The sequence below is a fragment of the Vipera ursinii genome, assembly GCF_947247035.1.
Source record: "Vipera ursinii genome assembly, chromosome: 3".
Lineage (NCBI taxonomy): Eukaryota > Metazoa > Chordata > Lepidosauria > Squamata > Viperidae > Vipera > Vipera ursinii.
This window is the reverse complement of record NC_139516.1, coordinates 127,679,162-127,818,514: the sequence shown is the minus strand read 5'-3', so window position 1 is coordinate 127,818,514 and position 139,353 is coordinate 127,679,162. Positions and strand designations below refer to the sequence as shown.

At 40.2% G+C, this 139,353-nt stretch overlaps 4 protein-coding genes across 7 annotated transcripts in view; 1 reads left to right on the top strand and 3 right to left on the bottom strand.

Annotated features, from left to right (window-relative positions):
• Window positions 1-19,967: 19,967 nt before the first annotated feature.
• On the bottom strand, window positions 19,968-79,407 carry ANKRD33B (ankyrin repeat domain 33B; the record flags this gene model as incomplete). Its single annotated transcript, XM_083360602.1, has 4 exons — window positions 19,968-20,815; window positions 25,510-25,650; window positions 43,051-43,180; window positions 78,964-79,407. 4 exons carry the CDS (start codon window positions 79,405-79,407, stop codon window positions 19,968-19,970), a joined length of 1,563 nt encoding a protein of 520 aa, XP_083216728.1.
• Window positions 79,408-96,118: 16,711 nt separating this feature from the next.
• On the top strand, window positions 96,119-108,351 carry SNRNP48 (small nuclear ribonucleoprotein U11/U12 subunit 48). Of its 2 annotated transcripts, none has more exons than XR_014491940.1 (9): window positions 96,119-96,383; window positions 99,002-99,115; window positions 100,632-100,692; window positions 101,476-101,541; window positions 102,338-102,526; window positions 102,981-103,102; window positions 104,034-104,155; window positions 105,016-105,169; window positions 107,562-108,351. XR_014491940.1 is itself a non-coding variant. In XM_083357992.1 (9 exons), the coding sequence occupies exons 1-9, from the start codon at window positions 96,261-96,263 to the stop codon at window positions 107,593-107,595; spliced, it is 990 nt and encodes a 329-aa protein (XP_083214118.1). In that variant the 5' UTR covers window positions 96,129-96,260; the 3' UTR covers window positions 107,596-108,351. The 2 variants fall into 2 exon arrangements, 1 of the variants encoding a protein (XP_083214118.1); XM_083357992.1 differs by having other exon boundaries at window positions 96,129-96,383; window positions 105,011-105,169.
• Window positions 108,352-109,920: 1,569 nt separating this feature from the next.
• ROPN1L (rhophilin associated tail protein 1 like) lies at window positions 109,921-121,247 on the bottom strand. 2 transcript variants are annotated; one of them, XM_083358543.1, is made up of 6 exons: window positions 120,986-121,247; window positions 115,810-115,969; window positions 114,775-114,898; window positions 114,195-114,356; window positions 111,561-111,736; window positions 109,921-110,254 (listed from the first exon to the last, which is right to left on the bottom strand). In XM_083358543.1, the coding sequence occupies exons 2-6, from the start codon at window positions 115,938-115,940 to the stop codon at window positions 110,194-110,196; spliced, it is 654 nt and encodes a 217-aa protein (XP_083214669.1). In that variant the 5' UTR covers window positions 115,941-115,969; window positions 120,986-121,247; the 3' UTR covers window positions 109,921-110,193. The 2 variants fall into 2 exon arrangements, with proteins under 2 accessions (XP_083214669.1, XP_083214670.1); XM_083358544.1 differs by lacking the exon at window positions 120,986-121,247 and adding an exon at window positions 118,240-118,264 and having other exon boundaries at window positions 115,810-115,967.
• A 128-nt stretch (window positions 121,248-121,375) lies between these two features.
• The window catches only part of MARCHF6 (membrane associated ring-CH-type finger 6), a 66,319-nt gene continuing 48,341 nt past the window's right edge, over window positions 121,376-139,353 (bottom strand). For both annotated transcript variants that reach the window (XM_083358542.1, XM_083358541.1), the window contains exons 18-26: window positions 139,180-139,317; window positions 136,333-136,534; window positions 134,745-134,814; window positions 132,698-132,879; window positions 131,125-131,259; window positions 130,076-130,165; window positions 126,594-126,726; window positions 123,911-124,046; window positions 121,376-123,503 (exon numbers count right to left, since the gene is read on the bottom strand). In XM_083358542.1, the coding sequence (XP_083214668.1) occupies window positions 123,413-123,503; window positions 123,911-124,046; window positions 126,594-126,726; window positions 130,076-130,165; window positions 131,125-131,259; window positions 132,698-132,879; window positions 134,745-134,814; window positions 136,333-136,534; window positions 139,180-139,317 (1,177 nt within the window). In that variant the 3' untranslated portion in view covers window positions 121,376-123,412. The remainder of the gene's footprint in view (window positions 123,504-123,910; window positions 124,047-126,593; window positions 126,727-130,075; window positions 130,166-131,124; window positions 131,260-132,697; window positions 132,880-134,744; window positions 134,815-136,332; window positions 136,535-139,179; window positions 139,318-139,353) is intronic.

Below are 139,353 nucleotides of genomic sequence, written 5' to 3'. Positions count from 1 at the left end.
TTCAAATTGCTGCTGAAAAACCTGTGTCTCTTTGTTTGTCAGATGTATCTGTTGCGTTCAGTGGGAAGTAGGTGAACAGAGTAAGACACATGCAAACTTGCAGTAGCTATATCTGGAAAATAACTGCTGAATTGGAGAAAGAAGTAAACAATGTAAGCCACTTAGTGAAAGCTGGTCATGCATACACAACTGTTTTGCAGCTGCATAATTTTAAAATCATTCAGTTCTATATCATCAAATTTCCCCTGCTTTTTTATAGGCACTTTATTTTTTAATTGTTTAAAGTACACTACAAGCCATTTCAATTTTCAAACAAACCATTTTAATGATTTTCAGAAAAGTAACCTGTTAATGTATCATTATTGTAAGTGTTTTTACTCCTCTTGGGCTTAGGAAAACCATTTACTTTTAAGGACTACATGAGAAAATGGTAAGAAGAAGGAGTTTTCATAATAAACTTTTCTGAAAATGTTGGTAAATAAGAATCTGCAATTAAGTTATTTTGAACTACATAGAAAATCATACAGGATCATCTTGATTTTCTTCCACATCATTAGTAGTAGGTAAGACACTACACATAGAAACTTCAAAAATAATAGTTTATTGTTCTCAAAGTATCATATACATTACTTCGTTTCTCCACCTCAGATGCTTGTCACTTTGCCATTAACCAGATAGGGATCCCATATAAATCCCTCTTTCACTCATGAATGAGTATTTTTATTATAGTTAGTGGCCAGAATTGCAAACAAAAATATATTATAAAATAAAAATAAAATGAGATAAAATATTTAGTGGATTTAATGGATAATCAAAGTCTGCCTAATTTTATAATATAACCAAATGTAGCTATAGTCAGAGAGACTGAATCATACTACTCTGGTAACAAGAACTGCAGATAAGAAAGATCAGCATTTCCTGGATATTTTATCAGATAAGGAGTTATAAGGCAAATCCTTGTAGAGCAGGGGTGTCAAACTGCTGGCCCACGGGCCGGATGCATCATCCAGAAGCTGTGCCCACCCCATTGCCGGCAATGGCAAAAAGGCTCCGATATGTTGTGAGTTATCATGTGATGTCACGAGTTTGACATGTCTGTTGTAGAGGGTACAGTAGATCTGGACATAAACTATAGTTTCAATGACCTGTTGTCCCCAGGGGCAGAATCTCGGCTCATGAGGGACTTTTTTGTATCAGTCCTCCAAAACATAGCCCTTTTAAACATTTTTTTATTGAAAAGTTTTAACATACATTTTATCTTTAACAGTCCCCCCTCCCCCTTTTAAACATTATGATAGATGTACAAGAAATACACAACTGTGTGTGTCTGCAATCAAAGAGACTATAAACTCCACCTAGCCAAATGTAGTTTGTCAGCCATGTAGCATAGCTCTTTAGAGAATTTTATAAATCTGGTTTAACTGCTTGCCTGCAGTTAAACCAGATTTATATGGCTAGTAAATTCCATATGAATTAAAGATTGCAGAAGTGCTTAATTACTCCCAACTCCCCACAATTCTAATGAAAGTTAACAAAGTTGTGTGGATTTATAAAAGCCTGGCAGTGCAATTCTTTACATTTCTCCTTGGAAACAGTTCTATTTACTTAAATGTCTTCCTCCATATAAGTGGATGTAAGATGGCATTAAACTAACTGAACTACAATTGAATTACTGTCAAGAAATGCCTAATTTACCCAGTTAACTATTAGAACCTGTGCAATGTAATCATTGACATAACCATATTATGTTAAGAATAAATAGTCTTCTCTTTAGAGAATATTGAATGCTTTGGGGGTTTAAAACACAATAATACAATTACTGCATCAAAATTATAAATTGTTTAGTAACGTTTGGACTTTACTTTAAAAATTAAAAAATGAAAGTTAGATGGATATTCTATTAATTTCTCCCCGCTGCAAGGAACTGTGATTTTTCAATATCCTGTAAAAGAAAAAGCAAAAAACTCCAATGTAAGTTGATTCAAATAGGTAAGGTAGCAACAGTTAGAATTAAAAATACATGTAACTTTTACAGTAATCATTACTTAAAACCTTTTAATCTGTTACCACCTGTAATACAAAAACAGGTTCATAATGGGTATTGGAGTGGCTGTTCATTTTGATTACTGCCAGTGAACCAATCTTCAAAAAAATTAGCCAACCAATTTCAGGTAGGGCAATTAAACAAAATTCCCAGACAACTCTTATAGAATAGATAACTCTGTACTTTGAGGTAATGAATTTAGCAGATAGGAGAAAAATCTACTCTTAGCACACTCTTCAGTGAGTTAGCTCTCTTGGCTTGAGCATTCCATCCCAAGCAGGCTGATATCTTTTTTTAACATTGGGAAAGTTGTGACAATCACTGCCTAGTTGCTAGTGTGTTGACTATGCTTCATTGCATAGGAGTGTTAATGCCACAGTATCCAATTAAAAAAACCTATAAATTCCATTAGAAATATTGTATTGAGCTCTATAAATGCCAGCATTTATAGCCCGACAGAGGAGTGAGAGCCAGTATTCTACATATAGTTAACAAACAAGGAATAAAGATAGTATTTCAGTTTCTTAATTGTACCCCTGAAACATTAGGGGCCAAGTAACTCAGCAAACCAATATGATACTTTACATACATTCTGAAAACACTTTGATAGGCACAGGTCAACTTATCAGTCCAAAGTAGTCTAGATAGAACCATTTTTGACTTGCTTTGCAACACTGTCTACTTCATGCTATGCACCTTTTGGGGTCCTGTTGACGTGGAGTTTTCAGAGTACTTTGAAGCCTTACTGCATTTTTCAATCTACCTGGAAATTAATCACTTGGTTAGAATCTTTGTTGGTGGAGACAGGAAGCATACCAGCTGGCAAGTGTTTCTGAGTCGATCCAGATATGAGTAAGTCCATCTTCTGGCTCCTCTCTGATTCAAATAATTATGAATGTAAAGTTCTGTAGCATGGCTTCCCAAATATACTAATGTACCATTCACACTATTCTAGGGTAAAGTTGACATCCCTGGACAAGCTAAGGAGAAATCCATGCCAGAAATAGGACTCAAGAGTCAAGGAGACACATATTTGATTACTGTCTCATCTCATATGTAGTCACTTGCTGCTCTAATAGTCACATTCTGATTATGACAGCCTGATTCTTGGTGGCCCACAAAATTCAAAGGAAATTACAATACAATAATTAGAAATAATAGATGGCAAATGGAATGAAGCAAAGTGTCTCACTTCCTCATCAAATGTTTGTGTGAAGAGCCAAGCATTCCGAGCTCTGAAAAATAGCAAAATGGGGTTTCTCAGTACCTTATTCCAGAGGGCAGGTACTGTTAACAGAGAAGTGTGGTTTTTTCAATTCTGATTGATAACATTGTTTAAATTGGATGGTGCCAACCCTGCAGTTCAAATCAGTGAAGCAAATGCTAGAAGAAACAGACTCAGCCCAAGGTGATTGAGGCGACTCTTTGAATCGTGTCCAGAAACAAACCATAACCAGTGAAGTTCATGAAGCAGAAGTGTGACCTGGGTATATCAAAGCATATCCATTACTGCTCGCATTCTGGACCAGTTGAAGCTTCTGGATGCTCTTTTAAGGGCAGTCCTATATAAAGTACATTGCAGTAATCAAGCTGCAAGGTGAGTAAGGCAAGGGAGACTGACTGAAGGACACACACACCCCATTGGAAGGACCTTCTCTTCATATTCAGTAAAAAAAAATAACAGTCTCTAGGTAGTTGTGTAGCAATTGGTGACATAGGGACTGATCTTGTAGGCTTCTAGCCCAAGAAAGTTCCACACAATCTGGTGCAGCTTATGGGCAATGTACTCGATGAGATTTGGCAGTCCAGATAGCGGCCTTGAGTAAACTAAACTCCCTTATCAGGGAAATGGGCAACATATAAATTTAATAAACCAGATAGGAATCACAATCAGATGAGTGATTCTACTTTATTGTAAAGTTGCATTGACAGAATTTTGCTTTTTCCAAAAGGCAACTAGACTTTCTTGGTTTTTTTCCCTTTGAAAATATTTTGCTTCTCATCCAAAAAGCTTCTTTAGGTCCAGAAAAAAGAGAAATACTGGTCTATAGTATTATATAAAAGGTCTAATTGCTAATTCATAAATAAAAAAAACAGACAACTAAAATCGTGGTACTTATTGAACCAACGTATATAGTGGTGCCTTAGCATTCCACTGCTTCAAAACTCATCAAATTTGGTACTCAACGCATTTTGATGCAAAAATGTCATCCTGGTACCTGTCCTTTGATACTCAACATGCTGTGATAAGAACAGGGACTGCCACAGAGGACAAACAGGAAGTTGGCCATGCTGAAAAGGTTGCTGACACAGGAAAAGAGACAGGAAGTCCTTCCCAGCCTAAACAAAAGGTCACATGGTAAGTCACATGCTTTGTTTGGTACTCATCATTTTTAGTACTTGTTGCACCTCCTGGAACCAATTAATGATGAGTACCAAGGTACCACTGTATTGGAGAAAATTACATCAATAAAAAAGGATTCAACTTCCTAAATTACTACATAGCTTTTAGAATCAGTTTCCTTGACAAAGGAAATTGTAATTTATAAAATGTGTATTTAGCAAGGAAATGTCATGTATAAATTGAAAATTATATTGTAGTACCTCAAAAGAGCAGTTTAATATAACACTACATTTCATAGCCTTTCAATTAAAACATATTGCCTTTATTATGTTGAAACTCCTATTTAAAAATGGATACAATAATCACATTTACATAGTTATGTTCTGCATGTAATCCTGTTTAATGAGAAAATGATATTAAACTGCCAGGAGGAGAACATACAAAATCCTTTTTTGAAGTGTTTTATTCAAATGAGATGAAAATGGTGCCCAAAATTAGCATCATGTCCTTTCCTAAGAGGACACCAGTCTTTCTCAGTGAATTAAGAGGTGGTGTCAGCCCTTTGAGATATGTGAAGTCAGGAAGCAGACTCCACATACGCTACTGGAAGGATGTGAGGGCGATCTGACTGACACTACTGTAACTCTATCTTATTGAAACGACATAATAACAGAATCTTGAAAGCCTGACTGATTCCTCCTTCCTTCTTTTATAGCAAATCAAATCAAGATGGAACAATCTTGAGCTTTTTCCAGGACTACACTGGTTTTTAACTAGCAGCTGTTGAGTTCATTCTTCAAAGCCATATATATCCAAGCTCCTTTACAGTTGGAAAGAGACAAATCTATGCAGATTTAAAAGCATAATTACTTTCACTCATTCATTCTAACAATTTAGGATTACATAAGATACAATATGCAAACTGCTTCTAAAAATAAATATGAATATGAATAGTATCTTATAAAGATTTCTGGAGTGCAAATTTGGAGTTTAAACCATGTATGGGAATAAACTTGTGAAAAATATCATATAAAATAAAAATGCTCTATGAAGACAGAAACCTTGTAAAGATGCATTTCCGGAAAAATCACATTTTCAATAAAAATGTCAAAATCTATACTTAAGGATTATGTGGCACATTTGTTGAGAATGTCCAGACATCCAACACTTTTGGAAAATAGTATTTTAGTTAGTAAAACTAATTAGTAATTTGGTTTTACACCCTTGCCTTTCAATTAGTATTTGCTTTATATGCTATTTGGCAGCAACTGAACTACTTTACTGCAAAAGTAGTAAAGAGAAATCAAGGTGATGGCCACAACCATGCAATCAATTGCATTTATATTATATTTTCCTCCAGTTATAGTTAACTTGTGTAACCTGTTTAGCATTCAATATCCTACCGTCATATGTTAGTATCATATATATGTTTGTGTAGATGCAATTAGGAAATTTAGCTTTGATTAGTTTTAGACTTTCTTTAGCATTTTAATTTTTATTTTCTATCCCTTTATTTTTTTATATAAATTACTCAACAAACATATCTAATACTCCTTCCTCCTCCTATTTCCCCACAACAACCACCCTGTGAATTGGTATGAGAGTGACTGGCCCAAAGTTAGCCAGCTCTTGTGCCTCAAGCATGACTAGAACTCACAGTCTCCTGATTTCTTTAATATATCCTCTTCTAGTTAATTTTAAGAATAGAATAGAATAGAAATTTTTATTGGCCAAGTGTGAATGGACACACAAGGAATTTTATCTTGATTTGTGAACCTTTATAAAAACTTCCTTTTTTCTAAACCTTGTATTTGGAGTTTAAAAAATAATTTTAAAGGGCTTTTCTACATCTAGTGATACTAACAGTCCTGATTCCAGTTTTACTGAATATATATTTAATATGTAAGTTTGCAATATAATATTATCCAAGGCTTGTCATCCTTTTATAATACCAAATTGCACATTAACAAAAATAATATGATTTGTAATGTACATGCTCAACATTCTGGCAGATTCTCAATATTTAAACAGAAAGTTAGGCAAGTTGCACAATCAGAGAATCTTCATCAGCCTTCAAAATTGGATACGACCAGCCTCCCTTTCTAACATTTCCCTTGATGACGGGCCCAATTGTTGGGACCCCGAGAGGTGGCTGGGCTTAACTAGGGGCCTCTGGTGGAGACGCATTAAGAGGCCCCTGATATATTTTTAGCTAGGTATTTTAAAGGGTATGGGATGGGGAGGGACAGGGAGGGGAGGGAATTTTTAATTGGTACCCAGTCTGGGCCTATGAAGAGTCCCGGCGAGATAGGGTCGGGGTGGAGACTGCTGGTTCTGCGTGTGCTGGGGTGGGGCTGCAAATCCCCACGATAGGGAATGGCGGCAGGTGGTTCCACGGAGGGCCATATCAACATCTGGGATCGCGCCCCCGCTGTCTTCGAGCGGTGGCGCGCTCCGACCCTCCGGTTAGCACCCTCTTGCCCGGGGGTGAGGGTGATCAGGTCCCTGAGCTTAGGCTGGTTTATTTTAACGCTAGATCCATTGTTAACAAGGCTCCCCTCGTTCGTGACTTGATCGAGGAGGAATGCGCGGATCTGGTGTGCATTACGGAAACTTGGGTGGGCTCGGAGGGAGGGGTTCCTCTCACTGAATTATGCCCCCCAGGTTTCCGTGTGCTACACCGGCCGCGGGCTCAGGGCAGGGGTGGAGGGGTGGCGGTGGTTATCAGGGAGACTTTATGTCCACAGGAGACCACCAATGTCCAGACTGGCGGGAGTGAGACCCTCCTCCTGAGATGTGGCCCTCAGGTTCAGATGGGTTTGTTGCTTACATACCTGGCGCCCAGCTGTGTGGCAACAGCCCTGCCCGAGCTGCTCGACACCCTCTCAGGGTTGGCGGTGGAGTTCCCCAGGCTTATGGTACTGGGTGACCTCAACCTGCCTTCTCTGGGAGGGTCGTCTGAGTTGGCTCGGGAGTTCATGTCTTCCATGACAGCCATGGGCCTGACCCAAGTAATTCAGGGCCTGACTTATGCAGGGGGGTCACACTCGACCTGGTGTTCCTGTCCAGACAGTGGTTGGATGATCTAGGAGGGGGTTCACCAGTTATTGTTCCCCTGTCACGGTCCGACCATTATCTCCTGCGGCTGGTCTTCTGTTATGCTACCCCCCACTGCTGGGCGGCGGAACCGACCAGGTGGTTCCGCCCCAGGCGCCTAATGGACCCTGAACGGTTCCAGATGGCGCTTGGGTCTATACCCATCGCCCTCACTCAGCCCAGTTGATGCCTTGGTTGATGTTTGGGATAGGGCAGCCGCTGAGGCACTCAACTGTGTTGTACCCTTGTGACCCCTGACCCGGCACAGATCCCATTCGGCCCCATGGTTTTCTGTGGAGCTCCGGGAGATGAAGCGTCGGAGACGGGGTCTAGAGAGCTGTTGGAGATCCACCTGATCCAAATCTGACCGATTGCAGTTAAGAACCTTTATAAGGTCTTATCTTGTGGCAATGAGGACGGCAAAGGCTAATTACTTCCTGCCCTTATCGCGTCTGCAGATAATCGCCCGGCCGCCCTGTTTAGGGTGACTCGCTCCCTTCTTAACCAGGAGGTGAGGGAGGATCCCTTGCAGGGGCGGGCCGAGTTTAGTCATCATCTGACGGACAAAATCGCTCAGATCCGGGCCGGTTTGGACTCTGACTGGGCAGAGTCTGACGTGGAGGAATCGGACGGTCTTGAGCATGTTATCTGGACTGATCCTGTTTCCCCTGATGATGTGGACAGGATGAGGAGGAGGCTGAGCTCCACCACCTGTTTGTTGGACCTGTGCCCCTCCTGGCTGGTTTATGCGGCTTGGGAGGAGACACGAGGCTGGTTCCAGGCAGTAATAACTGCTTCCTTGAAGGAGGGTGTCTTCCCCGCCTCCCTGGTGAGACCCCTCCTCAAGAAGCCTGCCCTGGACCCAGCTGTTCTAAATAACTATCGTCCAGTCTCCGCTTTCTGGCGAAGGTTGTTGAGAGCGTGGTGGCTCATCAACTTCCTCTGTTCCTGGATGAAACTGATTATCTGGACCCGTACCAATCGGGCTTCAGGCCTGGGCACAGCACGGAGACGGCATTGGTCGCGCTGGTGAATGATCTCTGGCGGGCTCGGGACAGGGGTTGTTCCTCTGTCCTAGTCCTATTAGATCTCTCAGCGACTTTTGATACCATCGACCATGGTATCCTACTGCGGCGTCTCAGGGGGTTGGGAGTGGGAGGCACCGTTTTGCGGTGGTTCTCCTATCTCCTGGGCTACTCGCAGTCGGTGTTGACGGGAGGGCAGAGGTCCGCCCCGAGGCCTCTCGTTTGTGGAGTTCCTCAGGGGTCGGTTCTCTCGCCCCTCCTGTTCAACATCTATATGAAGCCGCTGGGCGAGATCATTTGTGGTTTCGGGGTGGGGTATCATCAGTACGCTGATGATACCCAACTTTTTTTCTCCACCCCAAACCAACCCAGCGATGCCCTCGCCGTGATGTCCCGTTGCCTGGAAGCGGTCCGGGTCTGGATGGGGAGAAACAGGCTTCGTCTCAATCCTGCCAAGACTGAGTGGCTGTGCATACCGGCATCTCGGGTCAACCAGACTATTCCATCTCTAACGATGGGGGGTGAGGTGTTACCCCCCATTGATAGGGCTCGCAACTTGGGCGTCCTCCTGGATTCGCGGCTCAATTTTGAAGATCACATAGGAGCCGTGACCAGGGGGGCTTTTGCCCAGGTTCGCCTGGTGCGCCAGTTGCGACCCTACCTGGACCGAGATGCCCTACGCACAGTCACTCATGCGCTCGTGACCTCCCGTTTAGACTACTGCAACACTCTCTACATGGGGCTGCCCTTGAGGACCACCCGGAGGCTTCAGCTGGTGCAGAATGCGGCCGCGTGAGTCGTGATGGGGGCCTCCTGATACTCACATGTAACACCTCTACTCCACGAGCTGCATTGGCTTCCGGTTGCCCTTCGGGTGAGATTCAAGGTGCTGGTGATGACCTATAAAGCCCTAAATGGTGAGGGTCCGGGATATTTGAGGGAACACCTGTTCAAGCTCCCTTCGTCCAGTGCGGTCCCACAGGGAGGGTCTTCTCAGGGTGCCGCCGGTTAAAGATTGCCGGCGGGTAACACCCAGGGGTAGGGCCTTCTCAGTGGGCGCGCCTGCCCTTTGGAACCAGCTGCCTGCGGAGCTTAGGACTGCCCCCGACCTCCGTTCATTCCGCCGGGACCTGAAGACCTGGCTCTTCGAGCTCTCTGGCCCAGGCTGAGAATTTTTTAATTTTAACTGGGTTTTTATTTTTCTTAGGGTCTCATTTAATCTTTTTAAATTTGTTTTTAACTTTTGTATAGATTTTCTTTTAAATATCCTGTAAACCGCCCTGAGTCCTTCGGGAAAGGGCGGTATATAAATCTAAATAAATAAATAAATAAATAAAATTGCTAATTGAAGCCTCATTTGAGGAAGATGAAAAGTTTTATTTCAAAAAGCCTCTTCAACAATAGAGGAAGCCACTGGGCTGAAAATAAATAAGGGTAAAACCAAAATGATTGTTAAAAATATGACGAATAAACAGAAAGAAAATTTGGCTAGGATTAATTAAGAAGATAAAATATCTAGGAATTACTTTTACGGCCAGATGCACTTCAATCAAAGAAGACAATTACGACAAAATAGTGAAACAAAAGAAGACCTGGAAAGATGGGGAAACTTGATTCTTTCACTGTTAGGGAGAATTGCTGTTGTAAAAATGAATGTACTACCCAACATCCTATTCCTGTTCCAAAATATTCCTATACAACTAGATAAAAAAAAATTTGGGAACCTGAACAAACTAACACTAAGTTTTATATGACAAGGAAGGGGAAAAAAACCAAGGTTTAAAATGAAACTCCTGCAGGATGCTAAAGAAAATGGGGGTTTTGGACTACCAAACTGGGAAACATATTATGCAGCAGCAGTAACCTGGATTAGAGAATGGATAATTTTAAAGAATAAAAGATTATTAATTTTAGAAGGCCATGATTTGCAGTTAGGCTGGCACGCATTCCTATGGAATGAGAAACAGGCTATATCAACATTTTCAAAAACATCGGATTAGACAAGTGCTACTCAAAATTTGGAATAAAATTAGAAAACAAAATTACATTAAAGTACCAGTCTGGTTGTCCACCCTATAGAGGCGATAGTCTACCCAAATTTGTTCAATTTGGAAAACAGCACCACGTACAAAGATATTATGAATGATGTAGGAGAATTGAAATCCAGACAGGAACTAGAACAACAAGGGATAAAATTGGAATGGTGGGCTTACAGATACAAACACAATATGGGAAAGAAGAAAGAGTGGGGGATAAATATTCAAGAAACTGTATTGGATAAAATATTATTGGGGCCAGATGAGAAACAAGGAAATTGTATAGTTTGCTATTGGAGTATAAAATGATTGAGGAACAAGTTAAAGAACCAATGCTGATATGGGCTAAAAATTTGGGACATGGTATTGATCTTGATATATGGCAAACTCTCTGGGATAGAAATAAAAAGATAACACTGGCCTCAGCTTATAAAGAAAATTTATATAAAATGTTTTACCGGTGGCATCTCCCCCCAGCACAATTAGCCAAAATGTACAAAACAATATCCCCTAGCTGTTGGAAATGTTCCAAAGAATTAGGTACTTATTTTCATGTTTGGTGGTCCTGTAATAAAACGCAAAAGTATTGGCAAAGGATATGGATATGGTTAGGTTAGAAGAAATATCAAGACAGAGAGTAGATTATAGACCAGAATTTTTCCTATTTGGCATAACAACAGAGAAATACACTAAAGAAGAGTTATTTAATGATTCACATCATCACAGCAGCGAGAATGACGTTCGCCCAGAAATGGAAAAATAGTGAAATACCTGACGAGAGAGAAGTGATAAATAAAATTTTAGTGTGTGCAGAAATGGACAAGTTAACTTTGGAAATAAAAAATAAAGATCAGTCAGATTACTACAAAATTTGGAATACCGTATTTTCCGACGTATAAGACGACTGGGCGTGTAAGATGACCCCCTACATTTCCTGTTAAATTATAGGGTTTGGGCTATACTCGCCGTATAAGACTACCCCTCTTCCAACGCACACCAAATAAAAATTAAAAAACATCAGATTTGATTTTAATATGGTAATTTTAATTCAAATGCTTATGACATGCAGGTGCTTAGTAGGAAAACTGTCACTTATAAACATAAGGCTGTTTGTCATCAAACATGTAAACATAAAACAGTGCAAGTGGATTAAACTATAATAATAATAATAATAATAATAATAATAATAATAAGAAGAAGAAGAAGAAGAAGAAGAAGAAGAAAAAGAAAAAGAAAAAGAAAAAAAAAGAAGAAGAAAAGAAGAAGAAGAAGAAGAAGAAGAAGAAGAAGAAGAAGAAGAAGAAGAAGAAGAAGAAGAAGAAGAAGAAGAAGAAGAAGAAGAAGAAGAAGTTGGAGGGGACCTTGGAGGTCATCTAGTCCAACCCCCTGCTAAGGCAGGAAACCCTATACCATTTCAGACAAATGGCTGTCCAGTCTCTTAAAAACTTCCAGTGTTGGAGCATTCACCACTTCTGGAGGCAGGTTGTTCCACTGGTTAATTGTTCTAACTGTCAGGAAGTTTCCCCTTAGTTCTAGGTTGCTTCTCTCCTTGATTAGTTTCCATCCATTACTTCTTGTCCTGCTTTCAGGTGCTTTGGAGAATAGCTTGACTCCCTCTTCTTTGTGGCAGCCCCTGATTCCAGCAACCATTCCCTATTTTCCTAATTCACTTTTTCACTTTTCCTAATTCACTCTAAAGCTTTCCCTGCGCAGAGCCTTAAGTAACACAAGCTGCCTGCAATTAGTGCAGGTTTGCATCCCACCAGGCTCAAGGTTGACTCAGCTTTCCATCCTTCCAAGGTAGTTAAAATGAGGACCCAGATTGTTGGGGGCAATAAGCTGACTTTGTAATAATGCTGCTGGGGGTGGTGGTGAAAGCACTAATAAACAGGCATATACACAGAATGAAGGCTATTGCTAAGCACATTGATTTGTGCTTTAAATTGTAAGCCACCCTGAGTCTTCGGAGAAGGGCAGGATATAAATGGGATTTTTAAAAAAAAAGACCAAATGGGAGATCCGCTCCAGGTTTTCCAGCCAGCCCGCCCAGTTCCTGAGTCAAATGTGTCCTTAGAGCTAAGCCGCTGCTCTGGCTGCTGCCTTCCCCACCTGCCTTTCAAGTTGGGATATACTACAGCTGCTCTTCAACTTTAGAAGAAAAGACGCCCAGACCCCAGCCTGTAAAAAAATCACAGACTGCAGCTTCTTCTCCAATTGGTCCCGCTTTCCCTGCGCAGACTAAATGGGAGATCCGCTCCAGGTTTTCCAGCCAGCCCTGTCCCTAAATTTTCAGCACCCGGCATATAAGACGACCCCTGACTTTTGAGAAGATTTTCATGGGTTAAAAAGTAGTCTTATACGCCGGAAACTAGGGTAACTTAAATTTTCTTATTAATGCATGGAGACCAGTTGTTTAATAGGAAAATATGCCTACCAAGATAATCTGGAGACACATAAGCAAAAGTGTCCAGAGTGTCAGAAGTGAAAAATATTAGCAGAAAAAAATAGGAAATATAAACTGATAATATAATATAAATATGAACGGGGACAGTGAGTTAATTGATACAGAACATCACTGTCCCCGGCAATCTAAGAAAATAGGGGAACTTAGGCACCACACAAGTTATGTAGCAGGTAAACACAGGGTCAGTCATAAAGGACTCAAATGTCTGTACACCAATGCGCAGAGTATGAACAGTGTTTAAATTGTCAGTAGGCTGGCTTTGAAGATCCAAGGACAGAAACTGCCTGTCTGTATTCAGACAGGAACTTTATGGCATCCAGGCAGTGATTCCTAGTCTTGGTTTCCTGCCCAGATATTGACTAGTTAGAAGTAGGTACCTATATTCCCATTGAGACAGATTTTTTTCAAATATTGCAGATATATAAAATATGCACAGCAGCAATTTGCAAACGTTCAAACATTATACAGCATCAGAGTATAGAAATCATCTTTTGTTTAGGGGTGTGAAAATTTGTTTAAAATTGCCTAAACTCCCAAATAATATTTAATAGGCTGCTCTGCCTGTTTAGAATTACTGTGGGGCAGTGCTTTTTTTGTAAAAAAAAAAAAAGGGACAGGAACTCACACACATCATACAACCCACCTTGCCTTCTCTACAATATTTACCTTTGTAGTTGAAAAAAAAACCCTTCAATTTTTAGTGTATCTAAAAGACTAGGATTTTGTTCAGGTAAGTTAATACTATTCATGTTACCATGCACTGTGGGGCTTTAAATTACAAGAAGGCATTTTATTAATCTTTTGGGACATTTACCATTGGCATACCCGTTTAGTTTAATGTGGAAATGTCAGTTTTCTATGTGGAATGAAATTGGCCCAATAATACAAAATTTGGTTGCTTGTAAAAGATTGAATTATTTTTAATAGATGTGATTAAACCTCATACTGTAGGTTTACATTTACATCTGACCAATACATAATTAATATGTATTATTAATAATTCCTCCAAATCACAAGACATTGGTTTTATTCTTATTCTTCCCTTCTGCAGTTTGAATATAAAGTATAAAAGACTAAAAAGAGATTTTCATAGACATCCCAGCCTTTGAGCTACCCAAGGATCTGATACAGCAAAGTTTCGCTGTTGGGCAAGCTTCCACGCCAGCCGTCTTTCTTTCCTCTCGCTTTGCCTCTTTTTAACCTCACACCCCACCTTCTGTAAGGGAAGGCAAAAGGCTCGATCACCCTCTCGTGAAAGATGGCCTCCAGGTTTATGTGTCTCCCACCGCCACCAACGGTTTCCACAACACATGGTCCGACCTAGCCAATCAAGCCACGCTCTGGCTGTGGTGCTCCAGCGCCTCATGGCTCCTCCTAGAGGAGGCAGACAGCGCTGGAGGGGGCCCCACTTGCACCGTACTGCCAGCGGGACATTTTAAAAAACAAACGAGGATAGGAAAGGAAACAATAGGAAAAGAACGCAACTCTGGAAAATCCATCGAAAAAAGGTGCTGGCACTCCGTTCTGGTGCATTCTAAGACAAAAGAAGCCCTGCTGTGGAGGATACACTGACTGTGTTTAGCCTAAACAGTTACAGGTAATCTTACACACATGTAAAGCATTCTTTTGAAATTGGAATGGAGAAGCTACAGTTTGTTTGCCAATGCCATTTATGTTTCTAGTTATTATGATTCCCAATTAAATCCAGTTGCAATGCCTTTTCATGCAGATGCCATCCACTTTTATTTGAGCTGCAATGGTTTGAGGGAGAGACTGCTGTATTTCATCTCAGTCAGAACTTGGGTTGCCTAGATAAATAACTAGAATTAGTGATACTAAATACCAGTGTATATATTTGCAACTAGAGAAATTTTAAAATGTACTAATGATTTAATCTAATTTTCATAATTTGGATAGATTTGCAGAATTCAAATTTTCTAGCTAGATTGGGAACAGAATGTTAGCTTTACTGTAGAGTACATACAGTAGTTCATCTTTACTGTGTATTCTGCTCATCTACGCAAACTGATTGCAACCAAATGGGCTTCAAAAAATCAACGTATTCTATTTTATAGCTGAGGAAAAAAATTATCTAGCTGGCTATGATGAGCAGATGGTTCTACTGTAATCTCCACCTGTTCAAATGAATTAATAACATTCAGAGTTCTAAATTAAAAAGGAAAGAACAAAAATGAGTAAGAATTAAAGAAATATATCTTGGCAAAGATAAAATTAAAATCCATCCTGTTATTTTGAGTGTGGTTAAAATGCAGGTAGTCTAAATAATGCTTACAGATACATGCTGTACAGGTAGTCCTCAACTTACAGCAGTTCATTTAGTGAACATTCAAAGTTACAATGGCTCTGAAAAAAATCACACGAGCATAGGGATGCTACAATGGTTGTGTGAAAAAAACCACTGCAGCATCCCTATGCTCATGTGATCAAAATTCAGACATTTGGCAACTGACGGCTGCATTGTCCTGGGTTCATGTGATCACCTTTTGTGACCTTCTGACAAGCAAAGTCAATGGGGAAGCCAGATTCACTTAACAGCCATGTTATTAACTGCAGTGATCCACTCAACAACTGGGGCAATATTGTAAAATGGGGCAAAATTCACTTAACAACTGTCTTGCTTAGCATCAGAAATTTTGGACTGTGGTGGTCATAAATCGAGAACTACCCATATTAATAATAGATGCAGAACATTGATATAAATTCTGATCAATAAAGATGATTGCATTTGAAGATGTCATTACAACTGTTAAATAAAAATGTGTAACGTATCATTCTGATCAACTTGCATTTTAGAAACATCTGAATAAAATATGCAGCCAAATTTTTTTAAAAAATTTTTTTGTCAGAGCCAGGACCACAGTGACCGGTTTTCTCTTTTAATATCCCTCTTTTCTGGAAAGGTTCTCCTATTGAGATTAGCTTGATCCCAATTCTGCAAGGTTTTTTGGAAAGCTATTAAGGTCTAGCTATAGTCGTAGGAGTGATTTGTCTCTGATCTCTCTGCCATGAGAAGGACTGCGATTAATGTTCTGTGCTTTGATGCTGTCAGAGATTATGTCCCATGCCTTATTTTTTGTTTTAATCTTGTTATTGGGTATAGACGGTAAGCTGCTCAGGGATGAATGGAATTGGAACATCGTATATGTCTTAGTAAGTAAGAAAATGAAATTCAGATTGGTAGAATAATTCAGAAATAGAGAAATATCTAGTCATCAGGCAAAGAGGTGCTAATGCTTTATACCAGAAGACCCAGCATGCCATAAACTGCCTGATCAGAAATACAAAAAAAATTCCACATTCTTCAATGGGAGTCCCAAACAGCTGATATGAGTTCCTTCCATGTGTTCCACGTTTTGAGCTGTTCTCTCTTACCATTGGCTGCCTTTAACAGCTCCACTAAATGCAACAGAAATTAGAACCGAGATTAGGGCTAAACTGAAATTGAGAGAGCAGGACAAATTAACATAACAGTCCCAAACAAAACTCAAGAAATAATATGTTCCATAATGAAAGCATAATTTATTATCAATATATAATATGCTGACATAAATGGGTTATACCCTTCAATATTACTACTGAACTTCATCCCTGAGTGAATATAATAGTACATTTTAAGCACATTTGTCCTTTATAAAATAATTAAATTGCAAATTCATGTACCTGGTTATTGGAGTAGATTAATTTGGAGGAAGATGACTCTGTGGTGTTATATAGAAGTATGTTGTATGGGCTCTGAAGAAAATACACTTTCTATGTCAAGAACTCATCTGAGAACCATTTTGCTACCGGCATCTAAAATTTCATCTACCAATTACAAAATAATCCCCATTTCAAAATATTATCCATCTCTTTTACTATAGTTGTTGTTGTTAGCTGCAAAGTCATGTCCGACCCTACGCGACCCCATGGACAACATTCCTCTAGGCCTTCCTGTCCTCTACCATCTTCTGGAGTCCATTTAGGCTCATGCCTACTGCTTCAGTGACTCCATCCAGCCACCTCATTCTCTGTCGTCCCCTTTTGCCCTCAATCTTTCTCAACATTAGGCTCTCTCCAGTGAGTTCTTCCTTCTCATTAGGTGGCCAAAGTATTTGACTCTTTTACTACAGCATGCCTTTAAAAATTAATATATGTTGCTTGCTTGTTATATGAGCCGTAGCTTCAGCTAGCACAGAATTGACAAAAGGAGTGCAAGCAGGCACTTTGTGATAGCCTTGCATACATGGAACAACCATGTATTAACTATGGCTGTAATCCTGTCAGAAATAATCCCCTCTGAACCCAGTGGATTTTATTTCTGAGCCAGGACGGATTGGATTGCAATGTAAAGTATTTTTAGTTCAATGCACAATGAAAACTCCCTTCTGAGAGATATTACCCTTAATTTTTTGTCGTTAACCCTAAGGGGTATTTACCTGAAAAGTAAATTTTTTTTAACTGGGAAAAAGGATTGGTACAGCTTGTGCAGTTTGAGGAATGAGGTATTTATCATTCTAGTTCTTAAAGCTAATTCCTTACTTTTGAGGATCAACACCCTAGGAAATGTAAGTGCGGTGCAATTACTGTAATAGCTTCCAGGACTGTTTCATCCAGCTAGGTGACACAGCACTGGGCTGTGTGATCTGAAAGGGCTAAGCAGGCCTGGTTAATACTACGATGGAAACTACCAAGAAATCCTTGGAAAGTAAAATCCTGCAGGCAAGAGCAAACCAATCCTATCTGCCAGAAAAACCATAAGGGTATGCACGTGAAGTCACCCACAGTCAATTTGAAGAAGAACTGGAGATTTTAAATGCTTAGCAATGTAACCAGAAGAGGGGGTTATGTGCTAAAATATACATGTTAAAAAAAAGTCTGAAAAATATACATTTTATTCCATCTCTTTAGTAATAAATGCAATTGTCACAATTATTTTTGGACTCAGTTTTATCATAGAAGTTGATCAAATTTTAAACTGAACGTCATACTGAAAAGTAATTGGGGAGGGCTTTGTAGAAATGGAACACGTTACTGTAAAATAAGCTGAATTTATATTAACTTTAAAAACAGATTTGTTTTTCAGATTAGCAACAAAGCAATCAAACATCTTTCACCTATTAGGCAACACATCAGGTGTCACTTGCTTACCTTATTTCTAGTTCTCAAAATTAAAACATAAATCATATATGGGACTTTTGTTTTGCCAATTTCCCCTGAGATTTTATTTACTTTAAAAATGTTTCTGACTGGCATATTTTCTATAGGCAAGCAATAAGCTGAAGCTCTGTATATGTAGGAGGGAAAAAAACCTTAAAGCACATTTAAATCTCTCACATATCCTAAGTAAGAAATTTATGTCATTATTCCTTCTTTTCTAATTCTCTAGATACTCCTTTGAAAGCCTACTCTTTTTCTTAATTATTGCTTTGTGGTTATTTATCAGGGATATTTCTTAAACTCTTTGGGCCTTTCCCTACTATTGAATTAACTATCCTTCTAGGCATAAAACACACTGGTTGTATTGCCAATCTTTCTATTGCATCTCCCACTGCTACCAAATAGTCTTTTTCTGATCTGAAACTGCACCATTCATTATGGGCAAGATTTTTGGTTTTCCTCTTCTGGCTTTGCTCTTCCTTTAGTACAGGGGTAGGCAACCTCGGCTTTTATGACTCATGGACTTCAACTCCCAGAATTCCTGAGTCAGCATAGCATAGCTGACTCAGGAATTCTGGGAGTTGAAGTCCATGAGTCATAAAAGAGCCGAGGTTGCCTACCCCTGCTTTAGTACTATACTAATCATGCGAGATTATTTCCATTAGAGCACAGCAGCATGAACAGGGTGGATCTGTTCCAACGATCCTGCTTGAGGTCTAGACTGATACGTCTGCCTTTTCTCTCACTTCCCAATTGACCACGTTCAAAGGTAAAACTGAAATAAGGAAAGAAACCAGGACAGAAATAGCCTGAGAGGAAGGAGGTAGATAAAACCTTAAACGTGCAACCATCCAGGTTGCGTGGAAGAGAACGGGAAGTGAGTAGCTGCTGAGCAACCACTTTTCTTATTTGTGGTGTGAAAGTGGGGAGGCTGTGTGTGTGTGACAATATGATATCCATGGGGCGGGGGGAACAGGACAAAGGCTAATTTAGCATCTCTCATTTTGTAAACTCTGCAGAGCTCCTCCATCTAAAAAAAATCAGATTCTTTTTAATGCTACTTCAGAATACAGTAATATGTCATTGTGCACAGCCCCTTACTTTCCCCAGATAAAATAGTAGAGATCTGGTCTCTCTCTACCTTGTTGGAAGCTTGGAAAGAAGTTGTTTTCAAAAAAGAGAGAGGGGGAAAAACAAGAATATGAAAAGAATTCTAAACAGAACTGTTGATAGGAAGTGCAAATCCTCAAGAGAGCATTTGCTGCATCAGAGGCTGGCAAGAGGAGAGAGGCCTCGCTCCTACTTCTTAATGCTCTGAGAAAGGCCCCCTGATCACCCCAACAACAGGTTATCTGACTTCGCCTTCTCAAAATAAGAAAGTAGCACAAGTTTTATGTACCTTGAAACAAAGGGAGAAAGACTACCTTTGTATGAATACACTTTGTGACAACTTAAGACTGCTCCTTCACCCGTGGGCTGGGGCAGGACGAGGATTCGCTCCTGCACCCCAGGGAGAAGACTGGTATTTTAGGACATGGTACTGCAGCACTGCTGTAAACTGTGAATTTGAGGACATGGCCCCTCTATTTCGAGTTTAATCCTATTACCTTTTATTTCTGGGAGGGTAATTGTTAAAATTGTAGAAAAATAATCTTTTCCGTATGTTAACATTGTTCTTATAGATGCCTTGCATTTCTTAAGTCTCTTAAAACAAATGTGATCTTCAGTTTGATCTTCCTTTTCTTAAATTTATACAATATACCATGTCAACCTTATCCATTGATACCAACAGCCATTTGGCTTAAGTCCTTTTTCTCTGCAGAGATGGTGATGTGGTTTTCTGTAAAGCTTCGGCTCTTTTCTTTTCTTCTTCTTCAGCCTTCTTCCTTTGTTCCTTCAGCTCCTTATATCTCCATTTGGGAATCTCCAAGTAGGTCCCATCACTGGCATTACTTTTCCGTCGCACTTTCTCTGGCTGGAATGTAGGCCGAGGTGCCTTACTTATACGGACTCTGGGGATGACAAGCCCAGGTCGAACACTGCTTCTTCTCAACAAGTGCAGTGGTAAGAGACTGGCTTTCCTTGGAACCACAACGTTGACCTGGGGCACATTAAAATGCTGCAGGCTGGCTCTCCTTTCCTTCCTTTCGGACACTAGTGTAATTCTGGAATTCTGAAACAACTTCCTATAGCTGTTAAAATGTTCCCTGTTCTCCAGAATTTGAAGTTCTTTAGCTCTTTGTTTCCTAAGAATTTCTTGCACAGCTGGCCTACGTTTTCCTACAGCAGGAGGACTTTCAGGGCACACAGTCCTACAAGCTATGGCAACAAAGGAGCTTCTTAAACTTGTTGTTATTCTAACCATGTGATCCAGGACCCCATCTTCTTCAGGACCATGGACAGTTCTGAAATCTACAATGGATCTCAAAGTTGCTGAGATCTTCTGCAAGCAAGTTTTTGAATCTGTAGCCTTGGCAAGAAGTTCCTTCAACTTTGGCCATTCAAGCACATATTGATCACAAAATTGCTCAGCGCATGGCTTATCCATAAGTCTCTGTATTAGATATGCAGATTCTATTCTTCCTGTGAAACATGCCCATTCTAGAGGTGTGAATCCACGACCTGGATCTGTTGCATTAATATTTGCTCCTTCAAAGAAATGAGAGAGAAGGGGGAAGGGGAAGAAAGAAATTAAAGTCATGCTGTATGTGTTCTGAACTGAAAAGTTGTAAAAGTTGTAGTTCTTGATTGCTATTCTTAGCTATCATGGTTGACAGTCCGATAGTAAGGTTTTGAGCTATGCTAAATTGTTTAGAGGTTTGAAGTACAGCTGTACCTAATGTTCTGCATAACATTGCATTAATACTGTAGTCCTCCAAAAATCAGCATAATCAAAGTAGAATGAAACAATCACTGATTAAAATTAATTTCCTTAAATAAGGAATTCAAATTACAACATTGACTGATTACCTCATCTGCATATACCAACCATTCTCTTACACCCAAAAACATGCAAGTCCATACATGCACTAATACAGAAATAGAAATTCTGTGCATTAGAAAAAATTAAATCTATCAAGAAAACAACATCTCCTAATCAATGGATAATTCCAGGCTGACCTGAAAAGGGATTCATGCTTTCCACTAGCAGTTCCTACACTCGTCGCTTATTTTTTTCACCAGCTTGTTCCAGTCCTCTCAGTGAATGTAAAAAAAAATCTCTCCCAATATAAGGTTGAGAGAGAAAAATAGATTTGCTGCCTTGCCATTCTCTTGCTTGTTACTCCAATATAAAAAAAATAGAGATGTGCAAAATGTTTTGAGTATTCCAAGCATGAAAGAAAATGCATTTTTCAGAATGTTGATTCCGGATTACAACAGAACTCTAAAAATAGGCAAAATGTTGCACACAGAGAATACTGTACAGGTTAGACAGTATTGGACAGTTCATGGTTGGACCAAACCACACATGTTTTTTCTATAAATGGACCTGGCGCTTGCATGTGTCAGCAGAGATGTTTCAGGGTACCTCTCCTTCCATTCACTTTACCTCAGCGGTCCCCAACCTTTTCAGCTTGGTGGATGGATTGGGGGGAGGGGGGATGGTTCTGTGTAAATGGCAGACATGTGTGTGAGCAGCAGGTGCACATGTGTGTGTGCCTGCCCCTTGCACAAATGGATCTGCACGCGTGGCTAACGCTCGCACAAGTGGAGCTGTACATATTCACATGCCCCGGTTCCAAATAGGCTGGGGCCTGGGCATTTGGGGACCTCTGCTTTACATATCTTTTTCTCTATAGCATTTTTTATGGTACTGCATGACACCATGTTCATGTCCTAAGATGTCTCCCATTTTTCTTTCTTGAAGGAATCGTTTGCAGTCTAGGCTCCAGGTAACACTTTTCATAGGAATTTCCATCCTCCCTGGATACTTTTCTCCTTCACAATTTTAAGCAATTGGATTCTATCTACTTTCTCATTGAGTTAATCAGAATCTGCTCTTCTGAAATCTAATATAGGTAGCCGTCAATTAATGACTGCAATTGAGACAGGCAATTCTGTCACTAAGCGACCCAGTCATCAAGTGAAACACTCATGTGGTTGATTATTACATGATCACAACTTGCAAATTACTGCTGGCTTCTCTATTGACTTTGCTTGTTGATCAAGAAATGCTAGGAAGATCACAAATGGTAATCACACGACCATGGGATACTGCAGCTGTCATAAATGCACATCAGTCATGAATTGCCCGATCATGATCACATGATCCTGAGATGGTATGACCATTATAAGTATGAAAACTGTTTGAAAAATGACTTTTTCAGCAGCGTTCTACGTTTGAATAGTTGCTAAACGTGACAATCATTAACTGAGGACTATCTTATACATAGATTCTTTTCAGATTCTTTTCAATTTTTTCAATCCTGGTCTTCATGAACTCAATGCTAACATGATTATACTCAAGGTACCAATCAATTTCATCTCTTTATTAGAAGATGCTAGGGGCTTTTTAAAAATAACAAATTCTAACCTAAGCAGATATTTCAGTGGCTGACAATAAAATTTGAGTTTTCTTTAGGGATTTATTTTAATGTCTTCAAAATCTCTCATTAATATATTTCATTTGTTAAAATTGTTGCCATGTAACTAAAAATTTATTTACAGTGTGTCACACTGTTTCTGAATTCATTCTAAAGTACTATTAATTGTTTTGGTAAAAAATTGTCAGGAGGAAACACATTTTGCAATGAAGGGACAGCATTAAAAAAAACAGTATAGTGTTTAAATGAATCTCAACTGGGAGCCCTGCTTGGACACACGTTCCTGCAATATAAACTCTGCATTGTCGTTACAGACCAAAATAAAGAATGATCAAGAAAATGAAAATGTTAAAGCTACAATGAATCTCATTTAAAAACAAAAGAATTTGTGATCTTTCTTCATTCAAAGCACAATACAGTGGGAAAGAAAACAAACCCAACAACCACCAAAATTCATTAATAATACCAGACAGATAACCAAACAGAAGGGATGTTTGCTATAACAGATGGTAAAGTCCATGAATTTAGGTTAATCTCATGAACAGTTAAGAGATTCATTTGAGACTGACTCAGACTATAATAAGAACAAGTAAAAGATACATCTAAAGCTACACCAAAGCAGAGAAGCAACTGGTTTATGCAATGACTTTCCCATCACTGTTTCTTGCCTTCGTGAATGTCATCAAATAACTGTATAAAAATATAATATCAAGTATTGTGGCACTTTCAAATATGATGAAAAGGTTTTCTATTTTTTTTATTTTGTATTTCTTTTTTTTAAAAAAAGTCAATGAGGTTGATTTCCTAATGAACTGCTTCAAGTTCTATAACAGCAGCAGTGAAATGTCTAGACTCTATTCATTATACTGGATTCTGCAGTTGCATAAAACATTTTAGAAAGTGTGAAACAAGTTGGCATTCCTGCCCCCTGCTTTATCCAAAGAGGACTGAGATAAATCATTACCTTCCTATAGTTTTTTTCAGCAGTGCTTTGTGAATATTACAATTGCAGATAGTCCTTGACTTACAACCACAATTTGGACCGGAAATTCAGTCACTAAGCAATGCGGTTGTTAAGCAAGTCATTATGTTAATTGGATTTGATGAGCATTTTTACCGTAGTTTCGTTAAAAAAATCACCATGCTTGTTAAGTGAATAATGTGGTCATTAAATGAATCATGTGGTGAATCCAGTTTCCCCAACTGATTTTGCTTATTGTAAACTGGTTAGGAAGGTCACGAATCATGATCACATGGAATGCAAGATGCCAGCTGTTTGCAAAGCACCTGAATTGCAATCAAGTGACTACAAGAGTTAAAACTTTGAGGACAGGTTGTAGGTCACTTTTTTCTAAGGCTGTCATAACTTTCCACTGTTGTTAAATGAATGGCTGCAAGTTGAGGATTACCTATAACTGGGGTATGTTAATGTTAGGAAAGAAGACAGTTTGTATGATAGCACAGATGACCAAAGGCATAGAGTTATATGCAGGCAACTGCCTCTTAGTGTCTATGAACTGAACAATTGAGTGAGTTGCAGAAAAACAAGAGTGATGTTCCATGTACATAAAAAGCAAAAGAAACGAAGAGAAAGAAAACCTAAGAAGTAACTAATAATATTAAATACTATTACAAAGCCATGTAGTAGAGAACAGAATAATTGCAGAAAAGACGCTCAGAGAAATTTGTGTTTCTGATGCTAAGACAGGATGACTAGAAGATAAAAGTCCCATCCTGCTTCTATGTGTTTGCTAAACGTCTCTGCTTTAACAGCTTCCATTTTCCGGGAGGCTACATTTTCTTGTTGACAAGATTAAATATGCCATTTTTAACAGAAATTATTGCAGTGGTTTTCAAGCTGTTCTTGGTTAGAATTATATGCTTTTATTTTGCACAAAACTCTCTCCAAATTTGGCATAGGGATTTTTTTTCACAGAATAGAATAACTTTACTGTCACTTTGAATGTACACTAATTGGCATACATTAATATGAAATTTCATTGCATACAGCTCTCATAGGATCACCACCTCCAATATACACTACATAAATATGACAAAAATAAACAAATACAGAATTATGCATATACCCACATATATTGTATGGAACAGAGAAACAACACAGTCTAGTTCGGATTTTGTATGCATGTGCACGGCGAGAAAAACAAATCTTGCAAGTTTACCAGACAGATGGCATAGAGAACAAAGCTATTACAGAATTGGGTAGTCCTGCTATAAATACTTTAAAACCTCCTCCCAGAGGGGAGCAACAGAAACAGACCGCAAAGTGGGTGTGCAGGGTCTATAACAATGCTTTGAGCTCTAAGCACATAGTGCTTATAAGCTACTCAATGCAAAATTTCATATAGAATGCAGAATATTGTTGAATGCTTATTTTATTATTTTTACAATTTATGATATACAGCAAGTATATTATATAATTTAGCCTTCTGACTGAGATTTATTCAAAGAAATATAGTGGTAGAAAACAGCAAGATGAAAAATGGATTGATTTAATAGTACAACCACTGGTATCATTTGGAAATTGTCATGGTTAACTTAAATTCTATTGGTTTCAATTTAAGTAACTGCAAGTACTGCATTCTACATGCTGGTCTATGACTGAATAAATTGATGGTGCTGATTGGTTTCAATGAATGTGATTTTGGAACCAAATCCTACGTTTACTGTATATCATTTAATAATAGGCAACCAAAAGTACTCTGGAAGTAAATGCCAGCATCTGGAGTTTTTCAATAATTCAGTGAGAAAGAAAACAATGAAAGAAAGAATTTGGTATACCTGCTAATATTAAGGCTCTGGCGCATTCACTTCGGCCTTGCATGGCAGATTTCATGAGTGCAGTAAATCCAAATGCATTCCTTTTCTCAATATCAAGACCAGAATAATAGTTGAGTAAATATTGTGTGATGTTAATATGTCCTACCAAAAGAACAAAAGTTATAGATATTTACAATCAGTACAAATATTACCTGATTAAGTTTTATAGGAGTTTTAAAATAATGACATGCTAATGTAGAAAGGAAATTTTCCATTCTTCTCTCTCTCTCTCTCTCTCTCTCTCTCTCTCTCTCTCTCTCTTTCACACACAAACACAAACAAACATACACACACATTAACAAGTCTTATATTCAAATACCAACTGAAACATAAAGTGCTATGGCACAGACACTAAGATGTTCAAGGAATGGATTCAACTCACTTGTTTCTCTTATCTGAAGCTACTTTTTTTCCCTTCAGAGTAATTTCTCCTCCAGAGCTAGTAGCCCTTGAACAATGCTGAAGGGAACACAAGGGCAGTTCAAGGACAGTAAAATTCCCTAAATTCATGTTTGATTCTCAGGTAAATGAAACTTAAGGAAAAGCACATCAGGGCCACCTCCCACATACCCAGCAATTCCCTGCCAGACTGCTTAGCACAGAGGTCCCCAACCCTCAGGCCGTGGATCGGTACTAGTCCGTGGTTTATTAGGAACTGGGCTGAACAGATTGAGTGGCGGGCAAGTGAGCAAAACCGAAAACATCCCCCCTCCCCGACTCCATGGAAAAATTGTCTTCCATTAAACTGGTCCCTTATGCCACAAAGATTAGGGACTGCTGGCTTAGCAGATATGCCCAATTATTTGGCAAGGTTTTGGGGGACTTACACATGACTGGAAGAAGAAGCTTGTATCCCATGAACTTCCTTACATTGTCTGATAATAAGCCTTCTGGAACACAATAGTAAACAAACAAGAACTAACTTATAAAAAGATTAACATCTTCAGACTAAACGTTAACTAAAGTTACTTCAGGGAATCTTATCCATGGTCAGAAATAATTTCTGTGGCAGCCATCAAGAATTCCTCTGTAGATATACCTTCTATATTCTTGGAAGTATCTCCAGATGTTTATTAGGAATAGGAATGCTTATATACTAAGCTGTTTTACATTAATATCCATTACCTAGTAATTACAGTTTTACATGCATGGATCACATTTGCTCAGATAGCAGGAAGTAACTGATTCAATGCTCCAAAAAACCTAGGTTAGTTTTCACATTAATCTGGAAAGCCTTTTTTGGTAAAGTGCATAAGAAAATGGAGTACGCAGTTGCAGAACAGACAACAGAGCAATTAGATAGCATATATTTTAACAGAAACACAATAATTCTTGCCAAATTTTATAAGCAAAATGTTGGGCTGCCTAATGAAATGGATATACTTCTGATGGAAAATAATTTAAACAAAATCTGAGTGGCTTGTGAATGTTGTTATTCAAGAGTTATGAAATGAAAGTTGATATCTCTGCATTAACAAATACAAGACAATGAAGGTTATGCTTCAAAAAGCAAGCTAATCTGCATATAGGCATTTCTTCAAAGACCCCTTTTGAGCTTCTTCAGAATCTTGGAATGATGATTTGATAAAATATTGGCCTGGTCAACACAAACTGATGATTCCCAAAGACACTCTCTAAGTAAGGAAGACTATTCCATTTGATCTTCTGTATCCAATACCAGTTATTTGAGTGTTTTCTTTGCATTCTTGAAATCCAACATCAGAAGCGCATTGCTGGAGAAAATATAATTCAGTTGCTGAGGTGATTTTTCCCCCAATTTAAATTGAAGTTCAAAATCAAGTCCTCTGGCAAAAAGATAAACTTTACTAATGAACATATATATTTAACCAGACAGGTCTCCCCTTTAGTTTTAGCCTCTTTGTATGTCAAGAACTGCATGAAGTTGTCTTGCAGTTATTCTTAGGCAGACTTTTCTTAGTGTAGTACTTCACTGTGGAAGGCCCTCCCTCCTAAAATTTGTGAACTGGCTGCAATTATATCTGTTACTAGAAGTGCCTTTTAAAGTTTATCCAGGCTTTCCTTGTATCACCATGATACATATGTATTTCCCCCACTTTTAAGTGGCATATGCCATTTTTTATTCTCTTTTATATTTTGCATGAGAGTCCCCTTTTGGTTATTCTGTTATGTGCTGGTTGCCATGTTATGTTTTTATTTTGCATTTGTTTATTGTTATATTTTTCTTTCTTTACTGAGTTGGATGGTCTTACAGATACTGCAAGTAAATAAATCAATGGTTTATATTTCTAATGAGATGGTTTGGGATTTGTTATAATGAGAAGGATATAGGCATCAGTATTTATTTATGTGTTTACTTTTTATTTAATTGTTGTCTTACTGGCCACGTATTATAGTTTTCCACACAGATCTTGATTCCTGTAGTTTTCTTGGCAACATTTTCTAGGAGTCTACCTCTGTGAAGATCTTACCTGGAAAGTTAATACAACCCAGGTGGCCAGAAAGGCCCAACAGAGACTTCACTTTCTCAGGGTCTTGCGGAAGAACAGGGTAGAACAACAGCTTATGACCCTCTTTTACCGGTCTACTATAGAGAGCGTCCTCTCATATGGTATTGTGGTTTGGTATGCTGGTCTGACAGCCGCGGATAGGAAAGCATTACAGAGGGTGGTGAGCACAGCACAAGACATTGGGGACTGTCCCCTGACACCACTGGATGACATCGCCAGGGCTCGCTGCCTTGGAAGAGTGAGGAAAATTCTCAGGGATGACTCACACCCTGGAAAAAGATTTAAGAAGTAGTATGACTACTACATACTATAAATATAGTACAAGGGGGTAGACTGTCAAATATGAAAGAACCAGATGCAGTAAAAATATCAATTAAAAAATTCAAAACAGCAAAATGAGATGTTAACATGCCAACAAATATGGGGCAAAGTGGTGTAGCCTATAGACTGGAAGAGATCAGTCTGCAAACTTTTACTGAGGAAGGGAAACGTAAGAGAATGTTCAAATTACAGAATTAGTAAACTAATTGCTCATCCCAACAAAGTTTTGATTACATATTTTAAAGATATAGAGTGGAAAAAATGCCAATCAAGCAGATTTCAGAAACGGCAGAGGTCAGATAACGTAAGGTGGACAATAGATAAGAATATACAAAAAGTACATATTGCAAAGCCAATCCAGCTTTACAATGCTGCATATCATATTGACCATGTTCTTTGCAATAACCACCATTTTTGTCTCAAACAGGATCCTCCTCAGGACTTCCGGTTTCTGCACGCAGTGAAGCAGTTGAGAGGCTCGGGACTCCGAGGTCTCCAGCTGAGTTTCTTCCTGTTAGGAGACCTAAATGGGGCAGAAGCTGCCCCAGAGAGGTGGCAATGAAAGAAGGAAGTCCCATGGACCTAGGAGAGAAGGTGGTCGACCCAATCAGTCCAGGAGAAGCCTTCCAGAAACCAACAGGAGAAAGGCTGGCTTAACTTCAGAGTCCTGTCCCAGCTGCAAGCAACAGAAGTCAAAAGCACTAATGTAAGCTGAACATAAACAGTCTGCTTGAATCTGGGTAACAATACTGATTTTCTCTATCCTACCTACTTTCCTGAATGGGAGAAACTCCCAAGAAACAAAAAAAACCTCCAAAAGTGAAGAAAAAGGGGGCTGCCCCCACCCTTTTGCTATTGGAAGCGGCGAATTTTAACCTTTCACGGAGGAATAAAATCTGTAAAATGAACCAGTGATGACACCTACTGGTGGATGAGGATTATGACAGTCAAGGTAAAACCAGGGGGAAAAATTAATCTTGCCTGTGACCTTCAAAGTTATAACAAAGTATAGCTGTGTAGATAAAGTGAGACTTGCAAACCTGAAGGAACAAAAACAGAACAACAACAATTCTGACTCTAAAGCTATTTCCAAAGCAGGGGAAAAAAATCTGGACTTTTGGTCATCATATGCTAACAACCGTAAACTAAAATCTATCACTCTCTAGCTCATATAGGATAACTACAAACACTATTAATATAAAATATATAAAAATATATATATAAAAAAGGGGGGGAAAAAGGAAGACTTATTCAAATGCTACATGAAACTTCTTAGTCCCGTATTTGTTCTGGATATGCTCAATCCATTTTCTCCACTCCATAATATATCGTTCTTGCGAATGATCTTTCAAATAGGCCGATATCTTTGCCATCTCTGCCAGGTCAGAAACCTTTAAAGTCCATTCTTCTATAGTCGGCAGTTCCTCCTTCTTCCAATACTGACCTATTAAGAGTCTTGCTGCCGTAATTAAATTCAACATCAGCTTAGTGTCCACAACTGTAGCATCTGTAATTATTCCCAACAAAAAAAGTTGCGGACAAAACTTTATCCTCTGTTTAAAAATCTTCTGCATGTTCCACCAGACTTTTATCCAAAAAGCCTTAACCTTTTTACAAGTCCACCATATGTGAAAATATGTTGCGTCTTCGTCACCGCACCTCCAACATTTAGGCTGATAATTCGGATACATACTTGCAAGCTTTTTAGGATCTAAATGCCATCTATAAAACATTTTGTAAAAATTCTCTCTTAGATTTTGAGCTTGTGTAAATTTTACGTTCCTCACCCAAATCCTCTCCCACGTATCCATTGTAATAACTTCTTGGATATTTTGGGCCCATTTAATCATACAATCTTTAACAAGCTCTGTTTCTGAGTCAATTTCTATCAATGCAAGATATATCCATTTGATATGTGCTGGACCCTGATTTCTAATTTGCTTTATCAAATTTTCATCAGTCATTGTAAAACCAATTTTCTGGTCTTCTTTCCACCTGGCCCGTAGCTGAATATATTGAAACCAAGTTTGAACAACCTTCTCTTCTCGCAAGAGGCTATATGATTTCAAACACCAGACATTTCTTTCCAAGCTCAGAATCTCCTTGTACGTAATCACATCATGTTTGAAACCAGCATGTATATTTTCTATTGCGTGTTTTGGAATTGCCCACAGTGGTATCTTGCAATCTAGCTTATGTATATACTTCTTCCAAACTCTCAACAATGCCTGTCTTAGAATATGCACTCTAAACACATTGTCTACCTTCTTGTCATACAACAAATATGCATGCCAGCCAAACAACAAATCGTGGCCCTCAAGATTTAATAATCTCTCTTGTGTCAAATTAATCCAATCACTTATTCCTACTAATGCAGCAGCTTCATAATATAGTTTAAGATTGGGCATTTTAAGACCACCTCTCTCACGAGTATCCTGCATAATCTTAAGTTTAACTCGTGGCCTTTTCCCTGCCCAAACAAATTTATTGATACCTCGCTGCCATTCCTCCAAATTAGAATCTTTCTTAAGAATCGGTATCATTTGAAATAAAAATAAAAATTTAGGCAGGACATTCATTTTCACTGCTGCGATCCGTCCCAACAAAGACAATTGCAATTTTTCCCAACTCTCTAATTCTTTTTGAATTTTCCCCCATAGTTTTTCATAATTATTTTTATATAACTTTGTATTAGAGGGCGACAAAAGCACCCCCAAATATTTAACCCTTTTAACAATCTCAAATCCAGTTAATCCTTCTAAGAGAGCCTTTTGCGAAACTGTCATATTTTTGGCCAGAATTTTGGTTTTCTGTATATTAACTTTAAATCCATAAACCTTCCCGTATTGTATTATCTCCATCAGGTCCACAACAGAGTTCTCTGGCTGGGTCACTGTAACAACAAGATCATCTGCGAATGCTCTCAATCTATAATCCTGATCTCTAATTTGTATACCCTTAATTTTTTCCGAATTCCGTATTTTAACCAATAATATCTCTAATGTTAACACAAATAACAAGGGCGATAACGGACACCCTTGCCTTGTGCCCTTCTCAATATTACATGCTTCTGTCAGACTATTATTAACTATAATTCGGGCAGTTTGTTTTTGATATAATGCCCTAATCGGTTGTAAAATTTTTTCCCCAAAATCCATTTTGTCTAAAACTTTCATCAAAAATTGCCAATTCAATTGATCAAAAGCTTTTTCAGCATCTAGAAAAATTAGCGCCGCAGGGATCTGGTTGTTCCTTTCCAAAAACTCTAACACATCAACTATATGCCTCACATTATTTTTCATTTGCCTACCACTAATAAACCCCGTTTGGTCCCCATGAATCACCTGTTGCAGAACCCTCATCAGTCTATTAGCCAACAACTTAGCAAATATCTTGTAATCTGTATTTAAAAGCGATATCGGTCTATAATTTTTAACTTGAGTAGCATCTTGGTCTTCCTTCGGAATCAAGGAAATAAAAGCTGTTCTCCAAGACGATGGCACCTTTCCCCCCCTCTGGATTGTCTGGAACAGTTCCTTTAATGGTTTCATCATCTCTAATTGTAAATTTTTGTAATAAGCCGCAGACAAACCATCCGTACCTGGTGCTTTATCCACCTTCAATTCCTTAATTGCTGTAAAAATTTCTTCTTCTGTAATTAATTGATTAATCCCCTCTTTTTGTACTTGCGTAAGAACCGGGATGCTAGCATTCTCCAAATATATATCAATGTCTTTTTCATTAATCTTCTCCTTAGCATATAATTTAGAATAAAAATCCACAAAAGCATCCTTGATAAGGTCCTGTTGAAACACAACCCTTCCTTTATGCTCAATTTTGTCTATATTAGAAGCCCTTTGCTTTTTCCTCAATCTATAAGCTAACCATCTACCTGGTTTGTTAGCGTTGCAAAAGGTATTATGCCTGGCAAACCGCAAATTGGTTGCCACTTGGTCAGCCATTAATTTATCAAATTGTCCTCTTAACAGTTTAATAGCCTCCTTAGTCTTCACATCCTCTGAATTCAAAATCAAAGCCTTTTCTTTTTCCTTTATTTCATTCTCCAGTTCTTTCCTCCTAGCTTCCACAGCACGTCTATGTTTATTATTCATATATATCAACACCCCTCTCATATAGGCCTTACTTGCATCCCAAACCATGTCCATAGAGGTGCCCTTATTCATATTAATTTCAAAAAAATCCTTCATCCGCTGTTTGCATTCTTCCACATTTCTCTGATTTCTAAACAAATTCTCATTTACGCGCCACAAGCGCCTATCTCTATTCTCCTTATCAATCTCTAGCCAAACTGGGCTATGATCAGAAATAGTTCTTGCACAAATCTTCACCTTCTTAGTCCTTAAAAAAAATCATTAGTCAACAAAATAAAATCGATCCTGGAAAAAGATTGATGTCTGTCAGAAAAAAAAGTATAATCCTTTTCCTGCAAATGTCTCTCGCGCCAAATATCTCGCAGTTCCAAGTCATCCTTCATTTCAAAAAAGGATTTAGGCAGTCTAGCATGACTTGGGACGCGCTTAAAAGCTCCAGCCTTGTCCATCTGTACATCCAAAACACCATTCCAATCCCCATAAAAATAAAAGATTTATAATCCAACTGGGTAAGCTTTGTATGAAGTAAACTAAAAAAGTCAGCTTGTTGTTGATTAGGAGCATATAATCCAACTAAAAGCGTCTTTTTACCTTCTAGCAGCAACTCTATCATAACGTATCTTCCATGCTTATCTGCTTCAATTAAGTCTGCTGTTAAAGCACTTTTAACATAAACAACCACTCCATTTTTCTTATTCATTGCAGAAGCAACAAATTGCGTACCCAACCTTGAGTTCAATAAATACTTTTGATCCACAACCCTAATATGTGTTTCTTGCAAACATATAACATCTATCTTGAATTGTTTTAAATATTGAAAAACTTTCTTCCTCTTCTGTGGTGAATTTAGTCCATTAACGTTCCAAGTTAAAAATTTAGTTGCCATGCATATCATCCCAAAGCTCTTGGAGCACTGCTTTGATAGGACTATCTTTTTTAGGCCGTGCCCCTCCCACTGCTTGGCTGTAAGTACGTTGTGGAAGTTCCATAGACTTCTGCTGATCTTGTTCTTTTATTTTTTTTTTGATCGTTTTAAAGCAGCACGCGTCACCCTCTGCTCTCTAGGATCATCCAAAGAAGTTGTAGCTTGATCTCCTCCAGCACCGTTCTCCTCTGTCTGTCCATCTTCAGCCTCTTGATGATCTCCTTCTCCAGATCCCTTTGCAGCTTCCAGAAGTGATAATGGGGTTGCTTTTAAAACATTATTGTAAAAATCACGCGCCTGCATCACAGTAACCAGACGGTACCTTTTACCTTCATGCATCACCATCAACCCAACTGGAATCTCCCATCTGAACCTTATATCTCGTTGCTTGAGCTCTTGCACAAGAAATGTAAAATCCTTCCTTCTCCTTAAAATCTTTGGAGGAATTTCTTTTAGAACCAAAACTTCTTGATCAGCAATCACAACTTTAGTATCATAGGCAGCTTGTATAACTTCATCTCTAATTTCCCTCTTTGCAAAATAAACCACCACATCTCTAGGCAGCTTTCTCTGTCTAGCAATCCATGAATTCACACGAAACACTTTATCCATGCCTCCCTTTATTTCAGATGCTGGCTGATTCAATACCACTTCCAGAGCCTCAGAAATCAGCTGCTTTAGATCTTCCTTAATATTCTCTTTTAAGCCTCTGATTCTAACAGCAAACTGCATCTGGTAATATTGAGCAAGACTCAGTTCTCTGTCCATTTTGTCTCTTAAATCTTCATTCTCCAATACTTTTGCTTCTAATATGGCATTCTTTTGAGTCAAATCTTCCACTTTTTCATCCAGATCTTCCACACATTCAGCCACTTTATGCACTGAAGACAAAATGTCTACCTTCATCACACTAAACTTCTGTTCCATCCTCTCTTCCATTCTCTCCTCCAATTTCTCCAATTTCTCCTCCATCTTTGCAAATTTATCACCCATTGATTCCAGAATTACCTGGGCATGTTTTTCAAGAGCATCTTGTAAATCCTTCGGTGTCAATACATCAGGAGGATGCAACGCCTGCAATGATGATTGTTGCACCGGAGAAGTTCCAGCACTCCGAAGAGTTTTTGGGGGAGGTTTAGCCGCCATCTTTTACTTTCACTTGTGATGCACTTTCACTTTAAGTTTAAAAAGTCCTTCAAGCTCGAGAGTAAAATATAATAATCCTCTTCACCTTTTCCTCTTGTACCGCTCTGCCTGCTCCTTTTATTCCATAGTCCTTCCTTCAGGCAGGGGTGGTCGCAAACGCCTGGCTCTGCTCCAAGAAATCCGGAGCAGAGACGCTGACCAGCTGGGAGCGACCCAGGCTACGGGGGAGTTCGATCCTTCAGCCGCCCAAGCTACAAGCTCAGGCGGCCCCGGAGAACTCGACCCCTACCTGGGGCCTCACCCCCTCCTCTTCTCCCGAGGAGGGGGCTTCAAATTCACCCGAACAGCTGATCGGCGCTGTTTCGGGTGAAAATTACTCAGCTGAGCCGCGGGCAGCCCGGGAAGGCTGTCTCCGGCGCCGCGCAGCCACCGGAAGTCCGGAATAGTATGTTATTTCTTATGTTTCTTTACTCTTGTTTTCCTTTCTCTTTCCTTTCTCTTTTTCCCTCTTTTCATTGTTTTATCTATTGCTTAAGAAATGTAAAAGTGTGAGATGGCTTATATGGAAAAAATAGAGTTAAATTTGTAAATGTAAATGTAATTAACTTTTGAGAAAATCTTCACCAGCAAGAATATCTAGAATTTGGTGGGAGAAATAAACTAAAATAAGAATTGTAACAGGATTTATGATGAGGCAATCAAAATGATTGAATAGAAAAGAAATATTATACTAATATGATTATTATTTTTAGGAATATTGGGAAAAATTACCTATTTAATTGTTATTTATCAAAATAATAAGAATTGTATTAACCCAATGCTTGCAAAAGAGGTTATTTCAGGGAAAGAGGAAATCAACTAAAATTAATATGTGGAATATGAATTATAGAAATTAATTGTTAATGATTCTTTTACAAATGTAACCCAGACAACACAGTTCACTAATTATTGAGTGGGGAAAAAAATCAATGAAATATATTAATAATAAAAAAGGATCCTCCTCAGGAAAGGTGATTACCTTAACATGTAGCAAAAATGATCTTTCCAAATCCTTCCCATCTTTAATAGAAAAGGTTTGTCGTTTAAAAATTCAAGAGAAAAGAAATGGGCAAGGACTAGGAAAGAAACTCTGCTCATGGGTTTCTAATTAGATGGAATTTATTAAAATGCTACTTAGAGTAACCCCATAGCAAGATCAGTAACAAATAAATTCAACAAATAAAAATCTGAAAAATCCAAGGGAAGCAAATGGGAATCTTGTGCTGCAGTGATCCATTTATCTTTGAAGAGTAGGTGACAAGTTAGTTACTGATAGAAACGCTGTGTATGATTCCTTTTACTTCGGGATGTCTGTATCTATTTAAGCTTTATTATCACTGATATTTGTAAGTAAACTCAAGGATTATTTGGCTTAGGGAGCAGACTAACACCAATTTACAATTCTATTTCCATACTTAACTATTCAAGAGTCCTCTGAGCGTATTCATATTTCAGGATAACAAGAATGCTAATGCTAGAGCAATAGCAAGCAATTGGTCCCATAAGATTCTTTTCCAATCCAACTGATATTTTACAAGGATTGTTAAAGGGAGCTGAGCCCTCTGGGTAAGAGCTTATCCAGAAACCAGATATCACTAGCCAAGTTCAAAATTTCACCCTAGATTAGAGCCCAAATTGAGTCACGTGGCTATGTTGATTATACATCTGGGAAGCTGGAACACTGCTTTCAAATTTTTTATTTGAACTGAATCAAGCAAACAGCAACATAGTTGAAATACAGGCCAAATTGAGATGTGCCAAGGAGTTGTGTTAAACACTGGGCCACACATAATTTCATAGTAGGGACAATTCTCAGACTGTTGCAGCACTTTTCTGCACTGTCAACATAGGATGCATAATCCCAATTTTTCTCTTGCCCATGAATGAAAAACTAACTAGAGCTTTAAAGCACATCTTCATCTCTTTGCTATTATTACCCTGAATTGGTTAGCTGCTTATTTTAGGTGTCTTGGCAAATGCTACAATATTTTCTTTGATAGCTAAATTGGAATTATCAAAGCAATAATGGGAATTGAGATAAACTCACTGCATCAGCAGCACATAGCATGAATGGCAACTGCTTCTCATCTACCTGTGGGGGATGGAAATTCAGTTCATTCAAATGCTTGACTATGTAAATATTGTGCTCAGGAGACATATGAGTACTACTGTACTGATAAATATTTAATAACTGGGTCTGCAGCTCCATTGCCACTGCATGCTACTAGGTGTTAAACAGCTGACCGTGAAATAGGCAGAGGGCTCAGCTCTGCTTTCAACAGGCTGGCCTAATTCCAGAAAATTTAACAATTGGCTCCCACAAGTTGGTACAAGCCAGCCCTAGCACACCACTGCATATGGAAAAGTAATCTGGAGGATATACTTTGCTATCTTTTAATGTAAATGATGTATCTGATCATCCCTAATCCTGAGTTATGTGAGCTGTTCTGTTTCAGTAAGTAAAAAGAGAGGTCAAAATTTGCTTCTAGTATTCAGTACCTGCTTTTTATCAGATGCAATGTAACATTTGACTTTTGAAAGCTTTTATCTGAAAGATCAGATTTTTAGTCTCAGAAACTGGCTGCTGGATACTCATCCATGGGCTCATCTCCAGTGTTAGGTAAAGATAAAGGTTCCCCCGCACATGCGTGCTAGTCGTTTCCAACTCTAGGGTCCGGTGCTCATCTCCATTTCAAAGCCAAAGAGCCAGCGCTTGTCCGAGGACATCTCTGTGGTCATGTGGCCGGCATGACTAGACGCCAAAGGAGCACGGAACGCTGTTACCTTCCCACCGTAGTGGTTCCTATTTTTGTACTTGCATTTTTTATGTGCTTTCGAACTGCTAGGTTAAAAAACAGGAATCCCACGTGTTATTTTTGTTTTTTATTCATTAGGTTTACATGCTGTCTTTCTCTCATAAATCACGTAAAGTGATAGGAATCTGGCCAACCTGTATCCAATGGCAATATGCCAGAATAGCTTGAATCCTTGTTCTAACGTTAAAATCCCCAACAAATGATAAAATGGATTTGCACAATACTACCTGCCCCCAATTAATAAAACTTATGATTTCATTATTAATTAACAAAATAAATATTCCATTTACTTTTAATAATGTTAAATAAATGTGTCAACTAAAACAATGATAGACCTGATAGTATTATGTAATGATTATTTCATTGGAAATATAACCTCCCCCCCAACCTAAAACCGTTATTTGTAGATATTCTATTATTATATTTAATAATATAAAATATATTTTGAGTGGGAAGTAGCTAATTCCTTTTGTAGAGTCAGTGTCAGGTCAGATGGTCAATACTTTGCAAATGCTCTTGAGGAAGGATCACTCCAAATTTGAAAAACTAACGCAAAGAAATGAAAAAGAAAACAAAAAACAAACTCAAAAGGCAGATTTGATGGACCACTAGGTCTATGTTTCCATGTAAGTGTTAAAAAAGACCAAGAACATTCAGGCTTCACACGGGGTTTTAGAAACCTTGCCTGGTTTGGCATTCAGTACTCTTGCATGAAACTGGTAATCCAGCCTAGAAAGCAGAAGGAAAATGCTCAAGTTTTGATCTGCTGTCTCATGTTCCCCTTGAGGGCCCACACTTGGCCAAACCCTGGCCTATATAAATTGCTAATAAATAACTTTGCATACATCTCTCTTTTTTACATTTCAAAATGTATTTATTACTATTATTTTATTCTCATTCATTCTTGGCATGGACAAGACTAAAGACTGACCATGAAGGATCTGTAAGATGCAACAAGAAAGCTTTCTCTTACTCTTCCCATTTCTTCACAGAATTTTAGTCAGTCACACCAGGTTTTAGAATTAAATTTATGCATGAATACTTCTTCTTCTTCTTCTTCCTCTTCCTCTTCTTCTTCTTCTTCTTCTTCTTCTTCTTCTTCTTCTTCTTCTTCTTCTTCTTCTTCTTCTTCTTCTTCTTCTTCTTCTTCTTCTTCTTCTTCTTCTTCTTCTTGTTATTACACTTCAGTATTCTGCATGAACTTTTATAAAGACCTATAACTGAGCTTTTATTCAACCTGGAGAAATAACGACAAGCTCTCAAGAGGTCAGTAAGGTCTTCACTTTTTGAATATATTTTACGACTTTAAAATGTTTTTGTTCATACAGAAATGTTCTGTATTAATTCACTACAAATAGGCAAGTCCTGTCCACACAGATCTCTGCAAATTTTCAAAGAGATATTTTGCTTCCATAAGCATTCAACTGAAGGGCTCCATTGAGACTGCTTGAGTTTCCTCTAATGAGGAGTTAATATATTCCTGGCTCAGGAATTCTGGGACTTGAAGTCCACAAGTCATAAAAGAGCCAAGGTTGCCTACCCCTGACCATGGTCATGTGATCAAAATTCAAACACTTGGCAACTGACTCATATTTATAAGGTTGCAGTGTCCCCAGGGGTCCCCATTTACAAAATTCTGACAAGCAATGTCAATGGGGAAGCCAGATTCACTTAATAGTCATGTAACTAAGTTAACAACTGCAGTGATTCACTTAACAACTGTGGCAAGAATGGTCATAAAATGAGGAAAAATTCATTTAACAAATGTCTTTCTTTACAACAGAAATTTTTGACTGTTGTGGTCATAGGGCGAACACTACCCGTAGTGGCGTTGCCTCTAGGGAACAAGAAATCATTGTGCAAAATATAAATTGCTTTGCACAGGACTACCTTTTACTTGGTTTACTAAAGATTAACAATGAGGGAAAAGTCATAAATTAAATCCTAGATTATTTAGGATCATTTTTGTGGATCTATAGGGAGGTAGCATTTTTATTGATAGCTTATTACAGTACAATTGGGGTATAATATAGTTACTTCTATTTTTATAAACCTATGACACAGAATTATCTAAATGCTACTTATTTAAAGCCTGCTGGCTGTCTTGTCCTGCAGGCTGACTTCATCCAGGACGGTGGTGCTGGCCGTCTCCTGTGCGCACACCTGGGGGTGGGGGGAAGGTGGTGAGGCAGCTCCTTGCTGGTTCCAGTGGATTTAAGGCTGAGTGCATTCTGGCTTTGATGGGCCAACCCCCCCCCAGCACCTCCAGCCTCGCAGGCACGAGGCATCCCTTTCATCGGCACAGACACACACACCCCACGCAGGATAGCAAGACCGGCACTAACATGGCAGCGCTGGCAATCTCTCCCCCTCCCATCACCTCTTCCTGAGTGTGGAGGAAGGAAAGAGATGAGAAGGAAAGAAGAAAGCGTAGCAGAGAGGGGAATTGTGGGGGGGATCGTTGCTGGCTGGGAGCTCTGGCGGTGGGGCGGGGCTCTTGGGAGGGATTTTTAAAGGGGAAGAGGAGATTGACTGGGGGAAGAAGATTTTATTTTCTCTTTTCCGGAGAGACAAGCCAAAAGGAGGGAGAGCATGGTAGGAAGTTTATTCTCTGGAGAAAAAATAAAAAGCCTTTTCACCAACTTCCTACCTCGCTCTCCCTTGCTCTCCCTTCCCTGCTGCCAGCCACTGTGGAGGCTGCCGGAGGTCCAAACCTCTTTGCCAAATCCGCAGAGCTCTGGCAAAGCCTCCCAGCCAGCAATGATCCCAGCCAGCGATGATTCCACCCCCCCCATTCCCCTCTCTGCTACGCTTTCTTCTTTCCTTCTCATCTCTTTCCTTCCTCCACACTCAGGAAGGTGTGATGGGAGGGGGAAAGATTGCCAGCGCTGCCATGTTGCTGCCGGTCTTGCTATCCCACGTGGGGAAGGGGGTCTATACCAGTAAAAAGGATGCCTTGTGGCTGTGAGGCTGGAGATGCTGGGGGAGGGGAGTTGGCGCTGATTTACAACCTGGTTGTGTCCATCAAAACCAGAATGCACTGAGCCTTAAATCCACGGGGCAGCCGTACCCTGTCCCCTGGGTGCACGCGGAAGTATAGTCCGGCGTCCCAGCTGGCTGTCTTGCCCTGCAGGCTGACTTCACCAGGATGCCAGCACTGGCCGTGTCCTGTGTGCACACCTGGAGGGCAGGACAGAAGTGGCGGGGCAGCTCTTTGCTGGTTCCAGTGGATCTTAGGCTGAGCGCGTTCTGGCTTTGATGGACGCAACCAGGTTATAGATCAGTGCCACCCACCACACCAGCACCTCCAGCCTCACAGCCACGAGGCATCCCTTTCAACGGGACCGCCACCGCACGCCCACATGGTATAGGAATGGCCGGCAGCAGCATATTAGTGCTGGCAATCTCTCCCCCTCCCATCACCACTTTATGAGCGTGGGGGAAGGAAAAAGATGAGAAGGTGAAGAAAGGAACGGGGGAGGAAGGAAGGAACAGGGGATGAAGGAAGGGAAGGTGGGAAGACGGGAGGGAAAACGGGAGGGAGGGAGGAAGGAACAGGGAAAAAGAAACAGAGGAAGGAAGGAAGGAACGTCAGGAGGGAGGGAGGGAAAAAGGGAAGAAGGAAGGAACAGAGGGAGGGTGGGAGAGACCATGTCCCAGTGCTCACCCTAGTCCCATTCTCCACAGCCAGAGACCCTCAGATCTGCCCCAGTCCTGCCCAGGCACCCCTGAAGCGAGTGATGTAGAGTTGGCCACACACACCCCATAGGCCACACCCACCTGGCTCCCTGAGGGCAACCACAATGCTGATGTGGCCTTCAATGAAATTGAGTTTGGCACCCCTGCTTTAAATGAGTGTTATCCCATATCATACTAAGATATTTCTTTAACTCCACTTAATGTTGATATTTGGAAATTGATGTCTAGATATTTAAACATCTTTATTTGCTAGGGATGGTTATTAATTTCCCATATAAAGGTTAAGTTTTTCTCTGTCCAGTTTTGTCTGACTCTAGGGGGTGGTGCTCATCTGTTTCTTGGTTGAAGGAGCCAGTGTTGTCTGAAGACACTTCTGTGGTCATGAGGCCAACACGACTATACGACAAGGCACACAGAATACTGTTACCTCCCCACTGAAGTGCTACCTATTTATCTTGCATTTGCATGCTTTCAAACTGCTAAGTGGGCAGGAGCTGGGGCAAGAAACTTGAGCTCATTCTGTCCTGCAACGCTTGTGTCTAGAAACCAGACGGTCAGCTTTCCAGCTGACAAGCTCAGTGTCTTTAATTGCTGAGCCATCAGGCCCCCTTAATTTCCCATACATGCTGGTGAAAGGCAACACCACTATTTTTGCATAGTTTATTTTCAATCCTATAATTAGGCAATGGTTAGCAAAACCCCGAAGATTACAATTTAGGTGTGGGAGACAATATCTATATCATCAGCATAGATAAGCATGGAAATTAATCTCTGATTTTTGAGGGAATGAGGTGAGATCCAAATTTGGAAAGGCACTGATTGGTTCCCTTAACACTTTAATGGAACTATTATTACCTGGGGAGTGGTGCTGTTAAATGTAATTGAAGTCACAGTTAATCTCCACAGAGCGTCTTTGGGTAACACTATAATTAGCTGCAGAAACCAGCAATCAATCAATCAGGAGGTTTTGTCAATGCTGCTGGGGGGCTGAGGAGGGTCAAATCAAAACCTTCATTATCAATAATGGCAGCCTAGAGGTTCTCTCTGGGGAGGGGCCACCTGGAGCAGGGGTAGGCAACCTTGGCTCTTTTATGACTCATAGACTTCAACTCCCAGAATTCCTGAGCCCTGAGGTTTATCTGTGTTGCAAATGGATGTGGAAATCTGCACTACTCAGGTGACCCTGACGACACAGACAAACCTCCAGGTGGCATTGATGACTCTCTAAAGCAGGGATCTCCAACCTTTCTGGACTGGAGGCCCAGTGGGAAAGGGAGGGGCAGGCACCTTTATGCACGCATGCACACACATGCAAATGTGGCTGCGTGTGCCTGAGTGCTACTGGGGCTGTGAGCCTGTGTGCTCTGCAAATGGGGCTGCTAGCGCCAATGCATGGCTTGCAGCTCGACTAGCACTGGCGCAAGTGGGGTAAGGGTGCACATGGCCGATAGGTTGGGGACCTCTGCTCTAAATCACGGGTATCAAACTCAATTGCGTCGTCTGATATGTCGTGTTTTTTGCCTTTGCCAAGCTGGGGTGGGCGTGGCCTGCACATGACGCCAGTTTGACATCCCTGCTCTAAAAGAATGTAAATGACCAGCTATCTGCAAGGAGTACAAATCCTTCCATTTCCCCACCATCCAGTCAGAGCTGAAGAAGCTTCTTGGATGAAAAGCGAAACATCTTCAAAGAAAAACAAGAAAGTCCAGTTGCCTCATGAAAAAGCATCTTTGGGATAACTATGACCTGGATGACTGAGAATTTTTAACTATCTGTTTTGTGTACTAATGCATAGCATGTATTTCACTTATTACGCTGAGCAATCTAAGTGAGTGATAACTACCTGGTGTACACTGTCCCTCTTTAAAAATGAGGAAGCCTGAAATTCATTGGATCGTCACAAGGATCACAATTACAAAGGTGCACTACTGAACATAAAAATTAAATATCCTTACCTGCCTGAGCAGCTGTAATTAGAGCTGTATTCCCTTCGTTGTCCTGCCAGTTTATATCAATATGAGGACACTGTGCTAAGGCTATTACAATATCCACGTACCCTTGGTAACAGGCAACAATAAGGCCAGTCTATAAATAAATAATAAAAAAGGTGGAGGTTAAGGTGTAGTGAGCACAGTTCAAGTACTACTTATTTGAAGTTCTTTGAAGACATTAATATTATAAATCTGATATTTTATTTCAAATCTGCTTTTCTACTTCATGGAAATTAACAATAATAAACCAGTAAACAGAAATGATTCATTAAAGTAAAATAACATACCAGAAACAGAGCATAAAACAAAGGTAGTTGGTACCAGAAATACCAGAATGAAGATTGGTAAATGTTTACTTCAGGGATGCTTGTCTAAATAAAGTAGCAATATTTGTTACTTTATTTAGACAAGCATCCCTGAAGTAAACAGTAGGGGGAAGCCATATAAATTGAAAACTCATAAAAATCAGGCATGCAACAAAAATGAGAAACTTCAAATGCAACAGAAAGGAAACAGGTGAAAGCTGGCTTCTTCAAAGTCAACCCCTTATTTATTTTCCTACTTATGAAACGGAGGTGGAAATGAACTGGTATACTTACTTTCTCTCCAATCAATGTAAAGTGTCTTTAAAGTAATAGTTGCAGGCTTAAACTATGTTTTTTTTTAAAAAAAAACATAGATGAACATATAGTCACACAGCAAAATATTGTTTTTATGCTCTATAAAATTATTTTAAACTAAAAATAGCACATATAATTCCAAATGTTGTGCTCGGTCTATGGGTTATCATAGAAAATAAATTTACAAAGAGGTAAATTTCTCTATCAATGTCTTCATATTAACAAAAACAATAACTTTTTCTGTAATTCATTTTATTCCTGTCTTTTAAAAAGCAGAGGTTTTTTTCCTGTTTCTTCCAAAAATCATTTATGTTTTTAAATATTTGCAGTTTTGGTGAGATATTGCAGATATTAACTTATTTATGTTGTATTTTTATAGGAATACTTTAAAAAATACTATGTATTTTTACTGCAGTTCAAAAAAGATGTCATGGACCCATTCAACCTGGGAGTAAAATTGCCAACTACAAAGTTCAAATCTTTGATATTTGCTGCACGAAGAGCTCGTTTTAATCAATACAGTCTGCAGATCCACATGCAGATTGCATACAATCTAGCCTGCTCACACATGCATATGTATACACACACTGGGACAACCTTCCATCGTTCCAAAGAAACTTCCCCCTCAGTGATCTGTTTACAGATTGCTGGATTCCCAGTGTGGAAAAAGATTCTGTATTCTAGGGACTCCAATCAAGATTACTTTTTCCTGTGAACAACGTATTCTCATCTACCCATCCCTTGAAGACTGTTGACTTGTAGTGGCAAGCACTCTAGTACAGGGGTCCCCAACCCCTGGTCCGTGGACCGGTACTGGGCCGCAGCATGCCAGCAACCAGTCCGCACAAACAAGCAAAGCCCCATCCGTGGGATGCAAGCAGCACACAAAACCACGCACTCTCTGGTCCGTTTCTCCATGAAACCGGTCCCTGGTGCCCAAAAGGTTGGAGACCTCTGATCTAGTATCTGCAGCCAACTGGATGCTATAAATATCCTGGGAAACAAACTGACAAAAAATGGGCAAAACTTCCAAAGAGTTCTCGTGCCCTTTACGGCTGAGGCCACAGGCAGTCGACAGACTGTAGGCTGACAACATATTTTCTAATGCTCTGATTATTGACCTGTTTGCTCTTGTTTTGTTTTACCAAACAGAGCCATAATAACTATTGTAACTTTATGACCCAATGTACGCTTTGAAGTTATGTGTACAGTCCCTAACCTGATCTTTAGTTGATGAAAAACCTCTTTCTTGCCTACAATAAATATTATTTATTTTGAAGGATATCCAATATACAATGGTACTGACTTTACTAGAACCAACGTTGTAGCCATCTTGTTAGTTTCGTGGACATACTCATCCACCAACTTTCACAACCTAAATAAGTTTCAACAGAAAATAAATCAGGAAAGTTATAAATCAGGAAATCCACTTATGGTTTATAACTGTTTGTAAACTAGACTTTAGCCTTTAGTCGGGGTAACAAGAGGGAGACATTGACAGTATCCAGTCCTAATGTTTAAACTTCAAAAAGCGTCCAAGTACAAAGTTCCCAGGGGGAGAGGAAGAAAGGGAGGGATGGAGTCTCAGTGAAAGTAAAAGAAAGATGAAGTATGTTGTTGTAGAAGCAAATGAAGATGTGAACGAGAATGGACTTGATGAATACATGTACTGTGTGCCAAAAAGTATATATTGGTGTCAACTAAACTCCTGTAGGTACAGTACTGTATTTATGAAAGTAGGAATCCATTGCTTGGTGACAATTGAATATTATACTCCAGTGAATGGTGATCAAAAAACCAGAAACAGAAAGTGGTTTTTTTTTTAGAAAACTACACAGCTTGTTGAATATGATTGAGAAGGAAAGTACTCTTTAGGTGACATGGATGGATGGATGGATGGATGGGAACTAGATAAGTGTAGAAAAATAAGTTGAGCCATTTAAGGACTCAAAAATGAGAATTGTGAACCATTTGGTGAGCAGAAAAACTGGTTTCAAAGAAATACTTCAAGTCTACTTGTTAAGTACACCTGTCAAACAGTGAATGTACATTTTAAAACCACCACTGATGTGATTATTTAAGAGGAAACATTGAATTTTGAAGAACGCAAAGTGGGAAAGAGGTTTTGAATATGGCAATCATTCAAATACAATGCCTCTAAAAATCACAGAAGCTGTATCATATCATTAGGACACAGGCCCCACCTTTTCAGGCTTATGTCACAATATCACATGTAAATTTATAGGGGGGGGTGAGCTTGGACTGTGATGTCACAAAACACATTTTACACACATTAAAAACACTCACAGTGGCCTAACATCCTCTCAGCCCAAAGACTTAGCTGCCCTCTCAGCAGCTGCTTTCAGCCAGGCCCTGTGGAAGATTACTGCTTTAACTCTTCTGAAATGATAACAGAGAGGGGGACAACATGATCTCAGCATAATGGTATGGGTTATGGAATTCTAAAGTATTTTGCAAAGATCAGTTGTCAAATGCGATAAGAATGATATATGGCAAAAACTAACAGCATATATTTATAATAGATGTTTACATGAAATTTTTATTTATGAATATTATATATCAGCCAACAAGGGTATGACATGGATAAAGTTAAAAACTAAATATTCAGGCACAAAATTTTTAGTAGTTTTCTTCTCTCTTTTCCCTTTGGTAGATGATTTGTCTTTATGTAATAACATTTGGCTGTGACATTAATAATACCTTTCTTTTCCACTAAAAATAATGTATTTTAATTTCTACGGTTAATTCTTCATCAGTAATATGCATCTCATCAGCACTAATTGTGTAACTTTTCCACCTCTGTCTACTTACTGATATTATATTTTCATATCAATACTTTTTGTATATGATAGAAATAAGCACGTGTGAAAATGTAGTGCAGTTTGGTTGTTTAATGTAAAGGTAAAGGTTCCCCCGCACATGCGTGCTAGTCGTTTCCAACTCTAGGGGCCCATGCTCATCTCCGTTTCAAAGCCGAAGAGCCAGCGCTTGTCCGAAGACGTCTCCATGGTCATGTGGCCAGCATGACTAGACGCCAAAGACGCATGGAACGCTGTTACCTTCCCACCCTAGTGGTCCCTATTTTTTTACTTGCATTTTTACGTGCTTTTGAATTGCTCGGTTGGCAGAAGCTGGGACAAGTAACAGGCGCTCACTCTTTTACACGGCACTCGGGATTCAACCTGCCAAACTGCCGACCTTCTGATCGACAAGTTCAGCATCCTAACCCACTGAGCCACCGCGTCCTTTGTTTAATGTATTTATGGCTAAATACAAAGATTATTAGTTGCAACTGCAGGAAAAATGGAGTGAATAACACATTATAGGAAAATAGAAAAAATAAAGAAGATAATAGCTGTATCTTGTTAGAATGCTTATTAAAAATAAGAAATGAATGGAAATGATAAGAATGAACATGCTAGTAAAAAGATACTTGGCCTTATGCAAAGAATGTTTGTCAAAAGAAGATGTGTATAACAGCATGCTTTTGCCCACTTTGTTCTTGAAAATGTGAATTGGATGTGCAAGAATAATATGAAGACTGAATGCACTGGGGATAGGGTACTTGAAAAAGGGTGGTGAAACAAGTAAACATACAGACAAGAGTAAATGGCTGCTGAATGAACATGAGTACAAAAGTGAGCAACCATCAGGGGTGTCAAATTGCCAGCCTGTAGGCCGGATGCATCATGCCGAAACCATGCCCACCATTGCCGGCAATGGAAAAAAAGTCACGATACGTCGCGACACGTCACGTGACATTGAGAGTTTGACACCCCTGATCTAGAGAAAACATATAGGATCAAATTACAAAACAAATATATGAACTAGGCAGGACAAGAAGCAATGGAAGGAAACTAATCAAAGAGAGAAGCAACCTAGAACTAAGCAGAAATTTCCTGAGAGTTAGAACAATCAGTGGAACAATCTGCCACCAGAAGCTGTGAATGCTCCAACACTGGAAGTTTTTAAGAAGAGACTGGACAGCCATTTGTCTGAAATGGTATAGGGTTTCCTGCCTGAGCAGGGGGTTGGATTAGATGACCTCCAAGGTCCCTCCCAACTACTACTACTATTGTATTATTGTTGTTGTTGTGGTTGTTGTTGTTGTTATCACCACCACCATCACCACCACCACCACGAGTGAATGAGCTGAGAGGAAGGAGAACACCAGAACATTATTTAGCTGGAGTTCATTACATCTTCAAAAAGAAATATATGACAAATTAAAACAATAAAAGAACAACATGAAAAATAAAAGGCAACATGAAGCAGTATAGAGAGATGTTATAGACAAGGGTGTTTTTCTTACAAATGAAATTGTATGGAGAGAGAGAGAGGTTTTGATATTAACAAGATATAGCTATATTTCTTTTCTTTTCCCTTGTCTTTACTTTTTTTTACTATTTTCTTATTCAATTTTCCTTTAAGGTAAAAAAAAACCACCATAAAATCAAGTTGAGAGTTCAGAGACACAGGCATATAAATTCTTCTGCAAGGATACAAAAGTAATTTTAAATGGTGTTCTTCAAGAATATTCTTATTCAACTTCTCAGTCATCCAGGTATTTTCTGGTAGACCTCTATGCAGGTATTAACCAGACAACATTCCAATAGATATTGCCACAGCATTGTATTCCATAGATCATGGTATATCAGATTTAAATGGATTAAGTATGAGATTTTAGCAGAAGCATAATTTTATTTTATTTATTATGGTCATCTACTCCACAACACTCTGGGTGGCTATATAGGCCAAAATCAAATCTGAGTTGTCAGTAGCGTCCCCAGTGACTTGGGAGTTTGTGGGTACTAGGATACTGAGAATAAGCACCGTTTCAAAGCCAGAGATACTGATTTTTTCCTCCTGATTTGTTCACTGGCACAACCTTTTTCCCCATTTTGAATTCAAAAAGTCTTTATCTTTCTAAAGTCAAGGTCTTTGTAATAGGGGAGAGAAAAAAGAAATAAAATTGCCTAAGGTCTGGAAAAAAAATTACTGTAATGTTTTTCAAACTGAAAAGCTAAATTTGTTGGAAATGTTGAGGTATACTATGTGCTTTATCCATATACTTCATCCAATGGTGAAGTATCTCAGACCCCTTTGTTCTTCTGCATTATTTCTACCAATTTTCTTTTAAAGCTCTTGAATCCTTTTCAGTTTACAATAACTAAGTCTTTTCCCAGATAGTTTTAAATAAATGATATTATCTATACATGCTAACAGATACATTTGTCTCATCATTTCTGAGGTAATCAGCAAAACTGATAATATAACTAGGATTGCAGGGTATCAACAGCTATTACTGAATTAATTAATATTCATAATTAATTAATTAATATTCATAAGAAAAAATGTGTAATGTTTTGTCCCAAATTAAGGTGGGAGATATGATATTTCTGAATACAGGATTGCACATCTAGTCAGTCTTATTTCTAGACACTTTTGAGAATACTATGGATTTAATTTGTACTGCAGAAGTATCATTTGACATTCTTCTGTATTCATCCTGTTCATTAAAGTAAAGGTAAAGGTTCCCTGCACATTCGTGCTAGTCGTTTCCAACTCTAGGGGCCGGTGCTCATCTCCGTTTCAAAGCCGAAGAGCCAGCGCTTGTCCGAGGACGTCTCCGTGGTCATGTAGCCGGCATGACTAGACGCCAAAGGCGCACGGAACACTGTTACCTTCCCACTGTAGTGGTCCCTATTTTTCTACTTGCATTTTTACGTGGTTTCGAACTGCTAGGCTGGCAGAAGCTGCAACAAGTAACAGGTGCTCACTGTTACGCGGCACTCGGGATTCGACCCGCCAAACTGTCAACCTTCTGATCAACAAGCTCAGCGTCCTAACCCACTGAGCCACCACTTCCCTTAAGTTGATTACATCTCTGTAACTAACCTGTGATTATCCTTTGTTTTCTTGCTAGGAAGTAACTTTCCTAAGATGAATAAGGCATGTTTTTTTAAAAAAAATTAACAATAGTTAAGCATAATTACAAGTGGCCACAGTGTGGGCTTTCCAGAGTAATTGAACTGAAACATTTGATGTCCTAAAATGGAAAATTTAGCATATTTCTTTAGTTTACATTTAACCAGCAATACTAAGGGCTGATCTGCAGGACTTGATTGCAACTAATTATTTCTCAAAGTGAAGAATATCCAACAACATCCAGCACCTCTAATCCATCAAGATAATAGTCTCTGCCTTTCTTTTCCTGCTACATGCCCTCCGTACCTTCCCTGCTACAATTCATTTCCCTAGTAGAAAAATGCCTCCTACCTCAATTGGCTGTGTCATATATCCAGTGGTGGGATTCAAATATGTGAACAACTGATTCTCTGTGCGGATGCCGCTTCCAGAAGTTCATTCTGGGCTTGGGCAACAAAAATCTAGGTACTGTCCACGGGGTTTTCCAAAAGGAAAGACAGAATACTGTCCCAGATATCCCAACAAGTCTTAAAGACATTTAAGACCATGCAATTCAAGGATTCTGGATATATCTGAATACATCTGGCATAGCTAAAGTAAAAATACCTATTACAAACTAGAACAAATGTTTATTATAGATTCCTCAGCTACTCAGTACCAAGTGATTTCCTTTCTGTAGGCAGGTTTTTGAAGGTATGTGATTTCCATTGACAAATCTTTTATATGAAACTCCTATTAACACATTCTATTCTGGCACATCTACTTAAACAAACAAAACCCCCACAGTTATTAGGTCCGGAAAGAAAATAGGCAGCTGACAGAACTCTTGCCCAAATCACTGGGTTTCACATTTCAGTGAAGGAATTTGTCACTGGTTGTTGATATTCCTTCAGAAGAGGGAGGCAGCCCAATAGCCCAGAATAGAATGAAGGTGGAGTGAAGAAAGGGAAGTAGGGACAGATTTTATTTTCCTGGGCTCCAAGATCACTGCAGACGGGGACTGCAGCCAAGAAATTAAAAGATGCTTGCTCCTGGGGAGGAAAGCCATGGCAAATCTAGACAGCACACTAAAAAGCAGAGACATCACCCTGCCAACAAAAGTGCGTATAGTCTTCCCAGTTGCAATGTATGGCAGTGAAAGTTGGACCATAAGAAAGGCTGAGTGCCAAAGAATTGAGGCCTTTGAACTATGGTGCTAGAGAAGACTCCTGCGAGTCCCTTGGACTGCAAGACGATCAAACTGGTCAGTCCTAGAGGAGATCAACCCTGACTGCTCTTTAGAAGGTCAGATCCTGAAGTTGAAACTCAAATACTTTGGCCACCTAATGAGAAGGAAGGACTCACTGGAGAAGAGCCTAATGCTGGGAAAGGTTGAGGGCAATAGAAGAAAGGGACGACAGAGAATGAGGTGGCTGGATGGAGTCACTGAAGCAGTAGGCGTGAGCCTAAATGGACTCCAGAAGATGGTAGAGGACAGGAAGGCCTGGAGGAACGTTGTCCATGGGGTCGTGATGGGTCGGACACGACTTCGCAACTAACAACAATTCTGTCTTGAAATCATTTTCTGAGGCAGGAAGTATATATTTCTCTTTTGTCAAATGCAGAAATCTATTATTAACTCAGAAGATTCATTTAGAAGGTTAGAAGTGTCTGACGAAGTGGAAACGATGGGTTTGGCCGATAATATTTGGGAAGAGTTTGATCCTGTGACTCCGGATGAAGTGGACAGGATCATGGGGAAATTAAGTGCCGCCACGTGTTTGTTGGACCCGTGTCCCTCCTGGCTGGTTTATGCGGCCCGGGAGGTTACACGAGGCTGGCTCCTGGCAGTTATAAATGCTTCCTTGAGTGAGGGGTGCTTCCCTGCCGCCTTGAAGGAGGCGGTGGTGAGGCCCCTCCTCAAGAAACCTGCCTTGGATCCAGCTATTCTAAACAACTTTCGTCCTGTCTCCAACCTTCGCTTTCTTGCGAAGGTTGTTGAGAGTGTGGTGGCACGGCAGCTCCCTTTGGTCCTGGAGGAAACTGAGTATCTGGATCCACACCAATCGGGTTTCAGGCCCGGGTACAGCACGGAGACGGCATTGGTCGCTCTGGTGGATGATCTCTGGCGGGCCCGAGACAGGGGTTATTCCTCTGTCCTGGTCCTTTTAGATCTCTCAGCGGCTTTTGATACCATCAACCATGGTATCTTGCTGCGACATCTGGCGGGGTTGGGAGTGGGAGGCACCATTTTACGGTGGTTCTCCTCCTACCTCTCGGGCCGTTCGCAGACGGTGTTGACAGGAGGGCAGAGGTCAGCCCCTAGGCCCCTTAGTTGTGGGGTGCCTCAGGGGTCGGTACTCTCGCCTCTCCTGTTCAACATCTATATGAAGCCGCTGGGTGAGATCATCCGTGGTTTCGGGGTGAGGTATCTTCAATATGCCGAAGATACCCAGCTCTTTATCTCCACCCCGAACCAAGCCAGTGATGCCCTTGATGTGATGTCCCATTGCCTGGAAGCGGTACGGATTTGGATAGGGAAGAACAGGCTCCAGCTCAACCCAGCCAAGACTGAGTGGCTTTACGTACCGGCATCTCATTTAGTCCAAAAGGTTCCATCTTTGGTTATGGGGGGAGAGGTGTTGCCTCCCGTTGATAGGGCACGCAATTTAGGCGTCCTCCTGGATTCACGACTCAGTTTTGAAGATCATATTGGAGTCGTGGCCAGGAGGTCATTCGCCCAGGTTCGCCTGGTGCGCCAGTTGTGCCCCTATCTGGACCAAGATGCCCTATGTACGGTCACTCATGCACTCGTTACCTCTCGGATAGATTACTGCAATGCTCTCTACATGGGGCTGCCCTTAAAGACCACCCGGAGGCTCCAGCTGGTGCAGAATGCGGCCGGGCGGGTAGTGATGGGAGCATCCCGATACTCCCATATTACACCCCTCCTGCGTGAGCTGCATTGGCTACCGGTTGTCTTCCGGGCGAGATTTAAGGTGCTGGTACTTACCTTTAAAGCCCTACATGGCTTAGGCCACAGGTCGGCAACCTGCGGCTCCGGAGCCGCCCGGTGCGCGCGCACCTCTCCAAATGGAGAGTGGCACCGCCCGTTTGGAGAGGTGCACGCGCACCTCCCCGAATGGGCGGAGGTGCACGCGCACCTCCCCAAACCTTTGGAGAGGTGCGCGCGTAACTCCGTGCGAATGGGCAGCGGTGCCGCTCTTTGAGGAAGCTGCTGCGGCCCGTCTGCGAAGCTGTGGCTTTCGGCAGCTTCGCAGACGGGGCGCGGCAGCTTCCTCAAAGAGCGGCACCGCTGCCCATTCGCGCGGAGGTACGCGCGCACCTCCGTTCATTCGGAGAGGTGCGCGCGCACCTCTCGGAATGGGCAGGGGCGCCGCTCTTTGAGGAAGCTGCCACGGCCCGTCTGCAAAGCTGCCGAAAGTGGCAGCTTTGCAGACGGGCCGTCGCCGTCGGGCAACCGGGAACCGGTTCCATCTCATTTTTAAAAAAATGGCAGCCGCGTGCGTCCGCGCATGCGCAAAAAACCTTTTTGCGCATGCGCGTGCATGGACACACGCACACGGCTCCCTCTTTTTTTAATTTGTGATGGAACCGGTTCCCAGTGGCTCTTTTTCTTTTTTAGCTTGCCGACCCCTGGCTTAGGCCCAGGATATCTGCAGGACCGTCTGCTGCCGGGGACGACTTCCCATCGCCCAGTGCGGTCACACAGAGAGGGCCTCCTCAGGGTGCCGTCGGCCAGACAATGTCGGCTGGCGACCCCCAGGAGGAGGGCCTTCTCTTTGGGAGCGCCAGCCCTTTGGAATCAACTCCCCCTTGAGCTTCGGATGGCCCCGGATCTCCGGTCCTTTCGCTGCGATGTTCCTTTTCCATCAGGCTGACCTGGATTGATGATGGGTTTCTAAAAGTTTAAATTTTTAACTGTGTAATTAATATTTGGGGCTGTTATTTAATTTTTTCTTAACTTTTGTACTGTTGGTTTTTTATTGTTGTTAGCCGCCCTGAGTCCTCTGGGAGATAGGGCGGCATATAAGTCCCATAATAAATAAATAAATAAATAAATAAATAAATAAATAAATAAATAAATAAATAAATAAATAAATAAATAAATTCACAAAATGCACCCTTTAATAAAATTCTAGTTAAAGGCTTAGAATTTTTATTTTCCAAACTTTTCAAAAGATACAATGGATATTCATGTGGAAAAGTTAGATTTCCTCTCAGAAAATTCAGATAATATATTTTCTTTCAAAACATAAAAATATATCAAACATTTTTACCAATATTTACTTATTTGAAATAGATTCACAGAAGGAAAGTAATCATTCTAGCATCCATACTGTGTAGTTTCTTTCATTTGGAAGTTTCCAAATCTAATAAACAGAAGGAATTTATAACTTGACTTTCTATATTTATGGCCCTTCCTGACACTGTTGTACCCAGATGGTAAACAACATATATTATTTTTTGCCAAATTAGCTGCCAAATTAGCCCTTCCAAAAATTATTTATGTTTCATTTGCCCTATATGATCAAATGCTTTTACTTATACATTTGATTCAGGCGTATCGAAACTTAAATTAAGTTTGCAGTTAGTACTTTCTCTGATATGTAAAACAGATTAATTTGACTCAATTCATCATTAATAATCAACCTGTGGGATTAGCCTATTATACTTAATTCACTCAACAGCTAGCACTGCCATCAATTACTTGTACTGGAATATAAATTCAAATCTACCCTTCTCATCAAAACTCCAGCAAGTTGCTAAGCATAAGAAAATGTGGAATTCTAACTGCAATAGTACATGAACAGCAAAATGTCATTCATGTTATAATATTAATGTAATGTAGATTTTTCCCCTGGTGGTTAGCTTAAGTTTTTGTTTTCCATTAATGCAGTAATAGCTGTGAAAAGATAAAATGTCTATCAGGGAGATATCTGCCTTAGTTGTCCTCATATAAACTTAATATACAATACTAAACAAGAGGTCTTTTTTCTTTTTTTCATTTGAGAATGGAAGCATGCATCTCGTCTCTTGATCCTCCCCTCCCCCAATATATTCCCACAGTACATTTCACTCAAACTAGAGTAAGAGAACAACTTAGTTAAAACTACCCCTGGTCTATCAAGATGAGAAATAGGCAGTGTTTGGGGAGTTCAAAGTTGTACAGTATGTTGAATTATCAGCCTTTGAGGGTGCTACAGGGTCCATTGCATTATTATTACTATCTTGCATGTCTTACCCTAGCAATTTTCCCTCTAACCTACAGTTTCCCAAACCCTGAAGTGCCCCTACCTCAGAAAGATGCAGGTAGGAATGCAGGGGAAGTGTGAAGAACCTTTTAATTGTACGCTGTTACAATCAATTCACTTTCCCCAAAGTTTCACTGTACTGTTTTCGTTGTTCATTTGTGTTCACTTTAGTGTTCTGTATGTTTAGGTGAGGTGTATTATTAAGGTAACAGCGTTCCGTGCGCCTTTGGCGTCTAGTCATGCCAGCCATATGACCACGGAGACGTCCTCGGACAAGCGCTGGCTCTTCGGCTTTGAAACAGAGATGAGCACCGGCCCCTAGAGTCGGAAACGACTAGCTCGCATGTGCGGGGGAACCTTTACCTTTTTATTATTAAGATTACACTAAAGGGAGGTGTGATGGCAAAAAATTTAGGAAACCTTGCTCTGAACAGGGCTCTCTCAGCCTTACTGGGAAATAAGAAGAATAAATAAGTAAAGTTGATGGCACCCTTTTGCACGGAAATCTTTGGCTAGAAAAAGCAACCTTCTCCCCTCCTGTGCACAGAAAAGAGCCCAATCTGACAAGAGATAAATACTATAAATCACTACTTCAAAAAACAAACAGAAGGGATGTAGAAATTCCTTTCTAACTTTACGCACACATAAAACATCTAGTTGCAATTTTCATACTACAGACCACATCTGAAAAGATTCTCTGAAAAATATACAGGCCAGAACAAGACTCTGAGAGATTCACAAGATCTGATACTAATAAAGAAGCAACCCTGATGTAGAGGTGCCACTTTTCATAAAACATAAAAGCACCAATAACCATGCACGGAAGAAACACTGCATATGATCATGTGTCAATGTGCACAGGCAGCCAGTTATGATATCTGAATTGCCATTCTCCAAAATCTACATTTTATCTTCAGTAAAAAGCCAGGAAGCTTATAAAAAGTATTTTCTAGATAAAAAATAATAATAAGGCAAGTCCCAAAACACCTGTATTCTTCACCCTACAGCCTCTGCTGTCATCTTCCCCAACAACAAATTAGCTTCATTTTTCCCTTCTTCCTTGTGCTATTTACAGTCCGTCAATGATTGTGTTACCCTCCAAAGATGAAACAAAGGGCACTTCTACACAGTCACAGATCTTACTGCTCAAAACATGTACTGTTATGTGAGTGTCCTTACTGCTGAACTGCATCCTCCCACTAAGTTAGTCAATGCTCCTAATGGAAAGGTAAATAAAATACTATTTGGGGGAATTGCAAATTGTTCTTCATAGCAACAGAGAAGAATGAGAAAGATGTTGGCATATTACCCTGTTTGACTACAAGAAAAAGTGGGAAATTGCAAGAGCTGAGTGGCAGAACAAGGCAGGAATTCTTGCTCTTGCAGTTCCAAAGAACTACTACAATACAGTTATTGCTGTATTTTTTCCAGGGCAGAACCCAAATTAATATTACCTCGGTTAACATTCCTAAGATCCAGTTAAACATAACAGAACTACAAGAACACTAAAATTGGCCTCCTAAAGCACTCCCGTGTGGAAGGTATCAAAATATCAGGAACAGTGAGAATTTACTACACTGTCTTTACAGAAACTAGAACAGATTACCAACTAATAGGAGCATGTCCTTGAGCCTCTGAGACTCTCTGGTCTATTCCAATTTTGAATTTGACCTTTGCCCACCAGGCTTCCGGGTGCTACACCAGCCTCGAGCTCAGGGTAGGGGTGGGGGTGTGGCGGTGATCGTTAGGGAGACCTTATGTCCGCGGGAGACCACTGTTCCTCAGATAGTCGGGTGTGAGTCTCTCTTTATGAGATTTGGTTCTGGGGCGCAGTTGGGCTTGCTGCTCGTGTACATTTCGCCTAGTCGCGTAGCGGCAGCCCTGCCCGAGCTGCTCGATATCCTCTCGGGTTGGTGGTTGAGTTCCCCAAACTTATAGTTTTGGGAGACGTCAATCTACCATCCCTGGGAGGCTCATCTGAGCTTGCTCGGGAGTTCATGGCTTCCATGACGGCCATGGACCTGACGCAGGTAATTTCTGAACCAACTCATGAGGGAGGCCACACCCTTGACCTGATTTTCTTATCTGGACGGTGGTTGGATGATCTTGGTGGGGGCTTTCCATTTATTATGCCCCTGTCATGGACCGATCATCACCTCCTGCGGCTGGTCTTCCATTTTGCCACCCCCCGCCGTGGGGGTACGGAGCCAACTAGATGGTACCGCCCCAGACGCCTAATGGATCCTGATAGATTCCAAGCGGCGCTGGGGTCCCCACCTGCCTCCATTGCTCACAACTCGGCGGATGCCTTAGTGGAAGCCTGGGAAAGGGCAGCCACTGAGGCACTCGACCGGGTTGTACCCTTGCGGCCCCTGACCTGGTGCAGATCCCAGCGAGCTCCATGGTTCTCCGCGGAGCTCCGGGAGATGAAGCGTCGGAAACGGGGCCTAGAGAGCTGCTGGAGGTCCAGCCGATCTGAACCCGACCGATTGCGGTTAAGAACCTATATTAGGTCTTATCTCGCTGCGATGAGGGAGGCGAGGTGTAATTACTTCTCCACCCTCATCGCGTCCGCAGATAATCGCCGGGCCGCCTTGTTTAGGGTGACTCGCTCCCTTCTTAATCAGGAGGTGAGGGAGGATCCCTTGCAGGGTCGTGCCGAGGAGTTTAGTCAACATCTGTCGGATAAAATCGCTCGGATTCGGACCGGTTTGGACTCCAGCTGGGCAGAGTCTGGCGATCAGGATACGGGCGGTCCTGTCAATGTTATCTGGGAGGAGTTTGATTCTGTGACCCCTGATGAAGTGGACAGGATTATGGGGAAGCTGAGTTCCACCACATGTTTATTGGATCCGTGCCCTTCTTGGCTGGTTTATGCAGCTAGGGAGAGGACACGAGGCTGGCTCCAGGCGGTTATATCTGCTTCTTTGAGTGAGGGTTATTTCCCCACCATCTTGAAGGAGGCGGTGGTGAGACCTCTCCTCAAGAAGCCTGCCTTGGACCCAGCTGTATTGAACAACTTTCGTCCAGTCTCCAACCTTTGCTTTCTTGCGAAGGTTGTCGAGAGTGTGGTGGCGCATCAGCTCCCTCTGGTCCTGGATGAAGTGGATTATCTGGACCCTTACCAATCGGGTTTCAGGCCCGGGCACAGCACGGAGACGGCATTGGTCGCTCTGGTGAATGATCTCTGGAGGGCTCGGGATAGGGGATATTCCTCTGTCCTAGTCCTATTAGACCTCTCGGCGGCTTTCGATACCATCGACCATGGTATCCTGCTGCGGCGTCTCAGGGGACTGGGAGTGGGAGGCACGGTTTTTCAGTGGTTCTCCTCCTATCTCCTGGGACGCTCGCAGTCAGTGTTGGCAGGGGGGCAGAGGTCGACCCCTAGGACTCTCGCTTGTGGAGTTCCTCAGGGGTCGGTCCTCTCGCCTCTCCTGTTCAACATCTATATGAAACCGCTGGGTGAGATCATTCGTGGTTTTGGAGTTGGGTATCATCAATATGCTGATGATACCCAACTTTTTATTTCGACCCCAAACCACCCCAGTGATGCCCTCGCTGTGATGTCCCGTTGCCTGGAGGCGGTTCGGGTCTAGATGGGGAGGAACAGACTTCAACTCAACCCTGACAAGACTGAGTGGCTGTACATTCCGGCTTCCCGGGACACCTGGGATGTCCCATCTCTTTCTATGGGGGGTGAGCTTTTACCCCCTGTGGATAGGGCTTGCAACTTGGGAGTCCTCCTAGATTCACGACTCACTTTGGAGGATCATATAGTGGCCGTGACTAGGGGGGCTTTTGCCCAGGTTCGCCTGGTGCGCCAGTTGCGGCCCTATCTGGATCGGGAGGCCTTATGTACGGTCACTCATGCGCTCGTGACCTCTCGCCTAGACTACTGTAACGCTCTCTACATGGGGCTTCCCTTGAAGACTACTCGGAGGCTCCAACTGGTACAGAATGCGGCCGCGAGAGTTGTCTTGGGAGTTTCCCGGTACTCCCATGTTACACCTTTGCTCCGTGAGCTGCATTGGTTACCAGTTGTCTTCCGGGTAAGGTTCAAGGTTTTGGTTATGATCTTTAAGTCCCTACATGGCATGGGTCCGCGATACCTCGAGGACCACCTGCTGCCGGCATCGACTCCCCTCCGCCCTGTGCGCGCCCACAGAGAGGGCCTCCTCAGGGTGCCTCCTGTCAAGGAATGTCGACTGGTGGCCCCCAGGGGGAAGGCCTTCTCTGTGGGTGCTCCGGCATTATGGAACCAACTGCCGGCTGAGCTCCGGACGGCATCAGACCTCCGATCCTTCCGTCGCGGGTTGAAGACCCATTTATTTGAACTAGCGGGTCTGGCCTGATGGGGGTATATGGGTTTTTATAGGTTTGTTTTATTATTCTTGTTTTAACTTGGGCATTGATTTAATTGTCTTTTAATTTTTGTATTGTCACTTTATATTTATGCCCTGTGAACCGCCCTGAGTCCCTTTGGGAGAAGGGCGGTATAGAAATCTCAATAAATTAAATTAAATTAAATATCCCAAACCACAGCATCACTTGGTGTCACTTCATACTACGATGTAATACACAGCTACACATAAGACATTTGACCTCACATCCCTCTTTTTCTTCACTCTTTTAGCAACCTCCAGATAGAGTGCTACTGTTTGTTTGCTGCCAACTCTATAGTTCCCAAATAAATCCTTCTGCAGCTGTTTTTTTATTTTCCATATTATTTTCCTTGGAACCAGAGATTTACATAATTTATTTAGAGTTTATATTCAGTTAAGATTCCACAAATTTACACAATTACATTGTGAAGAAAAAGGAGATGGCAAGAATTGTCTTAATTCACTGTTCTATTACCATGTGGGCTGCATATTCCTCTTCCCTTTTTACAGACACATCAAAATCAACTCTCCTAAATTCAACAACTTTCTGCTTCTCAATCATCCCAGAGTCCTAATTATTGGATATAATTATCCAGGAGATATAATGTTCATAAATAAGAAAGAAAAACGAGATATAAAATGGCTTCCAATCTTCTTTACAGTAGTTATAAAGTCCATAAAATCCAGACACAAAAATATAGTTAGTCTTTTCCTTATTCAAGCAAGTTTATTTTGCCATCTATGCAAATTCTGTCATTTTCACCAAGCATTCCTTCATTCTAAGTACTTTAGAATCTTTCCATCTTTGTGCATATAGTAATCTTGCTGCAGTTACCATGTATAAGAACAATCTTGCATAGTTTTTTCCTAGTTCTGATTTCAGTTGGGTATTAATCTTTAAAAGTATTTGTATCAGGAGATATAATATTTATAGAATATTTATTGGCTGTCCTATACAAAATACAGGAAGGCCTGGAGGAACATTGTCCATAGGGTCGCGATGGGTCGGACACGACTTCGCAACTAACAACAACAACAATACAAAATATGTGGTTTTATTGAAATAACAAATCATATATTTAGAAAATTGGTATTTATCTGAATTTCTCAGAACTTTTCATGAGTTCTTCCCCATGACAACAAACAAAATAAACATTGCAATGCTCAACCTTTTCCAGATGTCTTTAATAATTAGCATAATTAACTATTTCCTTACAGTTGTGCAATGCAGACTTTTAAATATGAATAAATTTCATATTTAACAATAAGATTCTCTTTGCTTTCAAAGATCAATACCTTCTATGTCAAGAAATCTGTATCTATACATTTAAAAAACAAAGTAAAAACAGAAACACTATAAAATAGCAGAACCGGGCCATGGATTCTGAAAAATAAAATTCCTAAAATCCCTTCTTAAGATGAAAAAGAGATTGTCTATGAAGTATCTGAGATGTTATTACATAGTTCAAGATACCAAGAAGCAAAAGAGAAAGACATCACAGCAGCTTGTTGATGTGCTTAATGTATAATAGTATTGGTTCTTTTTTGCTGGTTCTGAATAAAAACATCACATGGAATTCAATGAAAAAAATTCTACAGTATACAATTGTCATCTTGCCTGCTTAATCTGTAAATACAAATCTTTGCCAGCTATCATCAAACAATGTTGTAGAACAATGCCCTAAATTAAGTCTTGAGAGATTTTAGTTCAAGTACACACTTGGCTATTCAAACCTGGATTACTCTGATTCAATCACTATCTAAATCAGGGGTCAGCAACCTGAAACAGTGAAAGAGCCACTCGGAACTGGTTCCCTCAGAAAAGGAAAAACTGGGAGCCGCAAAAAATGTGTGCGCATGTGTGTACATGCGCGCATGCGCAGAACAGGGTTTGACTGAAGAGTGGAGCCAAGGCAAGATATGCACCTACCCTGCATATTTGAACTGATTGGTTAAACTTGCTTAGTCCCACTTTTTTGGGGGGACTGCACATGGCAGAGGACTGGGAGCCGCAGGAGACGGCTGAAAGAGCATGCGGCTCCGGAGCTGCGGGTTGCAGACCTGTGGTCTAAATTATTTTACAGATCATTAAATTAGGAGATATAGTATGTATACTGCCTTGAACTCCTTAGAGGAATGGGCCAAAATTGCTTCACAAGAGACTATTATAAGGTTTTGATTGCTAAAAGTGATGCCATCAATACTGAATTTAATGCTTCTTATATACACCAAAATATGTATGTTAAATGGCTTGGTTTATCAAATAAGTAAAAAATAAGAAAACTTTGGTGTTATTTGTTCTTTCAGAATGCCATGTTATTAGGGCTTCTGATATTCAGGGGCTGAGACACACAAAATATTTAAGTCTTCAAAAGAGAAGAGAAATCTGTAAATAGAAATTGGTCAGGACTGTGTACAACACAGCCAATTTATAACTTTAATTCCATTTTAATATCCTACCCTATTTTGTCAGCATTTTGATTCAAAGACTGAGTTTTCCACCAATGGTAAAAACGTCAGGTTATAATTATATTTCTTGTTTGCTTACTAAAGTGCAAAACAATCTGTACCTCTGAGATTTCATTGTGTTTCCCTCTCTAGTGTATTCTTCAGAGGATTACATTTAGCCTTGGGTTATTAATGAGAAAATGAAAATATATTTCATGATGAGAAACAGTTTTACCACTTTTTTTCTTTAAGAAACTTTCTACATTAAGAAAAAAAGAACATTATAGTGATCAGCTCTTATAAGACTCTATTCTCACTGATAAAACTATAGTAAAATGCTGCAATCAAAGACAAGTGTTTATGAAAACTATATGCAAGGATTGCACCTGTATTCTAGCACTAAGTTTCCTCTGAAATACAAACAGCTTTAAAATATTTAAATATTGACTTCAGACAATCTAGATTTATTGATTTTACATATGCTGATTGGAAATGATCTCCTCCAAATATTATTAAGTCAATATGCACTGCAAAGAGTTGAAATGGTTTATTTCTTACTAGGTTAATCTTATTTAAAAATATTATTTGGCACTAAATACTTTGGTGGGAGAATGGCAAACGTGCCTCTATACGTATACTTCCACAGTACGTATGTGTGTTTCTCTCTCAGGCACATTTTTTTTTCTGGATAGTCACATTTGCATTTTTGCCAGGATCACTCTCCAGGATCACCTCTCATGAAGTATGCATTGTTCTACCACTAACAAGGGAATTAATATTAATTGCCATGATTCAGTATGGAGTTACCCTGGAGAAAATTAACCAAGGTATCCAAAATAAACTGCAATGATGCAAAAAAATGTAATATGCTTCATGAAGTCACAATGCAACCCCTTTTTATAGTTACATCCTGTTGTAAAAATGCAAGTCACATGTAGCTTACATATTCATCATTTACACCTTGAGTCTTCCTATAGATACCTATGCATCAAATACAGCAAGGTACACTTTGTAGAAAATACATATATAATTAACATTGTACAAATGTGCAATGTACAGCCAGGTCTGTAAAAAACTAATACAAGAAGCTAATACAGAAGAACACAAATAAAATGCAGAATAATGAAAAGGGAGTTGCTTGAGGAAGGAAGAGAATAATCTGTCTGAATGATACAGAAAATTAAAGAGATTAACTGTTAACCAGAAAGATACCAGTTTTAGCAGGTCCTCTGGGAAAGATTCGTAATAAACAGATAATCAAATTTTCTCGCCATCCTTTTGTAACTGTAACATAAAAGAACATGGGTAGCAACAGACCTATTTCCCTATTTCCATCCATCCACTCACTTACCCACCCACCAACCATTTGCTATACAATGGCAATGATTGGGTAGCTATTATAGTGGCCTTCTTTGTGACTGAATCCTTGCCAAAAAAAGTAGAATATAGTAGCTTGTTTTCTACATTTCTTTATACATTTTCTTCTCTCTATTACTTATCAGTCAGGAAGTCTAAAATCCAGTTTAAAAACAATAAAATCTCAAGACAAATGACTTCAACAATTAAATATATGAGCCCAGACTTAACAATTTGATATATGATCCCAGACATGTGCATGAAGCACCTCATCTATTTACTTAAAGCCCAATTTGTTTTTAATTTTTGGGGTTACTAAAGTCATTACAGAGTTGTATATTTTCAAATATGAATGGAAATATTGATCCTAGTGTGATAAAAGATTTATTTCCAATGTATCCTAGAAGCAATGATTGCTACTTGGAACTTAATCTGCATCAGCATTTCTCCACTTATTAAACATAATGGAACAGCTTGTCCCAGGATTGCACAGTGGCAACTCAAAAGCAGCTGCCATTTTGCCCCTACTCATCTGTGATCAGTGGCAAAATGGTTGCTGTGAGACAAACTGCTCTATTTTGCTGCCTTAATGAGGTAAATGAGGACTGTGTGAGGCCTAGTGGAGTGGGAACCAGGCCTAAGGCCATCAGGGAGCAATGTGGGAAGGAAATGGTTACAGGAACCTGGGGCAAACAGAGGCAGGGGGTGCTGTTATGTATTAATGTTATACTGTTATGTTCGGTAAACACACGTTAGAAATGTATAATCTGTGAGGTAAAACAGATGACAGGAATACACGCGGCTTTTGACAACTGTCAAAAGCTGCCGCAGGCTACTGCGCACACGCGGCAGCTGACAGCTCTTAGCTGTCAGCCCAGCCGCCTACAGCGCAAGCGCAGCCGCAGCTGAGAACTCCAAGCTGTCAAACCCAGCCGCCACCGATTGGACCAGCTTCCCGGCAGGAAGAAGACAACGTGTGGATTGGATAGCCAGCCACCGGCTGGGTATAAAAGAGCGGAGCCACTGCCCTGTCAGCTGTCCGGTACCTCTGAATAAACATGTCAACCTGAGCCAGCTGTCTCCACGTGGTCCTTGCCTTGTGAGCCACTTCAGGCGCTGTAGTATATTTGTGGTCAGCCATAAGGGCGAATGATGGGAGGGGGCACTGTAGAAGCTGTAATTTTGGGACTAGCTTAACTTGCTTTTGGTATCAGCTGTAACTTTGAACAATTAATAAATGTGGGAAATACCCTCTGTATCATATCTTAGTTCTGCCAGACTGTTATGTTTCACATAATGGAGACAGCATTGCCAAATTGCAAGGATGTTAACATCAGCGTTAAAAATGTATTAATATATTAGAAGCTATAAAGAGTTCGCTGTATGGAAAAAAATGACATGGTTTCAAAATACAAGAAAAAGGAAGGCAATATAAACTTCAGCACCTTTCCATTTAAAAGCATACCTCTAAATGAACAAGATGCCTTCTCATATATTTAAAGCATTGACTCCCACAATACAACCCTTCAAAAATGAGAAGGCAGTATTTGTTCAAAATCTAAGAAGAGTTAGTAAAAAAAAAAGGCCTTTAAAGCGACCAATTTTATTGATGGCTTCTGTGATGCGAATGTACACATCGGAAAACATATCTATATATTACTGTCATAGCAGAAGCTGTTACAGCATCATTGGATGATAACTGGTAATTCACCAGCATGAGCAGAATACATGAAAATTATGAGAGTAAAAATCACTACACAAGGCTTCCTGTGTATTTATATTGTATTGCTGTTATAATAAAGCCTCTTAAATTGATTAGCTTAGTTGATGTGATAGAATAGAATTCACTTGCTCAGGCAGCTGAATGGGTTTCATTCCAGCAGACAGGCAAAAAAGTGCAACCAATCAGATCAGAAGGAGAGCCACATGGAACAGAGCTAGATTGGGAAGGTACAGAAAAGACAGAGAACCCTAAGACAAAGAAGAAAAACGGAGTGTAAACAGGGAAACAAAGAGAAATCTGAACTGGAGGGCAGATGAAATACATGGTTCTTCTACAGAAGAGTTTAATGTGTAGTGGGTTTCTTGGAAGCAGGCAGCGAGATGAGAGGGTTCAAACAGGAACATTGCTTTATTGTAGTAACAGGAACAGAACTGAGAACAGAGGCTTCTACACAGCTACATATATGGTTGGCCACTAGGCGGCGGCCAATAGGTTTGAAGAAACCTATTCCTGCCCAGAGCCAACCAATGGTCGTCCTGGAGACTGCATGTCTGGGCAGCCAGCGACCGTTACACAGACACCCTAATTAAGCAATCTCAAGCAGCATTCAAAGACACGTGAAAACAATTTAAGTAAAAGGCCCAATACATTACACCCCTCCCTCCTAGAATGTACAAACATTATTAAAATTATTTGAGAATAAAGTCTTGTAAATATGGTGGTGGTCTGTGCGACCTTGCAGATCGCCTGGGGGACCCAGGCAACTCCTGGCCTACCAGCTTGCCTGCCAGGCTGGGTAGACCAGGACTCATGAGTTCACGAGTGTTGGATTGACTCAAGTCCCTTTGGCCGGCCATTCCAGGTCGGCCCAGACCAAAGTCCAATGCAGAAGCAGAGATAGCACAGCGGCTGTCTTGATCAGGTTGATTTTCCCTGTCAGGGGACCAATGTTGCACTCCCGGGCTTCGCCCATCTACGACCACCTCCCTGTTGTACTGACTAGTGGAGTCCTCAGAGCATGTGAACTGCCCTGCTTGGCTGCCAGTTTCTGGCTCTAGGAGCGGACCCATCATGAGGTCCTCGCTTTGTGGCCGTTCTGCAAACCGCTTCCACAGCTGATCAATATGGCAGCGAACGACTCACCCCCCCCCATCCAGAGCTACCTCATACGAGAGTGCCTGAGACTTTGACAATTTTACCTGGCACCCACAAGTTCCCATGCCCATAGTACCGGGCCCACACCCCATCACCCACTTGCAACCCCCTTGGAGGCTTTGGGCAAGAGGTGTCTGCTGCCACCCGGTCTGGATGCAATCTGTCCAGTTTCGTGATGAGCCTTCTTCCCCAGCGAAGCTCTACTGGGCTCTTGCCTGTTGTTGTGCAAGGTCTAGTGCTGGCAAAGCAAGAAATCAGCCAGCCTATGGTGCCAAATGTTGTGATTCAGCATCAGCCTGTGATACCGGCAGCTGAGTCTGATGATTCTGAAGAGGAGGAGGGGTTTGGAGAGCCTTTGGTGTCAGAGGGAGGCTCTGATGCACTGCAGGACTCTCAGCCTGGCCCCTCCCATCATGTTCCTCATCAGTCAGCCGTGTGAGCACGAGGTATTGGACGTAGATGATTCACAGCTGGATCTATTCAGGGATGCTAGGAGCAGGAGGCATTCCAGCAGAGTAGAACAGAGAAAGGCCATGAGGCAACTCGGTGAGAGGAAGAGAAGGCAATGAGAAGCCACGCCTTGGGACTGCTGATAAAAGGGGAAGGTGTGGGAAGTGCTGGTTGCTGAAGGCAACCATTTGAAGATCTGCTAGAGTCCTGGTCTGTTATTCCTGTTTAACTTGTTTGAACTTTTGGTTTAACTCTTGTTTGAACTTTTGATTTCTTTGTAAATAAATTTGGTTGAGCTTTTCTAGCCTGTTGACTATAAAAAGGGGTTGTCCCTGACATTCAAACAGGGCCAGTCATAGGCTGGAACAGAACATCAATCTCCAGTGCCAATCTTCAGTAACTATGGGCTTGAGTGACTCCTTCGTTATGTCCACCATACATTCGGCCTGCCCGTTAGTTGAGGGGTGAAAGGGAGCCAATGTAGCATGCCTTATGAGGTTAGTCCTCAAGGCGGCTTGAAACTCTGCTGCTGTGAACTGGGTCCCGTTATCGGAGACTACAATGTCCCGTAGCCTGTGTGTGGCGAAAAGCTTTCTAAGCACCTGGATGGTCCTAGCAGTAGTCATATTTGCAATAGGAATTACTTCCAACCATTTAGAGTGGCTGTCGACCACTATCAAAAATTGCTGTCCCTGAAAGGGCCCCGCAAAGTCAATGTGAATTCTTGACCACGGCGTGTGAGTTTCCTCCCATCTGTGGACAGGAGAATGTGGCACTTCTGGTCTGGACTGTTGATATATGTAACACCTGTGTACCTGGGCCTCGATAGCCTTATCTAACCCTGGCCACCATAGGTAGCTACGTGCCAATGCCTTCATCCGGACTATGCCTGGATGTCCTTCATGCAGAGACTGAAGTACATGGTGCCTCAATGAACTGGGGACAATAACCTTGCTCCCCCATAAAATGCAACCCTTGTGAGCTGAAAGCTCGTGTCTACATGTGAAGTAGCTCTGGAACTCAGGTCCAGGACTATTTTCAAGCCACCCTGTGTGAATCCAAGACAATACTCTACTTAAAACCTTGTATACAGCAATTTCTGCAGCCACATTCCCAGCATGGAGGGGAAACTCAGGCAAATCCTGAATTGACAAAATGCGAGCTGCTGGATCTGGATCTGGCTCTATCTGTGGCAATGGCAACCTGCTAAGGCCGTCTGCGTGGCCCATGTCTTCACCAGGTTTGTGAATCAGCCTGTAGCTGTAGGCTGACATAAAAATGGACCATCTTAACATCCTAGGGGACAGAATTTGAGGCGTCTGCCTATCAGTAGTAAATAACCCCAACAGTGGCTTGTGATCAGTGAAGACCGTGAATTCCCTGCCATACAAGTAATCATGGAATTTCTTCACCCCAGCCACAATGGCCAAGGCCTCCTTGTCAATCTGAGCGTAATTGCGCTCAGCTGAGGACAATGACCTTGAATAATAGGCAATGGGGACTTGAGTCCCATCACTTGACGAATGGCTTAGGACAGCCCCTACCCCATAAGGGGATGCGTCACACGCAATGCATACAGGCAATGACTCTTTAAAGTGAGTGAGCACTGAATTGGAGGATAGTAGTGATTTTACTGCCTTAAAGCTGTTTTTGTGAACCTTGGTCCACTTCCATGGGGTATTTTTGTCTAAGAGCCGGTGTAACGGCTCTGCCACTGCGGCCTTGTTAGGAAGGAACGCATGGTAAAAATTAAGGAAACCCAGGAATGCCTGAAGCTCTCCTTTTGACCTGGGGCTAGGTGCCAGCTGAATGGCCTTCAGCTTGGACTCTGAAGGGTGTATACCTTCAGCATCAATACGGAATCCCACGAACTCAGTAGAAGGAACCCCAATATTACATTTATTTCTTTTAAGGCCTGCTTCATGGAACCGTTGAAGGACGGCTTTGAGCCTCCTTGCAAGCACCTCAGTGGACTCACCGGTGATGAGCACATCATCAAAATAGGGGCAAACCCCGGAATGCCTTTGAGCGTACGCTCCATGACTGCTTGAAAAATCCCAGGGGCTACGCTAACCCCGAATTGGAGACGTTTGACTTTAAAAGCCCCCATATAACAATGGTTTGTGCAGCTGTTGTGCTCTCGTCCACAGGCAACTGCTGATAGGCCTGTGCCAAATTGAATTTTGCACGACTGGCACCGGGTACGCATGCTGCTTAAGTGCCCTATTTATGATGCACTTGTAATCAGCACAAATTCTGACCTCCCTGTTGGCCTTAAGTGGCGTGACAATTGGGGTTTCCCATTCACCCCCATCTACGGGCTGTAGTACCCCCTGGTTAACTAGCTTGTCCAGCTCTGCATCAATTTTATGTTTAAGTGCAAATGGCACTCTGTGGGGTTTGATCCTAATAGATATTAGGGCACGATCAAGTTTAAAGGCTATTGGAAGGCCCTTGTACTCTACTCTCCCAGGCTAGTGTCAAAAACGTCTGCGAACTCCTCGCATGCTGACCCCATGTTCGCCACTTGTGTCCAGTGGATTCCAGTGACTTGGATGCCCAGAGCATCAAACCAATTAAGCCCTATTAAGCTTGTTCTCTGGTCCTCCACCACAATCACATCCAGAGGCCCCCCAGACCCCTTGAACTTGATGACCAAGGTGGCCTCGACTTTGACGGCAACTCGGGAGTTTTGGAAGTCAGTCAGGATGATGTCAGATGGCCTAAGCTTGGCCCACCTCTTGCTGCGGTTGCAGATGAAACGGAAGGTTTCGAGGGAAATGGTGGACACAGCTGAACCAGTGTCCAGTTCCATCCTGCAAGGAACACCTTGCAGCTTCACTTGAAGTTGCAGTTTGTGCTTAAGGGGGCGGCGAGCTCCGACGGCTGGAGCAAAACCCTACACCATACTGCCCCAGGGCCCCGGTACCTCTCCTGATTGGAACGTCCGATTGGTGGTACTTCTGGCGACCTCTACAGACTGATGCGATGTGGCCAGTCTTCCTGCAGGCCTGACACGTGGCTGTCTGGAACCTGCAGTCCACTCATTGGTGGCGGCTGCCACAGCCCAGACACCGAGGGAAAGGAATTTCCTTGTAAGGAGTCTTCGGTTCCTTGTGCCAATTTTTGGACTTAGAAGAAAAGCTGAAGTTGACAAGACTGGATCTTGTCAACTTCATGGTCGAAGTCGACATCTTCTGGAAGTTCGGCATCCTCATGGTGGACGGCTTCCTTGTGCTGAGTGCTTTCGGTGGGCCGTATGGCCTTCACGGCTCTGCCAGCGGCTTCATCCGCCAGGATTTCTTTTAAGGCTTCCTGGAGCAAGAGTCTGTTTTGTAAAGAGTTTCTATTTTAGCTCTCTGCTCCGAAGTCCACAGACGAGTCAGTCTCGCAGCCTTTCTTCTAAGTCCAAAAATTGGCACAGGTGTGAAGCTTGTCTCAATGCCGTGATGAATTCCGTTGCCGTCTCTCCGGGTTGTTGAACTCAATTGTTCAAAGGCATGCCTCCATGCTATCACCGACATTTTGGGCTGGAAATAGTTGCCGAGCCGTTTCTTCAGGTCCACGTAAGTAACAGACTCCAGCTGCGCCGGTGCGACCAAGTTCTCCACAATATCAAAGGTTGCAGGCCTGCAGACCACAGGAGTGTTGCGGCCTTCAGGCCATCTTCGGCAACTTGGTTGGCACGGAGGTAGTTTTTGACCCTCGAGATGTTACTCACTCTCTGGGCCTTGGTGGCGCAGTGGGCTAATGCCTCCCTAAGTAACACCAGCTGTCTGCAATTAGTGCAGGTTCGCATCCCACCAGGCTCAAGGTTGACTCAGCCTTCCATCCTTCCGAGGTAGGTAAAATGAGGACCCAGATTGTTGGGGGCAATTAAGCTGACTTTGTAATAATGCCGCTTGGGGGTGTGTGTGAAAGCCCTAATAAGCAGGCATATACATAGAATGAAGGCTACTGGTAAGCTTGTAAGCCGCCCTGAGTAAGTCTTCGGAGAAGGGCGGGATATAAATGGAATTAAAATTTAAAAAATAAAATAAAAATAAACTCTTCAAGCTTTCCGACTTTCGCCATCTTCGGGAAGTCTTCACGGCTTGGGCCTCTCGTTGCCTCGTCCTGCTTCTTCTGTAGGCCTTGGGACTGGTCCGCAGGGCAGGTGGTCGCTAGCGTGGCTTGCTAGGCCGACCGAGAATTGGGGGAAACACATTCCCTGCCAGGTGCTTTGCTGGCCTCACCCCCTAGTGACTTTCAGCTCTTCCGAAGAAGCAGGATCCCACCCTCGTTGCCAGGGTTGTGTAGTGGGTTTCTTGGAAGTAGGAGGCGAGATGAGAGGGTTCAAACAGGAACATTGCTTTATTATAGTAACAGGAACAGAACTGAGAACAGAGGCTTCACACAGCTACTTATACGGTTGGCCACTAGGTGGCGGCCAATAGGTTTGAAGGAACCTATTCCCGCCCCAGAGCCAACCAATGATCATCCTGGAGACTGCATGTCTGCACAGCCAGCGACCTTTACACAGACACCCTAATTAAGCAATCTCAATCAGCATTCAAACACACATGAAAACAGTTTAAGTAAAAGGCCCAATACATTACATAATGGTAGGGTTCCAAATCTAAAGTCCCTCACAAAAAATAAAAAGCTGGCCAATATCAGTGTTTGTTTTTGTCTAACTTGAAACATGGAGAACACTAACAATCAACTTGTGCTATTCTGACTGACAGGCACTAGAGAATAAAGAGTATTATTCTGCCAATATGCTGAGAATGAGTGGGCGTGCTTAAAAAGTTGTCAATGGATGGAACAGGATGGAATAAAGAAATACCGTATATACTCGAGTATAAGCCGAGACCCCCAATTTCACCCCCAAAAACTGGGAAAAGTTGTTGACTCGAGTATAAGCCGATCCGCCGTTCTGCAAGCCTCTGCCGCCAGCAGAGGCTCGATCCGCCATTTTGCAAGCCTGAATACACAGGAATACTCTGTGTGGCCGCGGCTCTCGGGGAAGCCCTGGCTGTCCACTTCCTCGCTCCACGCTGCCATTCGGGGCCCGCGCGTTCCCCGGGCAAATCGCGGCGCCCAGCAGGCGAGGAAACACGCCCGCTCCAGTCGCCCCCCCTTCCCTCAGGAGACGCGAAGCAAGTGACCGCCCGAAGCTTACCGAGGACTTGCGCGCGGCCGAGGCTTCGGTGCTTCCAGGATCGCGCGCACCTCTCCCAAGCCGCCGCCGTCCGGAGACCTGCCGAAGTTTGGGGAGGTTTGGGGAGGTGCGCGCGCACCTCCCCAAACCTCCCCAAACGTCGGCAGGTCTCCGTTCCTCCGCGCAGACCTGCCGACGTTTGGGGAGGTTTGGGCACCTCCCCAAACGTCGGCAGGTCTCCGTTCCTCCGCGCAGACCTGCCGACGTTTGGGGAGGTTTGGGCACCTCCCCAAACGTCGGCAGGTCTCCGTTCCTCGTGCCGACGTTTGGGGAGGTTTGGGCACCTCCCCAAACCTCCCCAGGTCTCCGTTCCTCCGCGCAGACCTGCCAACGTTTGGGGAGGTTTGGGCACCTCCCCAAACCTCCCCAAACGTCGGCAGGTCTCCGTTCCTCGTGCCGACGTTTGGGGAGGTTTGGGCACCTCCCCAAACCTCCCCAGGTCTCCGTTCCTCCGCGCAGACCTGCCGACGTTTGGGGAGGTTTGGGCGCCTCCCCAAACCTCCCCAGGTCTCCGTTCCTCCGCGCAGACCTGCCGACGTTTGGGGAGGTTTGGGCGCCTCCCCAAACCTCCCCAGGTCTCCGTTCCTCCTGCCGACGTTTGGGGAGGTTTGGGCGCCTCCCCAAACGTCGGCAGGTCTCCGTTCCTCCTGCCGATGTTTGGGGAGGTTTGGGCGCCTCCCCAAACCTCCCCAAACTTCGGCAGGTCTGCGCGGAGGAACGGAGACCTGCCGACGTTTGGGGAGGTTTGGGGAGGCGCCCAAACCTCCCCAAACGTCGGCAGGTCTGCGCGGAGGAACGGAGACCTGGGGAGGTTTGGGCGCCTCCCCAAACCTCCCCAGGTCTCCGTTCCTCCGCGCAGACCTGCCGACGTTTGGGGAGGTTTGGGCGCCTCCCCAAACCTCCCCAGGTCTCCGTTCCTCCTGCCGATGTTTGGGGAGGTTTGGGCGCCTCCCCAAACCTCCCCAGGTCTCCGTTCCTCCGCACAGACCTGCCGACGTTTGGGGAGGTTTGGGCGCCTCCCCAAACGTCGGCAGGTCTCCGTTCCTCCTGCCGATGTTTGGGGAGGTTTGGGCGCCTCCCCAAACCTCCCCAAACTTCGGCAGGTCTGCGCGGAGGAACGGAGACCTGGGGAGGTTTGGGGAGGCGCCCAAACCTCCCCAAACGTCGGCAGGAGGAACGGAGACCTGCCGACGTTTGGGGAGGTTTGGGGAGGCGCCCAAACCTCCCCAAACGTCGGCAGGTCTGCGCGGAGGAACGGAGACCTGGGGAGGTTTGGGGAGGCGCCCAAACCTCCCCAAACGTCGGCAGGAGGAACGGAGACCTGCCAACGTTTGGGGAGGTTTGGGGAGGCGCCCAAACCTCCCCAAACGTCGGCAGGTCTGCGCGGAGGAACGGAGACCTGGGGAGGTTTGGGGAGGTGCCCAAACCTCCCCAAACGTCGGCAGGAGGAACGGAGACCTGCCGATGTTTGGGGAGGTTTGGGGAGGCGCCCAAACCTCCCCAAACGTCGGCAGGAGGAACGGAGACCTGCCGACGTTTGGGGAGGTTTGGGGAGGCGCCCAAACCTCCCCAAACATCGGTAGGTCTCCGTTCCTCCGCGCCCTGCCTGCCTGCTTCTTTCCGCTGCGGAAAGAAGCAGGCAGGCAGGGCGCGGAGCAACGGAGACCTGCCGACGTTTGGGGAGGTTTGGGGAGGGGTGCGCGCACCTCCCCAAACCTCCCCAAACTTCGGCAGGTCTCGGACGGCGGTGGCTTGGGAGAGGTGCGTGCGATCCCGGAAGCACCAAAGCCTCGGCCGCGCACAAGTCCTCGGTAAGTTTTTTTGTTGACTGGAGTATAAGCCGAAGTGGAATTTTTCAGCCCAAAAAGTGGGCTGAAAAATTCGGCTTATACTCAAGTATATACGGTAGGTGTTTTCATTAAGAGGAGATGGATCACAAGTTGTTCCTGCTTTGGATGTCCATATCTTGAGGAAAACAGAGGAATATCTTCACTTCTATTTTTGTAAGACTTCTGTTGGAGGCTGAACATGAATCATTTAGATCACAGGTGTCAAACTCGCTGCGTCATGTGACATGTCACAACATATCACGATTTTTTTTTGCATTGCCGGAGCTGGGGTGGGCATGGCCTCTGTGTGATGCAACTGGCCCGCAGACCAGCAGTTTGACACTCCTGATTTAGATGAACTCATGTAAGAAAATCCAAAAACAGACTATTATAAATAGTCCTCGACATACAACAGTTCATTTAGTGACCATTCAGTTACAACTGTATTAAAAAAATGTGACCTATGAACATTTTTCAGTTATGTGATCGAAATTCAGATGCTTGGCAACTGGTTCATACTTATGACCGCTGCTGTGTCCCAAGGTCATGTGATCCCCTTTTGTGACCTTCTGACAAGCAAAGTCAATGGGGAAGCCAGATTTACTAACTGGTTTACTAACTTATCAACTGCAATGCTTCACTTAACAATTGTGGCAAGAAGGGTCGTAAAATGGGACAAAACTCACTTAACAAATGTTTCATTTAATAGCATAAATTTTGGGCTCAATTGTGTTCGTAAGTCAAGGATTACCTATATTGAAGAAAGTTGAAACAGAGCACCAAAATAATTTCAGCAACTATTGTACAATGAAACATAGACTACTTTTATCTATACTATAATGTTCAAACACACTTTTAATTTTTTGTGTTCCCCTACTTAATGGAGAATTTGGCCTTCTTCCTTTTGGATGGACTACTTTTTCATCTGTTCTCTGTTTTCACAAGTCAGAATTACTCATCTATTTCTCACCAACTGAATGAATTCACTCGCAATTCTACATATACTATATTCATCTGTAAATATGAAGAGGCAGTTGTTGTTGTTGTTGTTGTTAGCTGCGAAGTCGTGTCCGACCCATCGCGACCCTATGGACAACATTCCTCCAGGCCTTCCTGTCCTCTACCATCTTCTGGAGTCCATTTAAGCTCACGCCTACTGCTTCAGTGACTCCATCCATCCACCTCATTCTCTGTCGTCCCCTTCTTCTCTTGCCCTCGATCTTTCCCAGCATTAGGCTCTTCTCCAGTGAGTCCTTCCTTCTCATTAGGTGGCCAAAGTACTTGAGTTTTAGCTTCAGGATCTGGCCTTCTAAAGAGCAGTCAGGATTGATCTCCTCTAGGACTGACCGGTTTGATCGCCTTGCGGTCCAAGGGACTCGCAGGAGTCTTCTCCAGCACCACAGTTCAAAGGCCTCAATTCTTTGGCGCTCAGCCTTTCTTATGGTCCAACTTTCACTGCCATACGTTGCAACTGGGAAGACCATAGCCTTGACTATACGCACTTTTGTTGACAGGGTGATGTCTCTGCTTTTTAGTGTGCTGTCTAGATTTGCCATGGCTTTCCTCCCCAGGAGCAAGCGTCTTTTAATTTCTTGGCTACAGTCCCCATCTGCAGTGATCTTGGAGCCCAGGAAAATAAAATCTGTCACTACCTCCATTTCTTCCCCATCTATTTGCCAGGAATTGAGAGGGCCAGATGCCATGATCTTGGTTTTCTTAATGTTAAGTTTCAACCCAAGTTTTGCACTCTCCTTCTTCACCTGCAACAAGAGGCTCTTTAGTTCTTCTTCACTTTCTGCCATTAGAGTGGTATCATCTGCGTATCTTAGGTTGTTGATATTTCTTCCGGCAATCTTAATTCCAACTTTTGATTCATCTAACCCTGCCTTTCTCATGATGTGCTCTGCATATAAGTTAAATAGGCAGGGCGACAGTATACAGCCTTGCCGGACTCCTTTCCCAATTTTGAACCAATCAGTGGTTCCGTGTCCAGTTCTCACTGTTGCTTCTTGACCCGCATATAGGTTTCTCAAGAGACAAATAAGATGGTCTGGTACTCCCATCTCTTTAAGAACTTGCCACAGTTTGTTATGATCCACACAATCAAAGGCTTTAGCATAGTCAATGAAGCAGAAGTAGATGTTTTTCTGGAACTCCCTAGCTTTCTCCATGATCCAGCGTATGTTGGCAATTTGATCTCTAGTTCCTCTGCCTCTTCGAAATCCTGCCTGCACTTCTGGTAGTTCTCGATCCACATACTGCTGAAGTCTAGCTTGTAGGATTTTAAGCATGACTTTACTAGCATGAGAAATGAGTGCAATGGTGCGATAGTTTGAACATTCTTTGGCACTGCCTTTCTTTGGAATTGGAATGTAAACTGATCTTTTCCAATCCTGTGGCCATTGTTGAGTTTTCCAAATTTGCTGGCAAATTGAGTGTAGCACTTTTACTGCATTGTCTTTTAAGATTTTGAATAGCTCAGCTGGAATACTGTCACTTCCACTAGCTTTGTTGTTGCTCAGCTTTTCTAAGGCCCACTTCACTTCACATTCTAGGATGTCTGGCTCGAGGTCAGTGACCACCTCATTGTGATTATCAGGGACGTTAAGCTCATTCTTGTATAGTTCTTCTGTGTAATTTTGCCACCTCTTCTTAATCTCTTCTGCCTCTGTTAGGTCCCTGCCATTTTGGTCCTTTATCATGCCCATTTTTGCATTAAACGTTCCCTTCATTTCTCCAATTTTCTTGAAAAGATCTCTGGTCCTCCCTATTCTATTATTTTCTTCTATTTCTTTGCACTGTTCATTGAAGAAGGCATTCTTATCTCTTCTAGCTATTCTCTGGAATTCTGCATTCAATTGGGTGTATCTTTCTTTTTCTCCCTTGCCTTTCGCTTCCCTCCTTTCCTCAGCTATTTGCAAAGCTTCCTCAGACAGCCATTTTGCTTTCTTGCATTTCTTTTTCTTTGGGATGGTTTTGGTTGCTACCTGTTGTACAATGTCGCGAACCTCTGTCCATAGTTCTTCAGGCACTCTGTCTATCAGATCTAATTCCTTAAATCTATTTGTCACCTCTACTGTATATTCAACAGGGATATGATTTAATTCATACCTGAGTGGCCTAGTGCTTTTCCCTACTTTCTTCAGTTTAAGCCTAAACTTTGCAAGGAGAAGCTCATGGTCTGAGCCACAGTCAGCTCCTGGTCTTGTTTTTACTGACTGTATAGAGCTTCTCCATCTTTGGCTGCAGAGCATATAGTCAATCTGATTTCTGTGTTGACCATCTGGTGATGTCCATGTGTAGAGCCATCTCTTGGGTTGTTGGAAAAGAGTGTTTGCTATGACCATTGTATTCTCTTGACAGAATTCTATCAGCCTGTGCCCTGCTTCATTTTGCACTCCAAGGCCAAACTTGCCTGTTATTCCAGTTATCTTTTGGCTTCCTACTTTAGCATTCCAATCCCCCATGATGATAAGAACATCATTTTTTGGTGTTAGTTCTATAAGGTGCTGTAGTGCTTCATAGAACTGGTCAATTTCATCCTCTTCAGCACTGGTGGTTGGGGCATAGACCTGGACTACTGTGATATTGAATGGTTTGCCTTGGATTCGAACTGAGATCATTCTGTCATTTTGAGGATTGTATCCCAGTATTGCTTTTCCTACTCTTTTATTGACTATGAAGGCTACTCCATTTCTTCTGAAGGATTCTTGCCCACAGTAGTATACCTGATGGTCATCTGAATTAAATTCACCCATTCCTGTCCATTTTAGTTCGCTGATACCTAAGATGTCAATGTTCAGTCTTGTCATCTCTTGTTTGACCACGTCCAGTTTTCCTTGATTCATGGATCTTACATTCCAGGTTCCTATGGAGAAAAAATCTTTACAGCATCGGACTTTCCTTTCACCACCAGACATATCCACAGCTGAGCGTCCTTCCGGCTTTGGCCCAGTCGCTTCATTCTTTCTGGCGCTACTAGTACTAGCCCTCTGCTCTTCCCCAGTAGCATATTGGACACCTTCCGACCTGAGGGGCTCATCTTCCAGCGTCATATCGTTTTGCCTTTTGGTACTGTCCATAGGGTTTTCATGGCAAAGATACTGGAGTGGTTTGCCATTTCCTTCTCCAGTGGATCACGTTTTGTCAGAACTCTCTGCTATGACCTGTCCGTCTTGGGTGGCCCTGCACGGCATAGCTCATAGCTTCATTGAATTACGCAAGCCCCTTCGCCACGACAAGGCAGTAATCCATGAAGGGGAAGAGGCAGTTGTCCGCATGCAATTCAGGAAATGGGGGGTTGAATGGGCCATTGGTTGCAATTTCATCCATTTCAGTTCTTGTAATACATGAAAGAGGCATTTCAGAAGAGGACCAATGGAAAAAATGTTCTGGAAAAAGCAGTTTGGGAGCTGTACAGGTAGTGCTTGACTTAAGATCACAACTGAGCCCAAAATTTCCATTGCTTAACCGAGTTGTTAGTTTTGCCCCTTTTTATGACCATTCTTGCCAGTTGCAAAGTGAATTATTGCAGTTGTTAATAATGGTTGTTAAATGAATCTGGCTTCCTCATTGACTTTGCTTGTCAGAAGATCGCAAAGGTGACCACGTGACCCTGGACACTGCAAAGGTCATAAATATGAACCAGTTGCCAAGTGTCTGAATTTTTATCATGTGCCCATAGGGATGCTGTAACAGTCATTAATTTTGAAAAACTGGTCATAAGTCATTTTTTAGTGCTGTTGTAACTTTGAATGCTCACTAAATTAACTGTTGTAAGTCGAGGGCTACTTATATGAGGACCCAGATTGTTGGGGGCAATTAAGCTGACTGTAATAATGCCGCTTGGGGTGTGTGTGAAAGCCCTAATAAGCAGGCATATACATAGAATAAAGGCTACTGCTAAGCTTGTAAGCCGCCCTGAGTCTTCGGAGAAGGGCGGGATATAAATGGAATTAAAATAAAAAAAATAAATAAAAATATACTACAGGGAGGGATCAGGGACTTAAGGATTTCTAGGGGAAAAAGTTGCTAGTGCGTAATGGTTTTTAATTGTAGCCACAGCATTAGGACCACTTGCCCTGGGAGGAAAAAAAAGGGGGGGTGGGAAGAGGGAGGAAAAGAGGGATGAAGAGGAGGAGGGAAGAAAGTAATGACTAATTCTTCTCAGATGACTCCAATTTACAGACTCGGACAGGCTTATAAGGAATGAACATTACAGTAAGATTATAGGGCAATAAGGAGATCAGATTGTTGGGGGCAATTAAGCTGACTTTGTAATAATGCCGCTTGGGGTGTGTGTGAAAGCCCTAATAAGCAGGCATATACATAGAATGAAGGCTACTGCTAAGCTTGTAAGCCGCCGAGTCTTCGGAGAAGGGCGGGATATAAATGGAATTAAAATAAATTTAAAAAAAAATCAATGGATGGGAGTGAAACTGGTCTCCTGAGCACCGCACCCAATTTTCACCTCTTCCTCCCTCGCCCAGGCCCGTCTGCGCCCTCACCCGCTTGTTGCGGTCCGTCTCCCTCACGTCCTCCTCCTGGGGCCCCTGCCGGATGAGCGCCCGCACGACGGCGGCGTTGTTGGTACCGCAGGCGCGGAAGAGACTGAGCTGCTGCTCGCTGTCGGAAAGTTCCGATTCGTCCTCGTCGGCCTCTTGGGGCGGGTAGAAAGAGTCGTCTGAAGCGATGCTCCGCGTGTCCGGGAGATCCGAGAAGTCTTCATACTCCTCGTCGTCGTCCTCTTCCTCTTCGCCTTGGCCCTCTCTGCGCGCTCGTTCTGCAGGGATGGTCGGGTCAACGCTAGAGCCGCCGCTACCCCCGGGACACGCTCCCCCTTCCGCCTTCGCGGCTCCTGGCCCTCCGGGCGACCCTCCTTGCAACTGCTTCTCTGCGATGAGGCTTCGGCTTTCTCGGCCCTCTTTCCTACTCCCGGAGAGAAGCACCATCGTCGCTTCCCGCCAAGGGATGCGCGAGGTCCCGTCAGCTCTCGCCTCCTTGTGGCGTTTATCTCCCGAAGCCAAAGGGCGCGCGGGATAATCCCGCGCCTCCCGCCCAGTTGCATAAATCTCTACGAATAGACGTAGAGATCCAGCGGGAATGTCCAGGAGGAAAGAACGAGGGTTGGGTGGCAACGTAGAGTCATCCTCGCACCTCAGCAGCTTAAGGCTTAGCTTGAATAAGCTCTGACCATTCCCAGTCAAGTCACACTTATGGGGTGGGTGGGGGGAAGAGGAACTCCTATCTAGAAGTGCGTAAAGAAGGCGGAGTGAGGAGAGGCAGATCAATGTTAAATTCACCGCACGGTAAATAATTGGACCTGGGAGGAAAGTAGGTCCTTCCGTGTACAGGATCCTTTCCTTTACACACGGAATAGAAAACCCAGCTCAAGGGAGAGAAGAATCCACCACGTGTATCATCCCAGCACAACCATCTTAACGACGGGAACGGGGGTGGGGGGGGGGAAGGACCCGGTCCTGCCGCAATGATTTCCCGAAAACTTTTCCCCGTACATTTTACTGGAATCTTTGATGGCTGGAAATTCTGATGGGATCTACCTGTCCTCCCTCAGTAGATCGCGGAAGTGTCTTCCCCACGCAAAAGCCCTTGAAATGCAAGTCCTTCCCTGACCTCGCAGTTAAACTTCTGTAAAAGTAAAAAAAGCGGGAATGGGAATTTCTTCTCACAGTCTTAACTCTTAAAAAGACTTTCCAGAATTTGAGAGAAGCCGATTCTCGTCCGAGTCATCGGATAGCGTTCAAGCGTTACGCTTGCTGCATCTGCTTCCTATCTGCTAACGCTTTCGGCAACATTAATAAGATGTCACGAGATGCCTGCCAAGAGTTTTTCCAACAGGGGAAACTCCAGACTCGGTTTCTTGAAAAGAGGCTAAAAAAAAAAATAACTACCCAAGCAAGTGATTTGCTGGCAAGCAGCGGCAGCAATTATTTGCTTGCTTAATTGCTCGTTCCCATCCTTATTCACTTGGGGTGGAGAATTGGCAGAAGCTCGACAGATGCTATCTATAACAAAATAACAACAATACACTTTCAAACCCCGAATACCAGGGATGCATATAATGTCTTGTATAAACTCTCGGCACTCTCGACTTAAAAAAACAACAACAACCAACCACTTCGCAGGCAGAAGTTTTTCCCGCCCGAAGGAAATTGCAAATGGTTCGCGTTTCTTCTACACAAGACTGGTTTGCGGCACTGGGAATAAAATATTACCGAAGCAATCCTCAAGAGAAAGTTACTTGGAATTACAGTTTTATTGAAGCGATCGCAAAAGCTGAGAACAGTTTTTCCATACCGCCACTTCCCTTCAAATAATCCTGTATTGTTTTGTAACCCCCTTTGGGCATTCAAGGTCGATAAAGGGGGTGAAAAAGAAGCAGCGATTACCAATGTAGCCATCTATCATCCTATTGCACAACGTTACACTAGGGAATCCTATTGCACAAGAGTGCAAAGGAGGGCAGAGCCACTGACACATTGAGAAAAGTCCTGCAATTTTGACTCCTAATCGGATTAGCAGAAGATGAAAACTCGAGTTTAGCATGTTGACATCAGGCACAGTTTTGCAACGATAATCCAGATTAGTACTGAGACTGTACGCCTGAAATTAAAAAAATATTGTAACCGAGAGGCCAGTCTTAAGACTTCAGAACACCTTCAATTCCCAGGCTTTGACATCCGTCCTTAGAAATGCCTCACGCTCAGGACAGCAAGTGTGATAAAAGCAAGCAACGAAAGTTTTAAAATAGGTTTAAACGAGTTGTTTAAAATAATTTTGAAAGGATCCCATGGAGCTTGCAGAGAAAATGGCTAAACTGGGACAAAATACGAATGCCCGCACATTTATGGATACAACTTTAATGTTTAAAATAGGTGCCTTAAGAAGCTAAGGAATGAAAATCCACCTGCTAATAGCAATCACTCTGCCCAGAAAGTGACAAGTATTCACATCTGAAGTAATAAAGGCGTTTAAACCATGGCTTTAATTATGGAAAGGTTAATTCTTTATTAAGCCTGATAAAGAAGCTGGAATAGAATTCATGTGCCTTGTAGCATTTTTTAAAAATTAAAACAATAAAGAAGCTACAAGTGTATACAACTTTTCAGAAAGACAACCCTGTGATTAAAAACTTAAGAGGAACAAATGGCTTTGTTGCAAGATAGCTGTTTCAAGCACAGCTATTTAATAGGATTATAGTTTTAGGTTCCAGTAATCTGTTCTACTCATGCTGCATTTGAATGATCTATCTTTAGTACAGTGTCTGTCAATAATCCAGTATGTAGATTTTTTCTGCAAACTGGCATAGATGCTTATTTTCTCTACTCTTCCTCCGAAATGACAAAGTAATTCCCACTAATGTACAAAGCAATATTGTATATTAATGACTATTATTCAAGAAGCTGCTGAACTTGGATCAGGCAGTTATTGGCATTTAATAAGTATCCCCTTGAAAATATTTAATGGGATATAATCATAACTGATTTCAAAGGAAATGTGGGGGAAAATCAATATTTGGGTTAAAATTCAACATGTCGGCCCAACAATTGCCAAACTGCGGTCTACTAAGGGGTCAATAACAAACTTCTCAGATTTAGCAGACTGGGCCTACTTGCTCCTAAGCCTTCTGTCTCTTCCTGTTCACCACTGTTGGTTCAGCTGGCCAGGCCCTCTTGACAACTCAATGGTTGCCTCCCATGTTCCCTGCTTGTTAACCAGCCACACCCTGCTCACTATTTTGAGTCCTGCCCTCTCCCTGCTTACCTGTTTCTTGAGAATCTTAAGGTCTGAATGGTGGGTGTTCTCTGTAGAGACTCTCCAACTTCAAAACAGTTTGCCTTATGTGAGGAGGGTGGCTCCTATTCTCATGGATTTCCAGAAGCTTGTGAAAAACCTGGCTTTTCCAGGGGGGCTTTGGATGATTAATTCTGCATGGAACCATCAGTGTAGTAATGCGTTTACATAAATTGCATCAATTAATATTTGCAGCACTGTTGTTTTTGCTCTGTAATTGGATTGTATAAAATGCTTGAGGAGGTAAATTGATCCCAAAAATAAATTAGTAAATAGGATCAGTGGCCAAACAGAGGGTTCACTGAAATGTATATGTGTAAATACAGATAGCCATGTAAATACTAACATTCAGAAAACTGATAATTGTGACCTAAGCCTTAAATGCATTTACTGACTCCAAATATATATTTGCTATGCTGGACCAGTACATTTGTTCTAAAAATTGGTAAAGGGTTCATAAAATAATAAATTTTGGATTTAATATTTTGGTACTGATTTTAATTAAAAGGCCTTTAAACATGGAGACTATGAGAAATTATAGATAAATGCAGATATAATAATCATCTTGCCAAGCAACATAGATCCAGATGCTGACAAAGTTTTAAATGTAGGCGGTGTGTGTGTGTGTGTGTGTGAGATGATCACATTTCCCAAAATATTATTTTATGATCCATGAATGCAGCAGGTTTGCCTGGACTTGTTACCAGGAGTGATAAGTAACTCGAAGGCACACAAAAAAGAGTACTATCTAGCTAAAGAGTTGATAATTTCTTGTTCCTATTTTTCTTTAAGTAAATCAAATCATGTCCACCAACAGAATGGAATGGTTATTCGTTCCATGTAATTCTATAAATTCCTCTATCTATCTATCTATCTATCTATCTATCTATCTATCTATCTATCCAAAGCAGTTTGTTCTAGCTAAATCTGATGTATGCAAATGGGGCTGTGAAACTGTTCCTTATTTATTTATTTATTTATTTAAAATTATATATATACAGGTTAGGGACGCGGTGGCTTAGTGGGTTAGGACGCTGAGCTTGTTGATCAGAAGGTTGGCAGTCTGGCGGGTCGAATCCTGAGTGCCGCGTAACAGAGTGAGCACCTGTTACTCGTCCCAGCTTCTGCCGACCTAGCAGTTCGAAAGCACGTAAAAATGCAAGTAGAAAAATAGGGACCACTACGGTGGGAAGGTAATAGCATTCTGTGCGCCTTTGGTGTCTAGTCATGCCGGCCACATGACCACGGAGACGTCCTCGGACAAGCGCTGGCTCTTCAGCTTTGAAACGGAGATGAGCACCGGCCCCTAGAGTTGGAAATGACTAGCACAAATGTGTGGGGAACCTTTACCTTTACATACAGGTTATTCAGACAGCATGTTTTAGTTACTATATATTATTTAAAAATTACAACTATGCTGTTAGATTTGTAGTCCTTTATTTTCACGTGGTGAAACCCAAAAGATCTTTGACTGACTGAATTATTTCTATCAACATGACAATTCCATGTTTACCTTTTCTAGTTATTTACGTGTTTTCCTAATCAAAAAGGCCCACACATTCTAATAATTTTTTAAAGATTTTAAAGTAAAATGTGTCTTTTTTTAAAGTCTGCCACTACATTTATTGACTAAATGGTTTTTTTCTTCCTTCTGTTCAACTGTGTCCAGTTCTCACAGCTACCTGGACAAATCCCTGCAGTTTTCTTTGGTAGATTTTTCAGAAGTGGTTTGCCATTTCTTCCTTCTTTAGGGCCCAGAGAGTGACTAGCAGAAGTTACCTGATTTTGTGCCTGTGGTATTATAGAACTCACAGTCTCCAGGCTTTAGCCAATGCCTTAACCACTACATCAAAATGGCTCTCAAAAATCAAATTACCTTGTATAAAATATATAATAAAATATTCAAGTAATAGATCACTTTCACTGTGCAATTCTTTATTTACTCAAGTAATTCCCATTGAGTTCAAAGTAAGACTTTAGGTATACAGAGAGTCTTTTAATGATGCTAAATTAGTGAGTAAAATAATTAATTTTTCTGCCTCCTTTGTTTCAACCTTGCATTTTTAGTGACATCTGTTCTTGAGAATTTGTATACTGTTCAGAAAAACATATTACAGGATATATTGGAGCTGTAACTGAAGAAGAGAAGAAAATTAATGGCAAGCTCTTGTCCAACAACAGCAGAGTTGTCTTCTATGTTAGATTCTCAATAGACTCATATCAGAGATATTAGGTGATATTCCCCTCCCTCATAAATCAAGTTAAAAAAAATTCAAATGTAAGTGTGAATTTTTTAATGAGGTGGAAATAATTGGACAGCAGGCCTGTAGTGAAGGATAAGAGTTTTGAGGGAATTTCTAGTATCAGATTGTTAAAACCGAGATGGTAAAAAGAAGAAAAAGTCATTGCTGAGCGTTTAAGCCTTAGCTTAAATCTTAAAGTATGCAAGACAGGCAGGTACACCGTATAAGCCAGGCAGACTGCCATAAAAAGGAAGCTCCTATATCTCCAACACCTTGTTGCTACAAGGAGTCAGAGCGCTTTGCAGGACCGGCAACAAGTTTAATAAAGTGAGACAAGCCTTCCTGGCAAAAGGCTCCTCGATGGATCCTTTCTTCCATCAGAAGGTGCAGGGAACTCCTCTCTGAGCGTAATGACAAGCAAGAATAGAACCAGATAGCCAGAAACTGCCATTTTACTTTCCCACAATGCTCCACATAAATAGTACATTTGGGCATTCTGGGAAATTAAAAAGATAAGCTGGAGGGGAGCAAAGAAAAAAATATTAAGTATTTTTTCTTTTCCTTTTATGTTTCTGTAGGACACGGTGGCTCAGTGGGTTAGGACGCTGAGCTTGTCGATCAGAAGGTCGGCAGTTTGGCGGGTCGAATCCCGAGTGCCGCGTAGCAGAGTGAGCGCCTGTTACTCATCCCAGCTTCTGCCAACCTAGCAGTTCGAAAGCACGTAAAAATGCAAGTAGAAAAATAGGGACCACTACGGTGGGAAGGTAACAGCGTTCCGTGCGCCTTTGGCGTCTACTCATGCCGGCCACATGACCACGGAGACGTCCTCGGACAAGCGCTGGCTCTTCGGCTTTGAAACGGAGATGAGCACCGGCCCCTAGAGTCGGAAACGACTAGCACGCATATGCGGGGGAACCTTTACCTTTACCTTTTTAGGTTTTTTTTAATCTTGTGTAAATTGTTCTTTTAATAAAATTATATTAAACAGCAATCTGTCATACTAAGTACCAATGTTTCCCCCCCCCGAGTAAGATAAGGAAAGAATAGACTCAATTTACTAGGCTTACTCTTATCTAAGATTCATGCAATGTTTCCTGCTGACAATAGAGATATAATACTTTAGCCCATATGAAACTGACTATGCAAACGAGATTAAAACAGGAAAACAAAAAGGATTTACATTTGCCCTTTACCCTTAAGGCCAGTCATGACCCCACATGCCACAATAGAAAATCTCGCAACAACAATTAAAATACTATATCCAGTCTAAAGAACATAGAAGCAACACTTTTTCATACAAATACCAACACACCAGTAGCAGAAACATATAAAAACTCACTAACTCATAACCCCAATTTGCCAGCTGCCCCCAGTCACTGTTGTTACTGGGCCAATAAACAGAGACTTCCTTTCCAACTGTAGCCTGCCTCGAACTTATTTTTCCCTGCATTTCTCTCCTGGCTTGGAATAAGATGTGGACCAGATTTAACTTCCAACACTACTGTAGAATTTCAAGGATATCTGATACCTCAAAAAGTCTCAGCAATAAGGCAACTTCTAACAATTAAAATAATTACCGCACAATATGTTTATTTCATGAACACCCAGCTGACTACAAGCTGTATTTGCTTCTCAGTATAACAGGCCTGTGGAGAGGGCTGGGTGGGGGAAATCATTCTAAATCAGGGGTGTCAAACTGCTGGCCCACGGGCTGGGTGTGTCATGCCAAAACCACCACCACCACGCCACTGGCAATGGAGAAAAAGTTGTACTACGTCGTGACACGTCACATCATGTTGCAAGTTTGATACCCCTATTCTAAATTAAGTATAGGCAGCTTTTTTAAAAAGACCTATATTTTTTAATTAGGGTCAGAATATAAATTTTATATAATAACTGCACATTCCCTTACACTCTATTGATTTAATAAATAAGGGCACAATGCACAAAGCAGTTTTGTTGTACTAATAATAATCCTTTTTCCAACCCATGCAAACTTCTTCTAAGAGTAAATACCAGGCATTCCACAGATTGTGAGATTGCCAGCATGGTGTAGTGGCCTGTGCTGGTCTACAAATGGGGAGACCTAGGTTTTATTCTTCTCTTAGGGACTAAAACAAGCTGGGTGACCTTGGGACAATCACTTCATATCAGCCCTAATCAGTATCAGACTCTCCATCACATCATGCATTGAAAACTTTGCTGTGTGAACTCAGTAAATGCAGTACAAAACCAGCGGAATTGCAACCCAATTGGAGAATTGTTAAGGTCAATGACAACATTCAATTGATTGTGCAAACTATTTTGTTCCTTGAAAAAGAATTGCATGATCATTCTAACTCAGACATGTCAAACACAAGGCCTGGGGGCCAGATCCGGCCCGCGAAGTGGTTTCATGTGGCCCGTGAAGCCATCCTGGAAACAGTGAGGGAACGGCCCCCACTGCCTTAGCCCTGGCCCAGAGACCCTCCTACTGCCAGAGACCCTCAGATCTGTCCCACTCCTGCCCAGGCCCCCATAGGCACCCTTGATGCGAACGATGTAGAGCTGGCCACGCCCACCCAGTAGGCCACGCCCACCCTGGCCATACCCATCCGGCCCCCTGAGGGCAACCGCAATGCTGATGTGGCCCTCAATGAAGTTTGACACCCTGTTCTAACTATTCACAGCTTCGCAAAATCTATGTTGAAATGTAGATCTTTGATTTGGCTTCAGAGTGTGTGAGTATGCATGCTTACACTCCCACATACACTGCTGCAGTTTAGTCTGACATGCCTTCAAATTGCAGGCTGCCAGTTCAAACATGTGGATCAATCTCTCTCACATATAATCTTTAATATGCGCTCATCCAACCCTTACCCCCACATCTGGCTTCCTCAGTCCTTCCTTCTTTTCTACAAATAAAATGTGGGTCCTTGAAAGAAACAAAGTGGAAGTCCAGGAACACAGAATTAAGAAATTGGGAGTTGCATCCCGCCCAAACAACTATGATAAATGTTTGGAATTATCCCAGGAAAGCCAGAGCAAATTCAAGGAACATTAGAGGGCTTCACTTTGGAATCCAGGGGACCTGATATTCAATTTGTAATTTATTTTGACTGTATTAGAAACTTCTGTTTCTCTTATTTCTGTCTGTAAAACATTTTGTTATAACATCAAACTGGGGTCAATATTTACTTTTCTCATTTCATTTCTTGGGAACTGTTCTTCTTCTGAGACTAATTAAATAACAATCCTATGGTTTCCTGAGAGTGGTGCATGTATTGCTTTGCCAGTCAGATTTCCAGTCTTTCAGGGTTTGTTAAAATGAAGCTCGGCTTAGAAGGCTGCATTATATAAATCATTTTATTTTTTCTCAACTTTACCCCTTCATGACCAATAAAGAAGTAAGATGATTAGGGGACTGGAGGCTAAAACATATAAGGAACGGCTGCTGCTCTAGTTTAATGAAGAGAAGGACTAGGGGTGACATGATAGCAGTGTTCCAATATCTCAGGGGCTGCCACAAAGAAGAGGGAGTCAAGCTATTCTCCAAAGCGCCCGAAGGCAGGACAAGAAGCAACGGATGGAAACTAATCAAGGAGAGAAGCAACCTAGAACTAAGGAGAAACTTCCTGACAAAACAATTAACCCGTGGAACAACCTGCCACCAGAAGCTGTAAATGCTCCAACACTGGAAGTTTTTAGGAAGAGACTGGACAGGCATTTGTCTGAAATCGTATAGGGTTTCCTGCCTGAGCAGGGAGTTGGACGAGATTACCTCCAAGGTCCCTTCCAACTTTACAATTATGATTATGAGAAAGATCTGATCTCAGAATCACTGGAGTTAGGAAGAATTTATGATGTCTAAACGGAGGAAAATCAAACAAATTTTATTGGTTCAAGCAGCTCTAACCTTCAAAAGCAGGTTTTGGGAAAACAATAATGACATAATTACTGGTATTTTTCATAAGATTCAAGTCATCGCTGTTGGTTCTCTTCTATTAAATGAAGATCTTGAGAACTTCTTAAGGTGGGTCAAATTGCAGGGTTCTCTTTAGCCTCTTTAATTCAATCTATTAAATGTCTGGAACTTATCTGCATTTGGATTGCTACTAGGAGGAATTCCAATGCAGATTGCTGTTTTGCTTTAAGAAAACAAATCCCTTGACAGATGTGGGGGCAACATTTCCAGATGTGGCTATTTCTGTTCATCATCAGCTGTTTTGCTACATCTGCTACATCCCCATTTGGGAAATTACAAAAGCATAAATATTATTCTGAAGTAGCAGGGAATCTTTAATATATTTTTCAGTGGCTACTGTAAAACAAGTAAAGAAAAACAGAAATTAATTACCTGTCGAGCCCCATGGGCCCGACATACAGCGTGGGGGGAGGAAGAGTCCCGAGCCAACCCCCCCTCCCTGCCTCCTACCCCACTGCCTCGGGGGGGCCAATGGCAGGTTTGGGGACAGCTGTAGCTGCACCGTTCCCCCCTGGAGCCGACAGCAGAGAGGCCACCCATTCCGAATTGGGGATGGGGTTTGTCTGGAGTGGTGTTTGCCTGGACTACATACCTGGCTTGCAGCGAACTGTTGAGCGGTGGAGGAAGGTTTGTAGGATGCGCGGAGGGTGGTGGGAGGTACAGAGAATTGTGAGCTGTTTCGCAAATGACATTGCAAAGGGGATGGAAGGATTATACTGTAAAGGGTTGTGGGCGGATGTTGGTTTGTAGCTTAGGGGCGGGGTCCTATCTCCAGATGGCTATATAAGCGCTGGGAACAGGTCAATCCCAGCGCTGACTTTGCTTTTGTGCTTTTGAGCCGAATAAAGCCTTTTGTTTGTCACACGTTCCTACTTGGACATTCCTGCTTTCATCCTACGAAGGACGTGATCTTGACATTACCCTCATGAGTAATTAGTTCTGAAAAAAGAATTAACAATTTCTTTCCAGGCAGAAAGTTAGCTTTATTCTTACTACAAATTGTTTCCAGTTTTCAGATAATGAAAAGCATTAACATTATTTGAACATGTACGTAGCATTTCATGTGTTTGAATAAATGATTCTCAGCAGACTTTAATGTTTGTGTAGACTGTATTGTAAATCTGCAGATTTCCTTATATAGGATTCAGAATTCACGGCCTTCAGTTCTCTTCCACTTATATAATTCTTTGACATGCTATTGCCTTTCAGCTTGCAAATTAATTATCCCCACTTAAACATTCATAGATGGGATACAGTATTCATCATTCAGACCTATCTATATATTCACCAATTGAAATTAATTACATTGGATTTGAAAATAAATCACAATTCCACTATAAATTAAAACAAAGCAAGCTTCTAGTCAAGGATCTAACTAGATAGTACAATTGAGGAGGATTAAGGTAGACTGCTGTAAATGTTGGTCTACACCTACTTAGCATTTGAAACTCTGCATTGTTTGTAGAAATAAAACAGAAATCAATGTACTGTAGCGTGTACGATATTGAAGAAACTTTCTCAGAAAAGGCAGTCATCCTACGTTGCAGAATTTTGTGGCAACCAAGGGGAATTTACACATCTTCATCCTTCAAACTAACTGGAAGCCAGTCACGATTATTTTCACTTTCATTGACAGGACAGAATAATGCTATGGCAGCTAAACCTCTACAGAACAGTTCAGAGAGAACTGCACTGAGGGAAGATTTCCAAAGTCAAAAAAGCTCAGAAGCTCTGCAGAGCTGTATCATTTCAACTAATCCCCACTCCCCACGCCCAGTTTTACTGCAATGTCAAATGAGCCTTAGCCAAGCTAGCTAAAAATTGGCTCAGCCGATGCTGTAAAAAATAACATTGATTCAGAGACGATTCTGAAAAGGCTTAAAAGATTTCATTTGGAAATGCCAAACTTTGCTTTTAAAAGGCAATTCTACATAAATCATATGAAAGACAAACTTTAGACCAAGATGCTAGAGTTGCAAATAGTTCAGGACTAAAATGATCTCATTATGGACTGAAATGATGTTGAGACCAATAATACAGAGGACTTGGGATGATCATCCCTGGGATAAGAATAATAGTATTAAGGCTGGAATTATTGCTCTTGAGATGAAATACCCAGGACTAGATCCGAAGCAGTGGCATGCTGGAGCTGGCTTATGAAGGGCAATTGTTATTTTTTCAGGAATTTCATGAGCTGCTTGAGAGCAGAGCTGAGTCATGATGCCTACTATGCAGCTTGTGACATATGGTGGAAATGGAGCCGGTTGTTAAACATTTTATTAGCACAGCTTCTGAAAACAGAATAAAACGGACAAGCAAATACCTATCCGTTATGTAGTTCCCTTTTGAGCTGAACAATATTATGAAAAGCAGTAACCAAAAATTGATTAGTTGTAAATGAAGATTGGTGACAAAGTTACTTTTTCATCACTGTCATAACTGCAAATGGTTACTAAATGAGGACTATCAATACTCCCTATGTAGTTTGACTTGACTTCCTTATCTACCGTACTTAACAATTCCCCACAACTGAAACAAGTAATAACTAAACTATATGACGTAGAAACATGGCAGCCTCCAAGTACCTACAATTTTAGCTTTTCTAAAAGATTCTGAACTTGAATGAAAATCAGCAATCCAGTTTTATAAAATGTTAAATGAAAGTTAATTTTATTTATATATTTGATCTGTGAAAGGAAAAAATGAAATATCCAATTTTGGAAAATTATTTGATTCATTTATTAAAAACATAAGATGATTTAAAAATGAAATATTCTTTTGGGTCAATTATATCCCTCAAAAAGCGTGCTAAAATAGATAAACAAAATGGGTGAAAAGCAGATTTTAGACATTGGCAATATGAAGATGCTTTAATTTTCTCAATCTTAGCTACTTTATGATGTGTGGAATTCTGGGAATTAAAGTGCATTTCTTAAAGTTGCCAAAGTTAAAAAAAATGTTTTAACTTATATAATTTGATTAATATGTAAGTTAACAATTTTAGGAAGAAATATTTATAGATCTCAATGTGATGTTCAATTATATTTCTAAAACGCGGCAAATGCCGCGTTTTAGAAATATAATTGAACATCACATTGAGATCTATAAATATTTCTTCCTAAAATTGTTAACTTACATATTAATCAAATTATATAAGTTAAAACATTTTTTTTAACTTTGGCAACTTTAAGTTCTTTGGTTTAATGGAGGTTGGGGTACAGCAAAAAAAAAATAATCCTGTGTAATTGAAAAGAAAGACACTCCTTGATTTAAAGAATGACTCTAGCATATGAGTTATTTATTTTTGAAAGTCTTTGTGCTCTAAAAATAAGATGTAACGTTATGCTGCTAAAGCAGCGTTTCCCAACCTTAGGAACTTGAAGATGCGTGGACTTCAACTCCCAGAATTCCCCAGCCAGCTATGCTGGCTGGGGAATTCTGGGAGTTGAAGTCCACGCATCTTCAAGTTCCTAAGGTTGGGAAACACTGTGCTAAAGTATATGGTCCTAATTTAATAACCGTGACAATTAAATTCTCAGTGAATATACAGGACTAAAATAGAGCTAAAATTAAAGACCAAACTAATAACAACACACTCTTTGAGGGAGCCAAAGAATGGTGCATGGTGCTGTTAGGTAATGCAAATCACATGATAAATTAATATTTACATTTAAAGATAATAAAAAAGTTCATCCTGCACTAATAAGCTATCCCATAGGATTTTTTCCTGATTCATTCAGCTGAACTTCAACTTCCATCCTCCAAGAGACTATCGTGTAACATTTAAAATACATAAATAAATATTGTAGATAATTAGAAGGTATTTCAGCAGATGTCATATATTCCATTCATTTGTACTTTAGGGGCTTGTTTTCTTTTCAAATTCATTTTGTGCCTGATATAAGGTTCATGCTTAGTTCCCATTGATTTCATTATCAGAATATTAATAATCCATATTAGCAGTTATTCACATTGTATTAGTTATTCACAGCTCACAATGGGAATCAGCTTCCATTACTTCCTAAAGACATTTTCTTTTCTTATTACGCTTCTTCATAGTTTTTTTTGTGTAGAAGTGCAATTTCTTCATCTCTAATTACTACCTGCGCTGAGAATATGATGATTGGGCACAAGTATATTGCCCATGTCAAAAATACTATAATCAAAATAATATAATTCTCCATCTGGTGCACTCCAGATAGGTTGGCACTGTGACTATAGATATCTGTTGGTTTCTAACCTGGTGCTTTAAATGCTAACTCTCTTAATATTAGATTATACATTGGTATGATAATATATTAATTCATATCTTGTTTGTCGTGATAATGTGCTGTGCAACTATTTTTGAGTCTCCTTGCACACATACAGACACAACGCACAACTATGCTCTAGAATTCAGTGAATATAATTTGCAACTAAATTGCATTTTAACAGGATGTGTTAAACATTCATTGGCTCTATAAATCGAGGGGGGAGGGGAATCTAGGCACGGAGCATAAACAGAGGCTTGTATAAATGATGCAGAGAAATACGATTTAAAGAGAAGCAATACAACATGCATCAATTATCTTTTTGAAAATACAGTTTCTGACCACTGACTTTGATTTATAGTCCAATAAGAAAAAAAATACTGGGATACAATCCTCAAAATGACAGAATGATCTCAGTTCGAATCCAAGGCAAACCATTCAATATCACAGTAGTCCAAGTCTATGCCCCAACCACCAGTGCTGAAGAGGATGAAATTGACCGGTTCTATGAAGCCCTACAGCACCTTATAGAACTAACACCAAAAAATGATGTCCTTATCATCATGGGGGATTGGAATGCTAAAGTAGGAAGCCAAAAGATAACTGGAGTAACAGGCAAGTTTGGCCTTGGAGTACAAAATGAAGCAGGGCACAGGCTGATAGAATTTTGTCAAGAGAATACAATGGTCATAGCAAACACTCTTTTCCAACAACCCAAGAGACGGCTCTACACATGGACATCACCAGACGGTCAACACAGAAATCAGATTGACTATATGCTCTGCAGCCAAAGATGGAGAAGCTCTATACAGTCGGTAAAAACAAGACCAGGAGCTGACTGTGGCTCAGACCATGAGCTTCTCCTTGCAAAGTTTAAGCTTAAACTGAAGAAAGTAGGGAAAAGCACTAGGCCAGTCAGGTATGAATTAAATCATATCCCTGTTGAATATACAGTAGAGGTGACAAATAGATTTAAGGGATTAGATCTGATAGACAGAGTGCCTGAAGAACTATGGACAGAGGTTCGTGACATTGTACAACAGGTAGCAACCAAAACCATCCCAAAGAAAAAGAAATGCAAGAAAGCAAAATGGCTGTCTGAGGAAGCTTTGCAAATAGCTAAGGAAAGGAGGGAAGCGAAAGGCAAGGGAGAAAAACATAGATATGCCCAATTGAATGCAGAATTCCAGAGAATAGCTAGAAGAGATAAGAATGCCTTCTTAAATGAACAGTGCAAAGAAATAGAAGAAAACAATAGAATAGGGAGGACCAGAGATCTTTTCAAGAAAATTGGAGAGATGAAGGGAACGTTTAATGCAAAAATGGGCATGATAAAGGACCAAAATGGCAGGGACCTAACAGAGGCAGAAGAGATTAAGAAGAGGTGGCAAAATTACACAGAAGAACTATACAAGAATGAGCTTAATGTCCCTGATAATCACAATGAGGTGGTCACTGACCTCGAGCCAGATATCATAGAATGTGAAGTGAAGTGGGCCTTAGAAAAGCTGAGCAACAACAAAGCTAGTGGAGGTGACAGTATTCCAGCTGAGCTATTCAAAATCTTAAAAGACAGTGCAGTAAAAGTGCTACACTCAATTTGCCAGCAAATTTGGAAAACTCAACAGTGGCCACAGGATTGGAAAAGATCAGTTTACATTCCAATTCCAAAGAAAGGCAGTGCCAAAGAATGTTCAAACTATCGCACCATTGCACTCATTTCTCATGCTAGTAAAGTCATGCTTAAAATCCTACAAGCTAGACTTCAGCAGTATGTGGATCGAGAACTACCAGAAGTACAGGCAGGATTTCGAAGAGGCAGAGGAACTAGAGATCAAATTGCCAACATACGCTGGATCATGGAGAAAGCTAGGGAGTTCCAGAAAAACGTCTACTTCTGCTTCATTGACTATGCTAAAGCCTTTGATTGTGTGGATCATAACAAACTGTGGCAAATTCTTAAAGAGATGGGAGTACCAGACCATCTTATTTGTCTCTTGAGAAACCTATATGCGGGTCAAGAAGCAACAGTGAGAACTGGACATGGAACCACTGATTGGTTCAAAATTGGGAAAGGAGTCCGGCAAGGCTGTATACTGTCGCCCTGCCTATTTAACTTATATGCAGAGCACATCATGAGAAAGGCAGGGCTAGATGAATCAAAAGTTGGAATTAAGATTGCCGGAAGAAATATCAACAACCTAAGATACGCAGATGATACCACTCTAATGGCAGAAAGTGAAGAAGAACTAAAGAGCCTCTTGTTGCGGGTGAAGAAGGAGAGTGCAAAACTTGGGTTGAAACTTAACATTAAGAAAACCAAGATCATGGCATCTGGCCCTCTCAATTCCTGGCAAATAGATGGGGAAGAAATGGAGGTAGTGACAGATTTTATTTTCCTGGGTTCCAAGATCACTGCAGATGGGGACTGTAGCCAAGAAATTAAAAGACGCTTGCTCCTGGGGAGGAAAGCCATGGCAAATCTAGACAGCACACTAAAAAACAGAGACATCACCCTGTCAACAAAAGTACGTATAGTCAAGGCTATGGTCTTCCCAGTAGCAATGTATGGCAGTGAAAGTTGGACCATAAGAAAGGCTGAGCGCCAAAGAATTGAGGCCTTTGAACTATGGTGCTGGAGAAGACTCCTGCGAGTCCCTTGGACTGCAAGGCGATCAAACCGGTCAGTCCTAGAGGAGATCAATCCTGACTGCTCTTTAGAAGGCCAGATCCTGAAGCTAAAACTCAAATACTTTGGCCACCTAATGAGAAGGAAGGACTCACTGGAGAAGAGCCTAATGCTGGGAAAGATCGAGGGCAATAGAAGAAGGGGACGACAGAGAATGAGGTGGCTGGATGGAGTCACTGAAGCAGTAGGCGTGAGCTTAAATGGACTCCAGAAGATGGTAGAGGACAGGAAGGCCTGGAGGAATGTTGTCCATAGGGTCGCGATGGGTCGGACGCGACTTCGCAGCTAACAACAACAAGAAAAAAAATGCAAAAAACGTATTAAGAATGGACATTGGTTAAGTAAAAATGGTTGCATTCATTCTCGAGTCTAGAGAAAAATTATATATTTATTTTAGCATGTTTCTCAACAGTTAAACATATCACACGAAAACAGAAACCAAGCATTAACCTTGTTATTACGTAACTAATGGCACTAAACCTGTTTATATCTCAGAAAGAAAAGAAATGAAGAAATGCTTGACTTGCCAATGACCAATTGCTTGTCTCACTTGCACTAATTTAGTCCTCCAACAGAGGGCGTTCGTAAAAGGGCAACCTTCCGCTTTTCTCACAGTGGGGCGTAGCTAGGAAATATCGCGAGATTCCACCGCGGAATGCTTTTAGAGCAGGTAACCCGAAGCTTTGATCGAGGTTTCTTAGTTGTTGAAGCTGCCATCAGTTTAATAGTGCCTTTTTTAAAAAAATCAACGGTCGATGGTCTCCTAGACAACTTCGTTAAGAATGATTTTCTTGATCCAGCGAATCAAGGTTCAAAGTAGGACGTTACCTCGCCAGAAGTGAAGATGGTGTCGCCTCTGAATTCGAACGAAATTGAAGCGAGAGTGCCCTGTTCCAAAATGGCTGCCGAGACAGACAGCCCGGTGGAGAAGAGTCTTCTTTCGTTTTCCCTGTGGTTTGGGACCCCGGTAAGGTTCCCCTCGAACGGCGGTAGATCAGGGTCCACAGGGGAGCTGGATTAACCCTCTGCTCAGGGGCGAGGAAGAATGGACATTTCAGCAAGAGCCTTTTTATTCAGTTGCGTGCAACAAAACTCTTTTTGGGGAAAAAAACTGGTTCACTTTGAGACGGTTAGGATTTGCTGCATCCTTCGGTTGCCATCAGCTGGGTTTTTGCAGCTCAGATAAGGCAGTTCTACTATATTGGGCCCACTCGTGTGATTTTGCAATAATTAAGGTTGGTATATGCAACAGACAGTCAGTCAGTCTGGCATAGTGGTTAAGACACAAGGCTAGAAACCAGGAGTTCTAGTCCTGCTTTTGGCACAAAGCCAGCTGGGTGATTTTGGGACAGTCACACTCTCAGTCCTAGAAAGGAGGTAATGGCATACCTTCCCCTTTCCACACACACAACAAACAACAGAGGGCAGCATGTAACCAGAAGTGGATGATGATCTGAAAACTAAGGATAGGGCGCTGGTAGAACTACTGAGATGGGACAACACCAGGAATCATAAGGGCATATATATAAAGTGAACATGGAAGACAGACCAACATTCCTGGAATTAAGGACTGGCAAACCACTTATGTATTGCTGCCAAGAAAACTACCTCTGTTTTCATCAGGAGTTCAGCTCATCTTGGAGGACCGTTTATCTATTATTTATTTATTTTATTTATTTTATTGGATTTATATACCGCCCTTTCCCAAAGGACTCAGGGCGGTTTACAGGGTACTTAAAACACTGATACAAAAATTAAAAACAATTGAAAAGAATTAAATTTAATCCCTGAAAAAAATATAAAAACTCCAATTAAAAACTGTCAGCCTGGGCCTGGGAGCTCGAAGAGCCAGGTCTTCAGGTCCCGGCGAAATGAACGAAGGTCGGGGGCAGTCCTAAGCTCCACGGGCAGCTGGTTCCAGAGGGCAGGCGCACCCACAGAGAAGGCCCTCCCCCTGGGTGTTACCCGCCGGCAATCTTTAACCGGTGGCACCCTGAGAATGCCCTCCCTATGAGAGCGCACTGGACGAAGGGAACTTGATGCCGGCAGCAGGTGTTCCCTCAGTGTTGGTTATCTATTCTCTGCAATGCTGTACTTCAAGAAAGTTTAATCTCTTCTTGAATAATTTTTTAAAACATTTTGGGTGAAGGTGGAGTGAGAGAAAAGAGGCTGAGAGCAAAGAGATGCTTAGCAGAGCTGGAACTTGCTTTCTGTTTTCTGGAAGACAATTTTTCTGCTAGCTTTAATATTTATTTTTAGGGTATGGAGATTGTGCCTACAAATTGTTGTTGACTCCTGGCAAATGCCTAGACTAGTTCCTGCAGATATCTTGGGAAGATTTTGGAAGTGGCTTGCCATTTTCTTCTTAGTGCTGAGAGTGACTGGCCCAAAGTCAGCCAATAATCTTTGTGTCTAATAATATTCTTAGCTCCTGTTTGCCCCACAACAGCAGCCTTATAGAGCAAGTTGGACCAAGAGAATGATTGGCTCATAGCTTTCATCCCTAAAGGATAATTAGAGCTTGCAGTCTCATGGTTTTAGTTCAGTACTGTTGAAGGAAAAATCTTCATCAGGGTCCAGTCCAAGCTGGGAATAAACAAAATGGAGACTGCTTTAGAAAGAAGGTTGCAGTTTATTGAAGAGGAGAGCCAGACAGAAAAATGGCTCTGAGAAAAACTGACCACATGTAGTAAGGAGTGGGTTTTTATACCTTCTTGGGTTTTTATTTGGAGTTGGTCCTGTGGCATGAACTTTGACCTGAGTCTGAGTGTGCCTTTCTGGTATTCTGATGGTGGTGGGTTAATCCTATTATGTCCCAAAGGTCATATCCTGCTTTTTTGGGGGCTATGGCTGATGACTGTTGGATTTTTTTTGGTGTGAGGGATTGTTGATTCTATGGATCTTTCTTTCTAATCCCAGCTTCCTGACTCCAATCTTTCTGACAAGATTATCACATCTGCATTTCTGCAGACCTGGTTTCTATTTGGGGCAGAGAGACTAGAGGGAGGGGGATGGTTTCTGCCTTTTTAAAGATCTTCCCCATTATTCCTTTGGGGAAATACAGTTGCAAGAAAAAGTATGTGAACCCTTTGGAATTACGTGGAGTTTTGCATGAATTGGCCATAAAATGGAGTCAAGGTTGGCTCACTCCTGGCTCCAATTAGCTCTTGGAGAAGTCATTAGGCTAGGGGTTCACATACTTTTTCCACCCTGCACTGTGAATGTTTACATGTTATGTTCAATTAAAACATGACAACAGCTAATGTTTGTGTAGTATTGTTTTAAGCAGACTGTGTTTTTCTATTGTTGTGACTTACATGACATTTAGAGCGCATTTTATGGCCAATTCATGCAAAACTCCACGTAATCCCAAAGGGTTCACATACTTTTTCTTGCAACTGTATATTCTGCCTTTTTAATATTCCCCAAAATATTTCTTTTTCTGGATTCTTCCCATAGCACCTTAATAACTTCATCAAATGAGGCATGGGGAAAATGAAAAATTGAAGATCACGTTTTGTGAAACGCGTCTACTAAAGACTTGTCACTGTGCTTCATGCTACAACCTATTCTCTTTTTCTGTAGAGTGAGAAAGTGACCTGTCCCTATGATGCTAATCATCAAATGCCTAAATCTTCTTTGGAGAAACATATGATATCCTGTAGATTGAGGAAACTCGAATATTCTAAAGAGGAAGAGGTAATGCTTTGCTGTTTTTCTCCCTTTTAAAAAAGTTATTCGTATTTTGGAGATGGAAAGAAAACATTTTCTCTTTTGAAAACAAGGCTGGTGGACACCCATCTAGATGGACACAAGACAATTTATTTTCTCTAAATTTATTACTGCAAAATATCTGTTAGATCTCCGTTAGCAAATTAACACAGATACTAAAATGAAAGCTATGGATAAGCAATTTGAAGGCTATTCTACCCCACAGCTCATTGAGACTTTCCCACCCTGTTCACTATCTTCTAATGCCCAGCTGATGGGGGAGAGAGTTTGATAGCTGCTAATGATAAGTTTTAGAAAAGACTTTCAGTAGTCCCAGAAACTTGCTTCCATGAACCAGGTTTTAATTTGGTGTATTGTGACTCATTTCATCCAGACACACACATGGCTGGATTATAGGCAGTGTTTTGTTTTGTCGTTCCCTTTGATTTACTCTCTCACAGTTCTTTTACCTCATTCTAACACATCTGCTAGTTTCAGCAAGTGTTTTCAGTTACTTTTTTTTAAAGATAAAGTTTTACTTTAAATACTTTCCACAGTTCTATTGATAAGGTTATTGTAATCTTAGATAAGGGGGAAACACTGTGATTTCTGTGGATACCATTATACTATCTTAGTGCCCATGGATCTGGTATCACCTGTTTTGTTTTTTTAAATAAAGATCAGTAAAAGGAGTTTCTAACACAAGTCTACTGGTAAGGATTTCTTGGTTCCATAAAGACCACACGTTGGCAAAGCCATCCATAGATCTGTTTTGGACACCTTTTTTCTTGTTTCCAATCTTCTCATTTTAAGGAGGATGATTGAGAAGGTGGTAATGTGACTGTCCTAGCTCTGCTTGATTCCTCAGTGGTTTTTAGTACCATCAAATATGATACTCTTCTGGCTCTGCAATTTAGACGTTGGGGGCATGGTGTTGTGGTGGTTCTCTTCTTTCAGGGTTGATTACAGTAGGAGATAGAGGTCTGTCCCATAACCCCTCTTGTGTGGGGTGCTACAACTGTCTCCCCACTAATGTTTAACATCTGCATGAAGCCACTGGGTGGAGTTCATGTGTTGGTACAATATGAGGTATCTTCAATATGATAACATTCAGCTGTTTATTTCCACCTCTGGTCAGCCCTGGAAGCTGTGGGGTCTGGATTGGGAAGAACAAGTTTGAACTCAAACTCCAAGTAAGATGGTGGGTTTAGGGTTGCCTGGATCTGGAGAGTTGTACTGTACACCAATACAGTGAAAAATTATAAGGGGAATGCGAACTGGACATGAGTCTGCTACAATTTTGGAGCTCAGGTGTCAATTTTAAAGATCTGCAAGATGATTTATGAGACTGAATTAGGAAAATGAGTATTTCATCAGGGAAGTCCAATACCGGGGCTTGTTTATCTGTTATTTTATCTCTTTGAATTTTCTATTAATTTCAGAGGTGGCTGATCAATTACATTTCCATTTGCTACTATTATTTGACATGTATTTTGCCTCCTAGGCTGAAATGTATGATTCTACTTTTTTCTATGAAAAAGGCAAAATTCCTAAAGTTCAAATGGGTGAGTATGAATGTTATAATAAATGTAAATACTAAAGTATCAGTATGGATATATGTTTAACAGGTATCTACAGGTGGTGGTTTTGGCTGGCCTGCATTTATAGCTGTTTGCAGTATTCCACAGGCATGTGACCATGATTTGCATTTTTGTTTTGCTGTAAATTGTTGTTTACTTCTAGTTTTTAGCAAAAAAAAAAAATCACCCATTGCAGGCAATGAATTTGCTTAATGAGTGCAGCATTTGTTTAATAAATGTGATTCACTTAACTGTTGCCACAAAAAGGGTCCTAAACTCAGGTGTGGTCATATCAAATTGCATTTTTAAAATGCTTTTATTTTCAAGGCTTGGAATCACCATCTACAGAGGAGCTAGTTGTATTGTAAAAGAGACAATTATTTTTTATAATGCTTGCTTAACAATGGTACCGTAGTTAAATAAGTTACAATTAGCTGCATCATAATAAGTGAAAACCAACACCCCAATAGATAGATAAAAACACCGTGGCTTAGCACAATATATGAACCGTGTTAGTTTGTCTACCCTAAGATTTGTGTTTTCAAAATCTGTAAGTTTTGTTTCTCTTGATTTTATAAGACTCAAAGAGTCTGGAATATTAGAAATGACTATAGGAAAAGAAACACATGATTTCCAATGTTACAAATGTCTGAGTATATTGTTAACATTGCTCAGTACCGTACAACTGTAGCCTCTATTTTTCAGGTATTACATTTAATGATTACAAAAGTATTTTTAACATTCCTATGTTCTCTTATTTTGCTGCAGACAAAGATTTGCAATTTGACATTATTAAAAAAGCCACGGCCAAAGAGAGTGGAAATTATTGCCCAGGTAAGTGAAAACTAAGCTTCTTCACTGGGGATCCCACAAACATCCACTTGATATAGAAACTCTGGTACTCACTGAGATTATGTACACAAATTTGATTTTTATTTACTTGCTGCATATGCTGAATAAATGATCTGATATAAACAATTCTTCTTATTGCATATCTCCTTACTAAACTTACTAAAACATTTGTTTTTATGAGGCTGTCATTTTGTTTTGCCTACATGCAGCCTAATTCCTAACAGGGAAATCATTCTCATTGGCAAATGCAAAGTGGGGACTGTGATTTCAAATATATTGTTAGCCCTGCTGAGACAAGTAGATGTAGTATAAAAAACAGTGAGAAGCCCAGTTTTATATATACAATAGGACAAGAAAACTATGTTTAGAAATAGAATAGAATAGAATAACTTTATTGTCACTTTGAATGTACACTAATCGGCATGTGTTAAAATGAATTTTCATTGCATACAGCTCCCAAAGGGTCACCACCTCTGATATATTACTACATAAATATGACAAAAATAAATACAGAATTATGCATATACCCACATATGTTTCCTAAAAACTGGGTGTAGTCCCCAGTCCTCCAAAAATTGCTGCTGAAATACAAATTTTGAAAAAAGGAGGCTTACTAAAAACACAAGAATACATTTTTAGTCAAATGTAGTCAGTAGCTTCAGTGGAAACTCCACAAATGGCTATCAGTCTGTATCAGGCCAATTGCCACATAAAACTTCAGAACATTGCTATTTGTGTTGGTTTTGATTGATAGATTCAACCTGTTCTCACATTTTAGGAACTTATTCATCTCAACCTGTGGAAGTTCCACAAAACCACAAGCGTTACATCTGTGATCTGACCCAAGCTGACCGCCTGGCAATTTACGATTACGTCCTTGCAGAGACAAAGAACCAGAGGTCAAGATCTCAACTGACAGAAAATGACAGTGATTTGTTTGTAGATTTGGCAGCAAAAGTCAACCAAGGTCTGGAAGAAAATTTTACAGCTATGCTTTGTATATCTAAAAATTACAAAACATGTAAAATGTCTCTTGCTGAGGGGTCCTTTTTTCTGTTTAAGTGGGCTGCTAATATTAAACCACCATCACCACCCCATTTTCTTATACTGTAACATTGGCATTCCTAGATTAATGAACTTGAATTAAAATTAATGGGACACAGATTGTCCTGAATTGCACCCAGTAGCTATTGCCTGTCATCAGCAACAGATGATTAGCCCCTTTACTCCAGATTGCTGTCACATTAGTGACATTAATTTGCTTCACTTGTTATCTTGAAAAAACACCTCGTAAAAATGGTCTAGATTACAGACATTTGCTGAAGTTATTTATCATGTGTAGTCCTCTTTTTTGTACTTATATTGCTAAGTAATCCAGTGGAATTATTGTTTATAACACAGCATACTTTTTCCCCTTTTAGATGATGGCCAGAAAGGTCCAAAATCTCATCTTGAAATTCTTGCAGAGATGCGGGATTATAAAAGGCGGCGGCAATCATACAGAGCAAAGAATGTTCACATAACAAAGAAATCTTACACAGAGGTTTATATGATTTGGGAGTCATTTTATCTCAAAATGTTTTCTTCTAATTTAAAAACATCTATGTGTAAAATACCTTAAATAGGCAGGAATATTTAAATTCACCAGTTTTCCAAAAATACTGTTGAGTTGAGGCTGTGTGTACATTCTGTCATTGTACTGATATATTGCAGTAAGATGAATTTGCCTGAACATAAAAAGTTTACAACCCTTGAATACTTGGTGTCAGTTATTGAAGATTTAGGTTTAACTGTAGTTCATATTTGTACTATTGCCAGTCCATTGGGATGGCTAGCTATAACTAGCACATGGCAAAAAATAGGAAAAATATTTGGGTGGATAAATGGCCTAGTGACCTTATCTCAAACATTTGTTTTATAAGCTAGTTTTGATATTTAGCTCTTCATTCGCAGATGTTTACTTTTATTTTAATTTATGTATTTTAATTGCTTAAGATGATTCTAATGCATTAACAATATTAAGCTACATTACCTTGCCATATGCTTTTTTCCTTTATGTTTTACATTGGGCCAATTATTTTACATAATCTTGTAACAATTGGAAAACATTAGTAACCAAAAAGAGAGGGAGAGGGGAAAGCAATGGGTTGTAAGGAATGAATGTAAGCAAACTACCCATAGACCAGGGGTAGGCAACCTTGGCTCTTTTATGAGTTGTGGACTTCAACTCCCAGAATTCTTGAGCCAGCCATGCTGAGGGGAAAGGGAGAGGTTTCCAAGCTGAGCCATGCTGGCTCAGGAATTCTGGGAGTTGAAGTCCACCAGTCATAAAAGAGCCCAGGTTGCCTACCCCTGCCATAGACCATCATGTTAGGGACATTATGCATAAGGTGGTTTGCCATCCGAGTATTATTTAGTATGTTCTGGCATACCTTAATATTTTGTCTAATTTCAGTATTTCTGATTTTACTCAGGTAATCAGAGATGTGATTGGTGTACACATGGAAGAACTTAACACTCATTGGCAGGAGGAGAACAGAAATACTGAGGTTCATGAAGATGAAAAATCCTCTTTTTCAGCAAAGTCTTCAGGAAGGTATGATTTTCATTGCCAAATCTTTGCTCTTTTCTAAGTTGGCAGTAACTTAAGAAATTGTACTTTTTGTTCCTCTGTTAATTCAAATGAAACTGTAATTAATGACTTGCAGATTAGGACTGCGAATCATGGTATCGTGCTATATCCACTATCTGGTTTAGTTTACTTTCAGTCTTTCCAGTCCCTATCTCCTTTAGTGATGTTATTGATTTTATATTTTGTAAAGGTTTTAGAGCATCTATTCTTTCTGACTTTGTTGCTTAGAATTGGATTGTTGGCCAGTTATTGACAACAGATAAATTGTCGTTTGACAATTGTGAAATAATCAAGAGAAGTCAAGGATGCATTTGTGAGAAGCAGAGCTTTGTTTAAATATTGTGTCATGGCAAGTGGCAAAACAGGTTGTCTTTGCAAAGCACAATGGCATTCAGAAAGCAGGGTCAAATATCACAGTCATTAAAAATAATGCCTTCCTACTTGCAGTATTTTACAGAAAGATTGTTCATAATTCAAATTTTATTAGAAACACAACTTAGTTCACTGTCTACCTTCCTAAACACTGGCATCTTTAAATGGAAATACAACATTCAAATGAAACTATGGAGCAAACAGTACAGTAGTGGACATTTCCCTCTATTTCCCCTTAATTCTGGTGCAGCTGAGATCTGACAACAATGGGGATGGAATAATTTCAGGGCTATGTTTTAAAGTTCAGTCCTCTCTCACATGATCTCTGTGCAGCTAATTGTTTTGACATCAATGGCATTCTTCACTGAGAGAAATAAGCATTCATTTCCACTCCCAACATTAATGACCAAGATCACTGCTATGGCCTAATTACTGTATTTTCTTTAGTAAAGAAGAACGAAGATCTGCATCAGCTGATTCAACACAGTCTTGTGGAAGTTCAAAAGAAATTGATTATTCTCGACATAGGAGGAATTCCAGCCGAAGTCCAGGCAGACGGAAAAGAAGTCGAGAAAGAGAGAGAGATTCCAGAAGGAAAAGAGATAGGTAAGTAGTGTCTTTAGTTTCTGACTTTTGTTGAACTAGGGCAGGGGTCAGCAACCTAAAACAGTGAAAGAGCCACTCGGAACCGGTTCCCTCACAAAAGGAAAAACTGGGAGCCGCAAAAAATGTGTGTACATGCGCGCATGTGCAGAACAGGGTTTGACTGAAGAGTGGAGCCAAGGCGAGATATGCACCTACCCTGCATATTTGAATTGATTGTTTGAACTTTTTTAGTCCCACTTTTTTTTTTTGGACTGCACATGGCAGAGGACTGGGAGCCGCAGGAGACGGCTGAAAGAGCCGCATGCAGCTCCGGAGCCGCGGGTTGCAGACCTGTGAACTAGGGTGATGATACATCACAGGCTGGGATTGTAGAACATGCTAAAAACTTGTTTACATTCAGTGTTAATTTGTAGGAGAAAATTTAACAGTAATTTTCATCCAGCTATTGGCTTTAAGTCTTCCTATACTTGCCCAAGATATTAAATCAAAAGATGTATCAAATTAGTAAAGATACCAGAATCAATACACTCAACCATATACTTTTTTTAAAACAAAAGTTTATTTCATAATAACCAGCATAATCTAAAAGAAATAACTGTGGAATTCTATATATCATAATTTCTCCTATTTCAAAGAGAGTACTTGAAAATCCTGCAATAAAATAATTAAAAATATTTTTTTTTAAAACTGGCCATTGGTTTCCTAAGTTGACCAAGTTAAACTACTATTGTATGAATTTATTCCTGTCTTCTTACTTCAATTGGCATATAACATAGGCAGTGAACTTTTTATATAAAAATTGGCCGTTGGGAATACATGGATTATGAAGTGGGAGTAAATCAAACTGAAGGCTTAGCATTACGTTCTGTTTTGACAGAAAGATGAAAATATTATTATTTGTGATTTTATAGAAGTATTTCCTTCAGGATTTATAAGCAAAGTAACTTCCCCCCCCCATAAAACCAAGGTGAATAAATGCAGCTTTTAATAGGAACTTGTTTTATTCAGGGTAGGGTTAAGTCTTAAATAGCAGGAAGTTTTTAAAAATGAGTTCTTTACTAGTCTGCTCAAACCTGTTCTGTGGCCTGGGTAATTTAATCTACTTAGATACATTACTATGCTATTTAAAAAAAATAATGAAGTGTGCAATATATAAGCAACAGTTCTATGAATATGGAGATTGGGTATATTCTGATACTGTGGGGATAAATTTCTGATAATTGAATCAAGTAGCTTTCTTAATAATGTTCTTAATAATATACATAGTGCACAGAGTAAGATATTACTTACACATTATCATATTTTAAATAATCATCATTTGCTCTTACAGCAGCAGTATTATATAGGTTGTGTTCACACGATCAAACTATTAAATGCCCCATCATCATGTGATTGCCACTTGCAATATTTCCTGCTGGCGTCCCCAGAAAATCAATGGGGAAGCTGGCAGGGAAGTTTGTGAGCTGCTGAAGCCTACCAAGAGGATTCCCTGTCATCTTTGCGGGCTGTATGAAAGAGCAACCAAAATTCAGTCAGGCATGGATTCAATCATAATCCCTCTTTCTCACTCCTGCAAAGATGGAAAGAGAAGGATGTTCAACTCCATGCCTGCTTGTACCTTGGCAGCTGAAATTCAAGCATGGACAAAGCCCTAAATCCCTCCACAGGCATAGAGTCTCTGTTCACTTAATAACCCATGAGATCATTTAATGACCACAATGAAGATTGCTGGATCATGGTCAGAGTGAAGCAGTCACATGAGCCCTTTTGCTTAACAACCACTTCACTCAATAACCAAGACTCCATTCCCAATTGTGGTTGTTAAGTGAGGACTACTTGTGTTATAAATCACGCTTTGTAGATTAACATATTTTGTGAATCTGGAGAGTTCATTTAGTAAACTATGTTTAAGTAACTTAGTTTGTGCTGTAAGAGCATATTCACCATGTGTATTTTGACTGCAAGAGTAAGGATGGAGGTTTTTTGTCTCTATCTCCTTTTTTGCATATTGGCGAAAAATAATGTATTTCCCTCCATTGGAGGAAAGAACAGTCTCAGAAGGGAGACACTGAAAACAGGAGAGGGAAGAAATACTGTAAATTAGCCTTTATATTTCACATTTCTGTGATCTAAAATTGATTCATTTTGTGCAGTCCAGTTAAATTTAAGATTAAGGAGGAAATATATTCCTTCAAAGATTCTATATTCTAAGTAGCTGATGAAAAAGGTATCAAAAGATAAATATCAGCAAATGCAGTAGTATGTATTTCAATTTCATTTCAGTATGCATGAGCATAAGGATAAACCCTAGTTTCATGAAAATATGATTTTTTTAAAAAAAATTAATAGAGGGATAAGCTCTAACATAATACTGGCTTTCATTTTATTTCAGAGATGAAGGAAAGCACCATAAAAGAAGGAAATAATACTTGCATTTCCATTATAAGAGATGTGGAGCCAAACCATCTGTTTAATTCCACTAACATATCTCACTGACAGCTAAGATGTTAGCTACTGTAATAAACATCATTTGAAATCTTTATCACACTCATAAACTCTAGATGGATATATGCCACCTAGAGTCACTTTGTATAGTGAAATGGATGACATAAAATTTAATAAAAATAAATACATTTAATTATTCATATAGACAGTTACCACCCTTTAAATCAATTGTTGTTGATTCCAATATTAAACTATTCTTAAGAAACATTCATTGAAAATATTCTGCCTTTATTTTTACAATAAATATCTTTTATTGTAAAAATAAGTATTTATTATAGTAAAAATATCAAGTTGGCACATCCTCATCTTCCTCCTATTTTTACCACTATACCCCTGTGAGATGCGTTGGACTGAGAGTGAGTAACTGGCCTAAACTTATCCAGCTGGCTTTAATGACTACAATGGTATTTGAACTCATAACCTCTCACTTTCTAGCCTACTGCCTTAACCACTAGACCAAACTGGCTCTATTTATCCTGGGAGACAGGCTATACTGACAGAGATCAGAATTACCCAGGCAGTTTCCATAGCTGAGGGACTTGCCAATTTTAGCATAATTTCATCATTGCACCATGTTAGCTTTTCTTATTCAATTACCTGATTATCCTCGTTACTCAGATTGGACTCACCCCCGTTTGAAGAATCGGACAAAATATTTTATATATATATACCTTGTATTTAGCTCTGGGAAGTCCGGGGGGGTTGGGGGGTTGGGGGGAGGTGGGGGGGAGGAGGGAGGGGGGGAGGGGGGGAAGGGGGGAGGTAGGGAGGGGGAAGGGGGTTTTTTAAAGGAAAACTGTATTTTTAAAACTTTTCAATAAAAAAAAAAGAATCGGACAAAATATGACCAGAATGCAGTGTTTTAAGAATTAGTTACTATCAAAGTGATCATGAAATAATAAGACAAATTTCGGGGGGGGGAGGGGGGGAGGGAGGGGGGGAGGAGGAGAGGTAGGGGGGGAGGGGGGAGGGGGAAGGGGTTTTTTTAAAGGAAAATTGTATTTTAAAACTTTTTAATAAAAAAAAATAAGACAAATTTCCTTTTTGTTGTTTCAGTTTACATACATACATACAATTTTATTTTCCCATTTCTTCCACAAGCAAGTCAACAAATATATCGCCATACATAAATACATACACGTAAGTCTGGGTGCTACTTGTCCATTTCCCCTTTCACTGTATCCATCCTCCTTCTCTCTCTTCCCTCTTCTCTACTTACTTTCCCTTTCTCCTTTCTTTCCTACTTCCCTCCTCTTCCTCTCCTCTCCTCTTTCCCTCACCACTCCTCTCGTTTCTCCCTTCTCCTCTTTCCCTCCAACCTTCCTACTTCCTTCCCCCTCCCCTTCTGTCTTCCCTCTCTCCTCTCATTTCTTCCCCCCCATTCCTCTTCCGATACAATTCAGGGGTGATGTCCGAGCAGCTCCTCTCCTTAGATTTTCAATGTCTATATTAGGTATGATAATATCCTTATCTCCTCATTTTTCTTAAAGCTAAATTAGTGTTGGCTGTCTTTTAAGCATATTCTCTTTTTTACCCACTCATAAAATTTTCCCCAAATTTCAAAATATTCTGACTGTCTTTAATTATCATTGTTAATCTATTCATTTCTGCACATTCCATTATTTTCCTGATCACCTCTTCTTCTGGAGGAGCTTTCAGTGCCTTCCAGTTTTGTGCAAGTTTACTAATCACAACTACAAGTTTTAATAAACTGAATTATTTTGACAGTGCCAATAAACCTATGATGTTCACTGTTACCACAATTTTGCAGATAGTGAATTCACATGTATACAGTGGCGTAGCGTGGGTTGTCAGCACCCAGGGCAAGGTAAGTAATTTGTGCTGGGCGGCCGCTGCACTGTCCCTCCCCCAGATAGTCCCTCGCTCTCTCTCCGCACCGCACGCCTGGCACCCCCCCCTCCACAGTGGGCGGCGACCCGGCACTGCAGTGAGAGAGAGTGAGTGAGCCAGGCAGGGGCAGATAGCTGCGAGTGCGAGCGCCCCCCCCAGATGTCGCGCCCGGTGCGACCGGCCCCCCCTGCACCCCCCACGCTACGCCACTGCATGTATATGTATATCCAGACATTAGGAAATAAAAATAATGGGCAGCTTAGACCATCATTTTGCATTTATATGATTGTTGCCCAGAAATTATGTATAAGGATCTCAAGCACAGGAGAAATCTAGAAGATACTTGTTAAAATCAAAGTCTGGAAGGAGCCTTGGGAGAATTGCACACTTGATACTATGTCATTTATACAATGTTCTCTCTCACTGAATGGATGGCATAGCCAGGTTGACTCAAACACTGGAAATAGAAGTCTCAAATTAGATTTTCTACTCTAAATACTGCTTGTTGAAACAACAGTCAATATTCATAAAACCATGATCTGACCTCAGGCAATCAGGTGGTACACATTTTACTGGTAGTTCAACAAACTGAAAAGCACGTAGACATTACATTAATGAAACACTAATTTTATTACATATTTGACATAATATTTTGCTATATTCCTGTTCTAAGGCATCAATTTTACAGTGGAGAAATCTGCAGTGCCAACCATATAATCTTTACGTGACCTAAATGAGAAAATAATTATTTTTCATTAGTATTATTGAAGGAACCAGTATTATGCATCAAATCCATCTCACTGCACAGGCATGCAATTTATACATGAAGGAAAAATTCTACATTTCTGCTTAAAAAAACATTTCTATCATACAAGACGACCTCCAATGTGTAGCTTAACTTGATTTCCATTTTATAACATCTAAGTGCCCGAATGAGGCAGGAAAACAGAGACAAAAGAGGAACAAGCAGTAAGATCCTATCTGTACTTAAATAAACATAAACTATTGACAACATCCAGCATTTACAAATGTACATGCAAAGCATGGTTTTGCCAGCCCTTCCTCTAATCGATACATGTAGAATAAATATTATATAAGAATTAGAACTTATAAAACAATTTACTTTTGTACTAAAGACTCATTATTAGATTAGTGTGAAGTAGTTTCTCTGAACATGGCCAAATTTTGTTATACTGTATGCAAAATTAGGCAGACTAACTGTCCACTGATAATCCCATCATTAATTGTGATGTTATTTTGGTTTTTTAATTTTTATTATTTTTAATGCTTTATTTGCAATGCTGGTCTGTGACCATAATAAAAATTGATTGTTAGTTCGAACAGGCCAGCGCAACATGCACCCTGCCAAGGTTTTCCAACAAAGTAAATTTACAACCATTGCCACCATCTCAAAAAGATGCTGCTCAGAACATCCAAGCTTTCTTGCCAGTTTTCAAGGCTCCAGTTTTAGTAGCCACAGAACAGCTGACTGGCACTCGAAGCAGTGGCCCATGAGGATTTTTCACTTATCAATGTCGCATTTTCCTCTCAACAAATTGGGCAGGCCTGACCTACATCAAGCTAATAATTGTCTTCTTTTGATTGTCACATTATTCTCCCGTTTTATTTTTCAGCTTCAACCATGGAAGTTTTACATCTGTATATAAGCATTATAATTATAGTATGAAATTGGTTTGTAAATCCTGGTTAAAGATAACAATATTATAGATGGATCCTAATTTGTGCTGTGAAAGTGAAAATTATATTTAAACATTGCATATAGCTTGCAGAGCAGGAAACACTGCACTTGTACTGGAATCTCCTTTCTGTATGACACTTCTCAAAACTGCTTCAGAGAATTATAGAGATGTAGGAAAGGAGGGTTAGTGGAGCACTCTGCCAAACTGATACAGACTTTGAGATCTCATGATCAAAAGGTTCTGGGCATTTGGAGTGAGGCAAGATGAGGTAAAAAAAAACTGTTCAATTTGCTGGGGGAGGCCCCACAAGTTTCAATACACCCATTAATACTTACACTTGTTCTTTAAGAGAATTGAGAAAAGACTCGGATACTTCCTCTGTTATTTCATCGTCTAAGCTAGCCAAGTAAGAATAGATAAATGTAAAAGTGGAATATGGAATACGGGCTGGTCCGCCCTCTGGATCATGCGTCAGAATTTCACATGCATGCTTCATTGAACTGAGCAGGGTCTAAGAAAAGCCAAAACAAAAGCAAACAAATATATGTTAGAATGCAAGGCAGGTGCTGAGATTCACTTTTAGTTATTCTAATACTGTACATTTATTTAAATAGTCTCCCTTTCCACAGAAATGTACAACAAAAGTAAGACACCACAGGGCAGCAAATGCAAAAAGGTAGCACAGTTCATTATAAATATGTGTGAAATGAAACCTGTGTTTATTTCATCCCGTGTGCATTCATAAAAAAAAATGAATTGGGAAAGACTATATAAAATACCCAGAAATACCACTTCAAACATTATGCAGTTCTTAGTGAAAAATATGCAAATCATCCAGAGGTTTTAATGCATGATGATTGCACACATCTAGTGACGAAACCAGAAGTATTGGCAATTTCTCATTGTGGTTATAGCAGAAAATGGCACATATAACACTCCATAGGGGATTTACATATTTTTCCTTACTTCTGCATGAGGTTGGTTCTCCATAATTCACCAACAGAAAACATGCTGACATTTAGGAGGGAATTTAGAATGATTCTCTCCCATCAGACTTTTCGATTTTGATCTTGACTATTATATTTTATTATATTGCTAGGTGCATTTATTAATTTTATCCATTTGTTGCAAATATATGTTCTATGGCTTTGTGTTTTAATGGCTATCATGTGCCTATAACTCTATGATTGGTATGGCAAACAGATCACACAAAACATTTTTAATACATTTCCAGTCAAAATGGAAATCATAAAATATTTAATAGAAAATACTGTCAAATATTATTTATTTTATTTTTTTTATTTTATTTTATTTCCATTTATATCCCGCCCTTCTCCGAAGACTCAGGGCGGCTTACAAGCTTACCAGTAGCCTTCATTCTATGTATAGTGAACAGGAATCATTCAGTTTCAACACTATATTATTCTTTTTTATTATTATTATTACATTTGTCCGCCACCTATCTCACTATCAAGTGATTCTGGGCTGCTTACAATACCATAAATAACAGAGTAAAACAGTTATTGAATCTGCAGACTGTTGCCCGGTGGCCCTGTTCAGGATCATCTGGTCCCTCCTGGGACCGGAGGGGCTTGGGTGATCATCTTTGGCGCAGCAGAGAATTTGTTCCAACACCTGATGGTGTTGGAACAATGGCTTTAATGGTTTTACCAGTCTTAATAGTTTGTAAGTCATCCAGAGTCACAGGGTGGGTGGCACATCAATCTAATAAAATATATAAAATAACCTGGACCCACGCCATCAAGAGCTTTAAAGGTGAAAAACAATATCTTTTCCATCACCTTCTCTAAAAAGTGAAGGTGGCAGTCAGGATGGAAGTTGTCCAGGCAGATAAGGTCTAGAGATAAAAAAAATAAGAAGGGGATTACACTAAGGCCTCCTGAAAAGGTCCCAGGAACTCTTGCAGTGATTCATTTTCACTGCTTGAACCCACATGGCAGTTGCCATCCTGGAGGTTTTCACCAACTAGAAGGGGCAATGATTTAGATGACTGCAGGATCCTGCAAAGAGTGTAAATGAAGCTGTGCTATTGAGCTCCCAAAGTTCAGCCTTGTGACCTGGGAGAGACTTCCATGGTAACTTTGAATCTGGGTTGTAAGTAGCCTCAAGGTAGGTAGGTCCATCATAACTTTAAACAATTGTCAAATGCAATTTCCAAATAGAAACAAAATTAAATATATCCTCTTCTTTGGATAAAAGAATCAGCTTAACCATCTGCTTTCCTTGCTGTGGGGAATAGTATATGCTTCCAGATTTTGTGCTTGCAATGGAAAAAAAATGAAACTTTGATTTTGTTTTTGCTGATTAGGTAGGTTTGTTGTAGAAATGGCTAGTATATACTATTTTGTAAAAATAAAAAGCTGAGGTTGTAATGTTATCTTCTGTGCTAAAGAGAGTTGGAATGCCTTTTTCTTTCTTTTTCCCCTCTCTACCCCATATTTTCTTCTTTTCTTCTCCCCCCCCCGTGTTCTATTATTTTTAAATTTCCCTTTGTATTTTATATTTGATAAATATAAATGTGACAAAAATAGTGATTAAATGCAACTGGCACTCTGAAGAATGAAAATTTAAATGATGAAATAATTCTGAATCTATGAGTGCATTTTCCAGTTTTTAAAAAGCAGATTTATCAAAACAAAGAGTTAAATAAACTTAAAACTTTTTAAAAATCTTATCTATATACGTATGTGTATATATTTGCATGCACTCGTGCCCATAATGCACTTATGATTTTCTGTTTTAAATGCACACAAATCTAATTCGATCCTATTAATATTATGTGTGTGTGTGTGTGTGTGTCCTATCTTCTGAATCTCAAACTTTTTTTTAAAAAAATGTTATCTCGTCATTATACATTTAACCAAAATTTACAATAAAATTTTATCTTTAAACACCTCTATTATTCATTTCAGTAGAACAACAATTGTATACTTTTATATCTTACGTACTCCACCAAGAGCACTACAGCAAAGGGCAAAAAATTTCATCCATTCTATTCCACCTTCAAAGCTGTCTAATCGAAGAAGATTACGCAGTTGTTCTATTGGTAAGCACAAATTCTTCCACTTTTTATGGAGCTCCGTTAAATCCACAGTCTTCTTTTCTGACAACTGTAAAAGCATGTACATCGTAAAGAAAATATAAGAAAACAAAACTGGAAATTAACTGTTAAATTAGTTGGTTCAAAAACTAGTCACTACCAGGCAGACATGACTGTCTGCCACCTGGTCAAGGACAACCATGGCCCATATGGAAATTGCCAAATAGACTGTGTGACCTGTTACTGGGCGAATGTAATTTAGTTTTAAACCTATTTATTTTACATACTTTTTAACGTGCTATATTTCTGTGACTTATTTTATATCTATTTTACTTGCTTAATGTGGAATGTTATATGTCTATAATTTGAAAGTGCTTCTGCAGGAATAAACAACAACTAGTTCAAAGAAAAAATTATTTTAGGTAGTTCAGATCATTTAAAAATCTACAGTGTTATTGTAGAATTCAGCTTTTAAAAAATTATTTTACCTGTTTGTGCAAAACTTTAAGGAGGCCAGGGGTCAAACCAGTATCATTTTTTTGTGTGGCAACTGGCATCTCAACACGTTCTTTCACAGGAAGAGGCTCTCCTCTTGACAAAGCATAGAAGTACCTATAATAGTGCCATACCGAATACCAAAAGGTAGTTCAAGTTAAAAACAAATGATGCTTATAGAGTTTTTAAAATCAATACCACAGCTTACACTCAAACCATAAGTGGGGAAAAGTGTATTTGCTTTTACTCTCTTTAGTTAGACTTTGAGCTAGAGTGTGACAGGGGTTGATCAAGCTCCCTTCATCCAGTGCGCTCCCACAGGGAGGGTCTTCTCAGGGTGCCGCTGGTAAAAGATTGCCGGCGGGTAACACCCAGGGGGAGGGCCTTCTCAGTGGGTGCGCCTGCCCTCTGTAATCAGCTGCCCGTGGAGCTGAGGACTGCCCCCGACCTCCGTTCATTCCGCCGGGACCTGAAGACCTGGCTCTTCAAGCTCTCTGACCCAGGCTGAGAATTTTAATTTTAATTTTAATTGGGGGCTTTTACTTTTTCAGGGACTGTTGTAATTTTTTTAATCGTTTTTAACTTTTGTATTTCTTGTTTTAATTACCCTGTAAACCGCCCTGAGTCCTTCGGGAAAGGGCGGTATACAAATCTAATTAAATAAATAAATAAAATAAATTAACTCTTGCTCTCCCAAATAGCTGGATATATTTCCAAATAAATTAAAATGATGCAGCCAACACCATTTCTAGAATACCTATGTGGCCTCTCTGGGCTTAAAGACATTTTTGAACCCTCAGTATATCAGACTCCTTAAAAATAAATTTGAAGATCTAAATGTATTTTAAAAATCAGGTGACACAGGAGACTAGGTGGGCACCTAAATGGTTATCTGTGAACAGACTAATGATATCAGATGTCTGTGGTAATATGTGAACGCTGAAATAATTACTCTGAGCACAGATATACTTCTAAATGCTTGTGCGAAGTTTCTTAATTAAGATAGAAAACTTTGGTTTTCTACTTACCCATAAGACCACTGTAGAACATCACGTGGTTGGGTCCTAATAGCTGCTTTGGTAAATTGTTTCATAATATCTGGCAGTTCAGGTGGAACATGAATCTGTTGTGCACAGAACATAACATCTGGAACAGGCATGGTTATTCAAGGTCCCAAACTAGAATCCTATGAAAATTAAAAAGAATAAGTAAAGGTAAAGGTTCCCCCGCACATGCGTGCTAGTCGTTTCCAACTCTTTTTAAAGAACATAAACAGCCTCTCAGATCTTTATAGAAAACACATATACACCATAAAAACCCCTCCAAACCTACATATGTATCTTCACAAAATGCCCGTGAAATAGACAACACATATACACCACTAAAGAAAGCAAAATATATAGAAACCTATAGAAAAAGACCTATAGAAACTCAGAAGAAAAAATAAATACAAAGTACATATCAAAAGAAGAGACTTTTCTGCAAAGAAATTAGAGTTTTAAACTGCTTAGATGCTTAGAATATCATCTGAAGACTGATAAAACTAGAAGCAAATATATCATGAATTGACTAAAGAAATCACGATTACTTTGTTTCTGGTCTGTTCAAATGTTCTTGAATCAAATATATTGTGAATGAAATAAAGAAAAAGGAACTTCTGTTTTCCTCTTGCCCTTCCTCTTTGCTTTTACTTTCTTTCCCTTGCAGCATTTTTCCCCTGGAGAAATATGGTAGTATTTCTTCAAGATTTCCCATCATAATGAACTTGAAGTTTGCAAATGAAGTAATTACAACTTAATTTATTTCACCATATCTAATGGCTGAATTATTAATCTAATCTATAAATTGGTTAAAGCCAGTATGACTTCTTTATGTAAGTACCATAAAGGTAAAGGTAAAGGTTCCCCCGCACATGCGTGCTAGTCGTTTCCAACTCTAGGGGCCGGTGCTCATCTCCGTTTCAAAGCCGAAGAGCCAGTGCTTGTCCGAGGACGTCTCCGTGGTCATGTGGCCGGCATGACTAGACACCAAAGGCGCACGGAATGCTGTTACCTTCCCACCGTAGTGGTCCCTATTTTTCTACTTGCATTTTTCCCTGCTTTCGAACTGCTAGGTTGGCAGAAGCCGGGACGAATAACAGGCGCTCACTCTGTTACGCGGCACTTGGGATTCGATCCGCCAAACTGACGACCTTCTGATCGACAAGCTCAGCGTCCTAACCCACTGAGCCACCACGTCCCTTCTTAAAAAGAATAGTATTCATTAATTAATTTTTTCTAAAATAAACTCTTGAGATGTATAAAGGCATAATATGTGTTAATATCAGTTCTTTATCACATACACCTCACTTTTCTCTTAAGGAGTTCAAGGAAGTACATATAAGACTATCCTATTTTATCTTCACAGGAACTTAGTAACATCTTGTAATTTAGGGAAGACTAAGAAATGATTTTTCCCAAGGTGCCCCAATAAGTTTATAAAGCTAATAAAATTTACTGAATACATCCCCTTTTGTTATGCATTAGCAAGCTGGAAATTTATTCATATTATAACAGCTTACTTTGAAAACATACAAGCATAGGTGGCACCTATTTATAACTGAAAGACTGTTTGCATTCAAACATAATTCAAAAAACTTTTTTTGTCTTTTTGTCCTTCTGATACTAGATTTGGCCACCAACAAGTAATCATAGCAAAAACAATGCCAATTCATTTTCTAGTACAAAATTAACTATATTAAGCTACATCCAAATTATGAAAACAGACATTTGCTCACATCAAGGTATTGTTCCCTCACTCTTTTAGTCATTTTCCAGAGCTGCCTTTCCAACTTTCAGATTAATGGACAGGAGGGGAAAAATAAGTATAATCCTCTATAAATGGGTGATATATGCTTTAGTCAATTAGACTATTACTTCATAATTTGAGAGTGGACTCCCACATACACTTGTTGCTCTGCCACAAATTATTTTGCATGTTTTCTAGTTCCTTTAGTCTATTCTCCTATACCTAGCACTGATTACTCTTTCCTTGTTAAAAATCAGGATTCTGGTAGCACTTGTACAGACTAACAAATTATATTAAAAAGCATAAGGTTTTGTACACCAAATTTCATTAATAACAACTTATTCCTCCTAGGGCTATAAACTCTCACTTCTCAGTTGCTTAAATCTTAAAACCCTCTGATTAGCCAAACCTAAATGCAACATAATCCAGAATTCCAAATAGGGATTCATCAGAGATATTTCATTTGTAAGATGCATTGCCATACATCAGTAAATATCTGCACCACCTAAGCTACACTGTCTTTTTCTCTTGTCATTTTTGTGACATATTTTCTGAAGCAACCAGCAGTTACAGTATTGTGTACAGTACTCAAAAAAATCTGCATGTTTATCTCTGGTCCATGTGAGTCAAATTTTCTCCCATTTGTTTTTCCATACCACTATAAAACATACCCTGAAAATAAGTAAAACCTTGGAATGATGACCGTAATGAAGTCTGATAAGTCAGTTTTTAGATCCATATCTCATAAAATCAGAATCCTTATATTAGAAAGAACATAGATTTAGGTTCTGCATGTTAATCAAATGATTCTCAGGGCATTTAGCAAGAAATATATTGTTCTTAACAATACAATTTTCCAGGAATAATATCCAGACCCAGAAATTCACATTTTTCTCGTCTGAGGGCTCCTTGGTACTCTTGGAGCTTCGTTGTTTTCTTGCAGATGTTTGTTGCACTGGCACTGATGTTATTTAGTTTGGATAATGAAACATCTGCAAGAAAACAACGATGCTTAGAGAGCACCAAAGGACCCCTCATTTCAACCCTAAGCTACAAATCTTTTATTGATTTTTCTCTTCTAATAAACAATCCAAGTATCTACTAGTCTACAGTATATATTGCTGTTAGTTTAATGAAAAAGTGCAGATAGTCTAACATAGTGGTTCTCAAAACATTTTGGTCTCAGGACCCCTTTACATTCTTAAAAATGATTGAGGATCCAGCTTGGGTTTATGTGGATTTTTCAGGGATCCCCAGGGGTCCCCCAACCACACTTTTGAGTATTGATCAAACACAACTAGTTTAAAGAAAAAATGATTTATAGAACCTGGTTTATAGAAAATGTATGTTCTGGGATATTGTATGTGAGGAAAGACTTACTGTAGCCAGATAAAATGATTTGGGGGCCAATTACAGAAACACAAGAGGCCTTATACGTAGGGTTCCTTCTTGTGAAGGGCCTGTATTTACAGGCAGACATAAATCCCACTCCCTTAAGCAATTCAGTTTTATTATAAATACTGATGCATCCAGATACTTTTAAGATTACATTCATAAAGGGCTACCAGGCTTCTTCTACTTTTTGGTACCGCTTACCTATTCAAAGCACTACTAGCCTTAAGACTCCCTTCTATTTGTTTCAATAAGATTTAAAGCAGGACGCCTGGCCTTGACCGCATTACTGCTCAGGTCCTTTAAAATACATTATTTTACAGTCCGCCTTGTAACCCATAGAACAGGGGTAGGCAACCTCGGCTCTTTTATGACTCATGGACTTCAACTCCCAGAATTCCTGAGCCAGCCAAGCTGGCTCAGGAATTCTGGGAGTTGAAGTCCATGAGTCATAAAAGAGCCGAGGTTGCCTACCCCTGCCATAGAATATGCGTAAAAAGTGTGGTATACATTGTATTGTGGGGGTAGCAAGGGTAGCTCTACTTCTCATATTTGTATTCAATAAACGTGTTTTCAGCTGATGGCGTGACGAAACTAGCAGTAAATATTCCGGCTGGATTGGAGTGAGGGAGCCTAGAGTTTAAAAACGCTCTCAGGCAGGAAATAAAATTTTCTTTGGTCGGTTATCCATACGTATTCAGCTTCTCTCTCTAGTTGCAACCTATCTCTTAGGGTTGTTGCTCAAATAAGCTCTCTGTAGAAAGGGGAGCATAAATGTACCATACCGCAAATAAAGGAGCAGCCCCCAACTAATACCCTTCCCCGCGCTTGGAACGGGAACCTCGTCCCCCTTCCTCAGGCTCAAGCGGCTCTTCTGCTCTAACGGCAAGTTGCTGTTCAGCGGCCAGAAGCGACGGAAAGGGCAGCTGGTGGAGGCGCCGCCGCCGCCGCCGCCACGCCAAGGCTTCGTTTCTCGGCGGCCTCGCTCTCGAAAGCTCCGAGCGCCAGTTAGGTTTCCATGGCAGCACGCGCGCCTGTCTCCTAAGCAACGACGGAAAGAATCGAGAATGACAACTGAGAGCCGCCGTAGGTCTTTGAAGTGTCCTCCTATCCCGCCGAATCTCTGTGGTAAATTCTCTTTTTCCCCGCCTCCCTCGCGGGAATTTACGTCAGCTGTTAATACTCTTTTAGTTTCTTGCGTCCGCGTACTTTTACACCTCGCTCGGTAACGTGAGGTCGCGCGGTCCTGGATGACGCAGGCGTAGCTTGGAACACGTCGCGCCCTCGAGCAGGCGCCTTTAATGTGGCACATTCGAAACTTCTCATTATTATTTTTTTTTTTGGGGGGGGGAGCTTGGTAAAGATTTGCTGTGGGATAAAACTTTTCAACCACAGTTTTAAATGCTGCTCAATCTTTAATTTTTAAAAAGGAGTGTGTAAATAGAAGTCAATATATACACGGTAAAATTTGCAAAAAGGAGCGATAGCACACTTTTAAATATTCTTTAAAAAACTTAAATTATTTATGCCCAAAGATTTACACCAACATATAGATACCAGATGTTGGATTTTCTCTTTGGTTAAATAAAGCACCACAATGCAATACAATTCGAAAAAGATTATTCTACTGGAACTTAGGAAACACGCTACTTACTTTAATTCTCTGAAATGCTCATTGTTAGTAAATTGTACACAAGATTTTTTTCCCCTCCCTTCAATGAAAAAAAAACGTGGGGAAAGATGCACCTTTATATATGTCCTCTCTTAGCAAAGCCTGCCTGACAGGGAGACATGCCTGTATTAAAACACCCACTTCCAGACCTGCAAGGGAGCTGTGCCACATTTGTCAAACCAGGGGCCAAATAGTTACACATATTATGTAGCTACAGAAACTTAACATTCTACTGGAACAATACATATTTTCAGAAATTAAATTGATTACAAATGAAACAAAGTGTTAAGCACATTTGCTAATTTCCAGCAACTTTGGACAGATACAGATTTTCTAGTAATGTGTACTTTCCTTTGGCAGATTTAAACATATTTTGTAATTTAATCACAGCAGGCAGAATTCAGTATTTGGCACTGTGGTAGAATTTGTATGTAAAAGCAATTTTCTGGATCTTGGGGCCTAAAAGGAAGGCACAAAAGTATATAGACAAATAATAACAATAATAATGAAGTGAAGGAACAAAATGCCTCCCTATGTTACATACTAATGCCAGTTTGTATCACTGAAATAAAATACAGTATGCAATTCATCTTTTGGGCAAACTGACATGTTAAAACATTCTTGTACATTATTTTAAGTTATCAAATACACTTGAAGATGATCAGGTATAAAAGAAAGGTTCTAAGAGAAACCATATTTATCATTACTGTTAAAATAGCAGCAAAAAGAAAGCAAGACCAATACTTTTTCTTAACAAATTTTAATAATCATTGACCACCAGGTTGTCTGGGATAAAAACACAAATTACAAGTTACTGCATTTCTGCAAAATGCTACAGGAAGCACAGCATTGCTGGCAATATCCTAGTGGAAAGACTCTTTCAATTGCTTTGTCTTTTTTAAAAAATAAAGATGTCAAGAACTAATTTTGTGCAACTGAAAGTTTATCACTAGAAAATGCTGTAATTGTGGGCAAACTATGCTCTTGCACAAAATACTGAAATTGTAGTATTTGCATTTCCAAAAGAAATAGATACAAAACTCATAAGTAAGATCTGTCTAAAGTATAGACAGTTAAAAGCAAGTGGGGGATTTTGGCTACCTTCTCATTACTATGCTTTTTAATGAGAGCAATGTCAAAAAAATCTAACACCATTAAAATAAAAAGGCATTAATCCTTGTATTACTCAAAATGCCAAAATTGAGGTAATGCTCAAAATATCAGTAGTGGAGAAAGAGCACAACCTCATTTCTACTGTACTTTAGCATTGTGCATGAGTATAAATTATTGGAAATCTAGACTCCAAATCTTCACCCCCATCCTAAAATCATAGAACCCAAATAACTCTTTTCTTCCAGTACAAAAACATGCTGAAGACAGCAAGCTATTTGATCACATAATTTAACTACATTATATTCAGGATGCAGTCCTGAGTGGTAACACAGCTGCATAGCATTTTATGAATACAATAAATCTAAAAAACAAACTTCTCGCCATTTTTGAATAGGAAATTGCATTTTCAAACACATAAAGAAATTAAAACATTTCATATTTCACCTTGTGTTTCAGAAGTAATGACATTAAAATATATTATTATTACCTGCAAAAAAGAATTATACATATAAAAATAACTTGGGGGATAGGTTTGGTGCAATTATTGTAAAAATCAAGAGATTCTTTAATGTTTCAGTTTCTTGTTCTAGCTGTTAATACTATAGTATTTAGGTTCCCTCCCACATACACAAATTCATAAATCCTTCAGAATTGCCATGCAAAATGCTGACCATTTCTAAAATTACAGATATAAGAGAGTATGAGCTCCATGGTATGCTTTGTAATTTTGGTTGTAATAAAGTTCTAGCAATTCAGAAAAAGTTGTTGCATTTTTTTATCATTTACTTTTTCTGTATTTGGTAAATAAGTCAGATAGCCATTTCTCCTATACTCCAATGTAAATAAATCTTTGCACATTTCAATTCATAACAAAGGAAATATTGGCTTACACAATGGAAATAAATTCTTATACAAACCTCTCAATTAGCCAATTTAGATATATCTGCCACTTTCTTCTATTGAATTTTAAGTGCGTAAAATTTCATTAAAATTCTGTCTTCCAGTTCCAAAAAATTAATGCCTCACAATCAAACGATTAAAATTGTCTGAAGGAGAAAATTTGTCCTGATCCATTCTACTGTACAGTATTACAAATAAAATCACATGAGAAAAAATCAGGCAATAAAAAATGTACAACAGCTTTGATGTTATACAGAAATATTTTTAAAAAATCAAATGGAATTCAGGTTTTCTTATCACAGCCATTTCACTGCTGATTGTAATGGTTATTTCATTTTCATATCCTTGATAAGCTAGCCATTGCTATAAAAATGGAACTGATTCTTTTGAAATATATATCTTGTCTACAGCAATATTGTTTTGTGGCACGTATGTCAACAGAAAAAGCAATCCAAAATAAAGTGACAACTAGATTTAATAAATTAATATTCTTTAAAGATGTACAATGAACATTCATTTTAATCCGAGGTTGTAGGGTATTGGGATATTGCTATTTACACATTTACAGATCTCAGTACTGGTAAATTCAGAAATTGCAGACAGTACATAGCCTTAACTGCTATCTGAATGCTGTGAAAAAAGAAACCAAAATTAAAATATAAAAACCCAGCTGAGAAAATAGTTTGGAAATACCCAAATAATAATGACCAGTCTATGACAAAGAACACAAAGGCAAGGGAAGATCAAGTAATTCCATGTGACCATTTCTATTCTTGTGAAGATTGAGGAGGTGACGGTGATGTCCCTGGTTTCCCAGTTTTTCGTTCATAATTCACAAGTCGTTGCCCAACAAGATATCTAGGATTTAAAAAGAGGGTTTTTAAATAATAATAATAATCATCATCATCATCATCATCATCATCATCATCATCATCATCATCTCAAATTTAGTTCTGAAATGAAAAACTAACTGAAGGAGCATTTCTTCACAAAAGATACAATTTCACTGAAGTTTTTTTTTAAAGAACTTCCACTGTTTTCAAGGGATACAGGAAGGCAGCATTACTACTCTAATCTAGTCAAACCACAATAAACATGAATTCTATCATTCCAAAATTTCAGATGCTTCTGGAAGAGCTGATACTGTGAGTGATATTGTGACTGTCAAAAATTCTGTCCATAGCTCCCAAGTATTCCAGCTTTTTAAACATTTAGGAGATTGTCACTATATTCTGACATTAATAAATCTTGACTAGGATACTTACTTATCATTTTTAATATGCTCATAAAGGCGCTTGAATTGACGGACCTGAAAGGATAAGATGCCCATCAAAACCACTACCATGAGTAGAAAAGGATAAATCCGTCGTTGTACTAAATTTTGCATCTCAGGAGTGACACCTGTAAATAGTAATAGAAAAACAATGAAACTAAAAATTGGAATTCTAAACTTTTCTATTACCATTGTGAAATTTTAATGTTGTTACCTTTTCATTTGTAATAAACTGTAAATATAAGCAATTATATAAATATTAAATTTCAACTAATGCATTTTAAAATAAAGGTTGTATGTTTATCTTTGTTAATGCCATTTACGTCTTTTGAAAAAACTGTTAAATACCTGTGACATAATAGCATTCTCAAAAATAAGAAATTGTGGTTAACTGAAAAACTCAAGTACCCAACCACTATTCACTCAAAATTGATACTCTACTATTTCTCCCTTTCTATGGATTCATAGCGGTAAGACCAGGAGCTTTGTGTAAGATCCCAGTTGCCTGCTGAGATCCAAAAAGACAAACAATACCATTTGCCTTCTTTATATGTAAGTTTTAATTTAATATGCTGATTTTGATACTTGAGTAACAACCAGACCGTATCATAAGATTATTAGGAATTGAAACTGGCATATATGCCTAAAGAAAATTTTAAGGGGGCTCATATATATATGATCCAAAGGTCAATCTGCTTTCCACACTAGTGTATCAGCTGCATTCTAGACTGGTAGTAGTGAACAAGTGAAGCAGGCTGTACTGTCCACTAATGCCAGCTATGCTTCCACTCTTCAACTTCCCAAAGGAAATTCAGCAGATTCTTGGTCACCTGCTGGCCAAATTCATAGAAATTAGAACTAATAAAACTATGGCATATTTGAACGCTATTTTATATTGAATTTCATATTCATTCGTCCCAAATGTGCTCCTGATTTGAGAACACCTGCCAAACATGACAGGAGCACAAAGTAGTTTTCTGTGTCCCATGAACTCTCACACAATCACAGAGCTCAGACGTTTCTTGTAGTTGGCCACCAGGATTGCACACATCTCAGGAAGGATTTTGACCCACTTCTCTTTGCAGATCTTCTCCAAGCCATTAAGGTTTCGAGGCTGGCGTTTGGCAGCTCAAACCTTCAGATCCCTCCACAGATTTTCTATGGGATTGAGGTCTGGAGACTGGCTAGGACATTCTAGGACCTTAGTGTGCTTCTTCTTGAGCCACTCCTTTGTTGCCTTGGCTGTGTATTTTTGGATCATTGCCATGCTGAAATATCCATTCATAACCCATTTTCAATGTCCTGAGGGAAGGAGGTTCTCACCCAAGGTGACAGTACATGGTCCCGTCCATCGTCCCTTTGATGCGGTGAAGTTGTCCTGTCCCCTTAGCAGAAAAATCCCCCCCGAGCATAATGTTTCCACCTCCATGTTTGACGGTGGGGATGGTGTTCTTGGGGTCATAGGCAGCATTCCTCCTCCTCCAAACATGGTGTTGAGCTGATGCCAAAGAGCTTGATTTTGGTCTCATCTGACCACAATACTTTCATCCAATTCTCCTATGAATCATTCAGATGTTCACTGGCAAACTTCAGATGGGCCTGTACATGTGCTTTCTTGAACAGAGGGACCTTGGTGCACTGCAGGATTTCAGTCCTTCATGGCATAGTGTGTTATCAATGGTCCCAGCTGCCTTGAAATCATTGACAAGATCCTCCCGTGTAGTTCTGGGCTGATTCCTCAGCATCCTCATGATCACTGAAACTCCACGAGGTGAGATCTTGCATGGACCCCCAGACCGAGGGCGATTGAGTTATTTTGTGTTTCTTCCATTTGCGAATAGTCGCACCAACTGTTGTTACCTTCTCACCAAGCTGCTTAGCAATAAGTCTTGTAGCCCATTCCAGCCTTGTGTAGGTCTACAATCTTGTCCCTGACATCTTTGGACAGCTCTTTGGTCTTAGCCATGGTGGAGAGTTTGGAATCTGATTGATTGCTTCTGTAGACAGGTGTCTTTTATACAGGTAACAAGCCTAGATTAGGAGCACTCCCTTTAAGACAGTGCTCCTAATCTCAGCTTGTTACCTGTATAAAAGACACCTGGGAGCCAGAAATCTTGCTGATTGATAGGGGATTCAAATACTTATTTCAATCATTAAAATGTAAATCAATTTATAACTTTTTTGAAATGCGTTTTTCTGAATTTTTTTGTTGCTATTCTGTCTCTCACTGTTAAAATAAACCTACCATTAAAATTATGGACTGATCATTTCTTTGTCAGTGGGCAAACGTACAAAATCAGCAGGAGATCAAATATTTTTTCCCCTCACTGTATTTGGATTAGGTTTCAAGACTTATCTTTAGACATGTTCTTTGAGGATAAAAACTGGAATTTTAAATATCATCTAAGGCTCAACCAATGACTCTCCAAGATGTAGCATCTGTGTTTACTAATTTCTTAAATATATTACTGAGTTTTTAAGCTAAACATAAAATACAATAAATATATTTAAACTATTGATTAATGTGTTAGAATGATATGGATATACTTGACATATCATTCATTTAAACTGCACCAAATAAAGATTATAATAATATAATGATGACCATAATTGCACTGTAAATCTTAACTGAATGTATGGTCTAAATATGAAATCTGCATTGCCATTGTACTTACCTAACAAAGGTGTAATACCAGAAGCTACAATATAAGGTACACAGAGAGAAAGCAGTAAAACTGAAATGACAGGTGCTGCAAGTTTTTGTATTATATAGTATAAGTCAATATTTCGAATTCCATTTGCATAAACCTGAAATATAAGATTAAAGATATATGAAGAATGACTGTCCAGGAAGATATTTAGCGCAAAGCTTATATTCATAATTGGAAGAGACTGTCAATGTAAACACAGAGATGAGAGGTGCATTTTATTTTTAGTTACATTGATTTTGGCCTCCACAAGGCTTAGCGAATATGTTTGATACACCAGGACAACTCAAGATGGGCAGTACTAAAGAAATTGGTGGTAGGAAATTCAAGGATGCACCTAAAATTACCTAGTTTGCCAGTGAACTTAAGTGGCATGATCTGGGACTAAATGGTTTGAGGGGGTAACAAATTATACTTATTTTTTTCTTAATAGGGTTCCTATGGGTCAAATGGGCTGAGAAATAATGACTGACTGTGATAAGCTTCCCAGAACGAGGGCAATATTTTACTGACTGAAAGACACCTAAACAAGACCATAGTAATCATGAACTAAGTTAAGAAAATGGATGATTACCATTTAGTTGATTTGCAAATAGAATACTAAAGTATATGACTCTTTCTCATCAAAGCACATACAAAACTAGGAGATTAGAGCTATGTGAAAATTGATCCAGATAGAGGGAGTAATTGTTAGGGTTAGGATTCTTCAGACCCCCTTTACAGAATGGGAAACCTCTGCTAGATCCCAATGCTCTCCATAAATAGACAAAAAAGTATTTTCTGTTTAAGGTAAAGGTAAAAGTTCCCCCGCACATGCGTGCTAGTTGTTTCTAACTCTAGGGGTCGGTGCTCATCTCCATTTCAAAGCTGAAGAGCCAGCGCTTCTCCGAGGACGTCTCCGTGGTCATGTGGCCAGCATAACTAGACGCCAAAGGCGCACGGAACGCTATTACCTTCCCACCGTAGTGGTCCCTATTTTTCTACTTGCATTTTTTTACGTGCTTTCGAACTGCTAGGTTGGCAGAAGCTGGGACGAGTAACAGGCACTCACTGTGTTACGCGGCACTCGGGATTCGACCCACCAAACTGCCGACCTTCTGAACAACAAGCTCAGCGTCCTAACCCACTGAGCCACCGCGTTCCTTGATATACTAATGCTTCATTCATAATGGACCATTTTAATTGTCTTATAAACATGAATACTCTTAATAAAACAGTATTTTCTCAAAATTGTTGGCTTTGAGACGTACCATATTAAGAGTTTGGAACAAATATAAAACAAGTTATTTTATGAAGTTGCCTCTTTTGGTGTTCCCCCAAGAAGCATTTTTTTAGAAAAGAAATGGTGGTGAAACTGGTCTGGTGGACGTATGGTAAAATAATATCTTTTAATTTTGGTGACCCTATCCTCAAGTCTAAGGAAAAGTTAGCATTAGAAGATCATGTCTACCATTGGTTTACATACTTATAAATGAAAGATTTAAACTAGATAAAAAAAGTCACGGGTTTGACTTTGTTAAAAATGAATTGGAAATTTTATTATGTGGTAGTGATGACCATGTGTATTGCTAAGGTTTGCAAAATGTTATTGAAATTGAATTTGGAAATTGAACATGTAAAACACTGTATGATTCAGTGGACAAAGAACTTTGGGTATAATGTGGCTTGAACAATGGGAGAACATGTGGATGAAAGGCTTAAAATTCACACTAAACTATAACTTAAAAGAAAACTTTTATAAGATGATGTATCACTGGTATTTAACACCAGAAAAGTTATCTAGAATGTATAAAAATATCTCAAAATAATGTTGGAAACATAAATGTAAAGAGGGGACTTTTTATCATTTATGGTGGACATGTGATAAGAAATATTGGAGCAGGATTCATATTTTAATGCAGAAAATTCTTAAAGTGAATATAAAGATTAAACCAGAAGCTTTTTTTCTGGGTCTAAGGGAAAAAAAATTTGGGGAAAAAATTATGTTGACGGCAGAAGGCTACTCTACGCACAAAAATGGAAGGATGTTTCGATGCCCACCATGGACGAATGGCTACAAAACTTAACGGAATTAGCAGAGATGGCTAAATTCACTATTTTGATAAAAGAAAAGAATATAAGTACTTTTGTTTCTACATGGAAACCGCTTTTGGACCTTGTGCTTGAGGTGGGAAAAAAAGATACTTTGATTTTGGGTTTTACTGATTAGAGTGATTTGTTGATATAGAAATGGCTACTTCATACTACTACAGAAATGTAAAAAGTTGAAGTTCAATGTTAATACTCTATTGCAGGGGTGTCAAACTCAATTTCATTAAGGGCCGCATCAGCATTGTGGTTGCCCTCAAGGGGCCGGGTGGGTATGGCCAGGGTGGGCGTGGCCTACTGTGTGGGTGTGGCTAGAGTGCGTATGGCCTACTGGGTGGGCATGGCCAGCTCTACATCGTTCGCATCAAGGGTGCCTATGGGGGCCCGGGCAGGAGTGGGACAGATCTGGGGGTCTCTGGCAGAAGGAGGGTCTCTGGGCCAGGGCCAAGGCAGTGGGGGCCGTTCCCTCACTGTTTCCAGGATGGCTTCATGGGCCACATGAAACCACTTCGCGGGCCGGATCCGGCCCCCGGGCATTGTGTTTGACATGTCTGCTCTATTGTAATGCAACAGAGGGAGTCGGAGGTCAATGCCTTTTCCTCCCCTTCCTCCCCCTTTTCCACACTTCTCTTTTTCCCCTTCCCTTGGTTCCCTATTATTTGCTTTTGTGTTTTTGTATTTTATATTATAAGTGAAAATACAAAATTATAAACAGAAAAAAAAGAAAAGAAAAATTGTCTTTGTCGCAATAGGCCACATGAGTGATTTTCATCTATAGAACTGTACCGGTAGTGCTTGACTTACAACCACAATTGAGCCCAACATTTCTGTTGCTAAGAGAGACATTTGTTGAGTTTTGCCCCATTTTACGAACTTTCTTGCCACAATTGTTAAGTGAATCACTGCAGTTGTTAAGTTAGGAACATGGCTGTTAAGTGAATTTGGCTTCCCCGTTGACTTTACTTGTCAAAAGGTTACCAAAGGTGATCACGTAACCCTGAGACTCTGCAACCATCATAAATATTAGTTAGTTGCCAAGCGTCTTAATTTTGATCATGTGACCATGGGAATGCCGCAAGTCACTTTCTCAGGTGTCATTGTAACTTCAACTGATCACTAAATGAACTGTTGTAAGTTGAGGACTACCTGTATTTTCTCCTTCCCCCCCCCCCCCCAGGATACTACATGATCTTCCAAATTCGCTCTGGAGCAAAGGATGTACAAGAGAAAAGGATTGCGCCCCCCCCCCCCAGTTTTCTGAGGAAACCAATTCCAACTAAAAAGAAATGCCATTAATTATACACCGATATATTCCCTCAATATACTGGTCACTAAAGCAAACATGATAAAATATTTCTAACCTGTTCAATGACTGTTTTCAGCCACCACTGTGGCCCCATTAAAGTTATGGCAGCAATTATTTTAGCATGCAGAACACCAAGGGCCCAGTCCTATTTAAACAAAAGCAATTATTACAGTTATTATTTCAATGTAGAGCATTTTCTCAGTCTAATTAAGACTTAGTTAAATTGGGAAACAAACCTTGTGTGAAATATATTTATCTTGTATCTACATCAGCATAAGAATGTAAATTCAGAAATCCCCATACAAATGATTGTTCAACTTTTGATGAAAGTTGATTTTTCTACCTTCCTACCACCTATGATATTAAAGTTGTCCTAATTAATGAAGTTACTGATCCTATTTATAATAGATTTTTGTACAATATCTAAAAGTAATTACATAGGCGGCTACTGTATATAAATAGAGAAAAATCCTAATCCATTCTAACACTGAAGATAATGAAATGTCTGTTAATGAAATGTCTGCAAGTAAACAACCAAGCTCAGAGAGCACTAAGGATTCCACAGGTAGGATGAACTGAACACAAACATGTAAGCAGGCATGTACAGAAATGTACAGTGAAAAACTGCTAAACTACTTTATGAAAGAATTGAAAGCATTTTTCTAAGTCCATTTTCAATATTATTATTTCTGTATCTTTTGAAAGATGCACTGATTTAAGCCTAAATTTAGAATCTCAAGAAGAGCATTATCTAAAACAAGTTGTTTGGCACTTTGAAACTTTCTTTCAGGGTTAGCCATCACATAAATTAAAGTGGATAAAGAATGAGGTCTTCTGAGCTTTGGCATCTATGATGTGAAATAGCCTTGCAAGAATTTTTGATAACACAGACTATTTCTTTAAGCAGAATTTTTTAGAACCTTCATTGCATGATATATTCTGCTGCTTTTAAAACTCAACATTTTAACTGATATTAGTTTTCCTTGCTGGTTTTAATTTTTAGATCATATTTTAATTTTGCAAGCTACTGCTTTCACAAGGTCGGCTCTCTGTGTGTCTCCCTTCAATTAAAGATTAGCAACTTTAGAAGCTGCAAGAACTGACCTGCCATGGGTAGAATAGTGGGGTCTGATCCAAGGGAACTCTTAGGGGAGCAACAATGACTAGCTCAAACAAAAGTCCAAGCAAGAGTGGGACTACACCAGCCAGCAATGCAGCAACTATTAATGTCTTCATTATCTAAAGAACAAGAAAAAAGAATTTTATTTATTGAGAATATCATAATGTGCTGTTTTTAAGTAGACAAGTGTGTACATAAATAACATTAAAATCAAGAGGAACTCAAACATATATAAACTTGTGCAGATGCATAAAATCAGAATTATAAGAGACAAATTCTTTACTTAGACAGGATGTATGATAAAATTAGCATGTCAGCTGGGGTCAGAGCAATGGCATGTCATCAAAGAGGGCACAATTTTCTGTTAATGATTTTTTTAAAAAAATTCCCTTTTATTCCTCTGTGTTAAGCCTACTGGAGACTTACGACACTAACAGTAATCCAAAATTGTGGAGTATTTTCTGTTGAATTTCACTCAGAAATACAGCAAAAAATCTCTATTCTTTTGGATCATGATTCAGAGTAAGAATTCCGAGGCAAGCTTGATCTTACTTGCTGCTCTGCCCATTTTTGCCTGGATAATTAGATAGAACTGAAAAAAATACAGACCCAGTGAGATGCCAAAGGGTCAAACAGTATCTCTTTTGTGTTTGTTGTTGTCTGTTACATCCAATGTTTCTAGAATTTTTAAAAAAGATTAATGACCAGTTGGTTAATGACATAACCATTCAAAGTTATGACAGCCTTGGAAAGAGTGCTTTACGGCCTTAAAACACTTCTGTCACAAAATATTGTAAAAACCCCTCCAGTTACATAATCCCAATCTGGATACTTGGCAACCTGTTCACACTTATAACTGGTGTCAAGAGGACTATGGTCATGTGATCGCCATTTGCAATCTTCTCTACCAGCCTACCAGTCACTCAGTGACCGAGTTCCAGTTGTGGTTGTTAAGCAAGGATTACCTATATTTTAATCCCAAAGATTAAATGGGAAATAATCTGTTCCAATCCAAAACATCCACAAATGCCCCACAGGCATTTTTAAAATATATAAAATTATTTTCTAGTTTCTATTCTTGTATTTTTAATATTTTATTTTTTCTTTAAGATTAAAGATTGTTTTGTTAATTATATATGTATAAAATAAATAAGAAAATAAAAATTGAGAACTATTTTTTTCTGATGCTCAACTGGAATTCTACCTGACTGGTAACATTAATAAACTAAAATAATGGAGAATATCCATGGCGGTTGTGACAGGTTGGTGACCAGAAGTATTAACCATTTATTTATGCTTTATCCTTATCGGCACTGATTTCTTGACTGGAAAGTTTATAAGAACCTCCAAAATTATACTCTTAGAATTCCAATGTTGTGAATACTTGCATTCAGACTGTGCTTTTTCAAATTATTAATATTAGTTTTCTTCTGTGGCTTTCCTGTTTCCAAGGAACATTTGTTATAATTACAGCATGATCCAAGAGACATGGTCTCATTGCATCTATTGAATTCTTTTTCCAAATTTAAAAAAAGAATAAATGTTCTAACAACTTACCATGAGGGACCATTCCTTTACCTTCTGAAAAATCACTTGACGACCTTGTGGCATCCAAGCAACAAGCACCGTCACAGCCCGAATTGTTAGCCAGCAAACATACAGTCCACAAGCAGCGGTATATAGTTCATGGATTTTAGCAGTTCCTGTCCAAAAAGACATCAGCCAGCGGCCAGCAAACACTGAAAACAAAAAATTATTAATTATTCCTAGTGAGAAAGGTCTGTGTTATCTTATGATCATAAAATAATATGGATCCAAAAACTTAAAACTCATTCCATAAATATAGTGGACTGATCCAGTAAGTTGTCTACTGCAAACATTTTATTAAATTGAAGACAATTTCAATAGCTCGAGGTCCACTGTTTAATAAAGGAAGGGACTGACGAAATCCTAGAAAGTTATTGTAAAATTACTTTTTATTGATCCAAACAGTATGTATTACAAGTGCATTGCATAGCTGCATTACACAAAAAACAATGGATGCTTGCAAAAACACTTGCCACTCTTTGTACTACAGTTAGTTTCCTCTGAAGTCAAAAGCACATCCAGCATTTTTCTAGGAACCTGAACTGTGTACCAGATTACTTATATAATTTTGTATATTACTGATTTACAACGCTCTTGGTGGTTTGCAATAAAAACAAATTTAAAACCCAAATATTTAAAGTAAAGCAAGTAATTAACACTAACAGTTAAAATGAACAGCTGAAAGTATGAACAAAAAAAAAATCTTTTGAAGGCCTTTTTAGAAGCCAATGAAAATGTTAGGCAGCAATCCCAAGACTTGGAGTGGCAACACAGAATAACTTGATTTCAACCTGCCACCAATCAAGCAACTGTGGGTAAACCAATACATGCTGAGATTCATAAAGGGGCATTATCTAATACAACTTGGGCTGGCCTAAAGAAAGACTAGAATTCAGTTTCTGTTCTAGCATCCTAACTACTAAATTTATTTGTTTCTATCCTTATTATTTTTACAAAAAACCCAAGGCAGCAAACATCCAACACACCTTCCCCAAAACAACAACCCTGTGAGGTGAGCTGGATTGACAGTGTGGTTCAAAATCTCTTTCATGGCTTAGGTAGGACTAGAACTCATGGTCTCCTGCTTTCTAGTCTGGTGCCTTAACCATTATATCAAATTGATTCTCACAGTTGTAGTTGGTAAATCACCTGAAACTGATAAAAAGCTTTTGTAGCCATTGCCTCAATCGAGGTAAGTACATATTTCAGAACTTAAGAAAAATTCTCAAACAGTGTATTTGCTTCTCATGGGAGCATATAATCTGATTCAAATAGGCATGGAATCATGGAATCATGGAATTATGGCCCCTCACAATAAGCACCTCCATCTTGTCTGGATTCCATTTCAATATTCTTTCTTATCTTGTTACTGATTGCAAATACCATTTTCTGACAGTGTCACAAAAATAGATATGGGTATCAGTCCACATATTGAAAGCACTCAGCTCCGAATTTCTTGATGATGTCTCCCAATACTTTCACATAGATAGTGCAAAAGATTGAGAATGAATGGAATCCTGAAACATGATTTAACAGCTTCCTTTTGAAATAAAAATTGCCTCTGAGCAATATTATCTTGTCTGGCTCTGAAATAGGAATGGAATTATTACAAAGTCATGTCTCCTATTTCCAAATTTCTCAAGGGTTCCAGAAGTATACCATGGTTAATGGCACTTAGAACTGCTAATAAATCAAACAACACTAATAGAACTACATCTCTAAACAGAGATAATCTATCAGACTGACCAAGATAGACTTAGTGCTGTAGCCTTCAATGAAACAAATATGAATGGATCACGGAATCTGCTTCCTACAGGACTGATTCAATTAAGAAGCCACCACTCTTCCCAACTATTGGAGGTTAGAGATCTGTCTATAGCTGTGCATGTCTGAGAGATCAAAAGGAAGCATTTTAAGAAGAGGCCTCATTGCTATAGAAAGCTACACAGCATAACATGCAAAATTAATGAAAAATTAAGTGACCAAAATGGATACCTTGTTATTATGAAATGCATACCTGGTAATGTAAGGCAGATAAGACTTGCAATCAGGAGTGTTATACACATGAAAATGATCAGCAAAAATATCTGAAATATAGAAAAATTAATTTAATATAGGTATCTATATGTATGAAAAATGAGATTAAAGAAAGATTGATAGTAACCTCACAAATCTCATGGTTCTATATTGACAAATAAGCCCTATTAGCATGATGTACTCTCAAATAAATCTGAATTGCTGGAGAGGATACCTTATTTTATAGATCAAAATTATGTTTGATTTTATGATTCAGACCATTAGAGTTTGTTCCATAAGCCCTAACAAAGCAAACAATGCTTAGTCTGTTGTATGATTCTAGCTTCCGTGTCTGAACAGCTGAACAGGACATAATTTTTAAAATTTCTTTTAATCTTTAGTAGTGCAATTTGAGCACTCCATTTCTACAGGCTATTCTCCTAGCATTCAAAGAATCAAAGTAGCTTTTCATATAAAAAGGATGGCAAATTTCAATCCTTCTCTGAAATATATACGCGTACTGATTCACACATGGCTAGAGGATTAAGAGACTTTAAAAGATGCTGTATGCTTGCTTCTGTGTGAGAAACCAACATGAACTACTTAAATGCTGTCTCAGCCTATGATTTTGTTAAGAAGTTGTCTCGATTTTTCCAGCCCAAGTCCTTACAATCCTGGTAAAATGGTAAAGGTAAGGGTTTCCCCTATCCAGTAGTGTTTGACTCTAGGGCAGGGGTGTCAAACTCAATTTCATTGAGGGCCGCATCAGCATTGCGGTTACCCTCAGGAGGCCGGGTGGGTGTGGCCTACTGGGTGGGCGTGGCTAGAGTGCGTATGGCCTACTGGGTGGGCGTGGCCAGCTCTACATTGTTCGCATCAAGGGTGCCTATGGGGGCCTGGGCAGGAGTGGGACAGATCTGAGGGTCTCTGGCAGAAGGAGGGTCTCTGGGCCAGGGCAGCGGGGGCCGTTCCCTCAGTTTCCAGGATGGCTTCACGGGCTGCATGAAACCAATTTGCGGGCCGGATCTGGGCCCCGGGCCTTGTGTTTGACATGTCTGCTCTAGGGGAAGGTGCTCATCTCTGTTTCTTAGCCAAGGGAGCTAGCGTGGTCCAAAGACACTTCCGTGGTCATGGGGCCAGCAGGACTATACACACCGAGGTGCACAGAATGCTGTTCCTTCCTACCAAAGTGATCTCTGTTTACTCGCATTTGTATGCTTTCGAACTGCTAGCTGGGCAGGAATTGGGGCAAGCAACAGGAGCTCACTCCTTTGCATGGCGCTCAGGTCAAAAACCTGGGCTGTCAACTTTCCAGCTGACAAGCCCAGCGTCTTAATCGCTAAGCCACTGCACTCTTTAACACAGTAATACTCCCTTTATCATTGTTTCATTATATCCCACAGAAAGAAGGCCCAGCCAAGTAAGAATATTGTATCAATGCTAACACAATGAGATGCTAAGTGAGCATAAGCTAAAGATGGTATTATACCCTCTCAAAACTACAACCTTAAAAATTAGTTTCTGCAGATAGGAGAAACACAGAATAAATTAGACACTAATTAGTTATTCTAGGTATTAAAACATCCTACCCTGAGTGGAAATTTTAAAGGCCGGTGATAAGGCTGAAAACCAACAGGTCCTCCTTGTTGTAATATGGCTTGGTGGGCTGCATGCAGACCTTCTCCTACAACTGGAATGGCATTATTATTGCGAGCTGGTTGGTTATTAGGCTGCTGGTTTGCATTGTTTTCATTCTCTTCCTGGTCTCCCAGTAAGTAAGAATGAAGATCCCTAATACAAGATTTAATAGTATTTAATTGAATATATTAACATAAAAATAATAAAAATGACAATAAGCAATAAAATATGAATAATCTATTTTCATGGCAGATTCAACCATGATTACATTCATTTATTTTTTTCAATTTCTATAGCCACCCATCTCAAATAAGTTATTCTGGACACCAAAGCTGTGGTCTTAATTAAGTGGAATGTTTAAAAGAAGCATTGTAAAACAAACTATAACAAAAAAAAAGTAAACAAATCATATGTAGTTTCAGGAAAGCAGTCCCTTCCCCTTTTTTCTGTGCCTTCAGGTCAGTTTTTTGCCCCTGGCAATTGTGTGGAAAAGCCCCTGCAGTTTTCTTGTCAAAATTTTAGAAGTGATTTGCCACTGCTTGCCTTCTAGGGCTGAGAAAGGGTGACTGGCCCAGAGTCATCCACTTGCCTTTGTGCCTAAGGCAGGATTAGAACTTATGATCTCCCAGTTTCTCCCTTGATGCTTTAACCCAGGGGTGTCAAATTGCCGGCCCACAGGCCGGATGCGTCATGTCAAAACTGCCCCCACCCAATTGCCAGCAATGACACTGTGAGTTTGATACCCCTGCCTTAACCACTACACTAAGCAAAAACATTATCAAAGAGATAAATATATGAGATTGCTGCAACTTCATATTTACTCCTTAAGGTCAAAATAACAAAAGATGCCTTAGTCTGCAACTGCAGCACCACATAGGATAATACATGACTATTGCCATTAGCATTCAGGGAGTTTTCGACAACAATTGAACAATACATGCACAGTTATATTCCATTTAAATTAAACAAAATATTGCTTTCATTAAGTGAAAGTAAATGAAAGTTGCTTAACCTTTACTGGACCAACCTGAAGTCCAATACACAAACATTACAGGCAGTCCTCAACTTGCAACCACAAATGAGTGCAAAATTTCTGCTGCTAAATAGATCTTCAGAAAGCAACTGGTTCATTGCTCATCCTTCCTGCACAGCGGAAGCCATGTGGTGTAATCCTGGAAGCAGGTGCCATTTTGGGAACAGCCACATTGTGGCCACTCTGAACTTGCACCCACTTCCGGGATGGTATCATGTGGTCTCCACTGTGTAGAAAGGTTACACAGCTGCTTCCCAAAGATCTACTGCAAAGATGATGGGACATGACGGAAAGGGTGGGGAGGACCAGGTGGTGGGACCCAGCAGATGGGAAGTAGGCCCAAGGCCTGTGGGGACCCAGGAAAAAGTGGAGCACAGGGTGCCTCAGGGTTGGGGGAGGGCTGGGCCAGGCCATGTGTGAGCTGGGGAGGTACTGTAGTGCTAGGCCTCCTAGGGTCTCTCCACTCAAGGTATCTCATTTGCACAATGACTGCAACAGGAAAAACAGGGATGGGGGTCATTAAGCAAGCCAATCACATGGGTATCTTGCTTAAAGACTGTCAAAACCTGTGACTATAAGGGGCAAGCTCCATTATGGTAAATCAAGAACTACCTGTATTTATCCTCAAAGTTTTGGACTAGCTGAAAGGGTCAAAATACAGGTAGTCTTGGACCTATGAGTTAGGATGGGAGTTTCTGTTGTAAGTCATTGTGGTCATAAATTTTACAAACATTTTTATGCTGGTGGTGAAGCAAATCACCAGTTATTAAGCAAATCACATGCTCATTAAGCAAATCCAACTTCCCCAATGGACCTTTTTTTCAATTTTTTTGTCAGAAATTGATAAAAAAAGATTACAAATGGCAATCACATGACCATGGGGGCAATGCAACAAGTGCAAGTAGAGGTCATGAGTCATTTTTTTAAAGGTTGCTGTAACTCTGAACAATTGTTAAATGAATAGTGATATAAGTTGAGGACTATTTGTACTATTCCCCTCCCCCCAAACTACCTCAAAGTACAGGTAGTCCTTGACTTACAACAGTTCATTTAGTGACCAAAGTTACAGCGGCACTGAAGAAAGTGACTTATGACCATTTTTCACACACATAACCGTTACAGCACTCCCATGGTTATATGATTTATATTTGGATGCTTGATAACTGACTCACATTTATGACAGTTGCAAAGTCCTGAAGTCATGTGATCCCCTTTTGTGACTTTCTAACAAACAGAGTCAATGGGAAAGTCAGATTCATTTAACAACCATGTTACTAATTTAAGAACTTCAGTGGTTCACTTAACAAATGTGGTGAAAAAAGTTGTAAAATGGGCAAAACTCATTTAATAAATTTCTCACTTAGCAACATAAATTTGGGGCTCACTTGTAGTCCTAAGTTGAGGACTACCTGCATAACATATCACATAAGAAATAAAATGGGAAGAAAGCCTCAAAAATATCAAAAGTTGGGAAAACAGGGAGCAATTAAAATATATTCAAATAGATAAATCATAGCTTCATACACATAAAGAATGTATATTTTAAAGGAGTAAAACAATTTCTCTCTTGCATAAACTTCAAATAAATATAAAATGCTGCATAGTAATTTATACTGCTTCATTTTCAACAAATGCTAAGCCATAATATGTATATTCTTTTGAGTTGGACTGTAAAGTAGACAAACATTGGACACTCAGCTTCAATTATTTAAGTCCCAGAAAGTTTAATTCAATCATTTGAACGGACCAAACTCTTCATACTTACAATAAGAAGCCAGCAGTAACAGTCCATCCTCGTACAAGTCCCTTCAGCCACTGCCTTGTGTGCCCTTGTTCAAGCAAAGCTGGTAGAACCACTTGAAGCAAAAGTAATTCTAAGGAAAGTTCACTTACAGGAGCATCACTGTGGGAATAAAAGAAGCTGACATATTTTAAACAA

Excerpts from the sequence above, each read along its gene's own strand:
- SNRNP48 (XM_083357992.1), top strand. The coding sequence starts at position 96,261 with ATGGTGTCGCCTCTGAATTCGAACGAAATTGAAGCGAGAGTGCCCTGT. Across the intron at positions 99,116-100,631 it reads AATATTCTAAAGAGGAAGAG|GCTGAAATGTATGATTCTAC; the intron begins GTAATGCTTTGC and ends TTTGCCTCCTAG. Across the intron at positions 104,156-105,010 it reads TCAGCAAAGTCTTCAGGAAG|TAAAGAAGAACGAAGATCTG; the intron begins GTATGATTTTCA and ends TATTTTCTTTAG.
- ROPN1L (XM_083358543.1), bottom strand. The coding sequence starts at position 115,940 with ATGCCTGTTCCAGATGTTATGTTCTGTGCACAACAGATTCATGTTCCA. Across the intron at positions 111,737-114,194 it reads GCTGTAGTGCTCTTGGTGGA|ACCCTGCTCAGTTCAATGAA; the intron begins GTACGTAAGATA and ends GGCTTTTCTTAG. Across the intron at positions 110,255-111,560 it reads AATTCTCTTAAAGAACAAGT|GTCACGTAAAGATTATATGG; the intron begins GTAAGTATTAAT and ends TTTCTCATTTAG.